Source organism: Eumetopias jubatus, unplaced genomic scaffold (assembly GCF_037043125.1).
Source record: "Eumetopias jubatus isolate StellerSeaLion01/CBP00866 unplaced genomic scaffold, mEumJub1_p1.0 scaffold_13, whole genome shotgun sequence".
NCBI lineage: Eukaryota > Metazoa > Chordata > Mammalia > Carnivora > Otariidae > Eumetopias > Eumetopias jubatus.
Genome location: NW_028274819.1, coordinates 6831826 through 6963166, shown reverse-complemented (window position 1 = coordinate 6963166; position 131341 = coordinate 6831826). Strand labels below are relative to the sequence as shown.

At 59.6% G+C, this 131341-nt stretch overlaps 10 protein-coding genes and 1 long non-coding RNA gene across 23 annotated transcripts in view; 7 read left to right on the top strand and 4 right to left on the bottom strand.

The window, feature by feature from the left end:
* SCYL1 (SCY1 like pseudokinase 1) overlaps positions 1–7239 on the top strand; it is an 11999-nt gene extending 4760 nt beyond the window's left edge. The window contains exons 8-18 of one of the 3 annotated variants that reach the window (XM_028118466.2): positions 823–930; positions 1693–1806; positions 3805–3960; positions 4451–4639; positions 4761–4836; positions 5117–5281; positions 5527–5669; positions 6332–6400; positions 6492–6704; positions 6793–6847; positions 6974–7239. In XM_028118466.2, coding sequence (XP_027974267.2) covers positions 823–930; positions 1693–1806; positions 3805–3960; positions 4451–4639; positions 4761–4836; positions 5117–5281; positions 5527–5669; positions 6332–6400; positions 6492–6704; positions 6793–6847; positions 6974–7098 — 1413 coding nt within the window. In that variant the 3' untranslated portion in view covers positions 7099–7239. Of the gene's footprint in view, positions 1–822; positions 931–1692; positions 1807–3804; positions 3961–4450; positions 4640–4760; positions 4837–5116; positions 5282–5526; positions 5670–6148; positions 6302–6328; positions 6401–6491; positions 6705–6792; positions 6848–6973 lie in introns of those variants that run through there. The other 2 variants (XM_028118465.2, XM_028118467.2) reach the window with 2 other exon arrangements.
* Positions 7109–24577, bottom strand: LTBP3 (latent transforming growth factor beta binding protein 3). Its single transcript, XM_028118475.2, has 28 exons — positions 24262–24577; positions 20917–21246; positions 20576–20778; positions 20293–20398; positions 19983–20075; positions 19685–19807; positions 19019–19177; positions 18747–18932; positions 18179–18195; positions 18032–18104; positions 17784–17882; positions 15795–15920; positions 15561–15692; positions 15314–15442; positions 14961–15083; positions 14578–14700; positions 11716–11838; positions 11398–11517; positions 10433–10561; positions 9986–10153; positions 9513–9596; positions 9090–9218; positions 8848–8985; positions 8611–8751; positions 8288–8449; positions 8122–8202; positions 7884–8015; positions 7109–7755 (listed from the first exon to the last, which is right to left on the bottom strand). Exons 1-28 carry the CDS (start codon positions 24575–24577, stop codon positions 7604–7606), a joined length of 3897 nt encoding a protein of 1298 aa, XP_027974276.1. The 3' UTR covers positions 7109–7603.
* On the top strand, positions 7882–9971 carry LOC148162589 (uncharacterized). Of its 2 annotated transcripts, XR_015766652.1 has the most exons (3): positions 7882–9101; positions 9185–9355; positions 9563–9971. It is a non-coding gene; the product is annotated as an uncharacterized LOC148162589 (long non-coding RNA). The 2 variants fall into 2 exon arrangements; XR_015766651.1 differs by having other exon boundaries at positions 9185–9971.
* A 15302-nt stretch (positions 24578–39879) lies between the features above and the next one.
* Positions 39880–41191, top strand: ZNRD2 (zinc ribbon domain containing 2). The gene is made up of 4 exons (XM_028118472.2): positions 39880–39950; positions 40048–40199; positions 40330–40414; positions 40811–41191. The coding sequence occupies exons 1-4, from the start codon at positions 39932–39934 to the stop codon at positions 41152–41154; spliced, it is 600 nt and encodes a 199-aa protein (XP_027974273.1). The 5' UTR covers positions 39880–39931; the 3' UTR covers positions 41155–41191.
* An 89-nt stretch (positions 41192–41280) lies between these two features.
* On the top strand, positions 41281–43608 carry FAM89B (family with sequence similarity 89 member B). Its single transcript, XM_028118474.2, has 2 exons — positions 41281–42388; positions 42784–43608. Exons 1-2 carry the CDS (start codon positions 42089–42091, stop codon positions 43060–43062), a joined length of 579 nt encoding a protein of 192 aa, XP_027974275.1. The 5' UTR covers positions 41281–42088; the 3' UTR covers positions 43063–43608.
* Positions 43609–45613: 2005 nt separating this feature from the next.
* Positions 45614–61303, top strand: EHBP1L1 (EH domain binding protein 1 like 1). 3 transcript variants are annotated; one of them, XM_028118458.2, is made up of 19 exons: positions 45614–46017; positions 48645–48702; positions 48926–49021; positions 49284–49337; positions 49429–49607; positions 49688–49830; positions 50432–50500; positions 50593–50755; positions 50924–52916; positions 53376–53533; positions 53633–53681; positions 54118–54798; positions 58802–58871; positions 58993–59048; positions 59144–59267; positions 59541–59640; positions 60394–60467; positions 60565–60679; positions 60800–61303. In XM_028118458.2, exons 1-19 carry the CDS (start codon positions 45914–45916, stop codon positions 60897–60899), a joined length of 4386 nt encoding a protein of 1461 aa, XP_027974259.1. In that variant the 5' UTR covers positions 45614–45913; the 3' UTR covers positions 60900–61303. The 3 variants fall into 3 exon arrangements, with proteins under 3 accessions (XP_027974259.1, XP_027974260.1, XP_027974261.1); XM_028118459.2 differs by having other exon boundaries at positions 45615–46017; positions 50924–51170; XM_028118460.2 differs by lacking the exon at positions 50924–52916 and having other exon boundaries at positions 45616–46017; positions 50593–50633.
* Positions 61304–61521: 218 nt separating this feature from the next.
* Positions 61522–65148, bottom strand: KCNK7 (potassium two pore domain channel subfamily K member 7). Its single transcript, XM_028118476.2, has 3 exons — positions 64239–65148; positions 62381–62779; positions 61522–62107 (listed from the first exon to the last, which is right to left on the bottom strand). Exons 1-3 carry the CDS (start codon positions 64555–64557, stop codon positions 61902–61904), a joined length of 924 nt encoding a protein of 307 aa, XP_027974277.2. The 5' UTR covers positions 64558–65148; the 3' UTR covers positions 61522–61901.
* Positions 65149–65975: 827 nt separating this feature from the next.
* On the bottom strand, positions 65976–81478 carry MAP3K11 (mitogen-activated protein kinase kinase kinase 11). 2 transcript variants are annotated; one of them, XM_028118463.2, is made up of 11 exons: positions 81269–81478; positions 79507–80800; positions 74902–75082; positions 74559–74707; positions 74278–74453; positions 73908–74151; positions 73279–73392; positions 72634–72769; positions 72450–72541; positions 67456–67866; positions 65976–66857 (listed from the first exon to the last, which is right to left on the bottom strand). In XM_028118463.2, exons 2-11 carry the CDS (start codon positions 80243–80245, stop codon positions 66520–66522), a joined length of 2580 nt encoding a protein of 859 aa, XP_027974264.1. In that variant the 5' UTR covers positions 80246–80800; positions 81269–81478; the 3' UTR covers positions 65976–66519. The 2 variants fall into 2 exon arrangements, with proteins under 2 accessions (XP_027974264.1, XP_087873967.1); XM_088017841.1 differs by lacking the exon at positions 81269–81478 and having other exon boundaries at positions 79507–80820.
* A 383-nt stretch (positions 81479–81861) lies between these two features.
* On the top strand, positions 81862–102188 carry PCNX3 (pecanex 3). Of its 5 annotated transcripts, none has more exons than XM_028118454.1 (35): positions 81865–82565; positions 82932–83119; positions 83349–83448; positions 83570–83609; positions 83693–83788; positions 84013–85140; positions 85625–85748; positions 85835–86010; positions 86443–86533; positions 86914–87049; positions 88295–88455; positions 89241–89394; positions 89681–89713; positions 89965–90136; positions 90249–90359; positions 90707–90798; positions 90982–91091; positions 91265–91370; positions 91475–91567; positions 91741–91891; positions 92743–92887; positions 93253–93430; positions 94433–94541; positions 94705–94834; positions 95215–95273; positions 95375–95590; positions 96212–96465; positions 98881–99111; positions 99291–99394; positions 99703–99850; positions 99951–100181; positions 100280–100554; positions 100937–101070; positions 101151–101449; positions 101526–102188. In XM_028118454.1, exons 1-35 carry the CDS (start codon positions 82413–82415, stop codon positions 101721–101723), a joined length of 6126 nt encoding a protein of 2041 aa, XP_027974255.1. In that variant the 5' UTR covers positions 81865–82412; the 3' UTR covers positions 101724–102188. The 5 variants fall into 5 exon arrangements, with proteins under 5 accessions (XP_027974258.1, XP_027974255.1, XP_027974256.1 ...); XM_028118455.1 differs by having other exon boundaries at positions 85832–86010; positions 88313–88455; XM_028118452.1 differs by having other exon boundaries at positions 85832–86010.
* A 720-nt stretch (positions 102189–102908) lies between these two features.
* SIPA1 (signal-induced proliferation-associated 1) lies at positions 102909–114743 on the top strand. Of its 2 annotated transcripts, none has more exons than XM_028118461.2 (16): positions 102909–102995; positions 105365–106125; positions 106829–106956; positions 107040–107216; positions 109163–109337; positions 110017–110120; positions 110382–110539; positions 110620–111235; positions 111546–111820; positions 112966–113187; positions 113306–113417; positions 113514–113622; positions 113717–113818; positions 113914–113968; positions 114181–114259; positions 114353–114743. In XM_028118461.2, exons 2-16 carry the CDS (start codon positions 105453–105455, stop codon positions 114497–114499), a joined length of 3132 nt encoding a protein of 1043 aa, XP_027974262.1. In that variant the 5' UTR covers positions 102909–102995; positions 105365–105452; the 3' UTR covers positions 114500–114743. The 2 variants fall into 2 exon arrangements, with proteins under 2 accessions (XP_027974262.1, XP_027974263.1); XM_028118462.2 differs by lacking the exon at positions 102909–102995 and adding an exon at positions 104974–105073.
* Positions 114744–116535: 1792 nt separating this feature from the next.
* RELA (RELA proto-oncogene, NF-kB subunit) lies at positions 116536–124857 on the bottom strand. Of its 2 annotated transcripts, XM_028118153.2 has the most exons (11): positions 124741–124856; positions 124099–124125; positions 123844–123995; positions 123525–123673; positions 122784–122875; positions 122298–122429; positions 121367–121471; positions 120936–121148; positions 118764–118844; positions 118581–118655; positions 116536–117840 (listed from the first exon to the last, which is right to left on the bottom strand). In XM_028118153.2, exons 1-11 carry the CDS (start codon positions 124745–124747, stop codon positions 117254–117256), a joined length of 1620 nt encoding a protein of 539 aa, XP_027973954.1. In that variant the 5' UTR covers positions 124748–124856; the 3' UTR covers positions 116536–117253. The 2 variants fall into 2 exon arrangements, with proteins under 2 accessions (XP_027973954.1, XP_087873558.1); XM_088017432.1 differs by lacking the exon at positions 122784–122875 and having other exon boundaries at positions 124741–124857.
* Between the last annotated feature and the right edge of the window lie 6484 nt (positions 124858–131341).

Here is a 131341-nt window from a genome sequence, read left to right as displayed (position 1 = left end):
AAGAGAGAAGGCTCTGGGGGAGGGACAGCCTGGTCAGGCAGACCCACACGCACGCACACGTGCACGCACGCACGAGCTTGCTGCTGATACCCCGTTGGTTCAGCTCTCCAGGGCCACCTGATCAGCTGTCAGGGAGGCTGTGGGGACTTCCTGTCTTTGGGGAGAGGAAACCCTGTGCCTCTAAAGTTCTTTTTCCAACGACCCCTTACTTCAGAGCCCATAGACCTTCTTCCGTTTCCCCAAGACAGCAACCTTGGTCCGACTTGTGCACCCCGGTTTCCAAGGCCCAGGAGATCACCTGCTCACCACCCCACTTTTCATCCCCCCTCCTGACCACTTGGCACTCTACTCTTTGGACTTCTAGGGCCTGGATCCTCTCCACCTTCCTAGACCCCAGCCCACCCTTACTTGGGCACCTACCATTCCCCACTCTGTCCACCCTGGGAGAACACTTTTCCCTGAAGGGGGAAGACAGCAAGCAAATCCTGTGTGGCTGGGAATCTCCAGAAATTGTAGAATTATAGTTAGAATTCTTTGTGCATGTCTGTCCACGTAATGTATTGGTGCCTGATTATACGGAGGGGTATAGACCTTTCATCAGCATCCTGAGAGGCTGCCTTGACCCAGAAAGGTTAAGGGCAGGGCTGCCTGAGATGGAGTATGGGCAGAGGGGCTGCTGGAGAAGTGCCTGACTCCCTCCACCATCGCCCCATCCCCACCCTGGGAAATCAGCAGGGAGCCCAAGGAAAGTAAATGAGCCCAGTAAAGTCACCCCACTTCTGTGGAGGTAGCTGAGCCCCCTCTTCCTGCTCTTTCCTGAAGGTGGGCAAGTTTCTCAATGCTGAGGAATATCAGCAGAAGATCATCCCTGTTGTGGTCAAGATGTTCTCTTCCACTGACCGGGCCATGCGCATCCGCCTCCTACAGCAGGTAGGGGCTATGGTTAGACCCTGTCCCCCTCTGCCCCACCCAGACCCCACCTTGGCTGGTGGGGAGACCCCTGCCTCACCTCCAGCCCCAGGCAGGTGGCCGGAGCCCCTGCCCTGGCACCCCGGAATTTTTCCCCAAACACACACAGGTGAGGGACTGGTAAGGCTAGGCTCTTAGGAAATCGAGACCATCACAGGGCTCATTGGTAGCTTTGGGAAGGCACAGCCTGCCCAAACTGCAGGCCTTCCCCCTGCAACCCAATCTCTTGGCTTGGTCACTTGAGTTATTTAGAGTGGGGATAGTGTCTCTCCTGCCAACACCAGGGCAGTTGGGAGCATCAGACATGATCTATGGGGTTGAGGGCGGGGGCCTCTTATGAGCCAGGAAGTCCTAGAGGCTCCCAGGTATCATTCCCTCTCCAGCTGCCAAACATGCAGGCCCTCCCCATGCCACTTTCTGGGTGGGGATGATAACCCCTTTTACAGAAGAGGCAGTAGAGGCTCTAAGAAGGGGCATGGTGCAGGACCAGAGGCCAGACCCTCCAGCTCCCAGTCCTCAGTTCTTCCCAGCACCCTCCTGGCCTCTCCTCATCACTCCACAATGTCCTAAGACTAGAGAAAGGCCAGATGCGAGGTGGAGGGCTCAGGAGACTCACCTGGCTGGCCAGTGCCTGTGTAGGGGGAATAACCAAGCCACGAAATGGGCCGGTGGCCGTGGTCAGGCAAGGAGGGGCTGACTGTTCTCACACCTACTGGGCCACAGATGGAACAGTTTATCCAGTACCTGGATGAGCCAACAGTCAACACGCAGATCTTTCCTCACGTTGTACACGGCTTCCTGGACACCAACCCTGCCATCCGAGAGCAGACAGTCAAGGTAGGTGTGCCCTGGTTTTCCAAGGCTTGGTGGGGGGTTCACACGAGGACACAGAGGCCTCGGTTTGGGTCTGTGTGTCTGAGCAGGTTAAGGGAGGTGCAGGCACCATCCTGCATGTAGGTCCAGGCTCCCGGTGCAGCTCAGCAGCTGGTGGGGAGCAGGATGGGCATGGTCTGTATCCTCCGCACAGCAGACACTGGCTGAGGGTCTCTCAGTGCCCAGCCCTGTGGCCCGTGCCGGGATGCAGGGTGTCTCATGGAGCTGCTTTTTGAGGTGACGGGGAGTGGGCTTGCCAGACAGGAAACAGAATTAGAAAAGATATGTTAGGGGGTTGCCTGTGTGGCTCAGTAGGTTGACTGTCTGACTCCTGATCTTGGCTCAGGTCATGATCTCAGAGTCCTGAGATTGAGCCCCGCGTGGGGCTCTGCGCTCAGCGTGGAGTCTGCTTCTCCCTCTCCCTCCGCTCCTCCCTCTGCTCCTTCCCCTGCTCACATGCACGCGCGACCGCTCTCTTTATAAAATAAATAAATAAAATCTTAAAAAAAAAAAGAAAAGATAGGTTAGAAAGTCGCAGAGTCACAGAGTCACAGAGTGGGGGTGCCTGGGTGGCTCAGTCATTAAGCGTCTGCCTTCCCCTCATGTCATGTTCTCAGGGTGCTGGGATTGAGCCCCGCATTGGGCTCCCTGCTCAGCGGGAGGCCTGCTTCTCCCTCTCCCACTCCCCCCTGCTTGTGTTCCCTCTGGCTGTCTCTCTCTTTCTGTCAAATAAATAAAATCTTTTCTTAAAAAAAGAAAGCTCTTCCCTTAAAAAAAAAAAAAGTCACAGAGCGTGAAGAGAAGGGTTTGCAGTTTTAAAAACAGCAATCAGGGAAGACTTTGCTAAGGAGGTGTCATTTAAGGAAGGGAGGCAAGGGATCGGGCTACGGGGAGATGGGGAGGAAATGTGTTCCCTGCAGAAGGAATATTTGCGGAGTTCTTGAGGCCAGCACGTACCTGGAGTGGAGAAGTAGCCGCAAGAAGTTTAACGTGGCTGAAGGGACATGGTGCAGGGACGTGGAGTCTGAGAGGTCATGGGGGCTCAGATCTGAATGGTAGGAGCAGGTAGACAGAAGGGGCCAGGTTCCAAAGGTGGGGCAGAGGGTATGTGCTGATGGGTGGCTGTGGAGCCAAGTATGGCTCTGAGGTTTCTGGCCTGGGCAACTGGAAAGTTAAGTTGCCATTTACCGAGAAGACTGGGAGCAGCAGTTTTGCGGGAAGTGGTCGGTCTGCTCTTGGCCACGTCTGTTAGGCAGGTGCTGGTGTCTATTCGGCCACTGGTTATACGTGTGTGTGGTTTAAGGAAGAAGCCTGGGCCGGAGGTGCTCACCTGGGCATCGTCGGCTAATAAGGGCATTCAAAGCCACAAAGGGGGTGAGGTGTACAAGAGAAGGGGCCCAGGGAGCAGCTCTGAGGGTCGGGACGGTAAGATCTCGGCCACAGGAGACTGAGAAGGAGCAGCCATCGAGGTCAGAGGAGAACCAGGAGAGGGCGGGGTCCTGGAGGGCCAGAGATGGAAGTCTCGAGGAGGAAGGAGAACTTGGGGGTGTCACAGCTGCTGAGGGATCAAATTTGGTTTGGATGGAGAATTGGCCAATGGATTTAGCAACACGGAGGTCCCTGGTGACCTCCACTCGAGCCAGTTGGTAGAGTGTGGTGGGGGGTGTTTCTGTGGAAGTCTGAGTCGGGTGCATGCAAGAGAGAGCAGAAGGAGAAAGGCGGGAGACAGGAGTGGGAACAAACTTCGGAGGTTTTGGGGTCAAGGGGACAGAGAAGTGTCCCCTTCCTCAGCGTTCTGGGTGTGGGCCAGGATCAGGTTGGGAGGTCGGTCTGAGAGAGCCTTGGTGGGTCCCGTCAGAGCCCAGTGTCACTGTTGGCCTCCACACCCTCCCAGGAGGCCACTCCTCCATGTGGCCCTTTGCCGGCTGTGGCCCCCAGTTTCCACCCTCCCCCACCCCGCAGTCCATGCTGCTCCTGGCCCCGAAGCTGAACGAGGCCAACCTCAACGTGGAGCTGATGAAGCACTTCGCGCGGCTGCAGGCCAAGGATGATCAGGGCCCCATTCGCTGCAACACTACGGTCTGCCTGGGCAAGATCGGCTCCTACCTCAGTGCCAGTGTGAGTGCCCGGCCCACTGCTGGGGCCTCTGTCGCTGCCTCCGGACCGCAGCGTCCTCCAGGGCCAACCTCCTTGTGCAGTCATCCTCCGATGGTGGTGGATCTGGGAACCGAACCCAGGCTTGCTTGGCCCTGGGGCCCGAGTGCGTTCCCCTGGCCAGGGTTTGTAAATGCAGATGCCTGCAGTGCCCAGATGGTTAGAAGGGAGGGAGGGAGGGAGGAAGGAGAGGTGTCAGCCGCACGGGTGGGGAGAGAGGCACAGACCCCAGTCTCCGCTGTCCTGAGGCAGCAGGAACCCACTGCTCTGGGAGGAGAAGCCAAGATCGAGTTTTAAGTAAAAAGTCTCCTCATTTGTTAGTGATTAGCTCACATTTTTCCGACTTGGGGGTGGGGGGGTCCGTGGATGGCTGTGCTCTGGGAAGCAGGTCTGGCAGTTCTGGGTCCCAGGACTGACCCTGCACTCAGGAGCCCTCTCCCCCGCCCCTCCCCAGACCAGGCACAGGGTCCTCATCTCCGCCTTCAGCCGGGCCACTAAGGACCCATTTGCACCTTCCCGAGTGGCGGGTGTCCTGGGCTTTGCTGCCACCCACAACCTCTACTCGATGAACGACTGTGCCCACAAGATCCTGCCTGTGCTCTGTGGCCTCACCGTGGATCCTGAGAAATCTGTGCGAGACCAGGTGAAGCACAGCTGGGCCCGGGCTCTGGAGCTGGGGCTCTGGGGGGTAGCTGGGCCCTGGCTGGCCCGGTGGGCTCATGGGAACCTTGGAGGCCCCAGCTCTGCCCCTTACTACCCCACAGGCCTTCAAGGCCATTCGAAGCTTCCTGTCCAAACTGGAGTCTGTGTCAGAGGACCCCACCCAGCTGGCTGAAGTGGGTGAGTGGCTCACACTCATGTTCCCTCTTCCTCCCACCACATCGTTGACTGTCACCTGTCACGGCCCCCCTCCCACCTCCCTGGAGTACCTGAAAGCTAGAAGAACCACAGGGAGCAGACCTGACACCATTGCTCCTCACCTCCCCCATCTCGCCGACCGGGGAGCAGGGGCCTGGAGAAGGGGGGCCGCTACAAGTTGTGTTAGTTCCTGCCTTCCTGTCGCCTTCCCCATGAGAGCCTGGGGTGACCGTCCCTGTCGCTGTCTTCTGTCACTGCCCAGAGAAGGATGTCCATGCAGCCTCCAGCCCTGGGATGGGAGGAGGTGCAGCCAGCTGGGCAGGCTGGGCTGTGACAGGGGTCTCCTCGCTCACCTCCAAGCTGATCCGTGCACACCCGGCAGCCGCGCCAGCTGAGACCAACGTCCCCCAGAGACCCACGGCTGAGGGTGAGTGTCCCAGAGTGGCTGTGTTGGTGACTGAGAGGGCTCGGGGGTGCTGGCACCCAGGAGCTGTCCCTGTCTGGCTTCCCCTGGGGTGGCAGTGGGGACGTGGAGGGGGCGGCAGGGCAGGGTCTAGTCCCCTCCCGGGCTTTTCCTCTCTACACCTTCCCCTCTCCCCCAGCGACCTCTCCCTGTTTGGAGACCTTCCTGGGTCCCAGTGTACGGGGGCTCAGTAAGCCTCTGCTCCTCAGGACTCCCTACCCCGGCCCCCACCCCTGTCCCTGCCACACCCGCAAGCCCAGGCCACTGGGAGACGCAGGAGGAGGGCACAGACACAGCGGAGGACGGCGGTGCTGCCGACAGATGGGACGATGAAGACTGGGGCAGCCTGGAGGTGAGTGGGGCGCAGGGGGTCTCTGTAGGCAACTCCAGCTCAAAGGTCGTAGGCTGCCTTCAAGGAGCTCCGGTAGCCTTGGCTGGGGTCACGTCTGTCCGCATCTGCACAGCACCCCTGGTGAGCAGGTGTCATGGAGTGGCCCTTGCAGGTAAGAGCTGCCTGCTGACACCCGCTAAACTCCGAGGGCTCCTGGGGAGCAGGGCTGGCAATGGAAGTCCAGGTGGGCACTTTTGGGGACAGCCCATTGGTCTTCCTCATTCTCTTCTGCTCCCCATTCTTCCCCCACCAGCTCCAGTGGTCAGCAAGGAGAGGCCCATTTCCAGGCCTACCGGGCGGGGCGGGGGCTGAGGATGGAGTGGGGCTACCCTGAAGGGAATGGGGGCAGACCTCTGGGCCCAATATCTCCACCTGCTGACAGCAGTCTCTGGCCTGGGGCTGTGGGGAGGGGTGTGGACCAGCTAGATCTTATTCCCCAGCCTCAGAGGAGTGATGGCACGTCCACTCCAGAGATGGGAAACAAGGCTTGAGGAGCAAAAGAGATGGAACGCAAAAGAAGAAAGGGTGGAGCCTGTGGCTGGGAAGGGGCGGGCAGGCTTCCTTGCCCTTTGGGTGGGGGCTGGAGTATCTGTGGCCGCCCTCTCCTTCCCACACTGCAGCAGGAGGCCGAATCTGTGTTGGCCCAGCAGGAAGACTGGAGTCCTGGGGGCCAGGCTAGTCGTGCCGGGCAGGTAAGCAGGGTGGGACACGGGTGTTTCTGTGGGGGGTGGGGCCAGCTCCCCACCCTTACTCCATCTGGCACTACCTCCCCACCTTCTGCAGACCAGCAACCTGGCCGCCAAATCCCCTGAGTCAGACTGGAGCAGCTGGGAAGCTGAGGGCTCATGGGAGCAGGGCTGGCAGGAGCCAAGTCCCCCAGAGCCACCCCTTGAGGGCACACGGCTGGCCAGCGAGTATAACTGGGGTGGCCCGGAGCCTGGTGACAAAGGTGATCCCTTTGCTGCCCTGTCTGCACGACAGGAAGCTGGCGCCCAGGTACGTGGCACCCGTCCGGGCGAGGGTACAGCCTGGGGTGGACCTCAGCTGGGAGTCCATCCCGACTCCAGCCATACTTGCCTTTCAGCTGAGACCTGATTCATGGGGTGATGAGAACTGGGAGGGTCTGGAGACGGAGAGCCGTAAGTGCTTCCCCTCGGAGGGCTGACCGGCTAGGGCTGTTGACCTTGGGGCAGGTGCGGGCTGGGCAGCCGAGCCCCCTGTGCTTCTGAAGCCCTCAGCCCACCTCCTCCTCCTCTTGCTCCCAGGACAAGGGAAGGCCGAGCTGGCCCGGAAGAAGCGCGAGGAGCGTCGGCGGGAGATGGAGGCCAAACGCGCCGAGAAGAAGGCGGCCAAGGGCCCCATGAAGCTGGGAACCCGCAAGCTGGACTGAACTGCCGGTGTGGGCGCTCGGAGCCGCGGAGAGCGGGCCCCGCGGATGTATTTATTGTACAAACCATGCCAGCCCGGCCAGTTCCGGCCAGGCACGTCTCAACGTGTACATAATCAGAGCCACAATAAATTCTATTTCACACCCCTGTGCTGGGCTCAGTGCAGCCCCTCCCAGGAGGCTTGGGTCTGGCGCTGCCCTGTGGAGTCCACGCCCGCCACAGACATGAACATCAATTTGCTTCGAAAGCCAAGAGTAAAGAGGCACTATCTGATTTATCAGGGTCCAGGAAATGCCCTCTGGGAGGAAGGCCACCAGTGCCCGAGACCCGATCTCCACCTGTGAACTGGGCAGCGCTGCTACGGCCGCCCTCGAAACTCGAAACTCTCTGAGGGCCCTGGAGAGTCCCCGGGTCCGAGCCCTGAGTCAGGGCAGGTGATGGGGGCTGAACTCGCCCGGAGGGTCAGGCGTAAACCCCTCGCTGATGGCCAAGGTCCGGGCCCCCGCATCAGCGGCGGCGCTGGGGCACGCAGGCCCCGTGCGGGCGGCTGCGCGCGAAGCCAGCTTTGCAGACGCAGCGGAAGGAGCCGCTCGTGTTCACGCAGCGCTCGCTCTTGCACAGCAGTCCGCGCTGGTTCAGCTCTCGGCACTCGTCGATGTCTGGAGGTGGGGGCGACAGGTGCCGGCTTCGCTAGAGCGCCAGAGCACGCAGCCCCCTTAGCGTGTGCACCGCCCCCACCCCGCGGCCCGTGCGGTCCCGCCCCCCCCACCCCCACGCCCCGGCTCACCCACGCAGCGCGCACGAGAGGCGTCGAGCTGGAAGCCGCCCGGGCACTCGCACACGGCGCCGCCCGGCCTGGGCACGCAGCGACCACTCACGCAGCGGCACTCGTCCGAATCCTCCTCTGAGCTGTCCTCCTCTGCGCGGGCGGGGAGAACGCAGACGTCAGCCTCCACCTCCACCACCTGCGGCCAGCCAGCGGATGGCCAGGGACCCGCACCGCTGTGTCCTCCCGCTACGCTCACCTCGAGGGGGCTTCCCCAGCAGCAGGGGGCTCGCGTCCCAGAACGAATTGCTTTCACTCTGCGACGTCGGGCACTGGGATCCTGGGAGGGACAGGGGCGGTGAGCGACGTGGATGCACCTAGGCTCCCGCCCCAACCGCCGTGGGTCCCTGGCGGGCTTGGCTCACCGGCGCTGCGCGGCGGGCAGGGGCGGCACTGGGCTCCCCAACCGCGGCCCTGGCGACAGCAGCAGTCGTCGAAGGTGAGGGTTGGCCCTGTCAGGGGGCCCGCGCACATGCCATCTTCTCCACGCTGGGCCCAGCACACGTCCCGCCGCTCCGGGGCACGCTCTGAGGAGGGAGACCAGGCATCAGCGAGGGGCCCGAAGGTGGGGGAGGACAGTCGGCCCCCCGTTCCCACCCACCCCCGCGGGGGAGAGGGGCCGCGACCGCGGGGCTTCCACACAGCGGACCGGGCCCTGGAATCGGCCCAGGACAACTCTCGCCCTCACCGGCTGGGCTCTCTGGGAGCTGGCAATCGCGGCCGGAGGGCCCGGGCACCCAGGGCGGGCGGCACTCGCAGCGGTAGGAGCCCGGCAGGTTGACGCAGCGACCAGGGCGGCAGGCTGCCGGGTCCTGGCACTCGTCTACGTCTACGGGTAGCGAGGGCATGTGTGGGGGTGGTGGTCACAGCTCGGCCCGGTCCCCGCTCCCCTCCTGTCTCCCCAGCCAGCAGGCCCGGGCCTCACCCATCTCCTCCGGGCTCAGACACTGGCGCTGCGCCGGGCTGTACTCGGCCGGGGGCGTGCAGGCACAGCGGTAGCCGCCGCGCGTGTTCTCACACACTCCGTTCCGGCAGTTGGACTCGTCCAGGCACTCGTCCACGTCTGCGGGGAGGAAAGGCGCGAGTGGAGGGAACCGGCCCGAAGGCGGGTGGTTGTGCGTGTCTCCCGGCCGCTGTCCCACGGCCACTGGGACCGTCTGCGCTCACCCACGCACTCCAGTAGGTTCCCGTCGTAGTAGAAGCCTTGCTTGCAATAGCACTCGTAGCCCGGCTGCGTATTCACGCACTTGCCCTCCTTGCAGATCTCCGCCCCGAACAAGATGCACTCGTCGATGTCTGCGGAGTGACAAGCCGTGGGCGCCCCGTGGCCTTTACCTGCGGGGCGGCTCAGGTCCGCAGCCAGGGAAGTGTGGGCGGGGCTTACCGCGGGAGCGGAGCAAACTCAGTGGGAGAAGGCTTTTCCGGGCGCTGACGTAAGCGTGATAGGGGCGGGGCAGACGCTGAAGGTGTGGGCGGGGCTTACCCCAGTGCTCGCTACCGACCTAACGAGCACGGGCGGGATCGGGGCGGTCCAAACCTCGGTGGGCGGAGCGGGGCGTGCCCGGTGGGCGGAGCCGTGTTGGGGCTTACCACGGTGGGCTGGGATGCCGTAGTTGACAATGTTGTTGTCTTGGGTGTAGCCCTTTCCGTCTGGGCAGAGACTGTGGAACTCAGCTGCGGGGAGAGAGCGGCCGTGGGGAAGAAAGGAGGCAGGACTGAGCGCGTGCGCACTAGCCGTTGGGCTCAGGTCGGGAGCTCTCCGCTTCATCTCCCACCGACCCCGGGAGGGGCCCTTTCCCCAGTACATTTCCAAAATGAAGAAACTGAGGGGCGCCTGCGTGGCTCAGTCCTTAAGCGTCTGCCTTCGGCTCAGGTCATGATCCCGGGGTCCTGGGATCGAGCCCCGCATCGGGCTCCCTGCTCGGCGGGAAGCCTGCTTCTCCCTCTCCCACTCCCCCTGCTTGTGTTCCCTCTCTCGCTATATCTCTCTCTGTCAAATAAATAAACAAAATCTTTTAAAAAATATAATTAAAAAGCAAAATGAAGAAACTAAGACTCCTGACCTGAGCTGTAGACTGGGCAGGGATAGATCTCGCAGTGGTCTCCCCAGCCAGCCCCCAGCGAGCAGCAGCACTCCTGCTGGGTGACATTGGTGGCCAGTACACTGTCGCAGAACACCGTGTCATCGAAGTTAAGGTAGCACTCCTTCTTGTGGTGGGGCTGCTCCACCTCTGAGGGGAGTGGAGGGCAGCTCAGGGTCCTGCAGACAGTCTTGCGAATCCACGCTCCCCACCAACCTGGCTCCCCTCAGCCTGCCGGTCAGAGCCAAGCTCCACCCTCAATGTGGCCTTCAGGGCCCTCCTGCAAGGTCCAGCCCCGCCGGACTCTCAGGCAAAAGGGATCTCTCCCTGTTCCCCAGATTCCAGAGGGTGGGACCAGGGTCCGTCTCTGAACCCCAGCTGCAGCTCAGGGAAGTTGTCCCATCTGAGGAGGAGCTAGAGGGCACTCACCCTCACAGCCGTGCTGGTCCTGGGTGGGCGTGAAGCCCTCATCGCAGACGCAAGCGTAGGAGCCCTGCAGGTTCTCACAGGCCCCATGGGGAAGGCACAGGCCGGGGTCCTGGCTGCATTCGTCTATGTCTGGCCAGCGAGGGAAGCAGGAAGAGTTGCTCCAAGGAAATCAGCCCCTCCTTCCCTGGGGGTGTGCCTCCAGGGACTCACACCAGTTCAGAACCCAAACTTCCATTTTGATCTCAAAGTACACACAACAGAAAGTCCACTCGGGTGTGTCCGTGCACGTGGGTAGAGGTGTGCACATTCACTCTCTGCTTCCTAAGACCTGCCACAGCTGTCACTGGTGACACAGGGAGTCCCAACTCTCAGCCCCGCAACTGAGGACTTTCAGTTTGGCCTCCTGATCTCTTTCAGTTTCATCCTTTACTCTAAACACCGGCACCCCCAACTCTATGTTCAGGGCATTCTCCCCTAAAAACACAACTAAGTCCTCCCAGATCTCTGTGTTTGCACACCCTGTTCTTTGGGCTTCTCTCTGCGCGGGGACCTTATTTATGCATTAGGGGACCATCTTTATGCATGCTCCAAGTTCCAATTCAGTTGTCACCCCTCCATTGCCAATAAGTCACTCATCCAGACCTCTTTTGGCACCCTGAACGGTTAAGAATCAATTCACATGTCAGCCTCCCCTAGTGGGGGCCCTGGGTCATTGCTCCGTACCTGGCACATAGTACAGAAGCTGGTAAATAGTAGGTTCTCAGTAAACTCCCGCTGGCTACCGCACATAAAGGGTGAGCCGGCACATACTTTCATTATTACTGTTGCTATTCTAGGTGAAGGAGTTGAAGGGGGAGTGAACGTGTGGATGGACGGATGGATGCAAAGACAGATCAACAGTGTGTCTAGATTACTGCCATTCCCTGCCAGCCCTCCTCAGGAACTCTCAGCCAATCCCCCCATACCTTGGCACTTCCTGCCGCCTACCAGCCGATGCCCCTGGGGACAGAGACATCGGTAGGAGCCATTGGTGTTGATGCAGTCACCCCCAATGCAGGCTGCGGGGAAGTCGCACTCATCGATGTCTGCAGGGGAGCAAGGAGGTGGGGAATCTCAGGGGCTGACCTGGCTTCCCCCAGAGCCCTGGGTCAGGCCCATTACCCCATGGTAATGGGGTAATCTGGATGGGGATTGGACAGGGGAGTGCCTGGCTTGGAGCCTGGGCAGTGGAAGTCCTGGGGTAGGGAGGAAGAGGCTAACTCCCAGCTCTCTGCCCCGCTTACCCTCGCATCGGCTCCGGTCTCTTGACAGATGGTAGCCAGAGAGGCACTGACACTGGAAGGAGCCTGGTGTGTTGGTGCAGATGCCATTGTCACACACATCCCCAGCCTCACACTCATCCACATCTGAGGGGCACAAGGGGCGTCAGAGGGCCAGCGTGGGATGGTCTCAGGCCTCTGCTACCCTTTTCCCACTCGCGCCTATGGCTTGGAGCACCAGAGCTGAGGCCAGTGGAGCTTAAGGGAAGCACGGGCCCCTCACCCTTCTCTGTGGGGCACACCATGCCCTGGGGAGCAGGCCAGGTGCTGCCAGGGACCCTGGGCCACGTCTGATTCCAAAGAGCTCAAGCCCCCCCCACCTTCATCCCTCCTCACCAAACAAGGGCCCCCTCCCCACCCCCTCTTCAAATACCGCCCTGGTCTCCCTTGCCCCAGCTGCTCTCATCCTTCCCCCACCTTCCGTGGCTCCCTTTCTTCCCACGTAAATAAGCCCCTCTCTGTCTTTGTCCTGCTCGCAGAATAATGTCTTCTGCTTGTGCAGTACAGGAACTTGGCCTTCCCCTGAGAGCGTGCTTCTCTGCAGTTCTTTCTGGCAGAAGCTGGTTCTTGGCCACACGTCAGAGCCCTTCCAGGCCACGCTCTGTCTCTGAGGTGCACCAGCCCACATGCCAGCCTCCACCTTCTCTCCTGCTGTCAGCACTCACCTCCCTAGTCTCCCTTCCTCTGTCTTGCTCCCTGCCCTAGGACTTTTCAGCATCCATATGGTCAGCCAAGCCCAGCCTCTGACCTTACACCCTTGATCCGTTTCTGTGACCTTCACTTCAGTGGCAGCCACTCACTGTCAGGACGAGGGGCTGGGATCTGCCCCACTTTGGGCATCTCAGAGGCTGCTTCCTTCCCAGCTGCCTCTGCTGTTCTCAAGTCCCCTATCCCACCTTCTTTCCCAGGGGCTCCCGAACACCTCTCCCTCCTCCGCACTGGTCTAGGAGGCCAGGCCTGCCTCTGGGCCTCCAGATCCTGGGTGCTGAATTGGGATGCTGGCACCCGCCAGGCTGAGCACCCTGGGCCACAGCCACTCCCTCTGGCCTCGGGCCCCACCCGATCCTCAGTGTGGCTGGCGCCACCCTGCCCCTCCTCCCCAGGCTGGACTTCTGGAAAGCCCCTAGGCAGCTCCCATGCCCTTGGGCAGTCCCAACCCTCTACTGGTCATTGCAAGTCCCCTACTGGACTTAGGCCCTTCACTGCTCATTGAGAAAATTAAGGGTAATCTTTAACCTCCTGAAAATCATTACATCCGTTAGGGCAAGAGATGTCCCTTCTGTCCGTGGCTCCTTCCCCAGCTGCCCTTGTCATTCCCTCACCCACTTTCCTGGCACCTCCTCAGCCTACAACCCTAAACCCCATTCTGGTAGCCCCAAGTCTCACTCTTCCTCACTTGCTGCCTGCATCTCCTGGCCCGTCATGCCACAGAAGCCACCCTACCAAGGTCACCAGGGACTTTCTCATCTCACCACTCAGTTCTTACTTTTCAAGAACCTCTTGGTTACCTTTGGCTCATCCTCTTCTGCCCTGGAAACCTCTCCCCGGTTTCTCAGCTGGGACTCCCTGGGCCTCCTTCCATCCCTCCTCCCCCTCCCCCACTCCTATTCCCCTACGTTCTGCTGAGGTGGCACTGCCCACAAGGCTCTGCTGAGGCTCCCCTCACTGGACCCACCCTCCTTGACTGAGCAGGCGCACCCCAAGGCTCCACAGCCCCCGGCAGTCTACAGTTCCGGGCGGGTGGTGTCTGGCCCAAGGCTTCCAATCTGTACAGCCCACCCTCTGCTGGCATCTTCAGCCCAGAGGCCCAGGCCCATAGGGACACCCACTCCACTTGTCCAGCATGAAACTTGGTGTCTTCCTTCTCCAGTCTGCACCACCCCTGGAGACCCTATCCCAGTGAGCAGCACCACCCACAGAGTCACCCAAGCCAGAAACCTGGAGGGTCCCTCGCTGCCCCCTCTCTCACCTGGACGTCCAGTTAATAAGCCCAGGTAATGCGCTTTAACATTTCTCTAATATCACATCATCCCATGACCGTCCTGAGGCCACTACTCCCATCATGGCCACCATCTGTGCCTTGAGTCCCTAGCAGACCTCCGGCTACTGTCCACACTCAGCAGCCGGAAACTTTCCAAAGCAAATGGTGAATCTTGTCACCTTTCCCCTTAAAATGCTTCAGGTGCCTCAGAACACTGTCAGGATGAAGCTCTACCTCCTGGGCAGGGCTCAGGGGGCCTCTCAGGGGGTGGAGCCCTGCCCCCTCACCAGCCAGCCTCAGCCCCCACCCTCTGCTTACATCTTACAGTTTCCAGCACAGTCTGAGCTGTTTTTCACCTCCGAGTCCGCTGATGCTTTCTTTGCTTGGCTAATTCCTAGTGGTCCTTTAAGTCAATTCAGGCCTCCCCTCCTCCCAGCCCTGCACCCACATTCCAGCCAGGCCCACAGCCCTGCGCTCTCCAGTCTGTGTGTAAAGTTGCTCAGTTTCTCTGAATCCCAGCCCCAGCCCGCCTCTTGGTGCATAAGCAGAACAGTGGGACTACTAGCGCCCCTCCCCATTCTTCTATGTCTTTTTTTCCCCTTTAAATTTAGGTAACGTGCTTTGCAAAAGCAGCTTCAAGCCTTGCCTCCCTAAGACCCTTCCTACATAGAAATCCTGGTGGCCCTTTCAACGGCCAGGTTCGCTGAGAAGATGAGTGAATGGGTCAGAGACCTGGAGGGTGAAGTAGCTATCTCCTGCCCACCGTGGGACAGACGGGGTGACTCGGTCCCCAGCTCCCACGCGTGAGTGGGTGCGGCAGCGTTGCGGGGAGGGCTGGGGCTCACCCTGGCAGCTGCGGCCATCCGGCGCAGGCGCGTAGCCCTGGGCGCACGTGCAGCGGAAGGAGCCTGGGAGGTTCTCGCACCAGCCAGGCGAGCAGGGGCTGCCCTCGGCACACTCGTTCACGTCTGCGGCGGCGAAGACTCGCCTCGGTAGCCGCCCCACTGGACCGGGCACTGTGCCGAGGTGGGGGTCTTCTCCGCCCAGGATGGGGGAGGCCCCACCTGCCAGGCGCCTCTCACCGCCATCAGCCCCGCCCCGGCCCTAACCGGACCCCGACACTGCCGGGTCGCGGGGAGAACTCCCGCACGGGCCCGCACGGGCCCCGCCCATTTGCCGTCGAACCTGGCCCCCCCCCCCCAATCCGGGACTCAGGGCCCGCTCTCACCGCGGCAGGCCCCGCCCCCATGGCTGCGGTAGCCGGGCTGACAGGCAATGCACTTGAAGCTCCCGGGTTTGTTCTCGCATTTGCCATCCGGGCAGGAGCTAGGGTCTCGGCACTCGTCGATGTCTGCGCAGGTGGGGGGAGAGGGAGGGAGATCCATTTGGGGACAAGGTGGCGGGCCAGGCGCTCAGTGTCCTCAGCAGGGCCTCCTTCCCTTACAGATCAACAAGGCGACCCCGGCCCTCTGGGCTCCCGCAGCCCAACCTCGGAGAGGCCCAGAGTCCGGGACCCCTGCCCTCAGCCCAGGTCGAGAACGGCTGAGGACCCCCTGTCGGCCTGGATGGGGTCTCCCCCACCTTCGCACACGGGCGGTCGTGAGGCTTTGAGCCGGTAGCCGGGGTAGCAGTTGCACTTGTAGTGGCCCGGGAAGTTGAGGCAAAAGCCGCCGTCGCCGCACAGGTGGGGCTTGGCGCACTCGTTCAGGTCTGAGCGGGAGGAAGGGAGCGCGAGGGGGGCGCCGGGGGTGGCGGAGGCGGTTACGCGGCGATCTGGAGGGGAGACCCTCATCCGCCCAGCCCCCCGCGCCTCGCCGGCCGCGCTCACCCACGCACGAGCGCCCCCCGGCGCCGACGTGCAGGCGGTAGCCGCGGTGGCAGTGGCAGTTGTACGAGCCGCCCGTGTTCATGCAGACGCCCCTCCCGGCGCCGCATGGCTCCGCCTCGCACTCGTTCACGTCTGAGAAGGGCGCGCGGGTGGGGAGACGTCAAGGGGCATTGGGACCCAAGACCCCCCCCACCCCCGGGCCACCCACCCCCCCCCCCGGCCGCCCGCGCTCACCCACGCAGTAGCGGTGCTGCGGGTGCGACCGGTAGCCCGGATTGCAATGGCAGGAGTAGTCCGAGGGGCCCGGGACGCACTCTCCGTGGCCACAGATGTTCTGGTTCAGACGACACTCGTCTGTCTCTGGGGGGTGGGGAGGTGGTCGAGCAGGGGCCTCAGCAGGGAGCACTCACTTTCTGCCACGTTCCCCGGGCGGACCTCGATGCCCCATTCTTAATGACCCAGATACCTGAGCCTGGTCACACCATGCAGTCCCTGTACACTCCTACCCCAATCCTAGGATGTCCTACACCTCTATCGCAGATAACCCCAACGTCGCGACCCCAGATAGCGACCCCAGGTCCCATCCCTATGCTCAACTCAATCCCTGATAATTCTATTCCTACTCACTATGCTCTGTCTCCAGTCACCCCAAACTCCATCACCTCCCCTCAGGGCCCCCCGGTCATCCCAATACCCCGTACCCAATGGGCTCTGAGACAACCCCCTCCAATCCCCTCAGTATTTAAAACCCTGCAGCCTTAGTCACTCCCCTCCCCTATCCTCTAGCCCGGTGACCCCAACACCCTCACCTCAGGGACCCGGGTCCCCCATTCCAGAATGGCCGATTTCCTCCCCCTCCCAAGGCAGGCAGGAGCTCATTTATTTCCTGGGCATCTGCTTGCCCCCTGGTCATGTATAAGTGGTCGGATCCAGAAACCCCCTTTACTCTGTCACCAGTCCTGAACTCCCACCTCCCACGGCTCCCTCCTTCAGGCCCCCCCCTTCCCCCTCCTGCAGCCCAGGACTTGATCCTGAGCTCTGCCCCACCCTAAACACACAGGGCAGGCTGCTCTTTTCGCCTAGAGTATCTCTCCCTAGACCTCCTTAACAACCCCTCCTCTGAGAAGCCTCCCCAGGTGCCTCTTCCCCCACATTCCCACAGCCCCCAGGGCTGACAGCCTTGTTCTCGCCTGGACAGGCCTCCAGGATAGCCACCTTCCCCCTGGGCCCTCACCCCCAGAGCACATCGAGCCTCCTAGATTTCAATCAGGCTGGTGGCTCCCTTGTAGCTTTGGAGTCCACACAGACACGGACTAGAATCTGGCTCCGATGTGTGACGGCGGTGGGGGGGCAAGCTACTGAACGATGAAGCTAAGTGTACCCACTTTCACAGTATGAAAAGGTTAAGTGATATTTAGTACGTAAAACCCTTCAGTCAGTGCCTGGCACAAGGCAATTACTCAGCCATAGCTAGCAATTATCATGATGCCCCAAACCCTACAGACACTTCCCACAGCCTTTGGGATCAAACCCAAGCCTCTTAACAAGGCTCTGTGCGTCCGGCCCTCCCTGGGTTCAAAAACACTGGTCTCTGTGTGGTTCTCCCTCCTCCACCAGTGTTTCATGTGCCCTTTGCCTGAGCTTCACTTGGAATGTCCGTTTTCCCAACCTGCACTCCCCTGCTTCCTGCACTTCTTGTTCATTTCTAACACGCTCTAAAGCCCGGCCCAGAAAGCCTTCTCTCATTGCCCCCCTATGTATTATCACAACCCCCCAGACTTCTTTCCTTCCCTGATTTATTTTTGCATGGCATTTATGAGACACACTAGGTTTTTAGTCACTGATCTGTCTGTTGTCTGTGTACTCTGCAAGAACAGAGAAGTTCTGGCTTTTGTTTACCACTTATCCCCAGCACCTAAACAGTGCCTGGCACATAGTAGGTGCTTAATAAATATTTGTTGAATGAATGAATGAATGAATGAATGAATGATTAAGTGCCTTCAGACTGGGTGGGGCACCACAATACCCGGATCACTTGAGGGCAGAATGGGGTCTCTGCTGCACATGATGGCTTCCCCAGAGCCCAGCCCAGGACCTGGCACCCACTAAGCCCCGGGTAAGTGCTAGGGCTCAGGAATGATTGGAGGGGGTGGATAAGGGAGGAGTAAAATTAAGCCAGGGACGTGGCTTCTCTGGGTCGTGGCCTAGGCAGGCAGGTCTTACCTGTGACCTGAGTAGGAGCGATCTCCACGGCACTGCGGGATGGGGGCAGGTCCGGCAGGAACCAGCGCACAGTGGGTGGTGAGGGCCGGGAGATCAACTCTGTAGGCAGATAGCCGTCAGGGGGTGTGGGGGATGGGAGAGCCACCCCTCTCCAGGCAGGCCCAACTTCACTATCCCCTGATGGCGCGGGCTGTCCACCACCCGCAGTGACAGCCCTTGAGGACTGCTCCCTGCAGTGCCCAGCTCACCCGGGTAGGGCCTGGCGGGAGACGTGGTGGCGATCGGGTGGCTCTGCTGAGCTGACTGCTCCTCGATCACTGGCTGTGAGTGACAGCAGCATGAGCCCACTGTCGCCTTTGCTTCCCTGCTCCTCCCACCTGGGCTCTCATACTCACTGAGTCCGTGCTCACCCCTAAAAGGGAGGAAGATGGGGCATTAGTGCAGGGCTGGGAGAAGGGAGTTAAGACTGGCATGGGCAGTTGGTATTTGTGGTCAGGGTCTCTGAGAGTTCAAAAATCATGTCTCTGGGTCAAGGGTCAAGAGTTAGATCCAGGGGTCAGGGGAACGGGTATAGGGCACAATGGTTGGTCAAGGTCCTTGGGTTATAGAGCAAGGCTTAGGAGGTTATAGCTAGGGTCAAAATCCTTGGATCAGGAGTCAGAAGGTCAGATCTAAGGACAGCATTTGGGCTGGATCAATGCCCTGGTCTGGAAATCAAAGGGGTTCCAGGGTCAGAGGAATAGATCTGGAGGGCAATGGACGGTCAGATCCTGTTGATCAGGGGACAAATCCTGGGGTTACAACCTTGGTTAGGGATGAGAGGGCCAGCTCTGGGGGTCCGTGGTTAGGTCAAGGATTAGGAGTTAGGGTTTAGACTCTGAGGTCCTATCTGTGGATCAGGAGTCAAGGGGCCAGGTCTAGGCGTTCCGCATTTGTCAGGGAATGGAAAGGGTCAGGCCAGACCTCGCTCTTCCTCGGTGTCCTCAGGTGGCGGCACCCGGCTGGGGCTCTCCGGGGGCTGTTGGGGCTTGGGTGGGCCATCCGGGTGCAGGAAAAGGGAAAAGTCACTTTCGCCCTGAATGGTGAGCGTCTGGTGGGAAGTGAGGATGTGGTACCCCTTCCCGGCTGGACAGATCTCCTTGAAGGCAGCTGCGGCCAGAGCAAGGGGCAGAGAAGTGAGTGTTTCCGGGACGGGCACATAAACGGCCCCTTAGCCCCACACACCCCAGGCTCACCGGTGCCATCAGCGGGACAGCGCTGGCACCTGGCACCCCAGGCCTTGCCCACGCTGCAGCAGCAGAGCTGGCGGCTGAGGCGCGTGGTCAGTGGGTGCTGGCACTGGTGCTCAGGGCTCACCAGGCGGAAACACAGGCTCTTCTCCTCTGGCTTGTCTGCTGCGGGGGGCCAGGGGCGGGCATGGACATCTGGGCTTGAACACTGCCCATGTCCTCCCTCTTCCCAGCTGCTCCAGGCCTCGCCTCTCTGGCTCAGACAACTCTTGATCCTCATGTGGCCTCTGACCTCACACGACCCTGAGTTCATGTGATCCCTGAACCTGCGTTTCTCTGGCCTCATGTGACCCCTGAAATCTCTTGTGACCACTGGCCCCGCTGACCCCTGATTCTGGATGTTCTAGAATTCATTCCTCCTACCCATCAAGCCCATGATCTCATAGGACCCTCACTCTATATAGTCCCTGACCCCGCGCGACCTCCAACCAGATCCCATGTGACATCTGACCCCCCTGGTCCCTGATCCTATCAGCTCTGGGCCTTACTCCTCCTGCAGTCAACCCTTGACCCCACTCTGACTTCTGTGACCTCTGATCCTTGCTGCTTGGAGCCTTACCTCTCCTGTCCCTGCCTTGTGACCTCCCAGGGACCTGAGCCCCCCATTCTCACCAATGCACTGCGTTCGGGAGGGGCCCAAGCTATGGCCAGGTGGGCAGACACAGCGATAGGAGCCTGGGTTGTTGAGGCAGTCCCCATGGCGACACATGCCCGGCATCGCGCACTCGTTGATGTCTGCAGTAAGCGGGAGTGTGATCCCTCTGGTGTGCGGCCACAGGGTGACAGCCAGCTGCTCCAAGAACCTCAGGGTCCTGCCCCAGCCCTGCCTCCTCCCTCACCCACCTTGGGGCCTCCCCCAGTGACAACGGGCTTGTCCCTCCAGCCCACAGAATCTCCTGGCTGGCCATACCCTGGCAGTGGGTGCTGTTGAGTCTCTTGTAGCCCTGGGGGCAGTCAGCGCCCACCTCCCCACGTACAGGTCCTGGTTTCTGCACCCCTGTGTCTGCAGAGAGAGGAGAGCGTGGCAGGGGAGGACACTGGGGGGTCCTGCAGAGAGGGAAAGGAGGGCGCTGCCGAGGAGCAGAGCGGGAGGCTGAGGGGAATTTGGCGGGCAGTGAGAGGCTCAGGCTGCACCGGTTGCGACCTCCCCCTGCAGGGGAGGAAGAGGTGGGTGTGGGTCCACCCTGCGGTGGCAGGCATCCCTGAGCCCCGGCACTCACACTGCAGCTGGGGGCACTTATGGCACTTGCTCTGGCCCCAGGCGGTGCCGATGCTCCCGCAGCAGTCCTCCTGCTTGGTGAGGCCCGGGAGGGGATTGCTGCCGCACTAGGGGAAGTTGGGACAGGGGTCACAGGGCGCCCAGCCCCACCCGGCCTTCCTCCTCGGGGCCTTTACCTCCCCCTGTCCGCCCAGGGACACCCGTTTTGGGCAATCCCCGTTGAGTGGGAACAGGGCAACCCTAAGACCTAAGGGCCGGTCCAGCTGGACTGTGGATTCACTCACGGGCTGCTTGGGCAGTGTGTCCTGGAAGCAGCGGCCCAGGGGCTTCTGGGTGGGTGGCCGGGGGTGCTGGGGCTTGGGGTGCGGCAGCAGGTGCTGCGAGGGGGCGGGGCCCTCAGCATTCGGCCCCTCGATGCGGTGCACTTGGACCGAGGCCTCGGGCGGATGGTGGACGCGCACGTTCACCACGGGGGGCGGGGCCTGCACTGGGGGGCGGGGCACGGTGGCTTCAGGGCTGCCCCGGACCGTAGGTTGTCATGCGGGGTGGGCGGGGCTCCTCGAGGTCCCGCCACCCTAGTGTCCGCCCACTTCGGCCTCCCTGAGTTCGCCCGGTGGTCCGGTACCTTCTGCTGAGATCTGTCCCGGCCCGAGGGGCACCAGGAAGGCTGCATGCTGGGCAGGGGGCCCCTCCCCAGGCCCGGGCGGGTCCGCGATCACCTGGACCGCGTAGATGGCGTGCTTGCTGGCCACAGACTCGCTCTCTGGAGCCAGGGGCGGCAGCGCGCCTGTGGACAGGGCCCCGGCCCGGCCCAGCCCAGGGCCTGAGCCGCCGGTGCCCCCACCAGCTCCTCCAGCGGGCACCTGGCAGAAGCGACCGGTGAAGTCCGGGGGACACAGGCACTGGTTTCGGGAGGAGCACTGGCCACCGTTCATGCAGGGCAGAGGGCACACCACTGAGGAGGGGAGGTGGATCAGGGACCAGGCCCAGTCCCTCACCCACATCCTGTCTCTTTCCCTTCCTCCTTACTTCCTTGCTATGCACGGGCTCTGTCCTCCTCGGGAAGCTGGGTTTTGGAACCCGTGGCTCTCTAGGTCCCCCAACATCCTTCTACCCACGTTGGCTTCTGGAGTCTTAAGTCCTGGTTAAATCCTAGCCAGGAGGCCATGTGCCAGCTGTGTGGCCCTGAGCACCTTCTCCCCCTCTCTGTGCCTCAGTGTTCTCATCTGTAGGGATGTTTGTTGTGCCTAGTAAATGAGGTAATGCCTGTTCAGATAGTTAGCACAGTGCCTGGCCCAGGAGGGTGTTTAATAAGTAGTATCAGATGATGATGATGATGATGATGATGATGATGACCGAACAGCCGTTTTCTCCTCTGGCTTTCCCCTCCAAACTTTCCTGGGAACATGATCTCTATCTGGCACTTCCTCTCTTCTAAATTCTCCCCTATTCAAACCTCAGCCCTCTCTGAGCTCTCCCCACCCCCCCTTTGTCTTGCCATCCCAGGGCCCACACCTCACCACTATCAGCGATGCCCACATCTCTAGCTTCTACCTCTCTGGGACCTCTCTTGGGCACATTGACCCTGGGGAGACCCGCATCCTGCTTCCCCCCCTCCCCCTCCCCCCTTGGACTACCCCTGGGAAATCCCTGACTGCCTAGGTCATTCTACTGAGTCTCAGAGACTCCCTCTCTCCTGTTCCCACTCTACCAGTTCGGGCCTCTGTACAGTCTCGTGAGTCCATCTCCCCTCCTCACGCCCTCTGCCCCTCCTGTGCCTTGAGCCTTGCCACCCATGCTCCTTGCTGGCTTCCTGCCTCTCTCCTGCCTGTCCACAGCCCAGCCCCCCCGGAGAAACCCGCCTCAGGCAGAGCCCTGGCGTGTCACACCCCCACTCACTGCTTGCTTCCTTGCCCAAACATTTAAGGCTCTCCATGGCCCAGAATGAACCTTCTATAAGCCGATCCCCCTCTGCTTTCTACATGCATGCCACACCCTAGGACTCCTGTCCCTCCTCCTATAAATGTATCACATCTCCTGCCTCCATGGTTTTATTCATGCCATTTCCTTCCCTTCAGGGCCCTGTCCCCCCACCTCTACATATTCAAATATTATCCTTCCAGCCTCAGCTTCTCCAGGAAGGGAGCCTTCACACACACACACACACCCCGTTCTGTTCCCTCTCCTAAGTTATCACCCTCTTCCCAGCTCTGCCTGGCACTTGACTTGGTTATATTTATGTCTGTCTCCCACACTGTAAAAGGGGGCTATGGAGGGGCTGGGTCTGCTTCAGCTCTGGGTCCCAGAGGAGGTTCGGGGGGGATAAATGAAGGAGCGACTGAGTGAGAGGTTGGGACCTGTCTTTCTGTGACACGGAGTCACATCCCACATTCAGCCTTGGGGCCCTGAGCTCACACACCAGACCCAGCCCCTCTCCTGCCTGCCCCATGGCTGCCCTCACTTCCCAGAATGGAAAGGTGGGGGTGATGTTCTTCTGGACACCTGCAGGGCCTCAGAGGGACAACCCACATCCATGGCCATCAGGGCCTGGCTAAGAGCATCCCAGCCCAGTTCATCCTGCCAGGACTCTCAGGGCAGGAGGGGTGTGTCCTGGGCTGGGGGAGGCAGGATCCTCTCCTTCCTGCCTCCCAGTGAGTCACCCATAGTGGTGAGGGTGACCTCTCAATGACACCCGCCCACTGCGGCCTGGGCACCAAGCCTGGGGGATGTGGGCAACACGGATGGAGACAGCAGCCTGGGCAGGATGGCCAGGGGGTCTGGGAGGCTGGGCCCACATACACTCACACGCGTGGTCATCTTGTCTCTCTCTCTTTCTCTCTCACACACACACGCACACACACAAACACACATTCATTCTGGCACCAACACAAGCTCACAGAAACACTCCCATAGTGACTGGAGACATGCACCCAAGACAACACAAAGAAACATGTAATTAATCACAGAGTGTCACTCTAAAGCCTATGCATGCACACACACACACACACACACACACACACACATCTCACGAGAACTATGAACCGTATCAGTGGGTTTCCTTGGGTCTGTGAGTCGGTATGTGAGTATAGGAATGTGTAAGAGGGGCCGTTTTGCTGGTGCCCTCCTGGGCCCAGCCTAATTACCCTGTCCAGGAGGATAATTACTGCTGGGACACCTCCCCCAGCCTGGCCCACAGGGCCCTGGTGGGAGGTGAGCAGAGCCCCAGGCCTGGCCCTTTGAAGAGAGCCGCTGGGGAAGGGGTAGACTCCAAGTGGAGCTGGGGAGTCAGGAGGGCTTGTTGGGGAGGGGAGACTCTGAGGTAGAGGTCTTGAGAGCTCATGGGGAAGGCAGAGATGGGACACCAGGAAAAAGGGGGACTGAGGACCCAAACCAGCCCCCAACTCCAGGCCTGCACTCCACTCTTTAGGCCTCAGCACCTCTTCCCTCCGGGACCTTGCCAATATCTAACCTCTGGACCCCAGCCCTGGCCTTGGTTCCTCCCAGAGCATGCAGGTGTCTACCCCTGGTAGGCCCTGCTGTAGACATTTTGAAAGGACTTTTCCTGTTTCTTCCAGCAAATCCGTTTCTTAGGGGAATATTTACCCCTTCTCTGCGACCTCCTGGCCCTAGCTCACGGCCCTCAAAAGCCCCTGTGCGCTGACCCTGACTCCCTCTCAGGACCCAGCGCCTTCCCAGAGGCCTGTGTCATCCGGGAGCCCAGCATGACCCCACACCTCAGGCCTCAACGCTAACCCCAAGCGTTGAAGTCCTGGTCCAGGCCGCCCCTCGGACTCTGGCCCCAGGACTCCAGCCTCCCAAGCCCCTCATTGTCCCTGGGGCCCCAGGCCGCCAGAGCCCCGCTTTCTGCAGCCCCGGCCCCCCGGTGTCATATACCCTGCTCCGCCCTGGCTCCCGCATTTGTCGGGGCGCCGGCCTTCCCGCTCCCCCGGCCCGTGCCCCCGGCCCTCACCCACGCGGAAGCCGGAGCCCGTGAGCGTGTCGGTGCTGTGGCCATTCTCTCCGATGAGCGTCATGTTGGAGCCCTGCTGACAACTGTCCCGACACTGGCCCTTGAGACAGGTCCGCTTGCAGATCACCGGCGCAAAGACCACCTTGAAGCGCTCGCGGGCCAGCGCCCCGCCCCCGCCGGCGCCCCGCTCGCCCGCCGGCCCCCCCTCGGCCCCGCCGCCCGGGCCCAGCAGCAGCAGCAGCGCCAGCAGCCCCGCCGTCCCCGCCCCGCGCATCTCAGGGGCCAGGCCGCCAGCAGCCCCGCGGGGCCCGGGCATCCGGGGCCGCAGGACCCGGGGGGGCGCGCCCGGGCCGGGGCTATGGTCGCGGCGCCCGGGGGGGTGGGGTAGCAAGCCGGGAGCCCCGGGAGAGGGGAGAGAGGGCAGCGAGGGAGAGGAACAGAGGAAGCGCGCAGGGAGGGGACGGCAGGCGCGGGCGGGGCGGGGGGGGGGGCCCGGTGCGAGGCAAAGAGATGGAGGCTGGACTGCGGGGAGCCCGGAAACTTCCACAGCCCCGGGAAGGAGCCCCGCCACGAGCCGGGGCCGGAGGGGGGGGGGCTGCGAAGGCCCCAAACTGAGGCGGCCGCGCGGAGGCCGAGCGAGTTGAGGCGGAGAGGAGGAGCGAGGGGAGAGGAAGGCCGGGCGGCCGGCCCGCTCCGCGCCTCCCCCGGCCGGGCTGGGCTCCCGCGGCCGCCGGGAAGCAGGGAGCGCGCGGGGCGGACGCAGGGAGAAGTGAGCAGTTGTTTTCCCTGGCTGCGGCGCGGCGGCGGCGGCGAGGGGGGCTGGGACGCTGGCCCCGGGCCAGGGAGACAGTTTTTTTTTTTTTTTTTTTTTTTCTGTTTCAAGCGTCGCCGCGGCCGCCCGGAGGAGCGAGGGCGTGCGGGCGGGCGGAGGCCGGGGGGCGGTCCCCGCCCCAGATGCCCGCCCCGCCGGATCCCGCCGCCGCCGCCGCGCTGGGCGCTTTCCAGAGGGCCCTCACCTGGGACGCCGGCCGGCCCGCCGGATTCCTCCGGGCGGGGCGGCGAGGCGGCGTCGGAGCGGGAAACCGAGGCTGGGGGAGGAACCCGGGCTCTGCCCGGGTCACGCGGCCGCGGGGCGGCCAGGTGGGGCTGGAACCCTGGCCTCTCAGCCCTTTCCCAGCCTCCCTTGCGCAGGCGGGGGGCTCACCACCCCAGAGTCACTTCTCGTTAGTGCCGGTCCACTCCCCTCTGAGGAGAGGCTCAAGGGAGAGGGCACCCTTTGGCCAGGGACTCCGTGAGGGGTCCAGAAGAGAGCAGAAAGAACAAAGCTGGAGACCCAGCTTCCCTGCCAACCGCCACCCCCCCACCCCCCCCACCCCCCCCACCCCTGACTCTAAATGGCTTCCTGGTGCCCACCCTGCCCCCACCCCCTTCGCCTTGTCTGGCCGGGCTGGCGGGGCTGGCTCTGGGCCTCAGACACTCTGGAATCGCCAAGGTCTGAGCTCAGGGCCTGGCCCCCTTCCCAGGCTAACAGCCGGGAGGAGGGGGGTGCTGCTTGAGGGCCCAGGGGCCTGGGGAGGGGCACAGCAGGGCCCCAGGGCAGGGGTTGGCAGGGGCTGGGGAGGGGCCTTGAGCTTGATAAGGCTGCAGAGGGGCCAGGCCTGACCACTGGTCTGGAAGGGAGGCCCTGGAGGGCTGCAGTGTCCTGGGGCCCCAGCCCTAGCGACCGGGCATGGCCAGGAGACCCCAGGACTCAGTGTCTGACTCAGAGAACTCAGCAGGGGGTGGGTGTGACCAGGGTATCCAGAGCAGGACACTGCCAAGTCAGGGTGGCACCAGACCCTCTCCTGCTGGGCACTAGGGGTGGCAGTCTGACCGAGGGGAGGGGGTTCGGGGCCTTGCCTTTAGGAACACCTGTCCAGGGAACTCATGGTTTTTACTTGGAGGATGGATTTATTCGGGTAGCTTTGGAGGGGCTGAGGGAGACCCGTAAGTGGAGCCCCTGCCTGAATTGCTCCGTGGGCTCTGACCTGTTCATACAGTCTGGTGTTGGCAGGGATGGGGTGAGGCCACATCCTCAGGGGATCCCTACCGCTGGAATCCCAAAGTGGGTGTGAGGGGCAGCCCCGCCTTCCCTCAGGGTGCAGGGCACCCACTGAGGTAGGGAATAATACTGAGTGCTTACCACCCACCAGGTGCAGGGCTGAGCGTTTTAGAGTCATTTTTTCCTCACACTCATTTGAACCTGACCCTCCTCTGACCCCAGAGCAGGCTGTGGCTCACCTGGGAACAGCACAAACGGACCAGGGATAGAGTCTTAATCTCCAAGCCTCAGTTTTCCCACCTGGGAAATGGGGATCTAGTCACTCAACAGCCTGAGCACCTACCACCTACCAAGCTCTTGCTAAGAGACAGGACCAGTCCCTGCCTTGCTGGAGCCTCTGTACGGGCAGAGCCCGGACATGTGACACAAATCAATTCACACATGACGGTGGCTACAATAGAGGCCGGTGCTGTGACAGAGAAGAACAAGAACTGGGAGCAAGAGCCTGCAGGCACCTGGAGGTCCAGGAAAGCCCTCTGGCAAAGGGACTTGCAAGCGGGAGGCTGGGAGAGGAACAGGAGTTCACAGCCCTGCCGAGCGGGAGGGAAGCCTGCAGGGGGCCTGAGGGACTGGGGCCCAGGGGTCAAGAGACAGTTTACAGAGGGCATGCAGGGCTGAGGGAGGGGAGGGGAGAGAGATTCAGTTCTTCTGGGAACTAAAAGAAGGCAAGCAAAGCAACAGAGTGCGAAGGGGGAGAGAGAATATGGAGGTGGGAGGCCACCGTGAGGAATTGGGGTTTTCTTTTCATTGCAATGGGACTGTATCAGGGCAAGAGGGGGTGCTGTTGCCAGCGTCCCGGGAGAGATGATGTATTTGGGAGGTGGAATCTAGACACTGGGTGAGTGGCAGTGACCGGAGAGGCAGGTGGCACGAATGGCTCCGGGGGTCTGGCTTGAGCCTGTGGGTGGGTGAGGAAGGTGTGGCAGAGGAGAGGGAGACACGGGGAAGAGTCTGGAGTTCTGTTTGGGGCTTGCTGAGTTTGAGATGCTTGTATCCTCCAAATAGAGACATCTCAACCCGGAGGGCTAGAGCTCAGACAGCATGTCTAGCCTGCAGACATAGACTCGGGGTCCCCAGCATACAGGGGCATCCGTGGCCGTGGGAAAGGATGGGCTTAGCCTGGGAGAGAAGGGGGAGGTCCCCACTCCCAGATCAGGGAGAGAAGGCAGAGTCAGAAGCGATTCAGAAGGAGCAGCTGGAGAGAGCACAGAGGAAAACCAGGGCCATGATGGGCAAGAGTGAGAGGAGTGTTTTGGGAGGAGAGCGGGGCCAACAGTGTCTCCCTCGGCTGGAAGCGGGATGGGGGGTGACTTGCGGCAGTGAATGCAAGCACCCAGCCCGGGGCCGGCAAATACTAAGTGCTCAGGAAATGTTATCTGTTGTCATTACCAAACTCCTCCAGCCCAGCGGGGAGCCAGCAGGGAACAGAGGGCACCCTCACGTGGGTGATCGAGGGGGCTAGATGGGAGGGGCTATTTACAGAGGGCTCGGAGACCACCAGGGCCAACAGACCTGGCCACTGGAGGGACTGGGAGGGGGGGATCCATTGACCCACTAAGCTCAGCCCGGGCCACAGGAGCTGGAGTGGTGGCCTGCAGCAGAGACCCTCGGCACCAGTCCACCTGCTGCCTGGGTTAGGGGCTGGGGAAATAAATCTTACCCTAGTCTCCTCTTGTCCAGCCAGGCCTCCCAGGGGCTGAACCCCAAAGGAAGCCTGCGGACAGGGGCCCCCGGGGGGCTTTAGCCCACGAGGTTAGCCACGGAGCAGGGAGGACAAGGAGGCAGAGTGGACTAGCAGGGCAGACCGTGACAGTCCAACTCCCGAGGTATCCTTGGCCTGCCCACTGTCTGTCCTCATCTCCTGGGTCACCACACCCAGCCATCCCACCCCCTAGAATCCACAGGCATGCTTCCATGCCTCCTAGATGGAGTTCTTCTGCAAGTCCAAGGAGACCGTGCCCTTTTCCATCATTCTAGATCATTTCCACCGCCTAAGAGGTCTCCTTACAGCCACTGTGCCTGCCCTGGTCCCTCCTCTACTTGGTGCTAGAGTCACCTTTTAAAACCTGATTCCAGGGGCGCCTGGGTGGCTTAGTCGTTGGGCGTCTGCCTTCGGCAGGGGTCATGATCCCAGGGTCCTGGGATCGAGCCCTGCATCGGGCTCCCTGCTCGGCGGGAAGCCTGCTTCTCCCTCTCCTGCTCCCCCTGCTTGTGTTCCTGCTCTCGCTAACTCTCTCTCTCTCTGTCAGATAAATAAATAAAATCTTAAAAAAAAAACAAAACTGATTCCAGGGCGCCTGGGTGGCTCAGATGGTGAAGCGGCTGCCTTTGGCTCAGGTCATGATCCCGGGGTCCTGGGATTGAGTCCCGCATCGGGCTCCCTACTTAACGGGGAGCCTGCTTCTCCTTCTGCCTTTCATGAAGAAATAAATAAATAAAATCTTAAAAAAAAACCACACAAAAAACTTCTGATTCCAACCATGCTACTCCCCTGCTTAAAAAACCTCCAGTGGGGGACACCTGGGTGGCTCAGTTGGTTAAATATCTGTCTTCAGCTCAGGTCATGATCTCAAAGTCCTGGGATGGAGTCGTTCCCCGCTCCCCCCCCACCCCGCCACCAGCAGGGAGTCTGCTTCTCCCTCTGCCCCTCACCCTGCTTGTGCTTCAACTCTCTCTCAAATAAATAAATAAAAATCTTTAAAAAACCACAACCCCTCCAGTGGCTTCTCTTTGCTCCCCTCTTGCCTCTGAGGGGTTGGGAGGTGGGGTGGGGGTGTGTGAGCCTTCTTGTCTAGGGTTCCCGCCTCTATGTCTTTCTCTAAAGCCACCCCTGGCCCTCTGGGTCCCATCACCTGTTTGTTTGCTACTGGTATTCATCACAGCCTGAAACATGCCTCTTAATAGGTATGTTTACTTACTTATTGTCTGTCTCCCCACCCTCCCAGGAAGGCACACCTTTGTCTCCAGATCCCAACACAGGGCCTGGCACACAGAGGGTGCTGAAGTTTGTTGATTGCCTAATGGAGTGAGACCACGAGAGTGCCCGCCATTTACCGTGCACCGTGCACTTGGCACTGTTATGGTATATCATCCTTCCGGGGACCCTGCAAAGCCGGGGGACTGAGGCTTTGAAAGACGAAACGATTAGACTTAGGTCATCAGGTGACCCGATCCAGAACCAACACAGTGCTCCTGGAAGGGAGGAGAGGGAAGGGTCCTACAAATGTCCTAAAGATAGGTGGGGTGGAGCCCTGCGGGCAACGAGGGGCTCCGCTGGAATAGGACAGAGAGGAAGCAGGGGAGCCAGACCCAAGAAACGTTCGGACTGCTTAAATGTTAGGGAAGGCTAATTTGTGCGGAGGGGGTTCTTGAGGCCCAGAGAAGGCAAGGGACTTGGCCGAGGTTACACCACGGTCAACGGCAGAGCCCGGACTCGAACCCAGGGCTCCTGATGCCTCCTTAGGGGAACTGGCTGGACAAGGCAGCAGCAGACTGCATAAGGAAGTTCTAGTTCAGGAGGTGGCATAGCACAGCGATCTTAGATTTTCCTGGCTGCATCCTGTAACTACTATGGGAATTGGGAAAATTCTTCAACTTCTCTGTGTCTCGATTTCCTCGTTGTTGAAGAGGGAATCAAATGAGCTGCCTTTTAGGAACCCCTTAGTGGACGCTGGCCACAGAATAAGGACACAGTACGTGTTAGCTCCTATCCTGCGATCTGGGTCTGGGAACCATGATGGGCTGGCTGGTGGGAGCTAGGCTGCCTGTGCGGAGGTGGGCCACAACCACTGAAAGAGGGGCTCTGTACCACCTTCACGGTTCTGAATGTTTTTGCGACGCTTCTGGGCTCTGAAGAAAGACCTGGCTCTGGGGGGTAGGGGGGTGGGGCTACGCATCAGTTCTGAAGATGAGGGTGGGAGGTTTCAGAGGCCTGGAGGGGACAGTTCTGCCCTGAAGCACCTCTCTCCCAAGACACTCTACTGCGAGTGGCTCTTCCTGAGTCCCTCCGACGTGCCACTGAGAGATGAAGGGCACTGAGAGATGGGATTGGAAAATGAAACGAGCCTTTCTTCATGCTTGATCAATCAGACAGCATCTTTGGCCCTGCTACCCTTCTCCACCTTTCAGACTCTGAGAATCAGGCTCTAGAGGTGCGCTGCCTGGATGGAGTCCCAGCCCTGCCACATCCCAGCTGAGTGATCGTGGAGAAATCTTATCCTGCCCAAGCCTCAGCTTCCTCATCTGTAAATTGGCGATGATGAGAAGACCTAATTCCCAGCGTTGTCCTGAGCATTAAGTGAGATAATTCAGGCAAAGCCCTTAGCCCAGGGCCCACGCCAAAGAAAACAGATGTGAAAAGTTGAATAGCATTATTTTTGTCACCGTATCATCTAGCTCGTTCTTGTTTCATAGAAATGTCAAGCCAATTCACATTGCAGTGAAAACCAAGAAGAAAAGCTGACCCCTTTCGGGTGTGAAAATACAATAACATAAGTTGTGTTTTTCAGGGTCACAGCTGTTCAGCATAGGCCACTTGGTACCATGTGAACCTGACCTCCAAACCAGGCAGTCAAGCGGTGGCTATAATTGAGTTGTGTGAGTATGTATGCCACCAGGATGTTTGCTACCCCTGAGGAATGGGCCCAACTGCCACCCCATCACCAGTGCGACAGGTAAGGACAGATGGTGGGCTGGCTCACATAAAGGTATGATAGATTCTTTGGTGAGGGAATAATCTGAAAGAGCCCAAGCCCACTGCTTCCCAGACAACTGGTCTGCCCACCATGACTGCTGTGAATTGGCTTTACCACCAGTTTTTCTAGGATTTTCTATGTACCCCTGTCAAGGACTGGGAAGGGGCTGAGATTGTCCCCTACTTGCAAACCAACAAGTGAGCCCACCATTGTTTTGTGCATGCTGGCAGAGGACACGAGATTCTTGGATCAGAGACAAAGGACTTCATTACCCATGGCATAGTAAACAGTGTGCTCATCAGCCTATTGACACCAGTCCCCTTGTCTCTAATTCCCATAGAAGTGGCGCCAATGGGCCAGACAGATGTCTGCACACAGTGCATCGCAGTGTGGAGAGGACTCTAAATTTAGAGAACCCAAATCTTTTCTAGTGGCCGGTGAGCATGTCTGCCCTTTGCTCTGGAGGAGACATTGTCTCCATCTCCCATGGCTGCTCACTATCCCAACATCCCTGAGAAGAGTCCAGGCCAAGGGAGGCGGTGCCTCTTTTGCAAAATGTGCAGAAACTTAAGAGCCTCCTGGAGAATTGTTTTGCAAGAATAACGAACCCTCATTTCGGAACTGTCTTTGATTTTGGCCTATTTTCCCATGACTGCGCCACTCTATTGGCAAACCTGATCAACAGAGTCTGGGACCAAATCTGTTCAATTTGTCACACACAGCATTACTTAAGGCTGCTCTTAACAGGACCTCAAGCCCAGGATGAGGCCAATTTATAGTGCTTACTTCAAGTAGGCCCCTCAGGAGGTCCTACTGACCAAATTCATGAAGCATCAGATCTCCCTGAAAAAAGCAAGGTTGCTTGCTCCTTAGCTCTCTGTATCAACCCAGTTGATATGGGCAGTTGGGCCCATTCCTTCACTTGGCCAAAGTGTTAATCCTGGTAGAGCAGCATATGTTAACAATTGCGCAGACTCTGCCCTGGCCTGCAAGGAAGAAGTCCAGGGAAATTCTATCATCTGTAGCAACATTAGTCAGTGAACAAAAGCTCTCCTAAAAGCCTTCCAGGCCAAAGTGGTGCCATTGATTACTTCAGCTAAAGTCGGGGATACATTTCAAGTCATCCTGTTTTCAAGAAAGAGGCAAGTTACTGTTTGACTTCCACACAAGTTGGATAGTCTCAAGGGTGCACATGGTGCTTCTGGGAAGAAACCTGGCGCACCCCCAAGTGGAACAGACCTCTATCAGTTGGGGAGCACAGGTTGATAATGCCTCCGGTGTGGCCTCTCCACACGCTAGGAGACTTCAAGTTCCCAGTCCAAGCCAAATAATTGAGTCTAGTTCTTGTGTTTGGAGGGACTGACCAAGGGCCCACCTTGTCCTGTTTGTTCATGCCACCAGCCAGATGGCATTCATCTGTCCCAGGGAATTGTGAGTGATGACGGTTACAGGACTGGGGACGAGGAAGACGCCTGGGGCTGCTGGTGTTGGCGGGTGTTTTGCGTGGGAAATGTTGGAGCTGAAGCCGCCCCCTGCCGCTTCCAGGCTTTCAGTAAAGTTAAGCAGAATGGCAGTCAAATCAGGGTCAGAGCTGTCTAGTGGAGGACAGCAGGCCCAGCAGTCAGCTAAATTTAAGGCACTTGCGACAGTTTGGGAGAGTTGGACCAGGATGTTCTCGTCAGTAAGGGAGGTTCCAGGTGGCTTGGAAAGGCAAAGATTACGAATGTCTCTCCTTCTTCCATGCCTCCTGTGTCTGAGGTCCTCCTTTCCCAACTGCCAGGTGGTTGTTTTTCTTCCATTGTTACAAAATCAATCTGTTCTCTTCCAGTAACTAGAACATCACCTTTTCCCAGTCATTCCCTTCTTATACCTTTCATCTGGAAGGGTCTGGTGCGAGAAGGACAAGGGCATTTTTATAAAACTTACAGAGACTCATTATGCCCCCCAGTCTGCATGTGGGTCACTGATGGGGACTCAGAGAGGTGTACACACTGAGCCTTCCAGTTATTCTCAGGATCCTGGACCATGTAAGTCCCAACAAGGGCACCTAGGTGGTTGAACCACAATTGTAGGCCCCCCTTTTTTAAAATTTATTTATTTGAAAGAGAGAGAGAGAGAGCATGAGAGGGGGAAGGGTCAGAGGGAGAAGCAGGCTTCCCGCCGAGCAGGGAGCCCGATGTGGGACTCGATCCCGGGACCCCGGGATCATGACCTGAGCCGAAGGCAGCCACTCAACCGACTGAGCCACCCAGGAGCCCTGTAGGCCCCCTTTTGACTGAGCTGCCACCCAGGAGATGCACCAAGCAGGCTGGGGCTAGTGTTAGGGAAAAGAAAGAATCATATGTCCAGGAATGGTGAGTGTAGAAGCCTGAATTTTTATTTATTTTTAAGTAATCTCTACACCTAGTGGCTTGAACTCACAACCCTGAGATCAGGAGTCACATGCTCTACTGACTGAGCCAACCGGGCACCCCAGGGAATTTTTTAAAATTGGTCTATCTAAACTCCACCCCTCTCATCCTAATCATGACAAAGGACCTGGCCAAGGGGAGATGGCTCCATCCTGGGGACAGCCACATTCAGTGATTGAACTGCTGAACTGAGGTGTGTGGACCAGGATGGAGGGTCAGAAATCTTTTTGAGGTTTTTTTTGTGTTTTTTTTTTTTTTTAAGTAAACTCTACCCTCAATGTTGGACTTGAACTCACAACCTGGAGATCAAGACTTGCGTGCTTTTTGAGTTTATATTTGAGGAGGCTACTTCAATACTCAACAGTACCACATGCCTGTGGATGATAGAGAGCTTGAAAGGGCCACCAAAAACCTAGACTATCAGCCCATTGTTGAGTAGCTTTTGGGATAAAAGTTGCACTGTTGCTAGATCATCCGGAAAGTACAAAACACAGATTAATCTCAAGAACCACAATAATGTGGCCCAAGTTGGCTGATTGGACTGGAGCAGCACCACTGTAACCTAAAAAATTGTGAGGCACCACCGATAGCCTCAAGAAGGAGTAAGAGGTTCTATGTATTCAACCCCTCAGGAGTGAACAGGGGCAACACTGCATACACTGTGGCCTCTCTAGTCCCAGGACAAACGGATGAACGTCGGCAGGAATCACATGTCTGGCCTCTGCACCCGAAGCACAGAATCTGGGGGCGCCTGGGTGGCTCAGTCGTTAAGCGTCTGCCTTCGGCTCAGGTCATGATTCAAGGGTCCTGGGATTGAGCCCCACGTCGGGCTCCCTGCTAAGTGGGGAGCCTGCTTCTCCCTGTCGCGCTCCCCCTGCTTGTGTTCCCTCTCTCCCTGTGTCTCTGTCTAATAAATAAAATCTTAAAAAAAAAAAAAAAGCACAGAGTCCTTTACTTTGTCCCCCCTCTATGCTGGTGGACATGTTGCCATGTCTGGTATGATGAAGGATCCAGGCAGAAATGGAGACAATCTGGGCAATGCAGGCTTAATCAACAGCTTGATTCCTGTCAGTTTCATTAGAGAATAAAGCCCATTAGCATGGGCATCTATATAAGTGACCTCGACTAGTCAGCTGTGATTCGTTTCCAGTTAGCTGAAAACGTTACCATCCAAAACCCTCTATTGGGTAGGGTTACTATCACTGACGTTATCTACCTCACATTTGGGGACTCCTTGACGTGGCAACCCCAGCCACATTGCTTTCCAGTTGGAGCTGCAAGGTTCATACCCTTTGGCTAAGCTGGGCTTGAGTTGGTCAGTCTAGATAAAGATTTGTCAATTTTGTTGATCTTTTCAATGAACTAATTTGTAAGTGAGTTGATTTTCTCTAATCTTTATTATAGCTTTCCTTTTGCTTGCTTTGAGTTTAGTTTGTTCTTTTTCTATTTTCTATTGATTTTAGGTCTTTTTTTTCTTATTAAATATAAGATTTTACAACTATAAATTTCCCTCTAAGCACTGCTTTCGTTGCATCTCATAAGTTTTGGTATGTTGTGTTTTTGTTTTCATATATCTTAAAGAAGCTTCTAATTTCCCATGTGATTTCTTCCATGGCCCATTAGTTATTTAAGAGTGTGTTGTTTGATTTCCACATATTTGTGAATTTCCCAAATTTCCTTCTGTTATTGCTAATTTCATTGCATTGGGGTCTGAGAACATACTCTGTATGATTTCAACCCTTTTACGTTTACTGAGACTTGTTTTATGGTTTAACATATGGTCTATTCTGGAGAATGTTCCATGTATACTTGAGAAGAATATGCATTTTGTTATTGTTGGGTGGAGTGTTCTTTTTTTTTAAAGATTTTATTTATTTATTTATTTGACAGAGAGAGACGCAGCAAGAGAGGGAACACAAGCAGGGGGAGTGGGAGAGGGAGAAGCAGGCTTCCCACTGGGCAGGGAGCCCGATATGGGGCTCGATCCCAGGACCCTGGGATCATGACCTGAGCCGAAGGCAGACGCTTAACGACTGAGCCACCCAGGCGCCCCATGGGTGGAGTGTTCTTCTATAGATGTCTGTCAGGACTTGGGCTGGAGTTGTGCAGCTGTGACTTTTCTTTTAAAGGAGACTACCTTGACGGGCGCCTGGGTGGCTCAGTCAGTTAAGCGTACAACTCTAGATCTCAGCTCAGGTCTGGATCTCAGGGTCATGAGTTCAAGCCCTACGTTGGGTTCCATGCTAGGCATGGAGTCTACTTTAAAAAAAAAAAAAAAAAAGAGGGCGCCTGGGTGGCTCAGTTGGTTAAGCGGCTGCCTTCGGCTCAGGTCATGATCCCGGAGTCCCGGGATCGAGTCCTGCATCGGGCTCCCTGCTCGGCGGGGAGTTTGCTTCTCCCTCTGACCCTCTTCCCTCTTGTGCTCTCTATCTTTCATTCTCTCTCTCTCAAATAAATAAATTAAAAAAATTTAAAAAAAGAAGCACAATAAAGGAGTCTACCTTGGTAGAGGCTATTTCTATCTCGCTGTGATAATGACATCTTGTTTTTGCCTGGTTTTAATGTAAGGGCTAGGAGCGTTTTCTATGACAGTGGAGCTGATCACAAGAAGTTAACTAGATCTCTTTGTGTCACCTTAGGCAGCGTCGTAAACCCAAACTAAGACAATAAGAACCCTAAGAGTTATCGATGACTCATCGTGGTTTTCTATGGGAGTTGGTCTGTCTCAAGAGAGTCTCCCTGGGTGGGATAAAGCTCCCTTATAGCAGCCAGGACTCACTGGAAGGAAAACAAAAAAACAAAACTGAGACCTTTTACTGTCATCTTGGAGTGGGTATAAGATTGGCGTGACAGACGGTAGGAAGGACTGAGCTGTAAGATGGCTCAGCTGTTGTTATTCTTCCTTAACAAGCAGCACATGTCTTTCCCCTCACCTCCCAAGTGAGCCAGCAAAATTCTAATGATTCATCTGGTTTTCGTCCGTAGTGGTAGTAAATTTCCCTCCATTCAGGTTTAGTGTGTGTGTGTGTGTGTGTGTGTGTGTGTGTGTGTGTGTGTGTGTGCTGTCCGAAAGGGGATAGAAACTTCTGTATGCCCCAGATGAGTCTTAGTACTGATTGTTACAATGGGGCAGACCTGAAGCTGACCCCTCCACTCCCCTGTCCCACCCAGAGGAGAGTTAGCAACCACCTGGATGACGTTTGGCAGCTGACTTTGAATCTACGTCCAGGTTCTCCACCGGCAACTACCTCCCCAATTTGTTCTCACGAACAGGAAATAAATTTGAAGCCCATTTATTGCTTGGTTGATTATATAATCTGGTCCACGTGTGTACTGCTGATTCCCTTGGCCTTCCCTCCAAACTTGTTAGTAAACGCATGAGGTCCTCATACTTCCTCATACCAAAAACCGTGTTTCTGTCAGTATCTCATCCTCAGTGCCCAAACAATCAAGAACTGTGAAAGAGTTTAGCCCTGTTTTCAAATAAACACCCTATTTCAAATCACTCATTTCACCCTATTTTCAAATAAACAAGTTATGGTGACACAATTTCATGGATACTGGCAGAAGACGTGAGACTTCTAAGGCAGAGATTAAAGACGTTATTATTCATAGCACCCATGTGTTTTTTTAAAAAGATTTTATTTATTTATTTGAGAGAGAGAGAATGGAAGAGAGAGAGCATGAGAGGGGGGAGGGTCAGAGGGAGAAGCAGACTCCCTGCTGAGCAGGAAGCCTGATGCGGGACTCGATCCTGGGACTCCAGGATCATGACCTGAGCCGAAGGCAGTTGCTTAAGCAACTGAGCCACCCAGGCGTCCTCACAGCACCCAAGTGTTATGAACATGAGCATATTTGTCACTTCCCCTTACCCTCAAGTCTCGCCAAACAAGGCAGGTGGACTCATATGGATGCCTACACACAGGCTGAGTTGTGTCATAGTAGAGGAACTCTGACCTTGGGGCATCCGGGTATTTTATAATGGGCAGTAAGTATGCCTGCCCTTTGCTCTAGAGGGAGCCAGTTATCTCTACTGTCCAAGGCTGTTCACTATACAAACATCCTGGAAAAAGACAGTCCAGAACCAAGGTAGTGTCTCTGCTTGCTGCAACTGCATTCATGCGAGAGACTAGGAGTCAATGGCCTCCTACCACCTCTTTCCTCACATCTCACTAAATCCTCACGGCAACCGCGCCAAGTAGGTATAACTGACCTGGTTTCACAGATGAGGAATTGAAGTCCAGAGAAGTGAAGTGAATTACTCCTGGTAACATAGCCAGTAAGCAGCGGATCCGGGATCAAACCCAGGCCAACCTGATTCCAGGCCTGTGCCTTGTCCAAGGGAGGGGCTTGGAGGGGAGAAAGGTGATGGGAATTCTGTTGAGTAGTGGGAGGGGATTGTAGGGAGGGGGGGGAAGGGTTGAGGGGGGCCAGGAGCCAGATTTGTAGGACCTTGGAGACCATAGAATGGACTTTGGATTTTTGGCTAAGTGTGATGGGGAGATCCCAGAGACTTTTGAGCAAAAGAGTGATATGACCTGATTTATGTTTTAAGGATTTATTTATTATTTATTTGACAGAGAGAGAGAGAGAGAGAGAGCACAGCAGGGAGGGGCAGAGGGAGAGGGAGCTGAGCGCAGAGTCCCATGTGAGGCTCAATCCCACCACTCCAAGATCACGACCTGAGCCAAAACCAAGAGTCCGATGCTCAACCAACTGCGCCACCCAGGCACCCTCTGATTGACTGATTGATTTAAAAAAAGAGTTTATTTATTTTGTCAGAGAGAGAGAGCACAAGCAGGGGGAGCGGCAGGCAGAGGGAGAACCAGGCTCCCCACCAAGCAAGGAGCCTGATGTGGGACTCGATCCCAGGACCCTGGGATCATGACATGAGCCGAAGGCAGACACTTAACCAACAGCCACCTAGGTGTCTCCTGATTTATGTTTTAAAAGAATTATTGTTTCCTGTTCTGTAAAATGGGGATAACAGTAGTACCTTCCCGATAAGGCTGTCATGAGGAGTAAATGACAGGGATTAAACAGGAGGATGAGTGCCAGGGTCTTAGTTGGTGCCAGGAAGAAGAAGCTGTTGGCCGAGTGGACACTGGCCATGATGATGACACAGAAGGGTGCACTGAGGAATTTAGGATGGGGCTGGGAGCTGAAGACAGTATGGACCTGGAGGGTCTGTACAAGCTGGCTAGAGTCCAAGAGTTCCTCTAGTCAGCTTGGTGGAATTGACCTGGGGTCAGGCCTTGAGTCAGGAACACTGCTGCCCAAGAGCCTGCCGGTAGATGGAGAGAGTGAAGAGGGGCACAGGACTCTCCAAGTAAGCAGGCGGCAATAAGGGTCAGAAAACGGCTGCTCCAGGGAGTCTATGTAGAAGGAAGATGGGGCCAGGAGGAGGGCATTCAATCTTCAGGTAAGAATGCAGAAGCACATGCTGTCTAGTTAAAGAAGGAGGTTGCCAATGAGATTAAGAGGGTCTAAATCCTAGCTCCTTCTCCCCTGCCCTTAGGTGTACCGCCTTAAGGCACTTCAGGCTGCACATCTGGGCACCATTGTCTGCCCCATCTGGCTTCTCCAAATCTAATAAGGGAAAGAAAAAGAACACGGAAGGGGGGGATAAATCAAGGCCAGTGTTTAGGGAGCACTAGTAATTTTAAGAGACCCACCTAAAAAAAGCATAACGGTCATAAGCATAACTATAGGTCCTTCAATCTCACCATCCAGCGGGAATCCCTCCGCAACTGCTGGACCCGGACCTGCGCATGCCCAGTACAGCGTTTTCGGGGCTTAAACTTCAAAAAAAAAAAAAAAAAAAGTGAGGGGCGCACTTCGCGTCAGTCCCAGGCCCTGGGGTTAAGGGGATCGGCAGACTGGGCCTCCAAACATGCAGAAGGGGGTGAGGGTGTTTTGAAATAGGCTGAAAGGTATAGAAAGGGAGAACGACCCCCGCCTGGCCTGCCTTGCCGGTGGAAGTGAGAAGCACTGAGGACTGAATAGGCTGTACGAGCGCTCAAGGGACCACTTGTTATCATCAAGGGTGTTGTTGATTACGCCACTGCCCCGCCTGCCCCGGGTCTGACCTGTGCGGAAAGGGAAATCCAAGGGGAGATGGAGGCCAGAGGGGATTTCTCATGCCAAGTGGTCTTCTCCATCTGCGGCGGGCGAGAAGGGCGAGCCCGCGTAGCCACTTTCAGGTCCTGCGACCCGGGCGGCGTTACCCCGGAGACTCCCCTCCTGCGGCCCGCCAGCCCAAAGATCGTCTACCGGGTTCTGGCTGAGGGGCTCGCCCACAGGCCAGGGTCTCCTGCAGCAGACACGCCCCACTATGGGCAACTTGACGTCTGAGAGGCGCCATTTCCGCCCTCATCCTAGGCCTAAATGGAGGGGGCGGAGCCGAGCGGAAAGCGCTCTGCTTGTACGTCACGTCCGGTGAGCCCACTGGCGACAACGGCAACATGGCTCTGAACGGTGCTGGTGAGGCTTTGGGCTGTTGGGGGCCTGTGGTTGCGGGGTGCAGGAGGTATCCCACTCGGGCAAGACCCGTCTGTCTCTTGTGCCTCTCTTCCCCCAGAAGCCGACGATTTCTCCTGGGAGCCCCCAACCGAAGCGGAAACGAAGGTTCTGCAAGCGCGAAGGGAGAGACAGGATCGCATCTCCCGGCTCATGGGCGACTACCTGCTGCGTGGTTACCGCATGCTGGGCGAGACGTGCGCGGACTGCGGGGTGAGGAGAGGCTCGGGACGTGGGATCCGGAATGGGGCCGCGGACCAGGCCGCACGGCCCTTTCCCAACTCTCCCCTCTGGACCCCATCGCCCTGCGTCTCATCCGTGTCCCCGTGCACTCTGCTTCTAGACGATCCTCCTCCAAGACAAACAGCGGAAAATCTACTGCGTGGCTTGTCAGGAGCTCGACTCAGACGTGGATAAAGATAATCCGGGTGAGAGGCCGAGTATGCTTGGAGAAGCTGCGTGGTGAGAGAGGCCCGGGAACAGTAGGTTTGGGAGGGGACAGTGGAGTGTCTGGGTGAGGCGGAGGTAAGATACTTTCCCTTTACGGCTCTAGAGAGGACCATTCACTCAGTAGGAGCACTAAATACCCGTGTGCCAGACACTATAAAGAGTCTGAGCTCAATCGGGCATAGTCCTGATGGGAGAGATGAAGCAAGGGCATAAATAACTCTGGCACAAAGAAGAAAATGGATGAGTTACTTTATAGAGGGGCAGGAAAAACATCTCAAGCATAGAAAGAGCAGAGCAGTAAGGAATAAGGAGGTGGCCCAGGGCTGATGGGGGACAGGCTTCCTGACCATTCCACCCACTTTCTCCTCTTTTAGCTCTGAATGCCCAGGCTGCCCTCTCCCAAGCTCGGGAACACCAGCTTGCCTCTGCCTCGGAGCTCCCCTTGGGCTCTCGGCCAGCCCCTCAGCCCCCAGTACCCCGTCCAGAGCACTGTGAGGGAGCTGCAGCAGGGCTCAAGGCAGCCCAGGGGCCACCCCCTCCTGCTGTGCCTCCAAATGCAGATGTCCTGGCCTGCACACAGGAGGCCCTCCTGCAGAAGCTGACCTGGGCCTCAGCTGAGCTGGGCTCTAGCGCTTCCTTGGAGACTAGCATCCAGCTGTGTAGCCTAATCCGGGCTTGTGCTGAGGCTCTGCGCAGCCTTCGGCAGCTGCAACACTAAGAGGCCCCTCCTGAGAAAAACCCTGTCCAGAAAAACAGCTGTCCTCTTGTGTGGTTTGTTCTTTTCTTGGTTCTGAGTGTGCATGCCAGCTCCAGCTCCACTCGCCTTTTTCCTACCTTTGCCTCTTACCCTACCAGTCTGCGCTCCTTGATGCCCTGAGAGATTAGTTGGGCTTGTTTGTGCTTGGTTTCCCCCACTCCGAATGAGGGAGGAGGGAGAGGATTATGTGACACTTTTTTTCTGAGGTGGAGGTCATAGCCTCCCTCAAAAGCAGGAACAAGAGGGGTGGACCTCTGCGGCATCCCTGCAGCCTCCTCGGCCATCCAGTGCTCAGTTCCCACCCTTGAGTGTGATTTTGGGTTCCAGTCCCCTTTGGTTACCTTCTCCTTCCCCTGAGCATTCTGATACCATCATCCTGACCCACCTCATGCCCAGCCCAGGTACTCAGACACTGAGACACTGACAGGGCGTCAGGTTGACCGTTAGGGACCAAGTATGGACTTACCCAAGTCTCTTGATCCTTCACCCCCGGGAGTTAGATCCTTTCTCTTGGGAGTTAAAATTGAGCAGATTAATTAAACACATTGTTGCGGGGGGGGGGGGAGCGAAAAAGAACCTTAAAGGAACCGCGTTCGCCGCTTTTGGTATTTTCGCCCGCCCCTTTTCCTGGCTCCCTTCCTGTGGTTGCCCCATTCCTTTTCTCTGCTTTTCACGGTGTGGCTCCACCACCGTAGCCCTTTTAAGAGAGGCCCCGCCCATGCAAAGGGGGTGGGGCAGGGGCGGAGTCGGAGGAGTCGGGGAAGGAACAAAGCGCGGCCTGCGGGCGGCGGCTTGGCTCAGCCGGCGGGGCCGCGCGGTGCGGGGCCTGCGGGCTGCGGCCCGGGCGGAGCGTTGAAGGGAAGGAGGCAGCATCGCCGTCCGCGCCGGCTGGGCCATGAATGGGCTGCCCTCGGCCGAGGCGCCGGGCGGCGCTGCCTGCGCCCTAGCCGGGCTCCCTCCGTTACCGCGCGGCCTCAGCGGTCTCCTCAACGCAAGCGGGGGTTCGTGGCGGGAGCTGGAGCGCGTTTACAGCCAGCGCAGCCGCATCCACGACGAACTGAGCCGCGCGGCCCGCATCCCAGATGGGCCCCGCTACGCTGCGGGCGCCACCAACGCGGGACCCGCCGCTGGTCCCCTCGGCCCGCGTCGCCCTGTCAATCTCGACTCAGCACTAGCAGCCCTGCGCAAGGAGATGGTGAGTGGCTGGGCCCCGGGCCAGCGGGGCGGAGGGCTGCCGCTGAGCGTGAGGGTCCCCGGGCGGAGCTCAGCCAGAGGCACAGAACCGGGAACTCATGGCTTGAGTCTCAGAAGAACTGCAGAAGCCGGTTGGGTCAGAGGGGATATAGTGACAATGATTATAATTACCGTTTATGGCAATAGTTACCATGTATTTTCAATGCTCTTTTCGTGTTATTTCATTCCATCTTCCTAGGTAAATGTTATCCCCATTTTACAGTGATTGCCTAGAGTCACAGCTTGCAGGTGGCGTCTGCTGTCCACAAAACTTTGTGCTTAGAAAGGTGCAGGAAGATTGGCTAGGGCTGAGGGTGGCCTGGACCCCAACCCCAGCCCACCCTCAGTCTTTTGCAGGTGGGGCTGCGGCAGCTGGACATGTCCCTGCTGTGCCAGCTGTGGGGCCTGTACGAGTCAATCCAAGACTATAAGCACCTGTGCCAAGACTTGAGCCTGTGCCAGGACCTGTCATCCTCCCTGCACTCAGACAGCTCTTATCCACCTGATGCTGGCCTGTCTGATGACGATGAGCCTCCTGATGCCAGCCTGCCCCCGGACCCGCCACCCCTCACTGTGCCCCAGACACACAATGCCCGGGACCAGTGGCTGCAGGACGCCTTTCACATCAGCCTCTGAAGAGCTGGGGGTGGGGGGAAAGTGCACCCCTGCAAAAGGCTCAGAAACTCACCCCTTACTAGGTACTCAGACTTATAGTGCCTGCTTCCCCCTGTACCACCTCACTTCACAAGAAGGCAAGCCTTGGGACCCTCAGAGGCAAAGTTGCCAACCCCCCTCTCCTGACTCTGGTTAGCTAGTACTGGGGCAGGCAGCTGGGCTACAGCCTTTGCCCCTGGCACTGGACCTCCTCTACTCTCACATGTGTGCACCCCAGCTTGGCCAACCGTCAGTCTGGTGGTGGGGCCCAAAGCATCTGGCACTCCCCTCGACGTCTCTGGGATTGGGATGAGTGCCTGGTTCCCATCTCCTTTTCACCTTTTGCTGCTATTGGCAGCTGCTGGCTCAGGGGCATCCCACCTCTGCTCTCTGGGTTCCACTGCTCTAGACCAGGGCATCCCCATTCTTGCACCCACCCACGGCCGGGAGGGCCAAGGTTCCGTGCTGGATATTTAAGTTTAGGGGCCAGACTCTTGGGCACATAGGTAAATAAATACTCTCTCTGCATTCTTGTGTTTTGAATGCCTGGCTCTGGGGCGGGGAAATAGTTTCTGGAAAGTGCGGTCCCGCGCTCCGCCGGCAGGTGGCGCCCAAGACCCCGGAGTGGAAGAAAGGCTGGCCGCGACGGAGTGCGAATCCTCCTTCCACCGACCGGGCTGGGGAACAAGCGGAGCCGGCCGAGCTAGTCCCGCGGTCTGCGACGGCGGGCGAGTAACTTCCCCTCTGGCCGGAGATCTGGGAGCCCAACCCTCCCCCCGCCCATCCCCAACTCGCTTTGGTCCTCCGGGAAGGAAGGAGAAGGAGCCGCCTATCTTGAGAAAAACTTTCCACCCCAAGTGGGGGCGGGGTTGGGGCGGCACAGGAAATGGGTGGGCCTGAGCCAGCGGGCCTAGGGGCCCCTCGGCGGGAGAGGGGAAGGCGCCTCCGGGAAGGGCCCGGGAGCTAGTGAGTGCCCTTTGGGTGGGAGGAAACAGCTGCAGAGGCAGAAGGGGGTGAAGTTGCGTTGGCCCACACCTCCCTAGAGGCCACATAAGCCCTGGGCGAGGGGGCGGGGGGAAGGGGGCAGGGCCCTGCGCTCCAGGGCATGAGATCCACCTTCGGTGAGGTGTGATTGGGTGCCAGAGGCTCCCATTCTGCCCTTAACTCTCATACAGGCCGCCTGGCTACCCCACAGCACTTGGAGCCTTTAGGCCTGTATGTAAGGGGCTCTCTCTTACAGAGGAAACCGAGGACCACACCGCTGGGCCTGAGAGCCAAACCCACGTGTCAGGCTCGCCGGAAGCAGCCTGCACATTTGGGGATGGTGGGTGTTCAGAACTCCAGGCACACACATAAAACCCCCACAACTCCCGGAGACGAAGAGGAGAGGACCTCGAAGTTACACACTTAGGCGTGCAGGCTGCTCACCCCCACGCCCTGTGCACAGGCACTTGCCTCTGGAGACAACATTGGGCACTCTCGGCAGATCAGATACCCTGTTCAAACCGAGAATCTATTAAGCACCAGGTTGCAGTCCTTTCACAAATCTTGCTGAGTGCTGGCAGGGAGGGAAAGAAGCTGATGCGCTGCCCCAGGGTAGTTCTCTAACTCTGGGCCTGATACCTGCAGGTGCTCATTACCATGCTGGGCCAGCGGGTAGGCGATAAGGGCTCTAATCTAGGTGTGAACAAGGCGGCTAACGCCTGCGGCAGGCTTCTTAGGGGAGGGAGAGTAAACACGTGTGTGCAGGCGCGCGCGCGCGCGCGCGCGCACACACACACACACACACACACACACACACACTTTCCAGCCTGCGATAAGGGATTCCGTTCAATGATACCTCAGGAAATCAGCCAGTCTCCGTACTGAATGCTTCCCAAGATTTCATACTCTTAGCGACTGTGTAAGAGTCAGAACTATAATTATCCCTATTTAACAGATGTTGAAACTGAGGCTCAGAGTGTTACTACTTTGCCCAAGGTCACACACTTGGAAATCAGCTGCTTGTGGGATGTTGGGACTATCTTCCCACTTGGCAGCTAAGGAGTCAGTTTCCCTGCTGCCCACAGGTAGGGCCACCCAGGTTGACCCCCGACTCTGCTCCTTCCCACTTAGGTTGAGACCTGGGTGACAGCAGGAGTCTGCCACCCCAGTGTTGACAGTTGGCTCTGGCCCAGATTCGCAGTGTGGCCCTGAGCAAGTCTGTTCTTTCTGGGGCTCTGTTTCCCCCATCTGTGAAATGGGGCCATCAGTACGTACTTCCCACGGCTGAGGGCAGGAAGGGTGGCGGCCAGGGCAGTGCTCGCCAGGGCCGCACCAAATTGCTGGTAGTTCTCGCCCCGGCCCGCGCGTCCACACCGCCTCCGCGCCCTACGAACGGGCGCTGCGGTCGAGGCGTTCCCCTTGGTACGCCCCCCCACCCCCTTCCGCAACCGCGGTGGCGGCGCGAGGCCCCGGAAGCCGGGCCGCCCCGCCCCCCGCTCCCGCCCCGGCCCCGGCCTCCGCCCCCCGCCGGAGCCCCGCCCGCCTTCCGACGGGGGTGCGGCTCCAGGAAACGGCGCGCTCGCGGCTTAGCGCTCCCGGGACCCGACGCGCCCCGGACGACCCGGCCGACTCAGCGGGACCACCCGGCGGGCCCCAGCGCGGGCAGCGGGGTGATCGGCCCCGGGTCAGAGCCTCGGACATCTCCGACGGACGGGGCGGGCAGCGCGGAGAGCAGCCCGGGGGGCCATGGGGACCCAGGCCCGGCCCGCGGTAGCGGGCCAGCGGGAGCCCCGAGTCTGAGGAGGCGGCGGCGGCGGCGGCGGCGGCGGCGGCGGCGGCGGCGGGGGCCATGACCTCGGTGTGGAAGCGCCTGCAGCGCGTGGGCAAGCGGGCCGCCAAGTTCCAGTTTGTGGCCTGTTACCACGAGCTGGTGGTGGAGTGCACCAAGAAATGGTGAGTGGCAGGGAGGCCCCGGGGCCTCCGCAGACTCGCCGGGACCCCATGAGGCCGCTGGAGCCCGAAAGAGCCCTGCCCCTAGCCCGGTGGCCCCTTGCCCCTACCCTGAGCCCTGGTGTCCCAGACACAGAGACTCAAAAATGCCTTTGCAGCTTGTGGGACCCCTGGAGTTGGGGGTGTGGGTCGCTTTTCGGGAATGGAGGTCAGAACTTGCAGGCCTGAGCATCTGTCCGTGCCCACACCTTCCTCATCCAAGCTCAGCCCTGGGGGAAGGGAGGCCTCATGTTTTTGTGACCAGAGGGATGGTTCAGGGTAACATCAGAAAAGGGAGCAAATTCGGAGGTCTACGGGTGGCCTGGTTGTGGCAGAAACCCCCATGGACTGCTCAGAACAAGGATGTTGCCCGCTCCTCCCCTGCCCACTTGCTGGGCCAGAGGAACCCACACACACACTTCAGCCACAGTGGGTGCTGGGAGGCTGGATGTCTCCACAATGTCCTTAAAAGGGGAAACTGAGCACCGGGAGGGATGAGGAGGGAGGCAGGGATTGGGCTTAAAGGGGCCTGAGGGCCTAGAAGGCTGTGAGTCTGGGAGGAGAGGGCTTGGGGAGGGAGAGGTGGCCCGGTCGGGGAAGATATGTGAGAGAGAGTGCAGGACCTGGCCCGGACTGCCTCAGGGCCCCGGGGGCATCTTGTTCACATGCTCCCACCCGCAGCTGCCCGGACCCCTGCGTCACACCCTAAATATACGTGTTCTCTGGTGTCAGCTTCCCTTGGCTGGATTAGGGCACAGCTGTGGGGGCCTCACCCGCCAGGCGGGGCTAAATTTAGGCTCCCAAGAGGAAGAGCTGCAGGGGCAGGAAGGGATCATGGGGTCCAAAGGGAGGGGAGTGAGCAGGAGGCTAGGGTCCCCTGGGCAGCCACCATATCCCCGGTTTTGACTGCGCCAGCCAGAGGGCCGTTCACTGCATCTGGCGAGGCCCAGGGAAGACCAGGGGCTGGCTAAGGTAACACAGCACAAGGCTAGGACTTGAACTCTGGCCTCTGGCTTCTGCCTTCTGCCCCAGCATCCTGGGTGAGGCCAGGGGGACGCTGGGCATGGTCCTAGAGAGCAGGCCTGGGGTGCGGGCAGTGTCAGTGCTTCTGAGTCACAGGGGTGGGCAGGGCCTCCTGGGCTTCTTAGCAGGGAGCCCAGGCTAGGAAGCTGCCCCTACCCAGGTCTTGGCTCCCCAGGAGGGAGTGCCCAGCCTGAGTCAGGCTGCCTAGCCAGGCCCCGCCCTCTCTGGGCACCCCCTGTCTGCTTCCCCTTTCTGGGAAGGCCCCATGGCTACCCTGGCTCAGCCATCGCCAGCAGTCTGGGGTTGGGAAGGGGAGCTTGGCTGCACGCCGGAGGGCTCTGGGCTCCGCTTTGTGACCTTGCCTGGCTCCCAACCTCTCTGGGCCTCAGCATCCTCAGGGGTTGCCTGGAGAGCCATTTATCCTGGCTCAGCCTGCAGAGGGGCGGGGAGGTGGGTGGACCTAAGTGTCCTGGCATGGGGCTAGACACAGGCAAGAAAGCCTCTTGTACTGTTCTCGGCCTCATGATCCCCTCAACCATCCCCACCCTCCTGGGCAGCAGTTGGACCCTCTAACCCAAGAGGGCCTTCTCCCTCCCAGGCCCAGCCACGTGTCAGTTCTGTGGGGCTGGGCCCTGCCCAGGCAATTCTTCGCTCTTGTGTTATCTGTCTCTTCACAACTCTGCCTCTCTTCTGAGTCCGCCCTGGCATATGCAGTTCAGCCTGCAGGTCACCCTCCGGAGGTTTTTCCTTGATGCCCCTTGTGGGAGTCAGGGGCCCTGCAAAGCTAGAGTCCAGGGCTCGGGGTTTGAGAGGTGGGGAGCATGGCTGATTCTCAGGGCCCCTGGGCCCTGGGTGGGTGTCTGATGACAAGCTGACCCTCTGTCTCTGTGACCCCCTCCCCCCTCCACCCCTTGCTCTGACCCCGAGCCTCCCCCCAACCTCTTTGCACTTGCCATTCCTTCTTCCTTGAGCCCTCCTTCTCCAGACCCTGGCACAGCCTCTGCTCAGACACCCCAACCTCAAGGAGACCCCAGTGGCTCTCTCCCATCTCCCTGAAGTCAGCTTGTTAATTTATTTTCCTTCTTGGCTGGCACTCTTCCTCAACCTCTGTTGTCCTCAGCCCCTGAAGGGTCTCGCTTCTCCTTTGCTCTGCTCTGCCTTCTAAACTGGGCTGGGTTTACAGTATGCACTCCCCAAATATTTGGAGTGAACGGCTTTGTTTTACTTCGAGTCTGTCTCTCTCAGTGTCTCTAAGTCTGTGTGTCTCTTGCAGGGTTCTTGCTGGGTTTATGTGTATCTTTCTGTCTCTGTGTGTGCCTGTCTCTCTGTACGCCTCTGTCTCTCTGTCTGTCTTCATAATCCCTGCCCCACATGGGGCCTTTGCCCTTCTGCCCAGGGCCCCACCCTGCCTGAGCAGCCTCACCCTGCTCCTGGTGGCTCCAGATAAGGAGCTGTCCAAGCCCTCTCCTGGGGGAGGGGGATGTGGGCAGAAGGACGACCCTGGAGGAGATGGAGAGGCTGGGTGGGTGGGCCTGACTGAGTAGACCCCCCCCTTTCCCCACCCCCAGGCAACCGGATAAGCTGGTGGTGGTGTGGACCCGGCGGAACCGACGCATCTGCTCCAAGGTTGGGGAGGTTATCAATTGGGGGCGGGGGTCCAGGTTGGGGGTGAGGCCAACAGAGGGTGCAGGGAAAGTGGGTGAGTGAGGACTGATGGGGGAGTGGAGTCAGGTTCAGGTTTGGATCGGAATCCATAGAAGGGAGAGAAAGATGAGGTCGAGTCTAGAGCCAAGGGCAGGGGGCCAGGGGAGAGTGTGAGTCAGGGGAGGCCTCAGACCGCTCATTGCAGGCCCACAGCTGGCAGCCAGGCATCCAGAACCCATACCGGGGCACCGTGGTGTGGATGGTGCCGGAGAACGTGGACATCTCTGTGACCCTCTACAGGGTGAGTCCCTAGCCCTTCTGCATAGGCGGGAATGGGGGGGGGGCGATGACAGCCCAGGCAGCCATGGGGGATCCCCAGTGGGTTATCCATCCAAACAGGAGAGAACAGAGGGGTGAGACCAAGAACCAAGACGGGGGTGGGGGTGGCCCAGGAGTTCTCCTTGGAGGGGGCAGCATGCACGCATACTTGCCACGTGCAGTAGGAGAGACAGCATGGCCCTTGCCCCAGAGCCCCAGTACTCACCAGTGCCTCCTTTTCCCAGGACCCTCACGTGGATCAGTACGAGGCCAAAGAATGGACATTTGTTATTGAGAATGTGAGTGGCCCGGCAGGCTGGGGCCTGGGCTCCTGGGGACTCTGGGGCAGCACTGATGTCCCTGCCCCCGGCCCCTCTCCCTGGCCCATAGGAGTCCAAGGGGCAGCGGAAGGTGCTGGCCACCGCCGAGGTGGACCTGGCCCACCACGCGGGGCCCGTGCCGGCCCCAGTTCCCCTGCGGCTGCGGCTGAAGCCCAAGTCAGTGAAGGTGGTGCAAGCCGAGCTGAGCCTCACGCTCTCCGGGGTTCTGCTGCGGGAGGGCCGCGCCACGTGAGTGCCCACCCCCCTTCCTTGGCCTTGGTCTGGAACCTCTGACCCCAGCCCTCACCCCTGACCTCTGACCTCCCCAGGGACGATGACATGCAGAGTCTCGCGAGCCTCATGAGCGTGAAGCCAAGCGATGTGGGCAACCTGGACGACTTTGCTGAGAGTGACGAGGAGGAGGCTAATGGCCCGGGGACCCCCGAGGCACGGGCTCGTGTGCCCCAGCCAGGTGGGCTCACAGCCTGCCATGGATGAGATCACCAAGACCTAGGGAGGGTAGGGGATAAGCTGGGCGGGAGCCGCTTGCTGTGCAGAGGGCGGGGGGGGGGGGGGGGGGGGACAGGGCCCGCGTGCGCATGCCCAGTTTGGGGGCTCGCTCCTGCCCAGGCAGTTCCAACCTGCCTGGCAGCTCTGACTGTCCAAACTTGGCTCCTGGTCCCATGGCGGCCTGGGTCCTTAGCTGAGTCCCTCAGGCCCTCTCCTCAGCCTCAAGTGGGTGCCTGCCCAGGTCGGTACCTGCCCTGAGCTGGCTGGGCCAAGCGCACAGCGGGGAGATGCAGTCCGGTCTCGCCAGTCCTCACCACCCACCCTGGTGCTCAGCCACTAGCTTCCTCATCCCTCCCTTTGGCTTGTTAAGGCTTTGTTTCTGTCTGTCCTTGTGGTTTTCTCTCTCTCTTTCTCTGCATCGGAGGGCCTGTCTCTTCTCGCAGGCCGGGGCGGCGCCCTGAGGCTGGGGCGTTTCCCAGGTAGGCCCAAGACTCTGGTTGGGGGGAAGGGGTCGGACCTGCAGGGCCCTCCCTGGGCTGACCTGCCCCCCATCCCCACCCCAGACCAATCTCGGGAGCTGAAGACACTTCGTGAGGAGGAGGAGGAGGGCCGCGTACAGCCCCGGCAGGCAGGTGAGGCCCAGGCTGGGTTTGGGGCTGGGGAGGGAACGGACCTCCAGTTTCAGGGCCCAGGCCTCAGCGCCTCACCCTTCCTTCCTCCCCAGCTGCCAGCCCTTCTAGTGCGGAGGATACCGGCCCAGCCCCCGTGAGTGCCCCTGCGCCCCCAGCCAGGGCCTCCCGGAGCCAGGGGTCAGAACCAGCTACTGTAGCAGGGGGCCAGGTGGGGCTCAAGTCCCCCAGACCCCCAGGAACCCCGCCGGAGAAGAGGTGAGCTTTGGAATGAGCCCCACCTCCATCCCCTGCCCCACTGTTAGAAAACTGCATTCCCCCTGCCAACCTGCCTTTCCAGTGCCCTAGCAATCTGAAGGGTGGGGATGGGGCTGACAGTGGGGAGCCACATGGGTTCCCCAATGCTTTCTCTTGGTCTCTCCTCAGGCCCTCAAGGCAGCCAGGCCAGGATGTGGCGCCCACCCCAGCACCTCGGCTCCGGAAAGGCTCTGATGCCCCTTGGCCCCCAGGCGCCCAAGGGGAAGACGAGGCTCCCAAAGCCTCAGGGCCTCCCCTAGCAGGAGTGGGTTCTTCTGGGGAGACCGAGGCCCAGGAAAGCCCTCAGGAAGGGACAGAGGCTCAGGGAGCCAGGCTGGGCCGAGGCATTGAGGATGGAGACTCCAGAGACCCTTTGGTAGGGCAGAAACCCAAGGTGGAGCAGGGGAGCCCTGGGGACAGGCGAGGGGCTAGAGGGGTGGGCACTGAGCAGGAGTCAGGAGTCAGAGAGGTGAACGCTAAGAGGTCAGACATCAGAGCGGGGAAGGCTGAAGAGAGTTTAGAAGTGAGTCAAGTGGATGCTGAGCAGAGGCCAAAGGTGAGACATGTGGACACTGAGGGACCAGAGGCTATAGGGGTGATGTCTGAGGCAAGATTCAAGGAGACTCCCGAGGCTCCTCCAAGGGGCTCTCAGGGGAGGACAGGGGTCAGGACCAGGGATGAGGCTCCCGCAATTCCGAGCACACCCCCAGCAGAGCCTGCAGGGCACACCAGGCATCTTGGTGACCTTAAGGGGGCCAGGGCTGCCACAGGCCAGGAGAGAGGGGGTGCAGAGGTGAGAGGCAGAGCTCCTGGTGTTGGGGGGACGGGCCCGGAGCTGGGCCCCTCTGTTGGAACAGCAAGCGTCAGGCCCCAGGTGAGCAGGCCCCAGGGCGCCCCACCAGCAGCTGACCAGGGAGTAATGTCTAGGGGTCTGGGGTTCTGGGAGGCAGAGGCTGGGGATTTGAGGGTCCTGGGAACAGAGTCAGAGGTACTGGGGAATCAGGAGACAGAAGTGGGGGGATCAGGGTTCCCAGAGAGAAAGACTGGGACAACAGAAGCTAAGCTGTCGGGGGCCCAGGAGACGGAGACCATGGGATCAGGGGTCCTGGACTCAGAGGCTGCTGGAATGGCAGAGTCTGAGGAACTGGGGACCCAGAAAACGGAGGCTGGGGATTCAGGATTTCTGGGGACAAAGACTAGGAGGACGGAGACTGAGATATTGAGGGCCCAGGAGATAGCTGGTGGTTCAGGGGTGCGGGGGATAGAGCGTGGGAAAGCAGAATCTGAAATATGGGGGGCCCAGGAGACAGAGGTGGGAGGTTCCAGGATGCCAGAGATAGAGGCTGGGAGGGCAGAGGCTGAGATATTGGGGACCCAAGAGCCAAAAATGGGGGGTTCAGGAATAAAATCTGAGATAGCAGGGACCCAGGAAACAGAGGTAGGCAGTTCAGGGGTCCCAGGATTCAAGACTGAAACAGCAGCAGCTGAGACACTGGGGACCCAGGAGCTAGCAGCTGGGGGCTCAGGGGTCCCAAGGTTAGGGAATGACACAGCAGGAGCCCAGGAGACAGAGGTGGCGGATTCAAGGGTTTTAGGGCCAGAGGTTGGGACGGCAGAGGCTGAGGGCCTGGGGACTGAACAGACAGAAACTACAGTGTTAGAGGCTGAGAAGGTGAAGGCTAAGACTTTGGGGATCCAGGAGGCAGAGACTGGGCTCGGGGGGACCCTCAAATATGAGGCTTTACAGGACTCCATCACTAAGCATGGAGTTTTAGGGCCCCAGGGAGTAGAAGCAGAGGCAGAGACTACAGTTTTGAGGGTCCAGGAGGAGGAAGCTGGGGTTTTGGGGGTTTCAGAGGCCAAGTCTGGGGCTTGGGGGATCCCGGAAGCAGAGATGGAGGGTTTAGGGCCTCCAGAGAACAAATCCAGGGTTTTGGAGGCCCAGGAAGCAGAAGCTGGGGTCTCAGGGACTGAGAAGGGAAAAGAAGCTGAGGGAAACCTCCCAGAGGCAAGCCTGACTGAGGAGCAGGTAGCCAGTGGGGCAGGGGCCGGGGTGCCCAAGCCCTCGGGGGCCTCTTCCCCAGAGGAGCCTGAAGAGGACGGGAGGCTGCCGGGCAGCCAGGTAGGGATGGGGGCCGCCGAGGGCCCAGTCTGCTGCTTCCCACTAACCTGGGGCTGAGCTAACGGCGGCTCTGCATGGACCCACCTGGTCGACTGGGGTGTGGTGGGACAGGGGCTCAGCTTCAAGGAGCCCCCCTCACCCTCTCCTCTCTCAGGATGCCCTGGCTCCCCCATCTTGTCTTCCCTGGGCTGCATGGAGCCGGACACCCCTAAGCTGATTTTCTGGGCTGACCTTGAGGTGTGGCTGCTGGTGACCTCTGATCTTGCCTGGGGGCCACTGACCTTTTAGGTGACCTTGGTAGATAACCACAGGGCAGGAAACCCTTTTGCCTGGTCCCAGGGCTCTGGCCAGTGGTCTCTGGTGACTCCTGCAAACCCAGAGCTGGGGCTGTTTTCTGCCCGAGGGGCAGAGGGTACTGTCCTATGTTCACATTCCCTGAGCCGATCCTTGTGTCCTTAGGCACCGCCTGCCCCAGTCAGCTCCAGTCAATCCCTGCTGGAGTGGTGCCAGGAAGTCACCGCTGGCTACCGAGGCGTCCGAGTCACTAACTTCACTACATCGTGGCGCAACGGCTTGGCCTTCTGTGCCATCCTGCACCGATTCTACCCAGAGAAGATGTGAGCTGCCAGGGGGGTGGGGGTGGGAATGAAGGAGGGAGCCCCCCGGGAGGGCAGTGTGAGGCCAGCCTCTGACCAGCCCTCTCTCGCGCTCGGCAGTGACTATGCCTCCCTGGATCCACTCAACATCAAACAGAACAACAAGCAGGTGAGATGGGGAGGGAGCCGTGCCTGGAGGGAAAGGTTCTAGAGCCAGGCGGTAGGACCAAGATTTAGGGCCGGTCAGTCTTTAGGAGAGGAATCTGTGGGCTGCAGGGCCCCAGCCGTGGACTTTGGAAGTTCTGCCACTTTATACTCTCTTGGGCTTTAAATTGTTCGTTTTCCGTAGTTTAGTTTAGTTTTGTTTTAAAGCATATTTCCACCAGATGGTTTTTCCGAAACCACCCTTTGGTGTGCAGTTGCTGGGTGACGTGGGGGCGGGCCCTACTGCTAGATCTCCCCCAATAGAAGGGAGAAGGCGTTGCTAGGCCAACCCCGGCGTGCGGCTCGCGGGGACTCCTCGGGCGGTCCGGGGCGGGGCCGCAGCGTCGCTGGGTAACGCCCGCCGCCGCCGCCGCCGCTGATCCCCAGGCCACCGTTCCTAGGCCTTCGATGGCTTCGCGGCCCTGGGCGTGTCGCGGCTGCTGGAGCCGGCGGACATGGTGCTGCTGTCAGTGCCCGACAAGCTCATCGTCATGACTTACCTGTGCCAGATCCGCGCCTTCTGCACCGGGCAGGAGTTGCAGCTGGTGCAGCTGGAGGGCGGCGGCGGCGCTGGCACGTACTGTGTGGCCAGCGCCCGGCCGAGCCCGCCCGACGGCCTGGACGCCGGGGGCCTGGCGCAGCGGCTGCGCGAGCAGCGGGCCGAGGCGCCGGAGGAGCCCAAGGGGCCCAAGGGGCCCAAGGAGCCCGAGAACCGCGCGGACGGAGCGGCTCCCGAGGCGGCCTCCAAGGACCACGGTGCCGAGGCCGCCCAGGAGGCGCGCGCGGCGGAGGCCCCCGCCGGCGGCCCCGGAGCCCGGGCGTCCGTGGCCCCGGCCGAAGGGCTGGTGAACGGGGCTGGGGCGCCGGGCGCCGGGGGCGGCGTGAGGCTGCGGCGGCCGTCGGTCAACGGGGAGGCCGGGCCGGTGCCCCCGCCCCGCGCGCACGGCTCCTTCTCCCACGTGCGCGACGCCGACCTGCTAAAGAAGAGGCGCTCGCGGCTGCGGAACAGCAACTCCTTCTCGGTGGACGACGCGGACTCGGGAGCGGCCGGAGCGGCCAGAGCTTCCGGAGCCGCGGCTGCAGTGAGTGCCCTCCTCTGGCGCGGGGATCCGGGGGAGCGGGGCAGAGAAGCACGGGCCCGGAGGGGCCCCAAGGGCAGAGCTGGCCCAGGGTGGCCGCTTCAGGGCAGCGGGACTCAGCTGGACCCGGCGAGGCGCTTTCTGAGCGGAGGGCCCGTGGAGCCACGGAAGAGTCCGCTGGCGAGGTAGTGAGCTCCTGCTCCGGGGACACATGGAAGCCGAGGCCCCCCAGGCTCGGAGCAGCGGCCCAGGGCAGAGTTTCCACCTCTGTTGCCAGCCTTGGGATATATGCTAATGGTTTTTAATGCTTGACACCCAAGTAGTAGAATCATGGGCTGGAGTAGGAAGATCCTAGAAGGCTCCATGTTTTCAGCACTCAGCGCACTGCTCTTTATGGACTGTAAAATGGGTTGGGGCGTTTCTTTCCCTGCAGGGGTGGACCCAGGAGCCACCATTGCCCTGTAAGCGGGGACAGAGCTTCTGTGGGACCATCCAGGGTCTCCGAACCCCAAGTATCTCTGACTTGGATCTTTAACTCCAGGTCCTGGAGACCCATTCTTCTCTGATAACGGGAGGATGGAGACCGTAGACCCTGCCGGGTGCCGAGGTCCCCCACCCCAGCCCCTGCAGGTCTCAGGTTAGGGGCTCTCAGGGTGTCACATGGTCACTGCACTGAAGGGGAGATGGTCCCGGAGAAGGCAGGGACCTGCTCAGGGACTCAGAGCCGCTGAAGTGGCTTTCCTAGCTGGGGTTCCTTCTGCCCACTGCACCCGTCCTGCCTGCGACAGCAGGGACAGCTCTGTCAGGCCACCCAAGCCTTCAGCTGCCCGGGGATGACCCCTAAGTTCTAAAGAAAGGAGCGCACAAACTGGGACAGTCTTTCTGGAAGAAGCAGCCATGTGAGCAGGGCTGCTAAGGTGGGCAAGCTTTCCCAGATGAAAACTGAGAGGGGCTGGTTCTCAAGTGGGGGGAACCTGCTGCAGTAAAAGTGTGTTAGCAGGAAAGCTCAGGTTTCATTTAGGGATCTGCCTGCCACTCGTCTCCCGGAAGGCCCGCAGGTGGTAATGAGGCTGGCTTGCAGAGCAGGAGCCTTGAATACAGAGTCAGAGGCACGGCATTGTGAATGAGAGACAGGGAGGGCACTGGAGGCACCCATAGGAGATGTTTGGCAGGGGTCAGACACAGCCACCCATGGCCGGTCTGTTGGCTTCTGGCCACAGCCTCCTTGATGTGTGTCAGTGGCTCTTTAAATCTTAAAGGGGAGGCTCCATCCTACACCTTTCTCTGCCCAAGTCCCAGCATCTGGTCCTTCCAAGCCAGGCCCCTCTCCAGCCCTTGTCCCACAGGAGATATTTGACCCATAGGCCTGGAAGGGAGTCCTCCTTTTTTTCCCCCCTAAAGATTTATTTATTTATTAGAGAGAGAGTGAGAGAAGCGGGGGGAGGGGGGGCAGAGGGAGAGAGAGAATCTCACGCAGACTCTGTGCTGAGCGCCAAGCCCGATGCAGGGCTCGATCCCACGACCCTGAGATCATGACCCGAGCGCAAACCAAGAGTCGGACGCTCAACCGACTGAGCCACCCAGGCGCCCCGGGACTCCGCCTTATTGGCCATTCCCACCCCCCATGCCCCGTGCATGAGGTGGGAGGACGTCAGGCCCGTCCCTGCCCTTGGGAGCTCCCAAATTCCTGGATGGGATGAAGTCAGGCACCTTGAAGCTGGGGTGGGGCTGAAGCAGCAGAATGAGGAGAGCAGGGTGCCTCTGCCCAGTAAGGCTTCCTGGAGGAGGGGCCACACATGAGGGTGTAGAAAGGGGAATTGGGGTCAGACATGAGGAAGTATTGGAATTCCCATCAGGGCTGGTGTGAGTAAGCTCAGTTGTTGCTGAGGTTGGGGTTTCTTCTTCACTTTCCTACCTCTGCCTGCTCCTAACTGACTCCGCACAATGCCCCTTCCAGGGAGGAACGATTACCCCGTTTTGCAGGTGGGAACATTGAGGCTCACGGAGATGAAGAAAGAGGCAGAGGAAGCTGAGGTTCACCTGTGAATCCAGAATTCTTAAATGGCACTTTCTACTAGGCCCTGCAGTATTGACTGGCTGTGTGACCCCAAGGAAGCCATTGAACCTCTCTGTGCTTTTTCCCTGAGGATGAGAAACAAACGCATGAAAGTTTCTCGCAGGGTGGTCTTGAGACACCACTTCAGGGTGCTGTCAAAAAAGGGGAACTGTGTTCTCCCCCAGATGCCTTTCTGGAGCTCTGCAACCCCCAGGTTACACAGGGCTGGACTTTCTCCCACATACAAAGATACAACCAGAGGCCCAGTGGGTATGACTGGCCCAGAGGCAAAGAGCAAATTGGTGGCCAAGCTTGGGAACAAATCTTTGGATTGGAGAGCCCTGGGTCCTAAGCCAGGCTCTGTATGAGCCTCATCTCTGACTTCCAGTTTCCTCATCTGTGAAGTGGGGTGGTAATCACCCTTGACTCACAGGTCAAGGTTGTTGGGGGAACTAAAGGAGTCAATACACGCGCAGCACCCAACGCATAAATATTTAGTCAATGACCTTTCGTAGGTGGGCCCCGAGTGCCTCCTCTGGGCCCCACTCTGTCTGCAGGGGCTACCTCTAGGCAGGGGAGACATGGGTAACCAGCAGCCATGAGGGGGTGGGGGCTGTGGTGGGGAAGGCCTGGGAAGCCATGGCGGGAGCACTGTCCAGCCTGGGGATCAGTGAGGCTTCAGGAGGTGTGAAGGTCAGGAAGGGGGACAGAAAGTCGTGTGGGAGCCCGAAGGGGCCTCGAGGAGGTGGAGCTGAGCTGGGTCATGAAGGTTGCTGATGTGAGGCAGCCCCAGATAGAGGCCAGCCCAGGCTGAGGAAGCTATTTGGGGAAGCGAAAAGTCCGTGCCTATGGCTAGGGGGTGGTGTCCGGGGGCGGTTTGGGGTAGCAGGAGTTGAGGCTGGAGCTGCCACCAGGCCTTGACAACAAGGCTGGGGGCTGAGAGGGGCCGGGGGAGAGTGACACCAGCAGGTGAAGGTTTTAGGAAGACCCCTCAGTTGTGACTTGAGGGCAGAGTCAGCAGGCAGGGCGTGGGGAGTGGCCGGTGAGGAGGCTGCCATCGACCTGGGCCACAGAGGATGGCACCTGAGTGGGATATGTCCGGCGGTGCCTCTCAGGGAAGTGCAGGGTGGCGTGGACAGTGGGGTGGGTCAACGCCTTCCTCCTGAGACCCAGAAGGGTTGGCCAGAGCAGGAGCCCCATCCAAAGGGGCTGGGCTGTCGGCGGACCTGAGCCCCCAGAGCTGCCTCTCCCAGCAGGTGGCCAGGGGTGGGGCACATTAAGGACCAGCCCTGCCTTTCCAGGCTAAAATGGGTAGGTCCCGCCAACTTGACCTTTGCTGAGTGTTCTGTGGAGAGCACAGCAGGCTCTAGGCATGGACATTGATAAGGTGGGAGGGTGCCCCCTTTTGGCCAGGATATGGAGGTGCCGGCTCAGGATGGCCTAGGTTCGGAGACGAGGTGCATCAGGTCAGCTCGGTGTCACGGTGTCACTGTGTGGCCCCTGGCCATGATGGAGACGCAAGCACTAGGTGATGGGAGTCGGAGGTGGCCTGAGGGAGCTCCATGGAGGAGGGGGCGAGAGGGGGAAGGAGAGGCCCCAGCCAGGCCCTTCTCAGCCTTTCAGCCCTGACTCTCACAAAAGCCCCTGAAGCCAGGGTCATCAGCCCAGCCCCGGGAATGAGGACTGTGAGGCTCCAAGCGTGGGAGTGGACTGGCCCAGGACCACAGGACCAGGGAGGGTGAAGGCCGTGACCTTTGCTTGAGGAGGCACTTTCCTTAGAGGAGGTGGGGGTGGAGTTCTGTGTAGCAGCAGGACTGGAGAAGCAGCTGAGTGGGCAGGGCCTGAGGTTGCAGGCCCCTCCTGCCCTATGTGTGCAAGAGGCTCTGGCTGGCCCCAGGGCGGGGCTGTTGGGAAACCCCTCCAAGACCTCACTGGCCTCTTTCTCCACAGGAAGGCCTGAGCCCTGACCCCGGCCCTGCCCCTGGCCCACCCACAGCCACAGCCCCACAGCAGTCCCCTGGTGAGTAGTTTTGCAGGACTAGCGGCCCAGCTCAGCTCAGGCTGTTCACAGATCCTGAGCTGGGGAACCCCTCGGGGGCCGGTGTCAGTTGGAGGTGCTTTAGCTTGGTCTCTGTCTGCAGGTGGGAGTCCCCCATCAGAGGAGCCACCCCCAAGTCCAGGGGAAGAGGCTGGGCTGGTAAGGAGATCTGTGGTGGGTGGAGCTGGTGGGTGGCACTTCCTAGGCGGAGCCTGGGCTGAGCCCACTCTGTCCTTTGCCCCCCTTTTTTGCAGCAAAGATTCCAGGACACAAGTCAGTATGTGTGTGCAGAGCTGCAGGCCCTGGAACAGGAGCAGAGACAGATAGATGGGCGGGCAGCCGAGGTGGAGACACAGCTGAGGAGACTTATGGAGTCAGGTGGGGCAGGCATCTGGAGTCCACTCCCCAACACATGCTACCAGATCTGCCTAGCCCTGCAGCCCTTCCTGATCTGGGGAGGAGGTGGGAGGAGGCAAGGCGGGGGTCACTGTCCCCATTTGCAGCTGGGCAAGGGAAGCAGCTTGCTGGAGGCACACGGCTCTGGCTTCTGGGATGCCACAAGGAAGCAAGCCCCTTCCCCACTCCCCAGCCACCCTACTCCTGCCACCTGGTTTGGGGGCAGGCCTGGTGACTGTCCTGGCCTGTTTCAAGGTGCCGACAAGCTGCAGGAGGAGGTGCTGATCCAGGAATGGTTCACATTGGTCAACAAGAAGAATGCTCTCATCCGAAGGCAGGACCAGCTGCAGCTCCTGTGAGTGCAGGCTGGCCCCGCCCAGTGTAGGTGCCAACCCCAGCCAATCCTGGGCCCACAGAACAGAGGGACTCTTGGCTGCTTCGATTACAGTTATTCACTGCTTCTTTCTTTCTGCAAAGATCTTTTTGAAAAATTGTTCAGTCATCTTATTTTTTCCCCTCAAAAGTCCTGTATAAGTTGTACACCTTTTAAATTGGTACTGTTTTTATGAATCAGAAAACCAAGGCCCAGAGAAAAACGTGGTACAGGCACCAGGTCAGGGCTGAGTGCCCCAGTTTGACCCTGTTTATTTACAGTAAGGATAACCGAGGCTCAGGGAGATCTGAGCTGGTTTCCCAAGTGGGGTCAAACGCGACTCTGGGCCATGACTGTTTTTCTAGTCCTGCAGGATGAAGGCAGTTTTGCTTCCCTTTTGCATTTTGGATCATTTTTCAGAATAATTCTAGTCTAGTACTTGCTGTTTATGATTAATGTTCATCCAAATAATCCTGCAAGGTTGTTTCTTAATTGGAAAACAAAAAAGAGCAGTGGGGATGGGAGGAGACAATATAAACATCCAGCATTTGGAGGACAGTTGGAAGGAAGTTGATTTGGCGCAGGGACAGGGGTATAGCGCCGCTCTCAGCCCAGCCCTCCCGGCCAACGGGTAATGAGGTAGGATGGGGGCACGGAGAGCGGTCAGAGCCCTGGGACCCCTCCCCCTCCCGTTCCGCTGTCCCTGACCCACCTCCACCCCCTCCCCCACCCCAGCATCGAGGAGCAGGACCTGGAGCGGAGGTTCGAGCTGCTGAGCCGGGAGCTACGGGCCATGCTCGCTATCGAAGGTGGGAGATGGGACCTGGGAGATGGGGCGGGAGGGGCTGAGAGCCAGGACGGAGCAGGGGCCGGCGCCTCCTGACCCTCAGCCTCCTCCGCCCTCAGACTGGCTGAAAACGGCCGCGCAGCAGCACCGAGAGCAGCTTCTGCTGGAGGAGCTGGTGTCGCTGGTGAACCAGCGCGACGAGCTGGTCCGGGATCTGGACCACAAGGAGCGGATGTGAGTGGAGTAGGGTCCGCGCTGGGAGGTGGGGTGGGGGGGTGGGGGGGTGGGGGGGTGGGGTGGGGAGGCAAACCAGGCCAGGGGCCCCGACTCTGACTTGAAGCCGTTCCCTCGCAGCGCCCTGGAGGAGGACGAGCGCCTGGAACGCGGCCTGGAGCAGCGGCGCCGCAAGCTGAGCCGGCAGCTGAGCCGGCGCGAGCGCTGTTCGCTGAGCTGAGGCCCCGCCCGCTCGCAGCGCAGGCTTGGTCGCCGCCGCGCGGGGTCGCCGCCCGGGGCTGGCGCTCCGGGGGACCCGGGCCGCACGGCCCGCAGCGCGCCGCTTGTGGGGGCCGCCGCCGTCCCCGCACCGGGCGGAGGAGGGCGGCCCCTGGGGCCCGACCGACGGGAGCGGCTGGACGGCCGTGCCGTCCGGGCCGTATTTATTTGTCCTTGTGAGTGCGTGTGTTCGCGGGGCCGGGCGGGGGGGAGGGTCCCAGGAGCGCCCCGCAGAACAACCCCTCCCCGACGGCAGGGCCCGGGCCGGCCGCCTGGGCGAGCAGGGAAGGCGGCTGAACCGCTGCGCCCCCGCCCTCCCCCCTTTCCTGATCGTCGCGAGCAATAAAGTTGGACGAGGCTACAGCAGCGCCGGCCTTTCTCAGGACTGGGGTTTTCAATAGACGGAAGGGGGTGGGGCTGGGGCCGATAAGGTTGTCTGCGAGCCCAAGTGGGGCCCGTGCGGGCTTGGAGGTTCCCAGAGGCATCGGGGGCCCTGCTCGGCCCTCACCTTCAAAGGATGGTGGGTTTGTTTGTTTGTTTTAATATATATATATATTAAGATTTTATTTATTAACAGAGAGAGACAGCGAGAGAGGGACCACAAGCAGGGGGAGTGCGAGAGGGAGAAGCAGGCTTCCCGCTGAGCAGGGAGCCTAATGTGGGACTCGATCCCAGGACCCCGGGATCACGACCCGAGCTGAAGGCAGACACTTAATGACTGAGCCACCCAGGCGCCCAAGGATGGTGGGGTTTAAGGATGATGGGATTTGGGTCGTTGGTCGCTTTAGAGGTCCCATGTTGAAAAGAGACGAAATCAGTCGGGGTTATTGCCCCCCCTTTTAAAACACACTATAGCCTGAGGTCCTTACAGTTACTCCCTCCCCTCCCCTCTCTGGAGGCTTCCTCATCGTCGTCGTCAGTCTTGTCCATCTGAAAGGAGCTCAACTCCCTCACCTGGCCCCTGTCAGCAAGTTGGGGCCTGTTCTGGGGCTGCAGCCGAGGGGGGCAGGGTGCCCAGAGCCAGTTCATCCTGGCCCAGGATGTCGCCTTGGTCTTCAGTGGTCAACGGGCCACTGGACCCAAAGAATGTCACCAGGGCACGGACCTGTGGCAGCTCTGAGAAGGTCTCCACAGCCAGCAGCATGGCCAGGAGCCCGAAGAGCAAGTAACCTGGCGAGGAGAGATTGCTAGGGCAGCTCTTGGGGGGCCAGGGATGCTCCCTGCCCCCCTCCCAGGCAGGTGACCCGCCACCCCCGGCACCGGGTGCCACTCAATCCACTTAACCCAGCCATCAGGGTTCTTCCAACCACAACTCGCACACCACACGCTAGGGCCGTGGCCCTGCACCTGTGCGCTCAGCCTCCCCAGCCGTGATGGGAGTCCTGGTCCCGGCTCCCCTTCCCCAGTCTCCTCTCCCTCCCACTCCGTGGCAGCTGGACTCACCGAGAAGCGCCAGCTGGCCAAGGTGGTAGAGCACGGGGTGCAGGCCACGGCCGCGGTGCGGCAGCAGGTGCCCCAGGCGCAGGGTGCTGAGCGAGTTGAAGCAGAAGTAGACGGCCTCCAGCAGGCTGCAGTCACCCCGCAGACCCCACAGCACCACTGCCGGCAGCAGCACGAGGGTCGCAGCCGCTAGCAGGCCCCATCCAGCCGCCTGCAGCAGTGCGGCCCTGGCCGGGGCCAGCCGCCACTGGCCGGCCACCCAGGCACCTGGGCAGCTGAGCAGGGGCAGCAGGCGGCGGCGCAGTGTGGCCAGGAGCGCGAGGGAGGCCGGCAGCCCCAGGGCTGCGTAGAGCACGCAGAAAGCCTTTCCACCTGCCGATAGTGGGGCCATGTAGCCATAACCTGGAAAGGAGAGAGGCGCTAGGCAATGAACACTTGAGTGCGATGCCAGGTGGAGCCCCCTTTCCCCCAACAAGGCCTCTGGCAGAAGGCTGCCCCCTGGTGGCCGAGATGGTGGGAACTGTTCAGGCCCAGGCTCGGGCCGGCTGGCTTTGCTCCTCATTCGCTGGGCGTCTTGGGCAAGTCGCTTAACCTCTCTGGCCACTCTTCTCAGTTGGTTACGTGTCCCGACTCTTGATTTCAGCTCAGGTCATGATCTCAGGGTCATGAGATCAAGCCCCATGTGGGGCTCTGTGCTGAGCCTGGAACCTGCTTAAAATTCTCTCTCCCTCTGCCTCTGGGCACTGTCCCCCCCCCCAACTTCCCCCACTCCCAAACAAACAAACAAACAAACAAACCTCTCTGGCCACTCTTTTCTGGAAAATGTAAGGATTAGAGGAGGCAGTCACCTTAGGCCTCTTGTAGCTGGGATAGTTCTGAGAACTACTGTCCTGCCCAGGGGAAGGTTGGTTTTCTGATTCCTCAGCTCTGCCCTTGACCAATACAATACTTCCAAATCCTCTAGGAAGAAAGATACCCGCTCTTTCACTTCCCGAAGGTGTACTGAGACCTCCCCTGCTAGGCCCTGCACTGGCACCTGGGTCTGCCCAGCCCCTGCCATGTGGTGGCAGAGACAGGCAGGAAAATTTAGGGAGAGGTGGGAGAGCAGGGTGTGCTCGGAGAACAGGACCGGCTAGTCCGGAGGTTGTAAACTCAAATGCCTAGATGAGCCAAGATGGGAGACAAGAGGGAGTGGTGGGGACTGGGCTGGCCCGGAGAGGATGTGCTCTGCCCCGAAGAACGGGCCTATTCCAGACAATACAGAATCCCTCGCCGGATTCTAGCCCAAAGCAAATAGGTTGCCTGATTGTTCAACAGAAGTGGGCAATATAGACTTTCATTAAAAAAACACTTAGACACTTTGCAGGATGAAAAACCTCCAGAGCTGTGGGTCCCATTCCTTTATTTCTCTGGGTCTTTGCACATGCTCCTGCCCCTGCCAGGAATTCCTTCATCCCTCATTTCTGTGCCCTCTTGCCGTGGTTACTATCTCATTAGGACTTCCTCCCCCTGGACGCTCTCTCCTGAGTTGGTGGTCTTAATCTGTACTCCTGGGTTCACTCCATTTTCCTCCATCCAAGAATTCACCCCACAACACCTGTCCCCTGACCTTGCCTCAGGCCCTGGGGTCTGGGCATCTCTCCTGGGTCTTAGGGGGTGGCAGGGGGTGTGGCTGAGGAGGACACACCCCACCTGGCAGCTGAAGTTGAGGCACCAGTTGGGGTGTTGGTGTGGGAAGCCCCGGGTGTGACGTCAGGCCTCATCAAGCCCGGGCTCTGTCTGGCATGTGGGGGCTGGGAGAAGGGCTACACCCCCAGGGCCCCCAGGAGCCCCCTCCTGCCCGGCCGCCTGGCGGCCTTGCCCGTGGTGGTGAGGATGCTGGCAGTGAAGAGCAGGGCCGAGGGCAGATCCCACTTCCCGGCCTCTGAGCCATTGCCCAGGCTGGAGACCCCGTGTACCTGGGCTGCCAGGGCGGTGCCCAGCAGCTCCTCCAGGGCCCCGGGGGTCAGGCAAGCCCCATACTCTGCCTGGAAATTGGCCAGCTCGGCCCTGAGCTTGGCCTGGAGCCGGAGTGCTGGAGGCCCCTCCAGGGCCTGAAGCGCAGCAGCCCCAATCCCCAGGGCCAGCAGGTGGGCCACAACCAGTAGTGGGAACCGGGCCCAGGGCCTCAGAGCCCCCATGGCGAGCCGTCTGGGGTTGGAGGTGCTGTGGGGGCCGAGTGCCGACTGCTCCAACCGCAGGCACCGGGGAAGGGCTGGGCAGGGCGCGGCTGGGAGGAGGTGCTGCGTGGGCGGCTGGGACGCAGCGAGGCAGAGTGTCAATGAGCTTGGAGGGGACCGGGGTCCCTCCTCCCGGCTTCTGGGGCCAGTTCCCTGCAGCTGGGGGGATGCGGGTGGGGTGCCGCGGGGTGAGGCCCGAGGAGATAGTGACTGGCTCAAAATCACGCTGCGGTGGCTTATTCGAGGAGGCGCTCGGTCACGCACACTCCATTCACCCGCTCAGCGAGTGCTTCGATCCTGAGGACACTAGAGAAGAGGACACAGGTCCCTTCCCTCCTGGTGTCGCCATAAGATACCCGTTAGCGAGGAAACATGCCAAGTTCACATGGTCACATGTGTCCTGAAGTTTTGCGGGGGGGGGGGTTCCTCCGGGAGGCTCCCGGAGGAGTGAAGGGTGACACTGCAGCTGGGGAACAGGAGAGGCCAGGCAAGGGGTGAGAGAGCTCGGGGTGTGAGAGGAACGGGGGGCTGGCTGTGGGGGGACAAAGGGGGTAAAGACGCAGGGCCCTGAGGACAAGAGTAGTCCAAGGAGACCTGCGGGGGGCTACTTCGGGCGTCCTGGGAGGAGGAGGGGAGAGGAGTGACAGGATTTGGGATGGGTCAGGTAGGGGCAGGGAGGGTGGTGTGTGGAGAGGAGCCAAGGATGCCCAGCGGCCCCTGGACAGGTGATGTTCTCACACCTCCGTTCTGAGTCCTCCCTGAGAACCCTCTGTGCTGGGCGCCCCCTAACACTGGGGACCAGGTGGGTCTGGCTGCTGCGGAGTGTGCAGGGGTGGGGAGCCTAGGCTACTGCTCCCCGCAACCGCGGAGGGGCCCTGCCCTGGGGCATGGTGTGGGGGTGGCTGCCCACAGAGCCCCGTGGCAGTTAAGAGGTGGGCAGGGCCCTGTGCCAGGGCAGGTCGCTCCTCCCGGCGCCAGACCACGAACTAGAGACAAACCCAGGACAAACCCCAAGATGCTGCCCAGAGGGCTCTAGCCTCCCGAGCTCAGCGAGCTGCCTGTGGTGGGGGCCGCATGGCCAAGGAAGGTGTCCCAGAGGAGGTGATGTTGCAGCTGGGCCCTGAGGATAAGTCGGGACTGCCCAGCAGCAGGAAGAATCAGGACCAAACGTCCCTTGAAATGGCAGGAAAGGCCTGGCAAGGGTGGGGAAAGGGTGGGTGCCGAGGACGTCGAGGGCCTGGACCGCCTGACCGATGCCAGTGGACTGGACCCCAGCCGAGGCCCAGGCCGACTGCCCATTGTGCTGGGGGCTTGAAGTCACCAGGTTTGCGTGACAGGTTGGATCCCCCGGTTACCTCCAAAAAGGTGACAGGCTATGCTTGGGGAGACAGCTTGGGGAGTTTATTTGGCTTCATTGGATCCTGAGGCCGAGGCCCCAACCCTGGCCGGGGCAGCAGGAAGGCACCAGAGAGTCCTGGCCCCAGATGACCCCCAGGGTGGGGGTGGGGGGGGTCCAGGCACTAAGCCCTGGGGCAGGGGCCACAGTAGCAGGGCTTGGTCCAAAGTGCTGGTGACAGCTGAGGCTGGCCCCTCTCCCCTGCACTTCCTGCACTTCCCCTCCTTCCTACACCACCCCTGGGGGCAATTCCCTGAGACAGGCTCTGGTCCTCCCAACCAGCTGGGTACAGTGTTGGGCCCCAGTGGGGCAGGTAAGTCGGGGGACCCACAGGTTGCAGGTGTGTGGGGGGGTGTAGGCCCCCCATCCAGTGTGAAGGCTTCCTGTGCAGTGTAGTGTTCCTGACCCCCAAAGGGGGTGGGGTCCCTGGGGGAAACCAGGCAGCTCCAGGCTTGCCGGGCTCCTGTTCCAGTGTATACCGTGGGTTCTCTAGGGCAGCTGGAGCACGGGGGAGCGGCCCGGCCCACTCAGGGCCCTGCCTCTGGCGCCCACGGGGCCTGGGCACCTATGTCTTTGGTCTGTGCCCTGCAGTCCTGAGGGCCCCCCCGGAAGGGGTTGGCGGGTGGAGAGTCCCAGAAGGGGTCTGAGTCTGGGAACAAGGTCCAGGGTGCCCGGCGGGGCGCAGGCTGTGGCGAGGACAAAGGCGAAGGCCGTGGCCCAGCTGACACGAAGCTCCACGGGTCGATGCGGCTGCGAAGGGGTGAGGGCCGGGGTCGGCTGATGAGGCCCAGGGGCGGTGAGCGTGGGGTGCCTGGGGTGCCAGGAGCGGAGCGTGATATCCCCGGTGGGGGTGAGACAGTGCTTCCTAGGAAGTGGGGGGAGGGGGCACCGGGGTCAGGCAGCCACCAAATCCTGGGTGTCCACAGGAGGCACTGCCCGGCTCTGTGCCTTAGTTTTCCCACCTGCACAGGGAGCTGCTCGACTCAGAACGTCCACGGCCCTTTCTGCTCTGTGGTGCATCTGTTTACGCAGTGCTAAGAGCAAGCCTGGGCCTGGATCCCAGCTCTGCCATTTACTGGTGGAAGCCTTGAGCCCCTTGATCTCTCTGTGCCTTAAGCTTCCTCATCTAGAACCTGGGTGTAACAGGAGTATCTTGCTCACAGGGTCGCCAGGGTGGTTAAGTGAGACAAATCTCTCTCTATGGCAATAGGAACAGTACCTGGCGCAAGTTAGCAACCAGTAGGCGTTAGCTAGCTATCGTCACCTCACCTCACGATGATTATTCCTATTATTTCACAACCCGCCTGGCCGGGCGCCACCCCATCCCCCCACCACTGGGTGGCTGAACTTAGAACTCAGGTCCTTACAGGCGTTCCCCCGCCTTACTGCCCTGCAGGCCCCCAGCAGCCCCTCCTCCCCTCTGTCCCCCTGCAGCAGGCCGGCTTCGGCTTCGGGCCACTCACCGCGTCTCTCCTCCTCGCGTCGGGGGCTCTTGGCGGACAGCTGGCCCACGGGGACCCCCAGCTCCAGCAGCAGGGGCGCAGGGGTGGGCGGGCCGGGGGCGTCCAGGCTCAGCGGGGAGGCGGGGGCGTCGGGCGTCTTGGGGGAGAAGCGGATGAGCTGGGAGGGGGGCGGCTCGGCGGGGGACGTGGTGGACAGCGCGCGGGTCGTCGGCGGCGGGGTCTCCCCGCGCTCGCGGCCCGGGCCCCCCGGCGGCGGCTGCAGGTCGCGGCCCAGGCCCAGGGAGGCGAGCAGGGCGGTGCCGCGCAGCAGCGCGCGCTGGATCAGCTTGGGCGTCCCGGAGCCGCTGCCGCGCTCCGCCGGGCCTGGGCGCCGAGGCTCCTCGGGCTCCGGGCTCGGCCGCGGGGGGTTACCTGGCAGCGGGGGCGGGCACACGTTAGGCCGTCTTCGGGCGGGGGCCACGGGGACCCCTCAGTGGCCCTGGAACAAGGACCGAGGTCTGCTCCCCACCAGCGTCTTCCCTGACTCCATTACTCCCCCACCCAGTCTCTCCCTGGGCACGGGGCCTCCCCCCATCTCTCTCTCTCTCTCTCTCACACACACACACACACACTCTCTCTCTCTCTCTCCCTCTCTCTCTCTGGCCTTTCAGAAGGCGCGGGTATGGGAGGCTGTGTAGTCAGCAGGAGCAAAGCCTGGGAGCCCGGGAGATGGGCCAGGGGTGAGTCCACCAGGAGGCAAGCTGAGGTCAGATCCCATCTGACTTCAGTGGCCTTAATGGCCAGCCAGGGGCATCTGCAGGGCTCCAAGGACAGGCCTGGGACCTGTGCCCTCTGCCCACCTCCTCCCTGGCTGGTCAGCCCCGGTCCTTCTGCCCACCTGCCCCAACTCCATGAGTAGCTTGTACAGGGCACACAGGTCAATTCCAATGTATACAACAGCCCCAAGAGGCACGCGTCCTGGTCCCTATTCTAGAAATGAGGAAACTGAGACTCAGAGCGGTCGGTTGTTTGTGCCAGGCCGGAGCTCAGTGATTTAGGGGCATTATGTTACCCGATCCTCATTCCCCAGGGGTTCCAGGCTCAGAGAGGTTAAGGTTGTGTCTAAGGCTGCACAGCCAGTGAGGGCCGGAGATGGCCTCATTCCAGGTGGAGGCAGTAAAGCCTTTGCTCTCCGCCACTTCCCAACCAGACCCTGCTCTGGATTTCAGGACATCAGTGTCCTGCCTATGGGCCTAAGCTTGGCCCGACTCCATTCTAGACCACCAGTGGTCTAGACACTGAGAAGGTGGTGGTGGTAGGGTCCTATGGGCCTGTGATGGCCTCCTCAAAGCCCAATTTTGTCAAGTCCTCTTTGCCTCTGGAACTTGCCATGGCTCTCCATTACCACTAACATAAAGTCCAAGCTCCCTGGCTGGGCTTTCAAAGCCTTCCCTCACTCCACCTTGGGCCAGGTCTGGAGTTGGACATGGGGCTGGGTGTCCTGAGGAAGAAATTCGATGCTGGGGAAATTGAGCTTTTACAACCAGGACTCAGTTCAGGGTCCCTTTTCTCAGCTACAACTCTTACCCAGTTTCTCTGACCTATCCCCACCCCCCCCAGGCCCCGGCCTTCTAAAATGCAAATAGGCTAAATTCCCCCTCATTTCCCGGCCCTTCCTGAACTGCCTCCTGCCTGCTTTTCCAGTTTTACCCACTCCATTCACTCAACCGACATCTGCTGGAACTGGGCTGGGCCCCACAGACCCAGGAGACGAAGGCCTGGCCCCCCACGTGCTACCTGGGGCCTGCAACTCCCTGGCTCTCAACTCCCCTCCGAGTTCCAGCCAGGCTTCCTCTCCCTTGGGTGTGGGAAGCCCAGTGCCTGCACACACACTATTCCCTCTGCCCAGCACACCTTTCCCACCTTGGCTTCCTATGATCCCTTATTCACCATTTAAGACCTATGTGAAGGGGCACGGCTTCTGTGAAGCTGTGATACTGTTAATTACAATAAAAAATATCCATCAGGTCTTCATCTCATTCTTGACACAGAACTTTTCAAACTCTCAGATCTTCCTAAGTGACTGATTGACATAAGTAAAAGGGGCATCTTTTGCTCTTCCTAACCAGCCTTTTAATCACTTTTAAGTTCAGATTAATGAGGTCACTTTTGGAAAGCCCATAAGGATCGGGTCTGGTTGCTGGGGGCACGCACCACATGACTAGAGAGCTGGAGATTGAGGTCTATCACCAATAGCCAATGGTTTAATCAACTGATGCCATCCACATAATGAAGGTTCCATCAAAACCCTAGCCAAAGGGTTCAGAGAGCATCCAGGTGGGTCAGCATGTGGAGGTGCTAGGAGAGTGGTGCCCCCAGAGAGGATACTGAAGCCCCACGCCCCCTCCCACATGCCTTGCCCTCTGCATCTCTTCCCTCTGGCTGTTCTCGATCCGTATCCTTTATAATCAACTGGTAATCTAGTAAGTAAGCTGTTTTCCTGAGTTCTGAGCTGTTCTAGCAAATGATCAAACCTGAGGAGGTCACGGGATCCTCCGATTTAGAGCTGGGTGGTCAGAACAAGGGGCAACTGGGCCTTGTGGGGACCGAGCCCTTAACCTGAGGGGTCTGACGCTAACCCCAGCCAGCCTGTGTCAGAACCGAACGTGAACCACACATTTGGTGTCCGCAGTGGAGTCAGTGGCACTTTCCTCTTTTAGAAGGTTCTGGAAGCCTCCTCATCGGAGCAGTCATGGCTCACGTCAGGCCTGATTCGGCCACTCCCTGCTGTCCGCTGCACTTGTTCCTTCATAAGCTGATTGATTCTGGTGCACGAGGGTCCACCAGACTAGGCCCGCCCCCAGGGCAGGGCAGGGCTGATTTCGAACAGGTCCATGCCTGGCTCATAAAATGCATCGATACACGCTGGATGGAAGAATCCATTCTTATAATCCTTGCAACAGCCACACAAGGTGAGCGTTACTATACCACTTTGCGGGTGAAGAAATGGACCATTTATAATGATATTAAGCAAAACAGGGCACAAACATGTTTCAAACTGGCAGGAGAAATGAGATAGAGTTCAGGGGAGATGGAAGTCAGTACACAAAATGAAAGTGTAAAGACATTCCTGTGGTCAATGGCCTGAGAAACAGAGGTTTCCAAGAGATAAGGGCCTTGCTCAAGGTAATTCAGTAAGGAGTTCCCTGAACTTGCCTCTAAGCTTCCTAGCACGAGGAGCTGGCATCCCTGTGGTTTAGGATAAAGCAGTACAGCCATCCTGGACCCAGAGATGAAGGTGAAATTGCTTCCGTGGGGCCTCACAGCAAGGACGTGCCATGTGGTCGTTAGCAGCTCCAGGGCAACATGCTTCATGTTGAACCTGAACCAGAACCTCTGGGGCATGAGGATCAGAAGGGCTATTGCTTCAGTGTAGGCTGACTGCATCCACCAGCAGGCAACTCACCGCAACACATTCCCCAGTAGTATGGCGTATGCCTGGGGCAATTTCATAGGGTCTTCTTTGATTCTCAGCCAGCCTTTTGGCTCTGTGGGTGGCTGAGAGATCAAGGTTATATACTCTCCTGGGCCCAAGATGGCCACTGGAGTGTGGGCTTGTGCTCAGGGAACCAGGTGCTCGGCCAGCAACTGGGCTGGGGTAGGTGAGATCCTTCCAGATAGGGGTCAAGCTTGAGAAGGATTGGGTTCAGGCCCCTGTGTCCCACTCCTGCTTGCTGGGGAAGGTCAGGGCCAGAGGGCTCTGCAGAACATAGTAGGGGCTGCCTCAACCTACACACCTGGGTTGACAGGACTTTTAAGTTCTCTACTGGCCCTTCTAGCTTGGTACCTTCTAAAGCAGGTGAATCCAAGATTCCCCCTTGGCCTTCCAATTCTCAATTCAGTCCCTGCAGCCCAGCCAGCTTGGGGCAGTGTGATTTCTGGAGTGGAGAATGGTGTGGCAGATGAGGGTCAAGGGTCCCGCCTCTGGAGTGAGACCTGGGTTCAAATCTCTTGTTCTGCTGTGTGCACTACATCAAACCACACAACCCCTCTGCGCCTCTGTAAGATGGTGCTAATAATAATACCCACTTCACAGCATTGCCTGGCACATAGGAGGGACCTAGTAAATGTTACCCGTTGTTACTACTATGAAAATGTAACTCAATAATGATGGGGGTGATATGCTGGGCGGGGTGACAGGGGCGCTGATGGGACCCAGAGGCAAGGAAGGATGCAGCTTTCTACCCCTTGCCAATCCTGAGCTGAGCTCTTATCCCTCTGACACAGGAGCCCTGCTCTCTGCCCAGCCCCTTAGCTTCCCAAGCAGTGTGTATGTGCCCAATCCTTGCTTCAGGTGAAAGCTTCTAAGCCTCTCTGAGTTCAAATCCTCAGGTGAGGGCTCTAGGTAGGTTACTTTTCCCTCTCAGAGCCTCAATTTTCTCATCTCTGAAATGACAATAGTAATAGCATGTCTCTCAATGGGTTGTTGCTCAGATGGCATGCCTGGAGCCCAGTAGTTAACTACAGCTATCCTACTGGAGGACAGAAAAGCTCAGAACTACCCTGGATGCAGTGAAAGCAGGCCCTGGATTCCACGCCCTGCTCAGCTTTCTTATCCTCTTCTCCACCTAGAGGACCCCCAGAAGGGACTCTGAGAAGCACAGTGTGGCAGCTACCTGCCTGGCTCCACTATGCATGGGCAGTTTCCCTCCCCTCTCTGGACCCAGCTTCCCTTGGGTCCCAGAGGGGGAGAACCATTCCCCGTCTTCCTTCCCTCCCTACAGCCTGCCGAGGCACAACAGCTGCCACAGGGCCATGACAGAGCCCTCTTGCATGCCAGGCCTGACAAGAGGACCCCACTCTGGGCCCCCTGAAGCCTGGGCTCAGCTGTGGACCTATAGGTTAGATGTGGCTTCTAGGAACGGCCTACCCTACAGTTAACTTCTTGTAGTTCTCCCCACAGTACCCACAGGAGTGCAGCAAGAGTCTGCAGGAGGGTAGACAAGGCCACTCACCATTGAGCATTGGGGGTGTGGAAGGAGATCCCAAGGAGGATGAGTCATCTGAATCCAGGTACCACGTGGCTTCATCCAAGCGGGACCTTCTCCTGGGGAGGGGAGGGGAGGGGAGTTCGGCTTCATGAATCTCGAGACCACTGGGAGGCAGATGATGGCGGGGTGGGGGCACTCAGGCACTCACCTCCCATTCTGGGCTTCCCCAGGCTTGGGGGAACTGGGACCCCAGGCCCAGCATGCTCGCCGCTCTCCATTGCTTGAGTCCTCCAGACGTCGGGGTGACTGGCGGCCCCATGCCTGGCCTGGTTCTGCAGGCTCCACTGTAGGAGGAAAACCGGGGACTCTGAGCTGAGGTCAAGAGCCCCATCATGGGAGTCAGGCACCAGGGACTTCTTAGGGGATGGGGGATCAAGCTGGAACCCATTCTGTTCCAAGGGTGGGCTTTGGGGCACAGAGAATCTTAACAGAACGGAGATGGGGAAGGTGGGTTTGGGTCGTGGGGCTAGCAGTGGGGCGGGGCATCTCACCTAGTCCTTCAGCTGCCATTGTGCTTAGTAGCACCCTGTGGCAAGCTTGCCTGTGTCTGAATTCTGGCCCTGCCCCTTGTCAGTTGTGTGACATTTGGCAAGTTACTTTTTTCATCTACAAAACTCTGATAAAGACGAATGCTGCCAAGAGAACTCAGAGGTACCACAGACATGGGAGGGAGCCAGGGTGCTGGGAGTTAGAGGAGGAGACAATGGGTGGCATCCACCTCCTAAGGTAAAGTTTGACAGAAGTTAGATAACGGGTGTGTGTGGGGGGGTTTGCATGAAGAGAGGTTTCTTACACTGGATAGCCCGGAACCGGGGGAAGGTGGGCGAATCTCCAGCTCCGACCTCGAAGACGTTTCTCCTCCGGTCCAGGCCAGGTGAGGCCTGCACAGTGATGCGGTGTTTGAAGTCTGGGGTGGGGGGAAAGCAGGGTGTAGGTTTGTGGTAAAGAAGAGCCACGTTCAACCCTCAGGGCCGTCAGCTGGGTCCCAGGCCACGAAGGCAGTGCAGGGACCCGGCCTGGCACGGTGGCTTTGTGACTGGGGCCGGCATCACTACCTTCCTGGGCCCAATCAGGCTCCCGGTAGGGAAGGAGAACGGCCTGGACGCCACCATCCGAAGAAGCTATACGGAGACGGAGATTCCCCCGGGAGGACACCCGCCGGGTCCCCAAGGCCTTAACAGATCTTTCATGAGTCCCGCCCTTCCACGGGCACAACCCCTCCCCCGGCGCCATGCAAATATTTCTGCCAGAACCCGCCCACACACGAAAACAGCGCTCGCGGTCCCACCCCTTCCAGCCTTCAGCTCACAGGCCCGCCCACCAACATCCCCGACCAATCCCAGTGCGGCCGGCACGAGCCTGACCCCACCCCCCCGCCCACGCAGCCAACGGCTGGGCGGTGCGCTGGGCCCCGCCCCTTACCGAGGGGCATGCTGATGCGCTCGCCGCCGTCCCGCGCGCGGAGCTTGCTGCGCTTGAAGGTGCCGCGGCGGCGGCGGACGTGCGGCCGCTCGCGGTCCACCTGCTGCAGCAGCAGCGTCAGCTCGCGCTCGAACACCTCCAGCTCCCACTGAGCCAGCAGGTGCTCGCGCCGCCGCAGCTGCTCCGCCTGTGACCGCTGCTCACGCGCCGCGCGGGTCAGCTCCTCCTCGCGGCTCAGAAGTTCCTGTGCCCGGGACAGTGAAGGCAGTGGGATCAGTCCGGTACGGACCCTAGCGTCGGCCCCCGCTCTCTGCCCCAAGGAGATGGGGCGGCACTTCCCGGTGGCTCTTTCCAATCCCGTGACCCCCACCTTTTCCTTGGCCCGCAGCTCGTCGAAGAGGCCTTGGATCTCGCGCTTCCAGCCTTCCTGCATGGAATGGAAGGAGTCCCGCGGCATTTCCCGCAGGACTTGCGCCTCTAGCGCCTCCAACTGCTGCAGGATGGAGGCAAAGTCGGGCCTGCGGTGGGGGTCCTGCGCCCAGCAGTCTGGGGACACGGGGTGGAGGGGGAACAGAATGAGAAGGGGTCTGTGGGTGGATGTGTCTTGTGCCAAGGAGCCCTGTCCCTCACCCTCCAGCCCCTTTCCCTTACCTGCCATGAGCTGTGCGAAGGGCTCAGGGCAGGTGGATGGGATGGGCAGCGTGAGCTTGTTGACAGCTACTCCATAGGCTACAGCAAGGCAGTCGATACCACGGTAGGGCACCTCCCCAGTCAGCAACTCCCACAGCAGCACCCCAAAACTGTAGGCAAGACAAAGGGTCTGTGTCCCCTCCTCTATTTACTCATTGCCATTTCACCCCAGAGCAACTAGGAACCAAATGATTTGGGTCCCTCCCCCTGGGCTCTGCCTCTCTGCCCAGCCCTAGATTTGGGTAGCCACCGCTGCCCTCTTCAGCCCACAGATGGCCTTGTCCAGTCTCCACCCAGGCCTCACCTCCAGACATCGCTGCCCTTAGAGAAAGTGGAGGCCTTGATAACCTCAGGAGCCATCCAGGCGTACGTGCCTGCAGCACTCATTTGTGTGGTTTTGTGCCACTCGCGGGCCAGGCCGAAGTCAGTGATCTTCAAGGTCTTGTGGTCCATGTCATCGCCTTCAATGGGCTGCAGCAGGAGAACTGGGGAGGAGGGAGGCAGGATTGTGGGTGCTCCACACTCAGGTCGTGGGGACAAGGGAGGCCCTAGGAGCAAACCATCATCTGACAGACATGCTGGCTAGGTCCTGGGAGCACAGAGGTGGCCTTGCTCTGGAGAGTTGGGGTAGAATCAGACAAAATGCTGGGAAATGTTTATGGAGGGGCTCCTTGAGGCCGGGCATTTACGCTCAGCTCTGGCACTCCCAAAACAATCTCTGAGGTACACATCATCATCCCAATTTTCCAGAAAAGGAAACTGGGCAGAGAAACGACTTGCCGAGATCATATGCAAATAAAGAACAGTTTCAACCTGGTCTGTGTGGTTCTAAAGCCAGTGTTCTAACTTTTCCCTAATGCTGCACTGAATAGAAACCCCATGTCTTGTCCTGTTGCCGAGGCACGAGTGTGAGAATTAGGACCTCCCTTGGGATGGGGAGCAGGAGGGAACCCCTTGGTGAGAAAGGAAACCCAGCAGTCCCTGGTGCCCATACCCCCTCTTGGCTATAGAGCCACTCCCCGGGGAGAGAGAGACTCCGACCAAAGATGTCTACTGCTGCAGCTGGATGTGAAGAACAAGGGGGTCCAAGAAGTGAAGGTTCTTGGCAGAAAGGAGGAGCTTGGGAAAATGTGGGAGTGGATGGTCAGATCTGGCAGGGGTTCGTGGTGTCGACCCTGGTGGGGCCACCATACTCTGTACAGAGAGAAGCAGCGACTTAACAAATCTCATCAGGACAAACATGGTTCAAATGAAAGAAGGTCTTGAGGAACAGAAAGATGATAAAGTCATAGAATCATCAAGGGTTTGAAAGGGCCTCTCCCTTTCCTAGTTCTGAAGCAACATCCAAGCCAACTACCTTTCTGAACATATGTCATTTCAGGGCACACACACCTGTTAGCTCTCCTGTCCAGGGTGACAGCACCATTCTGGGGGCAGCTTAGGGTCCTGGGCGTGGGGCAGAGGGGATGGGCACCTAACCCCGCCTGGCGAAAGGGAGTTCTCAGAGGAGGTGGCAGAACCAGGGTATTCACTTTTCCAGGCATAAAGCCATAACCCCGCGATCCCACTGCTGGCCGAGCTCTGTGGGCCTTGTGGGGGCATTTGGCACTGCTGTCCACCCCCTCCCTTCTTTCTTTGATTCTGGGGCCTCTGCCTGTGTGTGCTGTTTCCTTAGGGCCTCCCCATGCTCAGCCTTTTCAGTGTCAGTGGTCCATCAGAGCCTGGCCTCTCCTCAACCTCTGCCCACTGCCCCCAGGCTATCTTGGTCTCTCCTAAGTGCCCGCTGCCCCCTCCCCATTGGCCTCTCCCACATTTGGAGCTCTAGGCCAGAAGCCAGTTCAGCTGCCCATGAGTGCCCTATCTGACGTCCAAATGCCCTCAAAAACCACCTTCATCATCCCACCGTGCCCAGCAAGTCTGCCTGCCACTTCTCCTAATTCAGAGAATGGTCCTGCCATCCACCCTCTCGTCTTCTGGAGCCAGATTGGGGCTGAGTCCTGAACAGTTAATAAAGCTAAGGATGACAACAAAACCCACCTCAGATGATCATCATTAAGTATTTAACAAGATCACACTTTTTTTTTTTAAACTTTTTTTTCTTTTTAAGTAGGCTCCATGCGCAGCATGGAGCCCAACATGGGCCTTGAACTCACAACCCTGAGATCAAGACCTGAGCTGAGATCAAGAGTCAGACGCTCAACTGACTGAGCCACCCAGACGCCCCCAACAAGATCACACTTTTTAAATCCTTCACACAGGGTGGGACAACTTTAGGACACTGTGTCGGCTATCCTAAAGATTAGTCCTCTACCATCTTGTGTTGACTCTCCAAGCTGTCCTGTCACAAGATTTTCCCTGCTTTGCAACAGCCTCTGGCCGGGCTGCTGGAGGCTCAGAACTGGACCATTCAGTAAACGCTACACAGGCTCGTTCCAAAGCAGAACCGCAACAGGGTGCAGGCAGGTGGCTGGAGTGGGACCAGGCAAAGGGGTCTGTGTGTTGAGGCTGGAGAGGGACTCCAGTCTCCTCTGGTGACAGGAGCCACCCATTCTCTTAAAGACCGACTGGCCACTTGTACCTCACAGACCAATGAAGCACTTTCTGCACCAGCATCTCTGGCTGGGAGGCCAGCCTCCCCTTTTCCAGCAGGTAATCTGAGGCCCAGAGACAGGCAGCCTCTCATCCAAAGTCTTGGGACTTCTTTGTCCTGGTGGCCTGTCACCTCCCACCCCCAACTTGGCTTGACACCTTTGAAGCCTCACCCTCACCTCCACCTCCCCTGCTTTTTTCCAAGTGCCTTACATTTGTCCCAACCCAAGTTGCTCCTCTGGCAGCTGATATAGACCTTGGGGAAGGGGTGGTCAGGAGCCGCCTGGAGGAGAGGGGGCTGGAGATCCCATGCTCTCAGTCCCCACTGCGCGCTTCCTGGCCTCTGAAAGGGCTCTGGCCCCCAGCCCCCTCCCCAGGCCGGCCTCTGTGGGGCTAGGGAGTGGCCTAGGCAGCTCACACCTCTTCCGCTTCCCTCCCATGGTCCCTACTTCTCCTTTCTGGGAGGCCTGGGCCAGGTCTCCAACTGGGGGGGGGGGGCAGTCCTTTGGGGGAGAATTGGGGGAGGTCAGACCCAGGCTGGGCTGGCTGGTCAGTCCTGTGACTCGTGGGCCCAGAGAATTCCCCCTCCGCTCCCCGCCAGGCTTCCTCACAAGGCCCCCATTGTCCAGGAAAATCACGCCATTGTTTCCTGCCTGTGCCCCCCCCAACCCAGGGACTCCCCCCACCATCCCGCAGACAGCACCCCAGGCCTAGGACTGGGGTCTTCGAGGTGGGAGGCCAGGCTCAGAGAGGCTGAGGGCACCTTGCCTGCCCTTCACCACCACCCAGACTCTGGGAGAGAAACAGGGGAAGCGGGGGGGATGCAATCCCTGGCTCCTTCCTCTCCCACAGCCCCCCCCTTCTTTCCTCCCCTGCAGGCAGCTGGGCTGGGGAGGGAGCTGAGGCTGGAGCAAGGGCAGGAAGCCGGCTCAGGGGCAGCAGGAAACGCAGGAAGCAGTGGGGAGGGTGGGGAGCAGGGGCCTGGGCTATTGTTCCATTTTCTCTGGAAAGAAAACTGGAGGAAAAACAGAAGAAGGGAGTCCCCTCCCCCAAGGCCTTCGGGGAATCTCCCTTGGGTTGGAGCAGGGAGTGGGGGTCCCTGGAGGGCTAGGGCCAGGGAGGAAGGCTGAGCAGTGGGAAGTGCCCCACTGGATGAGAGGAGTAGGTGGAGTGGCGGCAGGCCTCCCCTGACCCCTCCAGGCCTGGCAAGGACTCGGATATTACTGGGTCCTGGCGTTCTGCTCCCCACAAGCCACTTGTATATGGTCAGCCCAGGCCAGGAGACCCAAAATATCCACGCTCACTCCCCACCAAGAGCTGCCCATGTCTCTCCAATAACCCATCAGCCCCGGCCCTGTGTCCCCCCTACTGAGGGGCAGGGTATGTGGTGCTGGGTCCTGCATCTTTGCCTTTGCTCTGGCCAGGCCCTGACTGAACATTCAACTGGGTGCCTCTCTGAACCCGTCTGCTTTTGGCCTGGTGTGAAGCTTGTCTGCTCTAGGAAGCCCTCTGAACCTATCACTTGCTTGTCTTGGGTCCATGCTGGGCAGTGTGTTGGGCCTAAAATGGCTGGAGATGGATTACCTTACTGCTTAAGTCTCCCTTAGCCCCACCACGCCCACCCCAAGCGCTAATTCCAGGCAAGGCCCCATTGGTGATCCAGCCCTCAAACGTTCACCCACATAGCTGCAGACCCACTATGCCAGGCAGCAGACACCAGGCTTGCCCAGTCCCTTACGCCATTTCACGTTCCTGGTCACTCCCTTTTTACAGAGTCCAGAATTGAGGCTCTGAGTTGAAATAACCAGCTAAAGGTCCCGCAGTCAGGGATATGGGCGGGGCCAGAATTCCAGCCCTGTCCCCAGCCTGGACCACCAGGGGTAAGGGAGTGGGTGGGGGGGCTTTTCTCTCCAGGATCTCTGTTCTGGAGGAGCTTCCTACCCTGAGAGCAGAGCATCAACAGCACAAGGATGAACTTTAGGGGAGAGGAAGATGAGTGCCAGCATCCAGAACTCTACTTCCTTGAAGTGGTGCCCATGGTTAGGCAGGATGCTTATGGTTCAACCGGGAGATCCCAATTTTCTAATCTGGTGGCTGGGAGCTGGGGTCAAGGACTCCTTCTGAGATTGGGACGTGAAGGACTGTTTGGTGCCCGGGTCTCCTGCTTTGGGGCCAGTATGGGCCCATAGCACCCAAGTCAACTGGGACTCCCCTAGGGCAGGAGCTCCTGCCTCTAGTAGATCCCCAGGTGGCTCAGCTGAGAGTTGGCAGTTGTGTGCTTGGGCCATGCCGCCCTCCAACCATGCTCCCCAAAACTCACTGTTGTTGGACTTGAGGTCTCGGTGGATGACGGGCACCAGGGCCTCACAGTGCAGGTAATGCATCCCACGGGCAATTTGCACAGCCCAGTTGACCAGCACGTGGGGGGGCACACGCCGCCCAGCCAGGGCACGGCTGAGGGGCCCACCGGCCGCGTACTCCATCACCAAGCACAGGTTGGGCTCCTCCAGGCACACGGCTTTGAGGGCAATGATGTTGGGGTGTGCCAGCATGGCGAAAAGCCGGGCCTCCTGGCGCACGCTCTCAGCTGTCACACTGATGTCCTCATCGGGGTCCTGGCGAGCTGCCTTCACAGCCACCAGCTCACCTCGCCAGCTGCCGCGATAGACCTTGCCGAAGCCACCGATGCCGATCACCTCCTCCAGCCGCAGCTCTTGGAAGCTGGCCACCTCGCAGGGGGGCGGGCCACCGCCCCGAGACACATAGTTGGATGGAAAGATGCCCACCTGGCCGCCCACCTGGCCCGCCCACCAGCCCTCATCGCCTGAGATAGCTGCATCCCGGGACAGCACCTCCACACGGTCGCCCTTCCTCAGGGCCAGTTCGTCCTGCCCATTAGGCTCGTAGTCAAACAGGGCTGTCCACACTGGGTTGGCATAAGCCGCTGTCTTCGGGGACCCCTCTGGCCAGCCTCCGCCGCCGCCCCCACCGCCCCCACCGCCACTGCCATTCCATGACCCCAGCGGGCTCTTGAGAAAGAGGTTCTTCAAGGGCTCCATGGCTGGGAGCTGATATTGCGGCAAGCGGAGTACCTTCCCTGGGTGCCCCCGGTCCCCACCCCTGCTGGCTGCCGAGGCCCTAGTCCCGGAACCTGGGCATCCGGGCCCTGGCCCTCAGCCCCAGACCCAAACCTCTCTGGGGAGCCAGGAGTACTGACTCCCGGCCCCCCGCATCTCGGGCTTCTAGAGGGCCACCCAGGGCAGTGTGGTCAGGCTCTGGGGGTGGGACCCCGGGGCCTCCGGCGTCTCACCATGGCCAGCTTGGAGGGGCCCGAACGTCCCTCAGTCCCGGAGCAGTCCTGGGAGGTTGGCTCCGGCACTCGCCAAGTGCAAGGTGGGGCCAAAATGGGCAGCGCCTGGACTCCGTTGGGTCTTTTTGCGCAGGAGGTGGCTGGAGTGTCCCTAGTTGGCCTGAGCTGCCGCTTCCCAGCCCGGCTCCCTCTGCCCGACGGCTCCAACCCCGTTCCCTTCTTCCTCCTCCCTTTGTACTTTGGCCCCGGGGGCGGGAGGCAGAGGTGGAGGGTGGAGTTTCACTTTTTTCCGCTCTTCTCCCTCCTGCAGGAAACAGCATCAGATGACGCGGTCGGGTAGCACTGCTCCCCTCCCAGAGGCTGCCGGCGCTGGTCCCGGGAGTTCCCGGGTAGGCGGGCAATGAAGGGCAGGAGGGGATGGGTAGCCCCGAACGCCCATCACAGAAGGTTCAGGGTCAAGGTTGGTCTTTGCTAAAGACAGGCCATCCCCTCCGCATCCGCATCAGCAAAACAGGGTAAAGAACCCGACTTGGGAGTGGGGCAAACCTGAGTCTAGTCTTGGCTCCGAAGTTGCAAGACTGTGTGACTCATCCTCTCTTCGCCTCCTTCCCTTCATACCTGACATAGGGCCCAGAAGCTCGGCTTTGCAGTTTGGGTTGGGAGTGGGGAAGATTCGAAGACAGAACTGGCTGCATCTCAAGCTCTTGGAACGGGTTGTCTAAGCCTGTCCTCTTCCCCTCACCTGGGAAACAACCCACTTCATGCCACTTACCAAGTGGGCGGAAACCCGAGACTGTCGTCCTGAACTTCGCCCAGTGGTTGGATTCAGAATAGCTCAATCGCCCTCACAACCGCTGGATTGACCCCCCAATTGCCTTGAACCTGGCACTTTAAGAAAAACGACGTTATCCTATTTCTATTACTCATGTCTGTTCTGGAGGGTTGCTCTCTACACGCTAAGTCTGAGCTGTGACCCGGAAGTAGAGGCCGCTTGGGGCGAGAGTGCGGGCTTGAGGTCCGGCGCTAAAAAGGGGCGGACCGAAAGGGGCGTGCTTTGGTGGCGAGCGGTCGCTGTAGCCCTGGGAAGTCCACGCCTCCTGTAACTCACTGGGAGAGTTTTGTGCCAATTAATTCCGCCATTACCCAGTGGCCACTCAACAATCCCTTCGGTTCCGCCCAGTGGTGTCAACTGGGTTGACAACGCCTAAGTGTGCGCATGCGCCCCAGCGCTACCGCTTTTGGACCTCTCTTCTTTTAAGACCGGGACTCTGCGCACGCCCAAAGGGATCCCCCGCGTCTTAGCGCTCTACCACTTTTCTGCGCGTGCGTCGAGTTTCATGCCTTCAAGTTTTCCTTTTCCGGGTCCCAACTAGGCCCGTCGGGCGCATGCGCCACTGCTAGCTGGCGGCTCGCTTCTCCTTCCGGCCTCCCCCTTGGGCCGGGTCCCGCAGTAGCCGGGCGAGCGCGGAGACCGAAGCGAGTGACCTGTAACCCCGGAAGTGGACCTCAGGGTCCCGGGGCTCTCCCCGGGCCGGAGCCGAGGGAGCCGTCGCCTGCACCCCCGGAACACCCACCCCACGCCCATCTCTGGATGCCGCCGACGGGTGTCCGGCCCGTGCCCCGCGCCTGCCTACCGGCTCGGCCCCTCGGAGCAGTTCTGGGCCGGGGGTGGGGGCCTGGACCCCGCCCCTGATGAGGCTCCACCCCCGCGTCCAGGCCTCGCACCGCTGACTGCCCGGGTCGGCCCCGCCCCCTGCCCGCCCCCTCGCCCGGCCGACCCCTCTCCCCGGCTGGGGGAGGCCATGGCGTGAGCGCGAGGCCGGGCCCCGGGGCCCTCGGGCGCCAGGCGGGGCATGGACCAGCGGCCGCCCCCATGAGGGTCCCGGGAGGGGGGCGCGCGCAGCAGCGGCGGGGCCATGGGGTCGCAGGTATTGCAGATCCTGCGCCAAGGGGTGTGGGCCTCGCTCACTGGCGGTTGGTTCTTCGACCCGCACCAGAGCACGTTCTCCAACTGCTTCCACCTTTACGTCTGGATCTTCCTGCTCACCTTTCCTTTCTTGCTGTACATGGTGAGATGCTGCCGCCACCTGTAACTCCCGCCGGGGAAAGGGAGGGCCGATGTCACGGAGGGGTGCCAGCCTGGCAGGGATTCGGCGCTATGGGGGTGGAGAGGGGACTCACTGCAGAGTTTGGGGTATATGGAGGAGTGGCCAAATTATTCCTTAATTGGGCTGGGTGACCTTGAGCCTCTCATTTGATTTCTCTCCAGTGAGAGGATAGAACCCCCTGACAGGGTCCTTGTACCAGTTCTAAGGGATGGGTGAGGAGGTCTTGTGACTTTGTGAAAGCTGGCTCTGACTGTGGTGGTAGGTCTACCCCACGGGGAGAGGGGACAGGGCTGTGTGAGGAGGAACCTGACTTGCTGCCGCCTCCAGGTCCTGCCCCCCAGCTTGATGGTGGCCGGTGTGTACTGCCTTGTGGTGGCTGTCATCTTCACTACCATCAAGACTGTGAACTACCGGCTACACGCTATGTTCGATCAGGGCGAGATTGTGGAGAAGCGCAACTCGACCATGGGGGAGCCAGAGGAGGAGCCTGCGCAGGGGGACAGCAGTCTGCCCAGGTGAGTAGGGGAGGGGCTGTGTTGGGAATTAAGGGGCCTTAGTGCCTGAGCTTAAGCCTCGGAGCCTTAGGGACATTGGCTCCAGGAGCAGGTGAGCACCTGTTCTCTGGTCAGCCCCAGACTTGTGAGAGGACCCTTGAGAAGAGAGGAGTGCTGGGGATAGCGGAGGAAGTATAATCTAAAGGGAGGGGGAGGTTAGCTGAAAGCTGAGGCTTTTCTCCACTGCTAGGGACCCTGGTGTGGAGATGACAGTGTTTCGGAAAGTGAGTTCCACACCTCCGGTACGCTGTAGCTCCCAGCATTCTGTGTTTGGCTTCAACCAGGTCTCGGTGAGTGGTCCCTACCCTCGGCCTGTCCCACTCCTCTCCTGGGAGCCTGTCTGCACTGGGGTATGTCCCGAGCCTACTTCTTACCCTGCTTGTTCCTTCATTTCTCTCTTTGTCTGCTCAGGAGCTGCTGCCCCGGATGGAGGACTCTGGGCCCCTCAGAGGTAGGTGGCTGCTGGCTGTGTGGAATGAGAGGGCACCCCGATGTCTTGAAATCGTGCTGATGCCTGTGGGGCCATGGTTGCAGACATCAAGGAGCTGGTGCGTGAGCAGGGCAGCAACAATGTGATCGTGACCTCAGCGGATCGAGAGATGCTGAAGCTAAGCTCACAGGAGAAACTGAGTGAGTGGGCATGATCTGGCAGGGGCTTGGGGGGAGGATTGGCTATTTTGTCTTCGAGTCACCCCAACTTTTGCTTCCCCAGAACTCTCTTTGTCCTTCAGGATGGGGCCTTCTCGTCCTGCCCCAGCTGGGCTCTGGGGAAGTGGTGGCCACAGGACCCCTTTAGTGGCTGGTTCCTTTTGCAGCATGCCCTTTCCTCATTTTGTCTTCCTTTTCTCTGATAGTTGGAGACCTTCCCCAGACACCCCCGGGGGCTGCCCCAGATCCCTCTCTCCCCAGCACAGACTCTTCAGAACGTTCTCCCTTGGCTGGGGATGGAGCCCCCTGGAGTGGGAGCAGTGTGGCCGACACTCCCATGAGCCCCCTTCTGAAGGGGAGCCTCAGCCAGGAGCTGAGCAAGAGCTTCCTGACCCTGACCCGGCCTGAGCGGGCCCTTGTGAGGACCAGCAGTCGACGGGAACAACGCCGGGGAGCAGGCGGCTACCAGCCCCTGGACCGGCGGGGCTCCGGTGAGCCCACACCCCAGAAAGCGGGCTCCTCGGATTCCTGCTTCAGTGGCACTGACAGGGAGACGTTGAGCAGCTTCAAGAGCGAGAAGACCAACTCAACCCATCTGGACAGCCCTCCCGGTGGGCAAGCCCCCGAGGGCAGCGACACAGACCCACCCTCTGAGGCTGAGCTGCCCGCATCACCAGATGCCGGAGTCCCCTCCGATGACACGCTGCGGTCCTTTGACACGGTCATAGGAGCAGGGACGCCACCGGGCCCAGCTGAGCCACTCCTGGTTGTGCGGCCCAAGGACTTGGCCTTGCTCCGGCCTACCAAACGGCGGCCCCCCATGCGAAGACACTCCCCACCTGGCCGTGCCCCTCGGCGGCCCCTGCTTGAAGGTGGGGGCTTCTTTGAGGACGAAGACACCAGCGAGGGCAGCGAACTGAGCCCAGCCTCCAGCCTCCGCTCTCAGCGCCGCTACAGTACTGACAGCTCTTCTTCCACTTCGTGCTATTCCCCCGAGAGCCCCCGTGGTGCAGCAGGGGGACCCCGGAAGCGACGGGCCCCCCATGGGGCTGAGGAGGGGACTGCTGTGCCCCCCAAGCGGCCCTATGGGACCCAGCGGACGCCTAGTACCGCCAGCGCCAAAACGCATGCCCGCGTGCTGAGCATGGATGGGGCTGGGGGTGATGTCCTAAGGGCCCCCCTGGCTGGCTCCAAGGCTGAGCTGGAGGCCCAGGCGGGGGTGGAGCTGGCTTCTGGTGAGCCTGCTGTGCTGCCTGCTGAGGCCCACAGGGGACCTGCCGCCAACCAGCCCGGCTGGCGGGGGGAGCTGCAAGAGGAAGGTGCTGTGGGGGGAGGTGAGTGCCCGCTCTGGTGGGGGGTGGGGGCGGTGAGCTAGGTATGGGCTTGGGTTTGGACAAAGGCCAGGCTGGAGTGGAGCTGGTCAGAGTCAGCTCGGCTTCTGTCTCAGGCAGCAGGTGGATGTGGACTGAGTGGTTGAGTGATGTCTACTGAACCCCTCAGATGAGCAGGGCTGGGAGATCTCAGACACCCGGCTCCAGGTCCTGCAGTTAGCACAGAGCCCCTGTGCATCGGGGACTCTTGAGCGTCCACGTTCATTCTCCTGGGCTACCAGCGGGGCAGGGCAAGATTGTGTCCTTATTTCTAAATGTGGAAACTGAGGCACAAGCGGTTAGGTGACCTGGCTAGGCCCCGGAGGCAGGACACGGTTGGATTAGGCCTGACCTAAGCTGCCAGCGCCGCCCCCCCATCCCCCCACCCCCGTGTCCGAGGCTGTGTCCGAGCCTCTGTGGCTTATGCACGGGGCCTCTCCCTGGGCAGCAGCTGACGAGACTGGCAAGCGGGACCGCACGAGCAGTGTGCGGCGGACTCAGGCGATCCGCAGGCGCCACAACGCGGGCAGCAACCCCACCCCTCCGGCTTCTGTCATGGGCTCGCCGCCCAGGTGAGCACCTGCCGGTCGGTCGGAAGGGCAGCGGGGGCCAGTGGCTCTGAGTGGCGCTGACCCGCGGGCTGACCCCTCCTCAGCAGCCTGCAGGAGGCTCAGCGCAGCCGGGCTGCCTCTCACTCCCGGGCGCTAACGCTGCCCTCCGCCCTGCACTTCGCTTCCTCCCTGCTGCTCACGCGGGCCGGCGCCACCGTGCACGAGGCCTGCACCTTTGACGACACGTCCGAGGGTGCTGTGCACTACTTCTACGACGAGAGTGGTGAGCCCCTCCCCGAGTCCAGGGGCCCGGCCCCTGAGCCTGGCACCCCCTTCCCTCCTGCCGAGGGTCTTCGTCATCCCAGTGGCAGTGCTCGCTCTGTTGGCCACGGACCACCCGCTCAGCCCGTGGTGACGGCTTTCCCTGTGCTGCCCGCCATCAAACCTGCAGCCTCTCTGAGACGTGGGTGGCCTCGTTATTCCTGCTCTGCCTGGGAGGAAGCTGAGGCACGGCCTGAAGTCACAGCAGAGCAAGTGGCAGAATAGGGACCCGAACCCAGGGCAGGCTGATCTGCAGGCCCTCTCCTCCCCAGCTCGGGGTTCCTAGGGGCTGGGCTGCCATCCATGGGAACTCCTCACCAGGTGGCCCGTGTGGGTGAGGCCTTGGTGTCCCTGTCCCTGACGTGCTGCCTTGTGTCCCATACCCCTGGCCCAGGTGTGCGGCGTTCCTACACCTTCGGCCTAGCTGGAGGCGGCTACGAGAACCCGGTGGGGCAGCAGGGGGAGCAGGCGGCCAATGGAGCTTGGTGAGTCTCCAAGCTGGGGCTCTCCTGGCGAGCAGCCTGGCGGGTTGCCGTTTCTGGGGATTTTCTCTTTTCTTTGCTGTGCTGGGGCAGGGACAGCTCAGAACCTTCAGGAGAAGAGAGTGGGAAGCAGCAGAGGGCAGGCCTACGGGGATCCTTTGACGCTGTAGGAACGTGATATTTCTGGGCAGGAGGCTTCCAAGAAGCCCAGGGCCTGGGAGGCAGGCACTTCTGCCACTGGCTTCCTCTGGATCCTCTGTGATCCTCTTGGGTATCTGAGCAGCCCCCTGAGGTCCCCAGTTATGGCCTGACTTTGGCCTTAGTCCCACCGCTGTCCTGGGGCTCTCCAGTGGCCCCGATCTTCATGGCTGCTGTTCCTACAGGGACCGCCACTCGCATTCCTCCAGCTTCCACTCGGCCGATGTCCCTGAGGCAGCGGGTGGCCTGAACCTGCTGCAGCCGAGGCCCGTGGTTCTGCAGGGCATGCAGGTGCGCCGCGTGCCCCTGGAGATCCCGGAGGTGAGGAGCCAGTGGTCAGGGAAGGACCTGTAGGAGGGGCCGCGGCGGCAGGGGGTGCAGGGCAGGTTGCGGAGCCCAGGTACCGAGAGGGACAGGCCGCTCAAGTGAGGGCTCTGGGGGCCCGCATTTGTGTCCTGACCTTTGATGGCTGGCCCTGGGTGTGCAGGCTCTGGATGTCTATGGCCCAAGGAGTTGTTCATTCGTTTATTCACCAAGCGTGTATGGAGTATCTTCTTTATTCCAGAGGGGCCCAGAGGGAGCGGGGATGGTGGGTCTCTGCGGTGAAACCCACAGAAGACATCAGCTTACCTGGCCGTGGCCTGCTGCTCCTTGTGCTAGGCCTGGGTGCATGGCATGGCTCCGGGCACTCTGTCCCTGTTCGTTACCATAAGCTCCTGTTTCACTCCTAAAAGTGTCCCGGTTTGGATAATAATTTGCGTGGTCAGTCTAGGAACAACAGAAGTTTTAAGGACGTGCAAGACGCAGACTCAGAACTTAAAGAACTGTGGTAAAAGGGGCACCCACACACCTAACGCTCAGGGTCACAGACCATGTGCAGTGCCCAGAAGCCCCATGTATCCCTTTCTGATGCATTTATTTTCCTTAGTTGTCACACAGGAGGGGCACCATGGTCCTGATACAGCTGATGGCCACATCCAGAGGCAGGGGCCGTGCATCTTTGGCTCTGCATGGTATCCCCAAGGCCTGGCACAGGGCCAGGCCCATAGCTCGCCCCCTGAGTATTTGCTGAATGAAGGGCACAAGAAATTCCAAGAGACGAAGTAGCTTGCCTAGGGCCTCACAACACAGCCGTTGGCACCCAGGCCTGTCGTCAGGGCTGGTGTGCTCTGTGTTCAGCGTGGGGTGGTCAGAGTGATCCGTGATGGCTCTGTCCAGGAAGACGGTACCATTTGTACTGGGTCCCAGAGGACAGGGTGGACTTCACTGAGCCCAGGAAGAGGCAGGAGAGGCTGCCTGAGTGGGGAGGACAGACGTGGGCGCGGGTGACTCTGGCCCTCGGCAGCCCCAGCAGTCCCCAGCAGCCACTGAGCCATGTCCCGGGCACCTGGAGAGAGGAGCGCGCCTCTGTGACAGAGCAGGACAGGCCACAGGGCCACTAGGTGGCGGGGACTCTCTGTGCTGGAGGAGATGGCTGACCAGCCAGTGTGCATCGGGAAGGGGAGTGGTGGCAAGGGACTGTGTTGGGGGGCGAGGGGCTGATGGCTGCGGCTGTGGGGACCGCAGTTTGACCTGCTGGACCAGGACTCCCTGCACGAATCCCAGGAGCAGACACTGATGGAGGAGGCGCCGCCGCGGTCCCAGCACAGCTACAAGTACTGGCTCCTTCCTGGCCGCTGGACCTCCGTGCGCTATGAGCGGCTGGCCCTCCTGGCCCTGCTGGACCGGTGAGTGCCTGGCCCCGGGCCTTGCGGACCCTCTAAACGTGTGGCGCCCATCACGGCATCAGAGAACCTAACGGCGGGGGCCACTGAAGGTGCCTCAGGGGCTGAGGTCTGGTGGTGGGGTTTGACTAGGTCCTTCTGGGGTATAAAGAGGTGGCCGAGTGGGTGGTGCTCTAGTTACTCCCTGTCCGAAAGCTCTGCTCCCGACTATTCCCATCCAGTCTGTTGCTTCTATTTGCTTTAGTGTTAGAGTTGACGAAATTGAGTTCTGTCGTCTAAAAAAGCTCATAAACCCTTTATCCGAGTCTTTTCATTTCTCAGGGGTAATTGAGGCCCAGGAAGCCAGAGAGGGAAGTCAGATGGCTTTTGTTGTCTGCGTGGATGGCTTGGGCCTAGAACCTGTGGCCCGGCTTCCCACATTCTGGATTTCCTCGTGGCACTGCCGTGGGCGTGTGTCGGGCACCGCCTGTGTGCATACGCGGCATGTTTGATTGGGCATGCGTGAGCCGCACACGCGCAAGCCCCTCAGTGGTGGTCCTTGGAGCCTCAGGGCCCGGAAGGGGCCGAGATCGGGATGTAGGGCAGCAGTGGGGCAGCTTCCAGGAGCAGGGGCCACCTGGCTCCGTCTTTGAAAGGGATAGGTTCGAATGTTTAGAGGAGGAGGGGTGGTCTGGGCACAGGCTCAGACGTGGGCCTTTGTGACTGGGTCTTGTCCTCCCCACTCCACCTGTCTTCGCTCCACTAGCCGGGAAGGAGATGGGTGTGCCCTGACCCTGCTGTCTCTCCAGGACTCGGGGGCTGGTGGAGAACATACTCGGCGTCGGCCTGAGCAGCCTCGTCGCCTTCCTGGGGTACCTGTTGCTGCTCAAGGGCTTCTTCACGGATATCTGGGTCTTCCAGTTCTGCTTGGTCATCGCCTCCTGCCAGTATTCCCTGCTGAAGGTCAGGCGTTGCTCCTTGCGTTTCCTTCCCCCACCCACCTCTTTCCAGATATCTCCATGCCTGCGACCTGTTTTGGGGGGTGTGAGCTTGGAAGCGGAGAAGGTGCTTAAGATCCCCTGTAGTCAGCCTCCCATTTTACCCATGAGAGAACCGAGGCCCAGAACGGTGTAGGGTCCTGCCCTGGCCACCCCTGACAGTCCGGTGATGGAACTGAGCAGGTCCTGGGGTCTCTGACCCTCCCTTGGGCTCTGGCTCTCGTTGCCAACGTAGCTCCTGTCTCTTCCAGAGCGTCCAGCCTGATGCGGCATCTCCCATGCACGTGAGTACCAGTGCCTTTCCCCACGAGGCTCGGGTGTGGGCCCTGGGTAGGGCCTGAGACAGGTGTGGAGGGGTCTGGGAGAGGCAGGGTTCCCTTACCACCCCCATGGCCTCGGATCCTCAGTCCTGCTGCCCTCACCCTGCCAGGCTTTCTATCTTGGAGCAGGCATGAGCCTGTGCGTGTGTGTGCGTGCACGTGTGTGCGGGGTGGTCGGCTGGGGAGACCTGGCCCCTCACTGTCCTGCTCCCTAGGGCCACAACTGGGTGATCGCATATAGCCGGCCTGTCTACTTCTGTATCTGCTGTCTGCTCATCTGGCTGCTGGACGCCCTGGGCTCAGCTCAGCCCTTCCCCCCCGTCTCCCTCTACGGCCTCACGCTCTTCTCCGCCTCCTTCTTCTTCTGTGCCCGTGACGTGGCCACCGGTGAGATCGGGCAGCGTTGAGGTGGCCCTGGGGGAGTGAGGCCCCAAGGGTGACGGGCCAAGGGGTGGCCTGCAGGCTGACCGACCGGACCTTTGCTTTCCCTCCCTGCCAGTGTTTACCTTGTGCTTCCCGTTCGTCTTCCTCCTGGGTCTCCTGCCCCAGGTCAACACTTGCCTCATGTACCTGCTGGAGCAGATAGATATGCACGGCTTCGGGGGTACAGGTATGGGGCCCATAGGTGGCTTGGGGGTCGGGAGGCAGCGTGGGGCCCTGAAGGGGCTGTGGCTTAGATACGTGGCTCCAGCCTTTTGCTGATCTTTCTCCTGTGTTTAAACTGTGGATCTCAAGAGCCCGTCTCTTCCCCCCTCCTCCCCCCAAGCAAGTGGTTTAAACCCAAGGATGCCAGAAGCTCTGGGGACCTCTCAGGGCTCAGGGAGCAGACAGCAGTGGGCTGGGGATGGGTCCCAGGGAGGTTAGCCTGTGGGAATTGCGGGGCAGCAGGGTGGAGTTGGGGTGGGATGCCAGCAGGTAGGAGCTGGTCTTTACCTGCTCTTTCCTCCCCCCTGACAGCTGCCACCAGCCCGCTCACGGCTGTCTTCAGCCTCTCCCGCAGCCTGCTCGCTGCTGCCTTGCTCTATGGTTTCTGCCTCGGGGCCATCAAGGTAGGGATGACCGGTGGGGTGGGGGGCATGCTGAGGCCCAGGGGGTCATTGGGGCAGGACCGTGAATTGGGCTCAGCGGTGGCTTCTCCCAAGGGCCCCCCCCAGCCCCCCCCAGCCCCCCCCCAGCACCGCCCCCCAACGCTTACCCTTGCCTCCCTTGACCAGCATGGGTTCTCTCCCCAGACTCCTTGGCCGGAGCAGCACGTCCCTGTCCTCTTCTCGGTCTTCTGTGGCCTCCTGGTGGCACTGTCCTACCACCTGAGCCGTCAGAGCAGTGACCCCACTGTGCTCTGGTGGGTGCCCGCATGTGCCTGTCCGTGCGCACGTGTGTGTTTGTGCGAGTGTGCATGGCAGGAGTTGGCGGTGGGGACCTGTGCGCATGCCTGTCACCAGCTGACCGTGGAGCCCGCGGCCGGAGGGGCGGCCTCCGCAGACCCGGGCCCCTGCCTTTTCTCACCCACCCCAGGTCCCTGATCAGGAGCAAGCTCTTCCCCGAGCTGGAGGAGCGGAGCCTGGAGACAGCTCGGGCTGAGCCCCCAGACCCACTGCCAGACAAGATGCGCCAGTCGGTGGTGAGAGGCTGGAGCGTGGGGTTCTAGTCTCAGGGCGGAGGGCTGCCGGGGTGCGGTCGGCCCCGGGCTGGCGGGCACCCACGCTCGTGTCTCCGGCCTTGCAGCGTGAGGTCCTGCACTCCGACCTGGTGATGTGTGTGGTGATCGCCGTGCTCACCTTCGCCATCAGCGCCAGCACCGTCTTCATCGCCCTGAAGGTTCGTGTGGCCCGGGCCACCCCTCCCCCCTCGCTCTTCGCAGGAGCCTGCTGCGCTTGAGGGCCCCGGGCCACCGTGGCCTCATGTCCTTCTCCGCCCAGGCCTGTGTCCCGGCCCCGTGGGCCCCATGGCCCGCGTGCCTGGGCTGAGCCCCCGGCCTCTCCCTCTTGCAGTCAGTGCTGGGCTTCGTGCTGTACGCGCTGGCCGGGGCCGTGGGCTTCTTCACGCACTACCTGCTGCCGCAGCTCCGCAAACAGCTGCCCTGGTTCTGCCTGTCGCAGCCCGTGCTGAAGCCGTCGGAGTACAGTCAGTATGAAGTGCGGGGTGAGTGCCTGCCCGCCGGGGGGGCTGGGGTCCCTCCACCGCACCTGCCCCCCTGCCTTGACGGGGGGCGGGGGGGGGGGGGCAGGGGAGGTCCCTGCAGCCCGGTGAGAGCTCAGAGTGCCAGCAGGGGGCAGCCTCTGTCCACGCCCCGGTCCCCACGCGGCCCTGGGGCAGCCCTGCCTGCCCTCTTGTCCTGCTTGCTGCGCCCCGGCCAGGCCCCCGCTTGCCTCCCACCCTGCCCGCCCTGCTCTTTCTCTGCTTGTCTTGCTTTCTCTGGGGAGATGGAGGATGGAGGATTCCAAGGCCCTAAGGGGCTCTGTCGTCCGGAAGGATTGACTGGTTGCCCATAGACTAGGTCTTGCCAGGCCCATTTTCATTTGGGCTGTGTGATGAAAGCGCCTCTAAGCCTCGGATTCATCACCTGGATCTGTTAACACGAAGTTCCACTTGCCCTGTTCTGCGTAAGCGATGAGAGATTTTGCCCACTGGGCCAGCGTTCCCACGTGGCTATAGTCAGCCCAAGCCAGGGGGCAGTGACCCGTGATGACGGGGCTGTAGCTCGAGGTCACCGTGTGTGTGGGCCTCACCCAGCCTGCCTTGGCTTCAGCGGGCATCGGGGATGTCCTCATTAGCTTTGTTTTTCCACACAGCAGAATGGGCAAAGCGTGTGCCCTGAGACCCTGAATGTCCTGCCGGGGCCTCCTCGCCCTCATTTGAGCTGCCACAAAGTCTCTGGGGACCTGCAGAGCCGTGCTTTGCCTTCCCTCCAGGCCCCCTCCGGGTGTGCACCTGACCTGGCCCAGCAGTGGGAGGGGAACGCGGGGGGTCAACAGTCCTGCCTCCTGTTGCAGGCGCTGCGCAGGTGATGTGGTTTGAGAAGCTGTATGCCAGCCTTCAGTGCATCGAGAAGTACCTCATCTACCCCGCCGTGGTGCTCAATGCCCTCACGGTGGACGCCCATGCCGTCGTCAGCCATCCGGACAAGTTCTGCCTCTAGTGAGGACTGGCCGCCCCCCCCCCCCCGCCCCGCCCCATCCCACCATCTACGTTCCCATGGGGCACGTGGGACACTGAAGCCCACAGACGGAATGATGCCTGCCTCAGTTGCCCCAGCAAGCGAAAGCAGTTTTCGAGCTCCTGACAGTCTGTTGAGACAGTTGCCTCTTTGAAAACGGATGTGTCTCCCAGATGTGTCTTTAAAGGGGGACCTTTTTAGGGAGCAGAGACTGAGCATCCCTTGCCCACAAGAGCAGGGCCCAGCTCGGTGGAGCCCAGGCCAGGGCCGGGGAGGGATGGGCCCTGACCCCCTCCGCCCCGCCGCGAGTCCCACCTGCCACCTAATGCCTGTTCCTCATCCACAGCTGCCGGGCGCTGCTGATGACCGTGGCTGGTCTGAAGCTGTTGCGCTCAGCCTTCTGCTGCCCACCCCAGCAGTACCTGACCTTGGCCTTCACTGTCCTGCTCTTCCACTTCGACTACCCACGCCTCTCCCAGGGATTTTTGCTCGACTACTTCCTCATGTCCCTGTTCTGCAGCAAGGTGAGTTGGCGGCCATGTTGCAGGCTCTAGGCTGTGCAGCGGGAGCAGAACCTGCCTGTGTTGGCAGTGGGGAAAACTTCCCCAGGGGCCTGCAGCCCTGTAGTTGCTGCCCCATGTCGGCCCCGCCGTGGGCCTTCGCAGCGCGTGCCCCAGGGGCACAGAGGAAGCACCAAAGTGACGTGCCTCGGGTCCCCCAGAGAATTGGTGACCAGCCAGGACTGGAATCCAGGTCTATCTGACTTCGCCGCCTGTTCTTGGAGTCATGGCCCTTCACCACCTTCCTCGTGAGCAGTTACTAGGTAGTTAAGACTTGGCCTTGTCCTCTGGAAACCAGCCTCTGAGCTCTGCCCCTTGGCCAGCCACAGCCCTGGGGAGCAGTTAAGAGCTGAGTTTTAAAAGCCCCTAGGGCCTGGATAGATCTAGACTGCTCTGCCAGACTGTGGGACCCCCTGATGTGGGGTTCAGTGGGGGAAATCACTGAACAAAGAGCCATTCCCTGACACTGTCCCGGAGGCCTGTGGTGGTCTCTGCCGCGGGACCCCAGCATGGCCCTGAGCCATTTTCACTTTTACGTGGGCATTCTAGTCTGGTTTCTGGTCTGGTCCAGGATGGTAGAGATCCAAACCGTGCTCCCCTCTGAGGGCAGGGCCCGTCTCGACTTTCAATATCATGGTCGAGGCCCAGGCTCATCGCTGACGGCTTGAGCAAGTCGTCGTCCTACCCTGCTTTTTCTGAACTTTCCCATCTGCAAAAGGGGGCAAGAATAGGAAGCTCCCAGGGTGGTCCCGCCAATAGTCGGCTAACACTCCCTTAGAGGGTCTGCTAACGGTAACAGGTGCTTTGAGCCAGGTCCAGAGAGAGAGGGCTGGGAGTGATGTTGAGCTTGACTCCCACACGGGCAGCCACTGGGGTAGCCCTGAGGCTCTGCATGGGGTGCTTGGTTGACCCCACCTCTGTGAGTGACCTGTGTATCTTTTCCTCTTCCCTCTCCGACCCCGCCAGCTGTGGGACCTGCTGTACAAGCTGCGTTTTGTGCTGACCTACATCGCGCCCTGGCAGATCACCTGGGGCTCCGCTTTCCATGCTTTCGCCCAGCCCTTTGCCGTGCCTCGTACCCAGCCTGCTGCCTGCGGCCTGGGGGTGGGGGGGGGCGGCGCGCGGGGAGGACGGCGGCCTGGATGGGGGCGTGCGGGGCAGGTTGATGAGAGTTAAGGGGTGGTGAGGAAGGCTCGGGAGGCTCCTGTGTGCCCGCCACCTCCTTGACTCGTGCGCAGACTCGGCCATGCTGTTCGTTCAAGCTCTGCTCTCAGCGCTTTTCTCCACGCCACTCAACCCCCTGCTGGGCAGCGCCGTCTTCATCATGTCCTACGCGCGGCCCCTCAAGTTCTGGGAGCGCGACTACAAGTGAGTCTTGAGGGAGCAGGCGGGTCACCCAGGGGGTCCTCGGAAGGAAGGGGAGCTTGGGGCCCCGGCGGGGCGCAGAGAGGGGCCGCAGCAGGGGTGCACGTGCTTGGGCACGGCGGGCTTCGGGTGGCTAATCTGATGAGCACAAAACCTGAGTCTGTCCGAGCCTCGGGCTCACCCCCTGCGCTTCCTGGCCGTGTGGTCCTGGGGGAGGCCCCTCACGTCCCAGAGCCTCGGCCTCCTGTGAAATGGGACTCTCATGGCATCTGTGCAGAGAACAGGGCTGTGGGCTCCGAGGCCACAGTGGTGGGCGGGCGGGCGGGAGGGACTCCCTTTTCTGAACCTGTCGGCCGACTGTGTTTGTCCTTCTGTCTGAACAGCACTAAACGTGTGGATCATTCCAACACCCGCCTGGTCACCCAGCTGGATCGGAACCCCGGTGTGTACTCGGCCATCCGGGGCCTTTTAGGGTGGTGCCTCCCTGGGGAGGGGGACTCGCTTGTCATTTTTTTCCATTTGTCTGTCTGTCCTGGGTCTCAGGCGCTGACGACAACAACCTCAACTCCATCTTCTATGAGCACTTGACACGCTCGCTGCAGCACACGCTGTGTGGGGACCTGGTGCTGGGCCGCTGGGGCAACTATGGCCCTGGCGACTGCTTCGTCCTGGCCTCCGACTACCTCAACGCCCTGGTGCACCTCATCGAGGTTGGCAATGGCCTCGTCACCTTCCAGCTGCGTGGCCTTGAGTTCCGGGGTGAGCCGCGGGGCCTGGGCCTGATGTTTCATAGGGTGTGAGGGCTGGGTTCTAGTCCAGCCCTGCCCTGGTTTGCGCGGTGACCTTGAGCAAGGAGCTCTTCCTCCCTAGGCCTGGATTTCCCAGTATGAGTGGTGAGATGGCAGGGTGTCCTTCGGCCAAGCTGCGTCCCTGTCCTGACTCGGGGTCCACAGGGACTGAGCAGGCTGCCCTGGCGGAAGTGTGGGCCTGGAGTTCTGGGTTCTCCCATCAGCTGCCCTGGCCTGCTCTCTGGTCTTGGGCTTGGCTCAGGTTGAGTGGCCCGTAAAGCCCCTGGTGGGTGAGCTGGCTCTTTGCCCTCAGGAAGACGCACATGCCGGACGCGAGCTTCAGAAGAGGCCTCTCAGGGTACAGAGGGGCTCGAGGCACGGCTCATGAGCACTGTGAACCTGAGCGGGTCACTTCTAGGAGTTTCAGTCTCTGCCGTGGCCTCCGGGAGTCTAGAGGAGGAAGGGTCGTGCATCTAGCAACGGTTGCTCCCGGCATCCACAGGCAGGGCACGGTGAAGACCCGGGCCCTTGCTGGGGAGAAGGCGGGCGGGGAGGCCCCGGGGCCCACTGACAGTGCGCCGCGCCCCCGCAGGTACATACTGCCAGCAGCGCGAGGTCGAGGCCATCACGGAGGGCGTGGAGGAAGATGAGGGCTGCTGCTGCTGCGAGCCCGGCCACCTGCCGCGGGTCCTGTCCTTCAATGCCGCCTTCGGGCAGCGCTGGCTGGCCTGGGAGGTGACGGCCAGCAAGTACGTGCTGGAGGGCTACAGCATCAGCGACAATAATGCGGCCTCCATGCTGCAGGTCTTTGATCTCCGCAAGATCCTCATCACTTACTACGTCAAGGTACGGCCGGCGGGTGGCCGGGCGGCAGGGGTCCCTGCTAACGATCGCTCACTGACCGGGAGCGTCCTGGGTGGCATCTTCTGGTTGGTGGGGAACCGTTTTGCCCAAGGGAAGCAGAGGCCTTTGAGAGTTTAAGCATCCTCCGAGATGCCACCTACCACGGGACGGCAGGCCTCAGGGGCCCCGGCAGCTTGTGTGTGGCTGCAACAGTGGAGTGGGCGGGGGGGGGGGGGGGGGGCTCGCTGTCACCCTCCTCTGGAAGATGCAACTTGGACAGTGAGTATGGAGGCAGGTGGGCAGCGTGGGCATGGAGCCCCTCATTGGGCTGCTGGTCCTGGGAAGGGCAGCTGGTGAGGCCAGCCTTCTAGACCCCAGCACCCCGCCCACCTCCCATCAGCACAGAGGGACAGTGATGCTAACGGTGGTAAGTGATAACCATAGGCGTGGCTGCCCCCAGCAGTGGTGACTACCAGGGGGCAGGCTCTGTGCCAGGCACCACTCCTGAGCTGGGTGAAGCCCACCACACCCTTCAAGAGAGATCCCGATGTCTCAACTGTGGAAGCTGGCTGGCAAAACGAAGTGATTAGCCCGAGGCCCCAGGATCAGGAGAAAGTGGCAGAGCTGAGCTCAGACCCAGGCCCGGGCCTGGGGGCGGTGTTGAGGGCTGTGAGGCACAGTGTGGGATCCAGTGGGAGCCCTGGACTGGGTTCTGGGAAGCCTCCTTTGGGATGTCACCTCCTTTGCTGTGCCTCAGTTTATCCCCTTGAGGAGGAGGGGTCCCTGTAGTTCTGTGAGCAGACAGGAATGATGGCCCCCAGAGGAAGGGCACCACGGCAGTGAGGTGAGGGTGGTTCCTGCCCACGTTCCCTCTGCCCTCAGCAGCTGCCCTGGGGCTCCCTGTGCGGGGCCGGGGCGGGGCGGAGGCATGCTGGGGCCCAGGGAAGCCTGCTCACCTGAGGTTCTCTCTCGGGCAGTCCTCTGCACCTCCTGGCTGTCCTCTTGTCTCCGTGGACGTCCCATCTGTGGCACGCACCAAGAGAAGCTGTAATTTCTCTGTCGTTTTTCCCGTCCACCCAGCCACCCCTAGGGAAGGGTGTGCGAGCCTCACGCCCCTCACCTTCACCAAGAAAGACACTGTGGTCCAGACAGGGCCATTGCCAGTCTCAGGTCATCCGGGGTCACAGTTCTGTCCACCGTCTTCCCCCACTGTCAGAAGTGCCCCTACGCAGGTCACCCTGCTGCTTCCCGCGAGCCCAGCTCAAGGCCAGCGCGGCCTTCTCGTGGCCATGCACCAGGCACCCAGCCAGGCCCGGGCTGGCAGGCTGCGATGAGCCCCACCCCTGCCCAGCTTACCGCCCCATGGGGGAGCTCACCGGCCACGGCTACAGCTGCCTCACAGGCTGGGCACGGTCAGAGCAGGGTAGTGGTGTCCGGAGGACCTGGGGAATGCTCTGCCAAAGACAGAGTGTGGACTGAAATTTGGAAGGGTGAGTTGGGGCTGCCAGGGGCAGTGCCTGGTGGGGGGGGGTGGCAGCTGTTGAGGGCAGCTTCCGGGGCCTGCATATCCCACCAGAGCTACCCTGCTGGACGTTCCTACTCCTACTGCCTGGGGGCCCTCTGTTCGTGGCCAGCCGCAGCACCCTCCCCAGCCCTGGACTTCCCACCCTGTCCCCGGGCACGGGGCCAGCCCCATCGGCTCCATCCCAGGGTGGCCCATGGAATCCCAATAACCTTCCCGGTTGCCAACTGCCAGCCTCACACTGCCCATTCGTCCTACCTGTCTGCCTTCCAGAAGCTCTTCTCCGTTGGCTCAAACCCCTGTTCAGCAACGAGCATCCCCTGAAAGGGTATAGGAGCCTCTGACTTTGGACACAGGTTGCTGTGCCTTTGCCTTTTTTTTGAGAGGAATGCCCTGTGGCTGTCAGACCTCAGCTGCCTAAAGGGACCCATGACCCACAGGCACTTAGGCCCCACTGGCCTGTAGGCAGCCCCACTACCTCAGCCTGACCTTCCAAGGCCTCTGAGACCTGGATCCCACAGCGGAATGGTGTGGAAGGTCCTGGGGGCTCCAATCCTAGCTCAGTCTGCCCTGCTGTGTAACCTCAGGCAAGTCTGCTGTCTTTCTGAACCTCAGTCTCGTACAAATGGGGGATCTGCTGAAGCAAGCAGGCGAGCACTTGCCACAGCGCAGAACCTTCCAGGGGATGTTTAGTAAGCGGGGGCTGCTTCCTGGCAGCTTTCTCACTCCTCCTCCCTGGCCTCGGAGAGGGGAGCAGACTAGCCCGTGTAGCTTCAGGGAACTCAGAGGAGACACGAGGTGGGTGTCCTAGGCCACATCCTGGTGCTTTCTCTTCCGTGGCTAGGGCATGACCCCAGTCACTGGCCCCAGCTCTGATGCCTGCCCTCTCCTCCCAGAGCATCATCTACTACGTGAGCCGCTCACCGAAGTTGGAGGCGTGGCTCAGCCATGAGGGCATTGCAGCAGCCCTGCGGCCCGTGAGGGCGCCGGGCTACGCTGACTCAGACCCCACGTTCTCACTGAGTGTGGATGAGGACTATGACCTTCGCCTCTCCGGCCTCTCACTGCCTGCCTTCTGTGCGGTGCACCTTGAGTGGATCCAGTACTGTGCCTCCCGGCGCAGCCAGGTCCGGCCCCCATTACCCTGGGGCTGCCCCCTGCCCCCACCCCCCCACCCCCCAGTTCTCCCTTCCCTGTACGTGTCCCTCTTGCTCTCAGCCTCCCTTGGTCTGGGCCCTAGCCCCCACTGCAAGTTCCCTGTCCTGGATCTGAGTGGGGCTCTGGGGACGGGGTCCTTGTGCTGCAGCCTGTGGACCAAGATTGGAACTCGCCGCTGGTCACGCTGTGTTTTGGCCTGTGTGTGCTGGGCCGACGGGCCCTGGGGACAGCCTCGCATAGCATGTCTGCCAGGTGAGTGCCACAGGTCCAGCCGGGCCTCCTGTGTTTTCCTCTACCCCCTCCGCGAAGAGCTCTGGGCCAGCAGCCCCCAGGAACCGCATCAGCCCTTCCTTCAGGGCGGCTCCTCCCCGTGGGCAAGGCGCCTCCCAGTTCTAGACCATGCCCGTTCCTCACCACCCCGTGAGGGCCCTAGACAGAGACCAACCTTGTCAGGATGGGGAAGCGGAGGCCCACCATGAAGAATGGTCTCACCTCAGACCCCTGTGTGGAGCGCCAGAGCTCCGAAACCTTCACGCTCCCCTGTTCCTTCTCTCCCCCAGCCTGGAGCCCTTCCTCTACGGCCTGCACGCCCTGTTCAAGGGGGACTTCCGCATCACCTCCCCACGTGACGAGTGGGTCTTTGCTGACATGGACCTGCTTCATCGTGTGGTGGCGCCCGGGGTTCGCATGGCCCTCAAGCTTCACCAGGTGGGGAGAGGTGTGCCCAGGTAGGGTGGGCATTTGGGGGATGAAGCCACTCCCCAGGGCAGGGGCCACTGACCCAGCCTCCACCCCGTTGGCCCCGCAGGACCACTTCACATCCCCAGATGAGTATGAGGAGCCGGCCGCTCTGTACGATGCCATCGCTGCCAACGAGGAGCGCCTGGTCATCTCGCATGAGGGTGACCCGGCCTGGCGCAGCGCCATCCTCAGCAACACACCCTCACTGCTGGCTCTGCGTCACGTCCTGGATGACGCCTCTGACGAGTACAAGATCATCATGCTCAACCGGCGCCACCTCAGCTTCCGAGTCATCAAGGTGGGGAGGGAGGGCCCTTCCCCCTCAGCCCCCGGCCCCCCGGCCCGGCCCCCCTGCCTGGCCCCGGCCCCCTGACTCTCTTGCGGGGCCGCCCGCAGGTGAACCGCGAGTGCGTCCGTGGCCTGTGGGCCGGGCAGCAGCAGGAGCTGGTGTTTCTGCGCAACCGCAACCCTGAACGTGGCAGTATCCAGAACGCCAAGCAGGCGCTCCGCAACATGATCAATTCTTCCTGTGACCAGCCGCTGGGCTACCCCATCTATGTGTCGCCCCTTACCACCTCACTGGCCGGCAGCCACCCCCAGCTGCGGGCACTGTGGGGCGGCCCCGTCAGCCTGAGTGCCATTGCCCGCTGGCTTCTGCACAGCTGGGAGAGGTGAGCCCTGCACGCCGCCCTGAGCCCGCGGGGCTGAGGTCCTGGAGTGGGAAGCAGAGGCTCAGCGAGGTGAAGCAACTTCCTCCTAGGGCTCAGAGTGAGGAAGTGCTGGAGCCAGGACTGGGCCCTCAGAGCCGACACCATCCCAGAGCTGACCCGCCTTCATGCTGCGCTCCCACAGTTGAAGGTGGCCTTTCGCCTTCAGAGCCGTCGATAATGCCTCTCTTAGAAGACCCTGCAAAGTAGATGGCAAAATCTCTTAGAGATGGGATCCTGGGGCTCAGCGATGTTAGCTGGCTTGTCCTAGAGCTGGGTACTTGCGCCTCTGCGGTCTCGGGCCCTCCCCCTGCCAACCTGTCCCTCCCCGCCGCCCCCATCCCAGGCTTCATAAGGGCTGCGGTGCCGGCTGCAACAGTGGTGGGAACGTGGACGACTCGGACTGTGGCGGAGGTGGCGGCTTGACCTCCCTCAGCAATAACCCCCCCCCGGCACACCCCACACCTGAGAACACAGCAGGTGAGCTGGCGAGGCCGGCCTGAGCCAGTGGGCGAGAACAGCCTAGCTGAGATCTTGACCCTCTTACCTGTCTCCCACAGGCAGTGGTGACCAAGCCCTCCCTCCCGGCCCAGGCTGGGGCCCTCGGCCTTCCCTGAGCGGCTCTGGTGATGGGCGCCCCCCTCCTCTGCTGCAGTGGCCGCCCCCTCGGCTCCCTGGACCAACCCCTGCTTCTCCCGCCCCCACTGAGGGTCCCCGGCCCTCAAGGCCTCCTGGCCCCGGTCACCTCAGTTCTGAGGGTCCCAGTGGGAAGTGGAGCCTGGGGGGTCGGAAGGGGCTGGGGGGCTCTGAGGCGGAGCCAGCCTCAGGGAGCCCCAAAGGAGGCACTCCCAAATCTCAGGTAAGGGTCCTGTGGAAGGGTTGGGTCCTGAGCTACTCAGGTCTGCTTTTCCATCAATCTGTCTTCCCTCTCCTAGGCGCCCCTAGACCTCAGCCTCAGCCCAGATATCAGCACCAACGCCTCCTCGCCCCCCCGAGCAGCCCAGGACATTCCGTGCTTGGACAGCAGTGCTCCTGAGAGTGGCACACCCACTGGGACCCTGGGTGACTGGCCTGCCCCTGCTGAGGAGCGCGAGAGCCCGGCTGCCCAGCCCCTGCTGGAGCATCAGTACTGAGCAGCCTGGTACCCTCTGGATCCCAGCTCCAGGATTCAGTAACTTGGATCCCTGGTCTCTGGCCCCTTTGCTGGACCACAGAACTGAGTGGCTTTGGCTTCCACATCTGAATCCTCACCTCTGGCTGCCTTAGCCAGAGTATCAGAACTAAGTGGCCCAGATCTCTGACCTTGATCCCTGATCTCTTATCCCTAGTCCAGGGCCTGGGCTCCCCAAACTGAGGCAGGCAGCTTCCCAGCCAGGCCCTAAAAGCCAAACCCATGGGCTGGTCCCGCTTCGAGCCCGAGGCCAGGACTGACTTGACTTGGCCCCTGGGCCTGCACTGCCTGCAGGGGCAGCCCCCTGGCCTGGACCTGGGGCTGAAATGTGGGAAGGGTGGTTTCTTTTTCTCTTTTCTTTCTTTCTTTTTTTTTTTTTTTTCGTGCTTCGGAGACACCAGAATTAATAACACTATTTTTGATTTTGGTTGGTGTTTTCTTTTTCTGACTGGGAATGTTTGGGTGGAGGGTAGAGGAGGGTGGCCAGGTCAGGGTAGATGAGCGGAGAGAGTGGGATAAAGAATGTGGGGCTGGGTTATGATGGAGATAGCGGTAAGACCCAGGTGGGGTTCAGGTAGGCCTAGGCCCCCTTCCTCACAAGCCTATTCCGTTTTAAGCCTTGATCTGAAGTGCATTTTGTCCAGTTTCTCACCCCTATATTTTCAAAGACTTCCAGCTCATGAGGCTAGTGCCTGACATTATCGGCCTTGACCTTGGCGAAAGCCTTTCTCTGAGCCTCAAGTTCTCCAGCTTATAAAGAAGAGAGGACACCTAAGGTGTTTTAAGAATGAGAGCGTGTGGAGAGCACGGTCCAGTGCTCAGTAAGCGCTCATAAATAGTCACTGTTTCTGGGCACCTGCTGTGTTCTGGTGCGAGCCCAGGGGAGGGGGCTGCTAAACAGTAGGAATCCTGCTGCAGCCCTCCCAGTTGGTCTGGAAGGCAGGTACACTTTTCCGCGTTTCTCAGCTGAGGCTGGAGGCGCAACTGCGCGCCGGACTGGGCCTGGCTCTGTTTGGGTGCTCGGACTGCGCGCCGGCCTTAACCAACGCCTGGCCTCCAGTCCCCGCCCTCGGGGCTTCCCGCCGCGGACTGCTCCCAGGCCGGCCCCGCCCCCTCCGCGGCGGCCCCGCCCCCGGTCCGGCCCCGCCCCTAGGCGGAGCCAGCGCCGGAGCAGTAGCGGGAGAGGCAGCGGGACCCCTGCGCGGGAGGCGGCCACCAGGCGGGAGCCCCAGAGGTACCGGCGGGAGCGGGGGAGTGGAAGCACCGCGGTCGGGCCGGACAGGGGAAAAGGTGGCTTGGCGTGGGCCCGGGTGGTGTGTATGGGGAAGGAGGGTCCTTGCCGCGTTTGCCGCCTGCACCCTCCTAACGTCCGTCCGGGCTCCAGTCCCGAGTCAGCACGTCCAGTCCCCTGCATCCGGCCGGCGGCCCCCACTGCGTGACGGCCCGGCCCTGCCCGGCCAGTGTGAGGGCGATTGGATGCGGCAGCCCCCGACTCCTCTGGGCGGCGCTGGCGACTGCCCCTGCTGCCGGTTGTGTGCGGGGCTCCCCCTGTCCTGGGGCTCCCCTGATCTCAGGGCGGCCTCCTCCCCAGCCTTTGCACACCGCCACCCCCCACCGCCCCCCCCAGTCTCGGGTCTGGCCTGGGAGGAAACATCTGTCGCGCCCCCTGGCAGCAGAAATGGGGTCATGACCTCCAGATGTGCTGGGAAGCGTCCAGCGGCTCCTCCTGGGGCAGCCAGGCCTTCCGGATCTGTGGGGGCGGGGCCGGCCCTCTCCCCCCAGTGACACAGGCTGCGAGGAATGTCCCGGCCTCAATGGACCCTGTGTGAAGCTGCCGGGTGGGGGGCAGAGCCCGAGAACACCCCCCAAGGCAGGGCCAGAGCCCAGCACTGGGCCAGAACAAGAGGCAGCCCTTGGGCTGTGCACACACACGTACACAGAGCTCAGCCCACACGGAGCAGGGGCCTCCACAGCTCCCCTCTCTCATGTCCCCTCCCACCCCAACACACACATCACAGCCCAGGCCCGAGAGCTTGGCACACAGAGCAAGGGACTGCCTGCCTCACCACCACATACTTAACACGTGGCCAGCTTCACACTCTTGAACCTCCTTTCAGTCTCCCAGTGGTGTTGGCAAAGGGTAGAAGGTTTAATCCCATTTTAGAGATGAGAGAACAGAGGCTAGACGTTGTCCTAGGAGAAACTAGGCGAGGAAGCACCCCGAGCTTGGAGGCCTACTCTTGCGTGGTCCTGGAGCTTTAGATGAGGGCTGCACGGAGCCCCTGCCCCCACCCTGTCCTAGCCCAGCCACACACAGTGTCACTGGAGGATGCACGAAGCCCGGCCTGCAGTTGTCTCTGTTCCCAGTGGAGGGTCCCACATCCCTGCCCTGCCTGCCCACACCAACCTGGGTTCACCTGGGGTGGCTTCCCCTCCCCACTTTCTCACACCACCCTTTGCATCTGCCCTTGGTCTTGACACATTTCCGCATTTAGCAGGTCCCTGGCGCCTTGGGTGTCTCAGTCTTACATCCTGTAAGACTTTGAGCCTCAGCCCAACCCCCACTCACCTCACACCTACACTACACACACAGGGACAGGAGTGGGCAGGTACTGCACTGTTTAGGCCTGGGAGATTGACAGACCCAGGTTCAAATCCTAGCTGTAATGTGGAACTACTTCAGGCAAGAGCTTCCCCTTATCTGGACCTCAATTTAACCATTTGTCACATGGGGCTCAGACTTCCCCGTCAGCATCGGTGAGTCCAGGTAGGCGGAGGTCCCATGGTCCCAGTTCCTATAAAGGAGCTCCATCCGTGTGACTCCTTCCCCTGCCCCCAGGCATGGCCACAGTCACCTGCAGAGAGTGGGCCTGGCTGGGCCTGTCCTTCAGGCCAAGGTGACGGGTCCCGTGCCTGCACTGGAGTGACCCCAGAACCTTCCTCAGGATATGGGGCTGAGCAGGGGGCTGGGCTCAGAGTTGGGGCCACTTCCTGTACCGAAGGAAGTCCTCTTGTCGTTTCTGTTGCCCTGCCAGTGCCCCCTGGGAACCCCTGTGTCCTTGAGGTATTGAGGCCATGAGGGCCAGGGCATTGAGACCCGACTTCTGGGTGCTCAGCTCCTCAGGGACACTGGAGGAAGTGGGAGGGGCAGGGAGGAAGGTCTCTGGGGACAGGACGTCCTCCCTTTGTCAAGTGGGCCGGACCCAGACACCAGTGGCCCCATGGGTTTCCCGTCCGTGCTGGGACAAATCATCCATCTGACTGGCCCAGGACTTGATGGGGACCCTCATCTGGGCCCAGGCCAAAGCCAAGGTGTGTGAGTGGGAACTGAGGGACCCTGGCAGCCCCAGTGCTGCCCAGGTTCCAAGACCCCCCGGGGCCAAGGCCGGGACAGCCCAGCCCCTGGCCCTGCCCAGCGCTTAGCTGGAGGAGGGGGCTGGAAACCTCAGCCTAAGGCAGACAAGGAAGTGGCCAGGAAAGCGGAAGCGGCTTTGATGGTTGCGGAGGGGGCCGGAAGCCAACCGGCGTGGTGGAGGACCAGGCTGGGGGCCTAGGTTCCTGTTTTCTCCCCAGGCCCCTCTGAGCAGACCCCTCCTCCCTCAGGGCAGGAACTGGCCTGCCGCCTGGGCACCAACCACCCGTGCCCGCCAATGCGACCCGGCCCCCGGAGAGCCAGGCCCACAGCACGCCCATGTGGGCCGGCGGCGTGGGGAGCCCGCGGCGGGGCGCGGCCCCTGCGCCCACCGATGACCTCTTCGCCCGCAAGCTGCGCCAGCCTGCACGGCCGCCGCTGACACCGCACACCTTCGAGCCGAGGCCAGCCCGGGGCCCGCTCCTGCGCAGTGGCAGCGATGCCGGCGAGGCCCGGCCCCCCACACCAGCCAGCCCTCGTGCCCGTGCCCACAGCCACGAGGAGGCCAGCCGCCCTGCCGCGGGCCCCACCCGGCTCTTCACTGACCCGCTGGCCCTGCTGGGGCTGCCGGCCGAGGAGCCGGAGCCCGCCTTCCCGCCAGTGCCTGAGCCCCACTGGTTTGCCCACTATGACGTGCAGAGTCTGCTCTTTGACTGGGCTCCAAAGCCTCGGGGGACAGGGGGCCACGCAGAGGCCGGCTCTGGGACTCCGGCCTCTGCCGAGGACCCATCTGCCAGCTCGGACCTGCTGCTCGAGGCGCCTGGCTTTGTGAGTGAGCTCGGGGGTGAGGGCGAGCTGGGCCTGGGTGGGCCCGTGTCCCCACCCGTGCCCCCTGCACTGCCCAACGCCGCCGTGTCCGTCCTGGAGGAGCCGCAGAACCGAACTTCAGCCTACAGCCTGGAGCATGCAGACCTGGGCGCTGGTTATTACCGCAAATACTTCTATGGCAAAGGTAAGGCGGGGGGGGGGGGGGGGCTGCCTGGCTGGGCGGCAGCCCCTGTCACCTGAGGAGCACACAGGAGGGCTCATGAGTTGTCCTTTCCCTGTTAAGTTCCTGGCCATATGAAGGATCATGCTCTGCGTCTGGGGCCAAGATTGCCCTTGCTGAGCCTAGCTTTAGCCACCTTCCCAAGGCCTTCGGCCTCCGTCAGATTCATCCTCCTACCCCTCCGGGCTGGGGAGAGATTTCCTACTAACATTTCTGTGAGGTGAAAACTGAGGTCTGAAAGCCTCTTCACCCTTGTGGGAACCTTGTTCTCGTCAGTGGCCAGGAGGGAGGGCCGCATACATCCTGCCGCGGAACATGGGCGTGGCGTGTGGGGGCCTCGCAGGATCTAGACCTGGAAGCAGGCGGGCCTCGGCCCCCGGCGTCGTCGGGGGCACGATGTGCTGTGTGCGGAGCCGCCGAGGGGGCGGGGCACAGGGCCAAGCATCAGGGAGCCCGCACGGAAAGGGATTTGGCCCGGTAGGATGTGGGCGGGGCAGCGGAGGGAGTGGGCCTTAGTCCAGGCTATGCACTAGGTGATCAGATGGGGCGTGGGCGGGGCTTAGCGATGGGCATGGTCGAGCCCGGGTGGCACTCCCGGGGGGGGGGGGGGGGGGCGGGGACCCGGTCATTTACGGCCCGGGGGGCGGGGGGGGGCCCTCCCCTCTAGAACATCAGAACTTCTTTGGACTGGACGAGGTGCTGGGTCCGGTGGCAGTGAGCCTGCGGCGGGAAGAGAAGGAAGGCAGCGGAGGGGGCACTCTGCACAGCTACCGCATCATCGTGCGGACCACACAGGTGGGCCGGGGTCATGGGATCAGATCGCGGATGGCCTCCTCGAAACCTGTATGGATTCTGAGCGTCCCTACACCCCTCCTCAGCTCCGGACCCTCCGCGGCACTATCTCGGAGGATGCGCTGCCGCCGGGGCCCCCGCGGGGCCTGTCCCCTAGGAAGCTTCTGGAACACGTGGCTCCGCGGCTGAGCCCGACCTGCCTGCGCCTGGGCTCGGCTTCACCGAAGGTGCCACGCACGCTGCTCACGCTGGACGAGCAAGTGGTGAGTGGCCCGCGGAGCACCCCGCCCCAGCCCAGTGGCTACACCTGATCGGAACCCAGTCTGTCCAGCTCCCAGCTGCGTAGCCCTGACCCTGATCTGGGGCTGGACGGTGACCCAGGAGAGCTGGCTTTTCAGAGAGGGCAGCAGAGGTCATCCAGAACCTTGCCTCTCCAAGGATAATTTGTAGACCAGCAGCAGCCACATTGTCTGGGAACTTGTTAGAAATGCAGATTTTTGGGCCCTGACCCCCATCTATTGAATCAGAGGCTGTACTTTAAGAAGATCTCTAGTTAATTCCTATGTACATTTCAGCTGAGAAGCACTGTTCTGACCACCGGCTCCCCTTCGGGCACGCCCCTCTCATCCCCTGTCCACTTGCCCTGCAAGGTGCTGCTTAGTCTCCTCTCGGTGTGGGGTGCTTACGCCTTGGGGCTGCCTATCTCACTGTGGGACAGTGGAAGTCCTTCCCTAGCCTGTGCTGAAAGCTGCCCACTGGCTCTGATTCTCCTTCTCTGTGTCATTCAGTCTGTCAGCCATTCAACAAACTTTTCCTCACACCTTGGTGCCAGGCCCCAGACTGGATGCTGGGGACCTGTCCAGACCGGGTGCTGTCCTTGAGGAGCTCAGAGCCCGCGGGGGGTGGGGGGAGCCCCACAGAGAATCGTGGTTGATCGTGGAGCAGTGAAAGGGGAATGTTAAAGGCTCCATGGGGCACCAAGGTTAGTCCTGCCTTGGCTAGGGGCTTAGCATCATGGTAGAAATGTAAGAATTTGAGTCAGGAAGAGCAGGCATTTTCTGGGCAGAAGGAATGACTTATGTGAAAGCTTAGAGACTGAGAGCAGGCCACATTGGGGTCCTGTAGGCAGTTCTGTGTGGCTGGAGTCGTGCTTGGGGGGAAGGGGTGGGGTGGAGGCACTGGGGAGCCATGGAAGATATGAGAGGTAGAGCAGCCCTCTGGTTGCAGTATGGGGGCAGGGAGGCCAGGCCAACGGCTGTTGCAGTCATCCAGGCCAGACTGGCAGTGATGGCAGAGGTGAAGGGGAGGGGACAGTCCAGGGGTAGAGGGTGGGATGGAAGCATCCAGGGAGGAGATGAGGTGAGGGATGGGACATCTGGGCAGCTGGAGAAGTGTGTCTGGAGCTCAGAAGAAAGGTCTGGGCTGGAGGCAGAGACTGGAGCGTGTTTCCATGGAGACGGCTGTTGCAGTCACTGAGGGCGAAGACCATGGTGGAGAAGAGGCCCAGGCCAGAGACAGTGGGGTCGCTAGGGTCTCAGGCAAAGTGCAGTTCCAGTTGTTCCGAGTGCCCGCTACGGTGAGAGTGTGCCAGGAGGAAGCCATGCCCGTGGGCTGTCAGGGGGAGCTGGGGTGGAGGGGGGCTGCAGGGGTTCGGAAGGATGAACTCAAAGTGGGGCCTGTGGGTGTAGACAAGTCTCCTATGAAGGAAGGAGGCCAGAGCTGGAAGGGCCAGAGCACCTTGAGCTCTTCACGATTAACCCCCGATGGAAAGGAGCCGAAGGAGCCAGGAGCAGGGTGAGCGAAGGTGGTGCAGGGCTCAAGGCCTCCAGAGGCTAGGCTGGGCTGGCGGTGCCTAGGATTCGAGGGAGGGGAGGACAGGCTAGCCTTGAGCTAAGGAGGATGAGTGTGAACGCTTGCTGGGGTCAAGCACACCCTGCCTGGAGTCCTTTCCACGAATTACCTCCTCTCTGGTCACATGAGAACCCCCCCCCCGGTCCCTTCCCACCTGTGACTTCTCTGCCCTCCCCAGCACTGGCAGCAGGACCTACCAAACCCTCTTATACGTGGAAACGGAGAGGAGGCTTAGGGAGGGTGGTGCTAAGGGCCGCATGTAGAGACAGCCCGGCCCCCAAGTCATTCCCCAAGACCCGGTGGGCGCAAGGCCCGAGAGACTGAGGCCTGGGCCTTCCGTCTGTGCGTCCCCCTGCAGCTGAGCTTCCAGCGGAAGGTGGGCATCCTGTACTGCCGCGCGGGCCAGGGCTCGGAGGAGGAGATGTACAACAACCAGGAGGCGGGACCAGCCTTCATGCAGTTCCTCGATCTGCTGGGCGACGTGGTGCGGCTCAAAGGCTTTGAGAGCTACAGGGCCCAGCTGGACACCAAAAGTGAGGCCCGGGGGCTGGGATATGGGGGCAGACAGCCTTGGTGAGAACCAACTGCCTTGTCACTTCTCTGTCCCGTGTTGGCCTGGGCCTGGGCTCGGGGTTGCAGAGTTCTCTGGGTAGGCTGAGGACGCGGGTCAGGGGCTGCAGAAGCCAAGCAAGCTGTAGGCTGGAAGGGGGGACCAGGATTGTCCCCCAAGGCCCTGATGCCCTACTGCCTGAGCTGGACACCTACGGTGTTTCTGGGCACCCCACTCCCCACACCACACACATAGTCCACCAGCCCAGCTTCGTGGGGAGCACCCCTGCCTCCCTGGTTGGAAGCACCCCAGGGCCCCTTGCCTCCCACACTCGGCTGCTCCCCGCATGCTGGTGCTGGGGCCAACATCTGTCCTTTCCCGGGACCTCCACCCCCGCCTCCCTCATAGCAGGCCATTCCTCATTTTGGTTTTCATTCCACCTCAGCACCCCCACTCCGACCTGAGGCTGGAGGCTGGAGCCTGTGGTGGGGAGGGGAGGGGAGCAGCCAAGGCTGAGGCCCTTAGACTTCATGGCCCAGTGGCAGGAAGGGGTTGTCCACCTGTTGGCTGGGAGCACGGGAGCTCTAGGCTGCAGGTACGGATGGCAAGTTCCAGCAGATTCCCCTTCCTCTCCTTCTGTGTCCCCAACTCCCTGGCCACAGCGGATTCCACAGGCACGCACTCCCTCTACACCACGTACCAGGACCACGAGATCATGTTCCACGTGTCCACGATGCTGCCTTACACCCCCAATAACCAGCAGCAGGTGTGCGGGAGCTAGGATGGGGCTGGGGGATGGCCAAGGGCTTCTGGGGAACCCTGCAGGGGTGTTGTGTGGGCGGTGGCATTTGAGCCTTGGCATGAGTTCTCTTGAGCCTTAACAACTCTCCCCAAAGACAAACACCCCGACCTTCACCAGGGGCAGGTGGGGGAGCCACTGACGCCCAGGCTCTGCCCTGACTGAATGAGGAGGGGCTTGGGGGACAGACAGATCCAGCTCACACCCCCCCCACCATCTAACTCCCAGCTCCTGCGGAAACGCCACATCGGCAACGACATCGTGACCATAGTGTTCCAGGAACCCGGCAGCAAGCCCTTCTGCCCCACCACGATCCGCTCGCACTTCCAGCACGTGTTCCTAGTGGTGCGGGCTCACGCGCCCTGCACGCCGCACACCTCGTACAGGTGGGTGCCTGGGCGGTTCCAGTTCTGCCGTTGTCAGGGGCCCTCCCGGTTGCCCCTAACTCCCGCCTCCCTCCCCTCAGGGTGGCCGTGAGCCGCACCCAGGACACCCCGGCCTTTGGGCCAGCTCTGCCCCAGGGCGGAGGCCCGTTCGCGGCCAACGCCGACTTCCGCGCCTTCCTGCTGGCCAAGGCACTCAACGGCGAGCAGGCAGCGGGCCACGCACGCCAGTTCCACGCCATGGCCACGCGCACGCGTCAGCAGTACCTGCAGGACCTGGCCACCAACGAGGTGACCACTACGTCGCTGGACTCGGCTTCGCGCTTCGGCCTGCCCTCCCTGAGCGGGAGGCGGCGGGCGCCCCCTCGGGGCCCGGGCGCCGAGCTGCAGGCGGCGGGGGCGCTGGTGTGGGGCGTGCGCGCGGCGCCGGGGGCGCGGGGCGCGGCAGGGGCCGGGGCCGAGGCCGGCGGTCCCGACGACGCCGAGGTGCCCTGCCTGCTGGGCATCTCGGCTGAGGCGCTGGTGCTGGTGGCGCCGCGCGACGGCCGCGTAGTCTTCAACTGCGCCTGTCGCGACGTGCTGGCCTGGACCTTCTCCGAGCAGCGGCTCGACCTCTACCACGGCCGCGGGGAGGCGATCACGCTGCGGTTCGACGGGCCCCCCGGCCAAGCCGTAGGCGAGGTCGTGGCGCGCCTGCAGGTGAGGCCCGGGAGTCAGGGCGGGCACTTGCCGCCGGGTCCCTCCGCGCCTCGGGGGCGGAGCGGGCGGTGGAAGGCCTCGCTCCCGCCGCCTCTCCCAAGAAAGGGGACACCGGGGCGCTTGGCAAAGCTGGAACTGGGGGCGGGGCGGGGGGAGGGAGGGAGGAGGTCCTCGGGCAGGTGACTCCCGGTCTCTGAGCCCCAGGCCCTCGTCTGCCGGGTGGGTGTGGGCAGGTCCGTGCGGCCTGGGACCCGGGCCAGGGGTGGGGGTGGCGCGGCGCGGCCCCCGCTCACGCCCCGCCCCGCCCCAGCTGGTGAGCCGCGGCTGCGAGACCCGTGAGCTGGCGCTGCCCCGCGACGGCCAAGGCCGCCTGGGCTTCGAGGTGGACGCCGAGGGCTTCGTCACGCACGTGGAGCGCTTCACGTTCGCCGAGACGACGGGGCTGCGGCCCGGGGCGCGCCTGCTGCGGGTGTGCGGCCAGACGCTGCCCACGCTGGGCTCCGAGGCCGCCGCCCAGCTGCTGCGCTCGGCGCCCAAGGTCTGCGTCACCGTCCTGCCCCCCGACGAGAGCGGCCGGCCGCGCAGGTCAGGGCCGGGACGCGGGGAGGTGGGAGGACCTGGCCGCTGGCCACCGCGGAGCCTGTGCCTCTCGGGTCACCATTAGCGTTCTCCCCAGAATACCAACCGTGAGGAAGGCTCTCCTCGAGAGAGAATGCCGTGTCTCGTAATCTCTCTGAGTCACGTACGCAGAGTGAGGCCAATTAAGCAGGCTGTCTTCACTGCTCAGGATCTAATAGCCAGCCCCATCTTTTTTTTTTAGTTTTTAAAAATTATTTATTTATTTTGAGAGAGTGCGAGAGCACGAGCCGGGGGAGGGGCAGGGGCAGAGGAGAGAGAGAATCTGAAGCTGACTCCCCGCTGAGCGCAGAGCCCACGCCAGCTGGATCTCACAACCCTCAGATCCAGGTCTGAGCCGAACCCAAGATTCAGATGCTCAACAGACTCAGCCATCCAGGCGCCCCTACAGCCCCATCTTTTTTTTTTTTCTTTAAAGATCATCCACAGGTTACTTGCTGCGTTAAGCCCGGATATGCAAACTTTTTCTGTAAAGGGCCAGGTAGTAAATATTTAGGTGTTCTGGGCCCTCTGGTCTCTGCTGCAGGTACACAGCTCTGCTGTAGCACAAAAGCATCCGTAGACGATCTGTAAATGCATGAGTTTTCTTTATGCCACGAAAACTTTATTTGTGGACACTGAAATTTGAATTTTCCTGATTTTCACGTGTCATGAAATATTCTTTTGATTTCTTTCAACTATTGAACAATGTAAAAACCACTCCTGGTTCAGAGAAGTACAGGAAACAGTCACACCTGCTAAAACAGAAAGAGGCACGGGCTGGATTTGGTTCTTGGGCAGTAGGTTTTAGATCTTGATGCTAAGGGATTTACTTGTGTTAGTATTTAAAGCCTCCCAGCAACCTATGAATCAGTACTGTTATCCCCATTTCACAGCTGGAGAAATCGGTGTCCGAGTGAGTTGCCCAGGACACACAGGGGCAGCCCTGGGGCTGGAAAAATGGCCAGTAGTCAGGCAAACATTTTTCACCGTTAGGGAGTTCGGAGAGCTCTCCTGCTGGAAGTGAGCCTGGGGCACGGCTGGGAGTGGGGCTGGAGACGCAGGACACGGGGCCGGGGCCTCCTGCCTGACGCTGCCCCCACTCCTCCCCGCAGGAGCTTTTCGGAGCTGTACACGCTCTCTCTGCAGGAGCCCAGCCGGCGGGGGGCCCCAGAGCCGGCGCAGGATGAGGCCCCAGGGGCCATGACCCTGCTGCCCGTGCCGAAGCAGCTGCTGCAAGTGTGCCTGCATGATGGTGGCAGTCCCACAGGCCCTGGGGATCTGGCTGAGGAGAGGACTGAGTTCCTGCACAGCCAGAACTCACCATCACCCCGCAGGTGCCCCCCTCTCGGCCTTCCCTCTTCTGTAGCCCAGGGAGGCTGGACAGGCAAGGCCCGTGAAAGCAGGGGCCAGGGCGTGCAGCCTCTCTTGCTGAGCTGTCCCTGATCTCCCCAGCTCCCTGTCAGACGAGGCTCCAGTCCTGCCCAACACCACCCCAGACCTCCTCCTGGCTGCCACGGCCAAGCCGGCAGCACCCAGTACTGGCAGAGAGACACCCCCCACCCAGGTGAGCAGAAACAAGACTCTGGAGCCCAAAGAATAGGGGTGGGCACAGTGGTGATGGCGGACGTCACTGTATCCGTACCCATTAATAACCCCCCAGGACGGGCCAGTCAGCCCTAGTGGTTGTGAGGACAGGGACGACCCGGCCCCAGAGCTGAGGGCCTCCTTCCTGCCACGAACCTTGTCTCTGCGGAACTCCATCAGCAAAAGTGAGTCTAGAACAAGGTTTGGGGTGGGGGGGTGGGGGGCTCAGAGGGGCTGGCTTGGGCTTCCCTGGCTGAGCCCACGTCCTTGTGCCCATAGTCATGTCTGAGGCAGGCAGTGAGACCCTGGAAGACGAGTGGCAGTCTATCTCGGAGATCGCCTCCACTTGCAACACCATCCTGGAGTCACTGTCCCGGGAGGGTGAGGCCACCAGGGCGCTGGGTGTCGGACCCGGGATAGGGTGGGGCTCTTTCTCCTTTTACCTCCCTGCCCAAATGATCTTTGTGTCCCCACAGGACAGCCCATCCCGGAGAATGGAGAGGCCAAGGGAACTCCAAAGGCTGATGCTGAGTAAGCCTCCCTGTGCGGATCACGTGCGCGCGTGTGATCGCCGTCGGTGCCCATACACGAGAGCTAAGCATTGTCCCAGGCAGGGCTCTGCTCTCCCCGACATATAAGTCTGTGAACACAGGGGCTGGGCCCGTCTCATTTAAGTGGGTCTGGGAGCCAGCCAGGGGTGCTGCGGCCTACCTGGTGCCGTGACCTGACCCCTCTGTCCTCAGACCAGAACCGGGGAGCCTGTCCGAGAAGGTCTCTCACCTGGAGTCCATGCTCAGGAAGCTGCAGGAGGACCTGCAGAAGGTGACGGGGTGGGCTGGGGCTCGGCGGGGAGTTACAGGGCTGCCCTGGGAAAGGAGCCAGCCCCGTGACACCTGCCGCCCCCCCCCCCCCCAGGAGAAGGCCGACAGGGCAGCCCTGGAGGAGGAGGTGCGGAGCCTGCGGCACAACAACCGGAGGCTGCAGGCCGAATCGGAGAGCGCAGCCACCCGCTTGCTCCTGGCCTCCAAGCAGCTGGGCTCACCCACCACCGACCTGGCCTGAGCCGGCTGGTCCAGCCTCAGCCTGGCTGTGGACCTGCTCGCAACTGCTCAGGCCCTTCAGGGTGTCTGGGTCACAGCAGGGCCCTGGGCCCACCTCAGGAACGCTCCCTGCGCTTGGAGGCGCGTCTTAGCACTGCCCCACTCCCCCGCCCATTATTTGGTGGTCAAGTCGCCCTTACCCCGTCCCTGTTTGTAAATATTCTGTGGAGAAAAGGGGACTTCAGGGAGTAAAGAAGCCACCACTATTTGTGTCTGTGCGGCTGTTCATGATATGACCGGGGAAGGAGTTTTGCCCCCAGAGGCTCCAGCCAAGTTCCCAGGACCGCTTAGAAGGACAGGCCTTTGGAACATTCGCTCAGGGTTAGGTTGGCACTCACTGAGGGGTTCTCTGAAGCTGGGTCACCCCTTGGCTTCTCCCTCCCATTTATTTGGTCTGTTGGGAAGCAGGTGGTCACACACACCCGCACCTACTCTGCTTTGTTATGGGAGCCAGGCCCAGCCTGGGCCTTGCCCTGGAACCAAACCTGAGGGACGGAGATCAGGGGCAGAGGGACAGAGGTGGACCTGCAGGGCAGGGGAGGGATGGAGTTTAGGGATCAACGAGAGCCTGACTATGCCGGATACAAAGGCCCTCTCACTTTCCAGGCGCTGCCCCCCAGTACAGGCCGCATCTCTTCTCTGTAGGCCGGCGCTCCCTTGACCCCAAGAGGTGACTGTATGACACTGGGGAAGCCAAGGGAGAGGCGTGGCCTGGGCGGGAGAACTAGGGCTCACTCGTACCCCTTGGGGCCTCAGGCTGGGCACACTGCGCTTAGCTAAGCCGAGCGCTTCCTCCGGTCAGGAGCCTTCTCCCCCCTTCTCACCCCTCCGGGTCCCTCCTGGGGCGCCCCCTAGCCACGCCCCCGGTGCGGGGGTTCCATCAAGCCCCGCTTCTCCGGGTGCCATCCCGCCTGTTCGCAGGGGTCCTGACCTGGCCACTACGATCGGGGTTGGGGGGGGGGGGCGCCAGTCTCTTGCCGGAAGCGCAGCTTGGCCTGGTCCCTGAGTGGCCCACCTGCGTCGGGCCCCACCCCTGACTCCGCCCCCCGGGCAAGAGGCTGGAGCGCAAGCTCGGCTCTCCAGACGTGTTTTGGTACCCCGACGTTCCGCGGCCCGCCGGCGTCCTCCTTGCAGGCACAGTCCATCGGAGTCTGCAGCCGGGGCCTGCTGTTCCCAGGGGACACGCTCCAAGCAAGCCCCACTGACAACCCCACAGGCCTCTGCCTTCACCCTCCCGCAGCCGTGCGAAGCCCAGAGCTTAGACGCCGTCGGACTCAGGACAGGGGTTTCCCCGCGGCGCATTACCTGCCCCGCCCCTCGCAGAGTGCTATCTCTGCGCGTGCGCACTCGGGAAGGCAGGGTCTTGCGGGCCAAGGCCTTTCACGAAGACTGCTTTACTGCGCCTGCGTCGGGCCAAGCCGGAAGTACGTCCAACTCCCCCTCTTCGGGCTGTGGCCCAGCTTTTGTTTAGGCCTCGCTGGGCTGCAAGTTTTTTCTTCGGCCCTCGCAGAACAGGATGTCACAGCATAGGCCTTCACCTGGAATCTCCCCTTCCCCAACAGATGCAGACTTTCCCTTGCCCATCCGAGAGATGAAATTCAAACCTCTTTAGTCCAGTGTCCTTGATCTTTTATAGCCTGGCCCCATCAAACCTTTCCAACATTGCCTCTTTTACCCTCCTCACTTTCGAACGCTGCTAGCCGCTCTGTAAAGACTCACCCTGCTCTGTTGATCTAAGACCTAAAGCTGATAGGGCCTCTGTGACGCCCTTCCGGAAACTACTCCATCCCCACAGCCGATAGGCCCTACTGGCCTCACACTACACCATCCACATCAGCTGCCTGCTTTCATGCCCCCGCATTTCATTCCCAGGGCATCCTCAGACTGCAGGCTTCTAGATGGCAATGCAAATATTCATCCAGCTCTGTATCACTTAATGTCCAGCCTGACGTGACCAGCAAAGAGTGTGCTGTTTGCTGAAAGAAGGGAAATCTCCAGCCAGCTTGGCAATGAATTTATTAGTTCAGAGTAGAAAGAGCAAGAGTCCAACTGCTTCGATTCTTCAGTAAAAACTGAGCCTCTTGATTGGAGAGCTGCCAGCCTGCCCTCCCCCCTACTCTCCAAACAACTAGCCCTACTATCAAGGCACTTGAGAAAAGGGGAAACAGAGGAGTCTCAGACCGAACCTCCCTGGATCCTAGGAGGGGCCAGGCCAGGCCCTCAAATGCTGGTGTTAGTTCAAGGACAATGCCAGCACCACAGAGGGGCTGGTAAGGGTCATTATTTTGGCACAAGGTGGGAATAATCCAGGATTTGAGGAAGACACTTGGTGATAAGGCTTTGTGGCCTCAAAGGCCATAGCTCCAGCCTGTCCCTCTCTCTAGGAGAGTATTAGAAGCTGGAGGGTAGGGATGGGAGCCCCCAGAATTCCCTATAAAGAGAAAGGGGCTGAACATCAGGATAGGGGAAGAGTTTGAGTCCTCCCTGCTCCCCACTTTCCAGAGAAGTTAATGCTTCTGCTTAAGCACCTCCAAAGAGAGAGAGAGATAGACACTGCCAATAAAAGAATAAAATGCACCCCCCCAGAAGACATTACCCAAAGAAGTTGGGGGCAGTTGGAGCACACCCCATCCCCCCCAGAATCCATAAGTGCTCGCTTTGGGAGGGTTTCAATCTCCTGCAACCCAGTGCTCCAGGCGGGGTAAGTGTCACCCACTTAGGAGCTGATCTGACTCAGAAGGGCTGAGAAGTCCATATCTGCGATGGAGGAGAAGTCTTCATCCCCTGAGAGGAGGCCGTTGGGGAGCCCAGAGGCCCCTAGGGGAGCAGGAGTTGGATCAGGGGGCCTCTGGGACCCTGTCACCAGGCGCGTTATTGCCTCAGGGTACTCCATGAGCATGGGCTCGGCTGTGTGTGGGGCCACAGATACACCCTGGTTCAGGAGCTGCTGAAACTCAGAGTTGTCAACGGATGCCAGGTCTGTGAACACGGCGGGGTCAGCGCTGTTGCCCAGCAGGGCCCCCAGGTCTTCGTCGGCATCAAACTGCAGCTGCAGCAGGGCCTCTGACAGCGTCCCTTCCCCGGCCTGGGTGGTCTTGGGGGCTGGGGGGACCACAGCCTGAGCAAGGCCTGGGGCTAAGATTGGGGCAGGGGCTGGGGCAGGGGCTGGGGCCAGGATTGGGGCAGGGGCCGGGGCCAAGGCAGAGGTCTGGTTTGGGATCTGCCCCGAAGAAAAGACCATGGGGGAGAACTCCTCGAAGTTGATGGTGCTGAGGGACGGCGTAAAGGGATAGGACTGGGGAGCTGGGGAGAGAGAGACAGAGTCAGGGGTCAGAGAGAGCTTCAGAGACCCACCCCGTCTGTGCACCAGCCCCTCCCCAGGAGCTCTCTGCCAGCACCCCGCTCCGTCCTTTGCCTGGTCGACGCGGTTCTGTCCTCACCCCCTCCAGCCCCCACAGCTCTCCCAGCTTCTTAGAGGAAGGGATGCTGTCGGCGATCAGCTGGTACAACTGCACTTTACAGCTGAAAACGAAACCTCGGGAGACCACGAGACCAAGGAGCATCCAGTGTCGTGGCCTGAAGCAGGGCACTTCGTTACTCTTTTTTGAGCTACAGAACAGCACGTACGTTCTGCTACCTTAGAGGAAATTTTGATTCCCTAATTCAACTGGAAGCTGAAGGCAAAGAGTGCATTTTTAAACTGTTTCCCAAGGAATCCAATATGGGATTTAGCTGACACAGTGGTTCTCAGCCCGCAGTGCTCATTGGTAAGGGCATCAGCGGGCTGGGCCACACTTCTGAAGCCTCTGATTGCACAGGTCAGTGATGGGACCGGGACCCAGGAATGCACATCTTCACCACTCCCTAACGGCTCGGATGTAGGTAACTAGGCCTCAAGCCCTGGGAAACATGAGCCCAACAGAGAGCAGGCTTCAGACACCTGCTGGGGAAGCTGACTGCTTGTCCCCCCAGCCCAGGTGTCTAAACCACAGGCCAGACAGATTGGAGCCTGTAGCTCCAGTGGGGCAACAGGAAATCCTTACCTGGCTTGGGAACGGAAGTTGTGCTTCGGGAAGGCACAGCAATGCGCCGGGGTGGAGGCCGGGGGTCGGTGGGTCCTGTGGGGCGAGACTGGGTCAGTCCCTAGCTCCCAGTTCCTAGCTCCCTCGTAGTCTCCCTCCCCCGTCCACCACCTTCTCTCTAATGCTCTCCACTACCCCTCTCACCATTGAAAGGACTCTTTTTCATGATGCTCTTGAAGGTCTCATATGTCCTTTTGCGTTTCTCCTCAATCCGGTGACGATCATCTAGAAAAGAAATGGGGAGAAGTGGGCCTTGCTCTTTTCAGCTGGACCCCCAGAGCTTGCTTGGATCCTCAGAGCTTTCAAAGGACGCTCAGGAGGAAGATGATGATGAGAAAAGCTTTCCTTAAGACCCTTTCTCCAAACCCTCCCCGCCAATGAGAAGAGCCGCACAACACTGTGAGACACAGCAATTCTGAGAATCCCACAGCTTTCCGAGAAGGCCTCTGTTGGCTGAATGCAACCCCCAAAGTCCACATGGACGCCTCCAAGTAAAGGGGCCAAGCTCTGGGGGGGGGCAGGAGCCCTTGGGGGACCCTGTCTCCAGCTTATTGGCATCGCCTACATCCTAGCTCACTCCCAGCCTGGATCCAGGCCTGGCCAAGAGCTTTGTGCTCTGGGGCAGCTGCGGCACGACAGGCTTGCGGAAGACCAACGAGAGACCCGCGCTCTTACCTCGGACGGTTGGCTAGTTCAGCCCGGGGCCTCCAAGACTGCCGACGTACCGTGGCACGTGGATAACTCCACAGCCCTCAGTCCAAAGCCAACCTCATCATCTCACCTCCAAAATCTGCTTCCTCCTCCTCCAGGGTCCCCTCACCACCCATCTGCCCTGTCACCAAAACTAGAAACCTTGAGATCGTCCTCAACATCTTCCTTTCTCTCACTTCCCACCACCCACTAACTTGACAACACATTTACCAAGCACCCACCACATGCAGGCTCTGTTTTGGCCACTGGGGATATGGCTGTGAGTAAGCAGACGAGACTCCTGCTCCCCCAAAAGTTGACACCCTAGTGACGGGGGGCAGAGACACAACCATACACAAGTGATAGGAGCTCTGAGGAAGAGACACAGGGCGATGTAACAGAACCGGAAGTGAGGTTGGAGAGTTGAGGTGGCCACGGAAGCACTGGTGTGAGCCCATCGTGTGAGGATCTGGGGCGAAGCATTTCAAGCCGAGACAACAGCTGGAGAGCAGGTCCTGGGGAGGACCCAGGGAGGCCAGCGGTGGAGGGGAACTTGGCCATTCGCTCCACAAGGTTCACAGCACATCTCCTGGACCACTGCAGCATCTTCCCTGCAATGGCCTCCCTGCCTTCAGTCTCTCCTCTCCAATCCTCTACATACCCCTGCCAGAGTGAGGTTCCAGATCCACTGGTGCCCCTTCCTTGCTTAAACCTTCGGTGGCTCCCCACTACCTTTAGGACAAAATCTTGGATGAATGCCTGAGTCTGACACTCAAGGCTCGCTGCTCACTGGCAGCTCCCGCGAGGTTGCCCCAAACACAGTGGGCGCCCTCCAACACCCCTGCACCTCCAGGTGCCTGTCCGCCTGCCTACAGAATGCACTTCTGGGTCTTTCTCCACCTTAAATGCTCCTGCTCCAGGTGGCCATCTCCAGCTCTTTGCACACGCCTCCCTCCATCTCACACGTCATTCTGTCACTTAAGAATCTGTTCTGCGTGTTTATCTTTCTCATGTGACTGAGCTTCTGGAGCGCAGGGAACACATCTCCGTCACCTCTGTATTCATACTCCCTAGCACGGGCCCTGACACCAACTGGGCTCTCGGTAGTTATTTGTGGAAAGAACCGATGGCTGTTTCACGGGTTGCTTTCCAAACTCTATTAGACTGTCCCGAGGGCAGAAAACACCCTCAGGCTAGATGATGGGCTTTGGATTGAAGATCATTCTGGCTGTTCCTAATGTGGTCAGGTGCCCAAAAGCCTGTATCAAATCATGACGATGTCGTCGTGACAAGAGACACACAGCATGCCCACAGGACCCTAGAGCCAGAGAGCCTGGGTTTAAATACTAACTCTGCGACTATCAATGTGACCTCGGGCAAGTTAGACACCATGTTCTAAAATCAGGTAATTCACTGATATGCTTGGAATAGGACCAAACACGTAATAAGGGCTCAGTGTCTTGGGTGCCCTTACTATGAACTGAGGCAAGCAAGAGAATCTGGCTATTGCATAAATCCCTGCCCAACTCCAGTGTGTGACCCTCACCCACAGCCACGTCTAGCCCTGGCCTCACTTTCACTGGCGGGAGTCCGACAGCCCTGCTGCTTCCCTCCCCAGCTGTGTACCTGTGTCTGGCAAGTACTGGAATTCCATGGGCTCGCTGAGCTCCCGATCTGAAGGCCGCCGCAGCTGCATGGAGACACGCACGGGGGCCTGCAGGCTGGGGTCAGCGTAGGGAGGTGTCCGGAACACAATGGCCACTTGTCGGTGGACGTCAGCTTGAGAAAAGGAGCCTCGGGCCTCCCAGCCTGGTCCGGTGAAATATACTTCAATGTCCTCTGCAGGAGATGGGGCAGCAATGTGGGTCACTGTGTTCAACTCACACAGCTCATCAGCCCCCCACAATTGCTGAGACTTGTTTCCTGAGATACATCACTCTGCTGCCCCCGAGGTGTTGGCGGGAGTGTTTAAAGCCAGTCTCCTGACACTCACCATCTCTGCTTAGCCTTGCCCCTCACCTCCTGTTCCAGAGTCCAGCCCTCTTCCTGGTGTATACCTTTCTGCACCTTGTCACACAGCAGGAAGATCTCATCCCCCCCGAGGCAGCTCCCAGAGTTTCGGTTCACTCGGCAGATCTTGAGCTCGGCGGTATTGGGGGCACCTGAGGGTGTGGGAATAAGGAAGGAAGCCCAGAACCATCAGAGGTCTCCAGTGCTGGCCCGCAGGAGATGCAACATCCCTGTCCATCCCAGAGTCAAGGCTGTCCAGAGCTTCCTGACCACACCTCTGCAGCCAAGGTTCGACCGATCCCATGGCTCCTCGCTCCCAACTTCTTTAGCAACTGTTTACGTACTAGCACCTACTATGTACCCAGCACCGTTCTAGGCACAGAGAACACAACAAAACCCAAACATCTCTGACCTCATGGAGCTTATAGTCCAGGGGAACCAATCTGGTCACACCTCCTCTCTTTCCACCACACCCAAGCAACCTTCAAGGCCCAGTATGCTTGGCAACAAACCCCTCCTGACTTCAACTTCATCCTGGTTTCCTATCCCTTTTATTTTCATTCATCTTGGCTGGTTACATAATTTAAAAGACTGCAATTGATCAACATTGGCCCAATTCATCTGTGAACTTCCCGTGAGCTTTCATCATTGAATTACTACTCTGAATCATCTTGTTCCTGGGAGCTCATTTCCTGGAGTTTTTAGTACAGTTCTGGGCACACCATCCTCTCATCACCTATTCAGAGTGCCTGTCTTCCACTGGACTCCCTGCCAACCTGGAAACTATGCCTCAAGGGCAGCTCAGGGTCTTCTCTGCCTTGTCCCCTCAGCCAGCACAGAGCTGGACATGGAAGAGATGACAAATACACAAGATGCCTGAATGAAGCCAGAGCTCCTCTCGCAGGCCATTCCCAGCCAACCCCCTTCCTCCTCCCAGGCTCGTCCCTCTCCCCTTCCCACGGCTCCTTGGCCACTTACGGTTGTCAAAGATGGGATGAGAGAGGACAGGTGACAAGCGGAGGGGCCTGCCTGCCGGGTCCCGCACTGTCACCTGGAAGCAGAGTCGCACCGCATTCAGGTCGTAGTCCCCACGCTGTTCTTCTATGGGAACTGTCACAAAAATAGATGGTCAGGGGATCGGGAGGTATGGTGGGGAGTTCTGGGCCAGGGGGATTGCTTGAGTGAGTGTCAAACAGTAGGAGTCCTAAAGGAGGAGGGAGAGAAGGTTCTAGACCCATCACTGACCTGGGTGACCCACCTGGGACCCTGGATGTCATGTCCCCTCACTGGCTCCCAGTTTCCCCAGTGGTAAAATGGGAGTGTGTACTGAATGGGCAGCAAAATTCCATCTGTACTATGAGTCTTGGCCAATGAGGGAGAGATGCAAGGAAGGTGGCTCCGAAAGGATGACAGAGGGTGGGGGTCCTTCAGGCAGGTCCCAGCCTTTGTTCCCTCACCCCTCACCTTGGAAGGGATTGTTGTTGGTCTGGATGCGTTGACTGATGGCCTGCTCCAGGTCCCGCTTCTTTACACACTGGATCCCCAGGTTCTGGAAGCTGAGTCCCCCCGCCAGGAATAAGTCCCCTTGTCTCTGCCCAGTCTGCCCCTCCTTCCCATACCCATTCACCAGATCACCACTGTGCTTCACCCCCTCGAATGGCTTCCTACGGTGCTGCAAAGAAACCCACTCCTTACCTTAGCTGACAAGCACCTGTGCCCTGCGGCCTGGCCCTAGCCACAGTCCCTGCTGGCCCCCCCCACCCTCAGCCGCAGTAGCTTCTTTTCTGTTCTCCAAACACACTAAACTCACCCCCCACTTCGAGACCTTTGCATTTGTTCACTCTGCTTGGAATGTTTTTTCCATGCTTCTCTGCTCTTTCTCACTATTCAAGCCTTAACTGGGAGGCCTTTCCTGACAATCCCCGGCCTCCCCTCCACCAGTCGGCTATTCTTCCAACCTAAAACTGTTTTTATTTTCATCAGTGAGGTTACTTTGGGGGTTCAGAGGTGATTACGGGGTCCATCCCTATCCCATGGAGCTCATATCTACTTGACAGTGGAGATGCACAAACAGGTAAGTTCAAGGCAAAGAGAATCTGCTTGCAGAGCTAGGAGTGAGGAATTCTGCCCCGTGTCCAGCTACATAACGGCCCTGCCTCCTGTCCCCCGACGTCACCCCCCATACCCTGCTGGTCAGGAGCTCACCTGTGGATGCAGCGGTCTGGGCAGAGCTCAGCCTCATAGAAGCCATCCCGGCAGTCTTTCCCCACAAGCTCATGGGGGTGAGGCCGGTGAGGGGGGTCCTTGGTGACCAGGGAGATGCGAACTGTCCCTGGCCCAGTGTAGCCATTGATCTGTTCAAAGTACAGAGAACATCTAGAGACTTGGGAATTCCAGTCCCAATTCCCAGATGCTGACTGCACCCAGGGCCTGGAGGTGAGCCTGCTGGGGTTCCGCAGTTCCTTCCCGCAAACCCACTCTGTGCGCCCCCGCCCCCCCCACCACCACTAACAGCCATGCTGACCTTGATGGTGGGGTGGGTCTTGGTGGTATCAGTGCTCCTCTCGCCCGGGATACTGCCGGCGGAGCGCCCCTCGCACTTGTAGCGGAAGCGCATGCCCCGCTGCTTGGGCTGCTCGATGATCTCCACATAGGGGCCAGAGGCCTGGGCAGGCTCTGCAGGCGAGACGCCGACCAGCCCCAATCAGGCGGCTGCCCTCCTTGTCCCGAACCCCCGGGGAGCTCCTCCCGACTCACTGAGAAAGGGTGGTCCACTTACCAGACGGGAAGATGAGGGGAAACAGGTCTGAAAGGAGAGGGAGACAAGCGTCAGCACAAGCCCACTTCCCATCCTTACCACGGTGGGCCTGCTGCCCCGCGGAGAGGCGATGGAGCCAGACTCCCTCCCTCCCAAGGGCACTGAGCCAGGGCCTGCTCCCTGGAAAGCCTGCGGTGAAACTAAGGAGAAGGGGCAAAGTAGGCAGAAACACCTGTTTCCTGATGGAAAACTGGGTACAGCGTCCTCTCCCTACTGAGGGAAACGGAGTCAGGGCCCGTTCTACTTCCATAAGGAAAACTAAGGGAGGGCACTCCCCACACCTCACCCTGAGAGAAAACTGAGTCAGATACATTCTCCCCTAACAAGGAAACTAAGTCAGAACTGCCCCCATGGCCCCGGGCTGAAACGGAGTCAAAGCTCACCGCCCCCCTTCCCCGGAGGATACTTTGTCAAGACCCCGCCACCCAAAGGGGAAACTGAGTCAGACCCTTCCAAGCCCGCCCCGCCCCGCGCCACCATCCGGCCGGCCGCTCCCTGCGTAGCGCCCCGGCGCAGGAAGGGGCGGAAGGCGGCGCGGGGTCCCCCGTCGCCGTCCCCGCGGCCCCGACGCGGCCACCCCGCGGGGTCAGAGGGCGCCCTCACCGTCCATGGCCGGGGTCCCGGGGGCGGGGCCGGGGTCGCAGCTGGGCCCGCAGCGCGCGCTACAGCCAAGCCATTCGCCAGAGGCGGAAATGCGCCGCGCGCGCCCGCCGCCGCGTCACTGCCGGGAATCCGGCCGCGCCTGCGCGCTGCGCCGCCGCCGCCGCCGCTACCGCCGCCGCCGACTCGGCCGTCGTCACCCGCGCGGGGCCAGGTGCGCGCCCCGCCGAGGACTGGAGGCCGCGCGCGCCGCCGCTGCCGGAGGCTGGGAACAAGTGCGCGCCGCTCGGGGGACTAAGAAGCTGCTCGTCCCGACGCCGCTTCTGGGGCTGGCGGGGCTGCTGGGCTCCCTTCCTTGGTCTGGGCCCCGCCTGGAGGGCGGGCCCGACGATTACTCACAATGTTTTTAGGGGATTTCGGGGGCCCCCTCCCGCTGATCGGAGGAGTTTGGTGATGTCACCAGGCCCGGTCTGGAGCCCAGCCAGGGCTGCTGGCTGCGGCCGCCTTCCCTGCGCAGGGAAAGGCCCGGGCCTGCTTCGCCTGCAAAGGCCAGGTGGCTGAACACACGGTTTCCTAATCGCCAAAGGTGCTTCATGGTAGTTGTCGCCGCAGAAGCACTTTTTAATTTGCCATCCACCCCAATCTGAACGCAGCGGGGGCAAAAGGGAACGACCGGACTTTTCCACCTGGCAGTGCTTGGACCGTGGGCTTCGCAGAGCGGGCTGCACGCCAGGGGCGACCGAGGCCGCGCTGAGTCGGCTGCCGCTAGCCAGGGGGCCGGAGGGCTCGTAGGTTTAGGATGCATATGCGTTGGGCGCCCGGGTGGCTCAGATGGTTAAGCGTCTGTCTTCGGCTCAGGTCATGATCCCAGGGTCTTGGGATCGAGTCCCGCATCAGGCTCCCTACTCCTTGGGAGCCTGCTTCTCCCTCTGCCCCCCCCCCCCCGTCTGTCTCTCATGAATAAATAAATAAAAAGTTTTAAAAAAAAGATGCATATGCGTTTACGATTCATCCATACTGCGGGTCCTGGGGGGACGATGGATGGACAGGGGTAAATATCCAGAGCCTCCTCTCTGCCGCCAGATGTCTGTGTCTTAGAAGGTCCCGGACCCCTGGTGCCGCTTAAACCGGCAGGGTCATTTCCCCCTCTCCCCCGCCCATCTCCCCAGGGCCTACTGTTAGGGTCCAACCGTTGACCAGAACATTTCCACTAATTACCCATCAAGTGACCTCTCGGCGGGGGGCGGGGTATCGTCCCCAAGGCCAAGCCCATATGCGTATGCGGGGTGAGGGAGGAGGCTGGAGTACCCCCCACTCCAGGCTTTTTGCTCATCCCCAAAGGAAGATGCCCCGGTGGCAGGCTGCAGATTCTTCCCCAAATGGAGAAAGACTGACTTCGTTCTAAATTAGGGAATCATGTGGGAATTGGAAAAGATTGGAAATTCTGACTTGCTTTCCCAGGCTCGGAAAAAACAGGAAGAGAAAAGTGAAAACAGTTAACCACCCCTCCCACTCATTTCAGTTTCTCCTTTGGCTGGCCCGGATTTGAAGAGTCAGCTCACTTTTTTTTTTGAGGAGGCCGACTTGAGGTCGACAGAATGGATTAATTACAATCTTTGGTTAATGACACAATTAGTGATCCTTGCATGATCCTCTTTTAAAAATTCACATATATTTATAACTTAACACGTGGAATTGCACTGTGCCCATTGCAAAACTTAAGGGGCTAGGTAGAATACCACCAGGACTGTGTCCACCCACCACCTGTTCATCCCTCTACACTGGCGTCCCATGCACCATCACCCAGTAGTCTGTGTTACTGCCTTGACATGTTTTAAAAGAAAAAAAAAGAAGTACTCACATATACAGGCCTACACAATATGTTGTTTGGTTTTGATGAGTTCTGAACTTCTATGAAGAGAGTTATCATACTACTTTTCCTTGGTTATTTGCTTTTATTACTCAACATATTACTAAGATTCATCTGTTCCATTGTTCATTCACCTTTTACTACTGTATACTATTCTGTTGTGTGAATATACCATGGTTTGTTTGTTTATTCATCCTGAGAATGGCCACATGGGTTTCTGTGGTGGTTTTTTTTTTTTTTGCTATTATAAACAGTGTTATTAAGAACATTCCTGTGTATGTGTCCTGTTGTACATGTATCCAGGGTTTTTTTGAGGGGTACATACCCAAAAGTGATTTATTAGGGTATAGAATTTCCCTTTATCAGTTTTCTAAATAAGGTCTTAGTTCTCTCATATTCTCCAAAATTGATAAATAGGCATTTTTAAATTTTTAAATTTTTTTTAAAGATTTTATATATTTATTTGACACAGAGAGAGCACCAGCAGGGGGAGGAACAGAGGGAGAGGGACAAGCCGACTCTGAGCTCAGTGCTGAGCCTGATATAGGGCTCAATGCCATGACCCTGAGATCATGATCTGAGCCAAAATCAAGAGTCAGAGGCTTAACCGACTGGGCCACCCAGGTGCCTAGGCATTTTAAAAAAATCTTAATGAATGCATAGATTTAAACATATTTGATGTGCTTTGATCTGTTAATATTTGATCTATTGTTATTCTTTTTTTTAAGATTCTATTTGACAGAGAGAGACATAGTAAGAGCAGGAACACAAGCAGAGAGAGTGGGAGAGGGAGAAGCAGGCTTCCCGTGGAGCAGGGAACCCGATGCGAGGCTCGATCCCAGGACCCTGGGACCATGACCTGAGTGGAAGGTAGACGCTTAACAACTGAGCCACCCAGGCACCCCTGATCTATTGTTATTCTTATTGAAGTTCAAATTGTTCCATCTCTGACCAGTGGAAATCTTTTCAACTCTGTTCTTCAGGACTTTTGACATAATTCCACAATTCCGAGATCTGGAATTGGAAAGCTTTCTGAAGAGCCTGGTTCTTCTTAGTGGGAAATGGTATTTAGAGACCCCAGTCTTAGTGCTAGTATCAATAAGTATTGATACTGGGTGAGTCATTGTACATCTTTTCAATAAACAGGCTATATATATAAAATAAATGCATCAGGAGTTCGCATTGGTATCTCCTTTTCTTTTTTTAGATTTTTTATTTATTCATTTGAGAGAGAGACAGAGAGAGAGCACAAGCAGGGGAGAGAGGCAGAGGGAGAAGCAAACTCCCTGCTGAGCAGGGAGCCCAATGTGGGGCTCGATCCCAGGACCTAGAGATCACGACCTGAGCTGAAGGCAGATGCTTAACCATCTGAGCCATCCAAGCGCCCCGTGATATCTCCTTTTCAAATTTAGGACCACAGGGTTTTAACTTAACCTCAATTATCTTATGTATTTCTCCTGTGTTTAAAAAAAAAACACACAACTCAATTCTCTTTTTGCAGACATAGAACAATGCATTCTTAAGTTCATATGTAGTCTCAAGGGACCCTGAATAGCCAAAACAATCTGGAAAAAGAAAAACAAAGTTGGAGGACTAATACTTCTTGATTTCAAAACTTACTACAAAAGAATACTAATCAAACTAATGTGGTACAGATATATAGATCAATGAAATAGAATAGATAGCCCAGAAAAATAAACTCTCATATATATGTTTGAATGATTAAAAAAATTTTTTTTTATTAATCAGAGAGAGAGAGAGAGTGCACAAGCAGGGCGAGCAGCAGGCCGAGGGAGAAGCAGGCTCCCCGCTGAGCAAGGAACCCGATGCAGGACCCCATCCCAGGACCCTGGGATCATGACCTGAGCCAAAGGCAGATGCTTAACTGACTGAGCCAACCAGACGTCCCTATATGGTTGAATGATTTTGGAAAAGAGTGCTAAGACCATTCAGTAAGGAAAGAACAGTCTTTTCACAAATGGTGCTGGGAAAACTGGATATCCACTTTCAACAGAATAAAGTTGGACCCTTACCTTACATCATATACACAAATTAACTCAAAATAAATTGAAGACTTAAAGAACTAAAACCATAAACTCTTTTTTTCTTTTTTAGAGGGGGAGAGAGAGAGAGTGAGCGAGTGAATGCACGGTGTGGGGGGAGGGGCAAAGGGAGAGGGAGAGAGAATCCTAAGCAGAGTCCATGCCCAGCGTGGAGCCCAACGCCAGGCTCAGTCTCACAACCCTGAGATCATGACCTGGGTCAAAATCAAGAGTCGGACACTTAATCAATTGAGCCACCCAGGTGTCCCAAACTATAAAACTCTTAGAAGAAAGCAGAGGGGAAAATCTTCATCACATTGGACTTGGCAGTGATTTCTTGGATATGACACAACAACACAGGCAAACAAAGAAAAGAGATTTTAAGAAATAGATAAATTCGACTTTGTCAAAACTGAAAACTTTTTTGCATCAGAAGACACTATCAACGGAGTAAAAAAGCAACACAGAAGGAGAAGAAATGTTTACAAGGCATGATCAGATAAATATTCATATCCAGGATATATAAATAACTCCTAAAACTCAACAACCACCACCAAAAAACTCAATTCAAAAATAGGCAATGAGCAGATATTTCTCTAAAGATATAAAATAGCAAATAAGCACATGAAAAGATGCTCAGCATAACAGCCATCAGAGAAATGACTAATATACAAAGTTTAATACAAAGATGAACACAAATATGAACACAGCGTTTAATAAAACAATGTAAATATTGTCTATAAAACCATATAAATAGTTTTCTTGTTGGAGCTGGTTGTTGGTGGTGTTGTTGGTGTGTGTGTGTGTGTGTTTTAAGTAGGCTTCACACCCGGCATGGAGCCCAACACAGGGCTTGAACTCAGAACCCTGAGGTCAAGACCTGAGCTGAAATCAAGAGTCAGACACTTAAACGAGGAGACCCCCAGGTGCCCCGTTGTTTTTTAAGCAGGCTCCACACCCAACGTGGAGCTTGAACTCATGACCCTGAGATCAGGAGTCGTATGCTCTACCAGCTGAGCCAGCTAGGCACCCAGGGAGCTGGTTGCCCCTATTTATTTGCTTTTTAAAAGATTTTATTTTGGGGGCACCTGAGTGGCTCAGTCATTAAGCGTCTGCCTTCGGCTCAGGTTATGATCCCAGGGTCCCAGGATCGAGCCCCGCATCAGGCTCCCTGCTCAGCGGGGAGCCTGCTTCTCCCTCTCTCTTTGCCTGCCGCTCCCCCTGCTTGTGCTCTCTCTCTCTGTGTCAAATAAATAAATTACATCTTAAAAAATATTTTATTTTTAGGTAATCTCTACACCCAACGTGGGGCTCGAACTCACAACCCCAAAATCAAGTCACATGCTCTACCGACTGAGCCAGCCAGGGGCCCCAAACCTCCCAGTTTAAATAAGGAACTTAGAAACAAGTTATCTGTCAGTTTTTCTGACACATATGGAAATATCTGCACCGGTTATGGATTTAATATCTGTTTCTGTAACTCTCCTAAAAATGACATCTTCCAGGGGTGCCTGGGTGGCTCAGTCAGTTAAGCATCTGCCTTCAGCTCAGGTCATGATCCCAGGGTCCTGGGATCGAGCCCCACATCGGGCTCCCTGCTCAGCAGAAGCCTGCTTCTCCCTCTCCCACTCCCCCTGCTTGTGTTCCTGCTCTTGCTATCTCTGTCAAATAAATAAATAAAGTCTTAAAAAAAAAAATGACATCTTCCCTATCTCTTGGTATTTTCCTCCCAGTGGTAATTTGGGAATGTATGAATTGAAATTGTATCAAACTAGAAAAGTACACCTGGATATGTAAAGAAATCACTGCTTTGCATCTTTCTGGCCACCAGCCAGTTGATTTACTTTACATGTGACTTGTCTTAGTTCACTGGGCCCTGGGAACCAGCTCCCCTGGCCCATTTCCAGCATTATAACAATAGCTAACATTGCGCATTGATTGTGTGTCAGATTTTGAGCTAAATGCCGTACATGGGTGATCATTTGAATCTAATGCTCACAGCCAGTCTTTGAGCTAGGTGTTGTACCATTCACCTCCACATTACATGTGAAGTAGCAGGTTCAAAGACACCGGGTAACATGCTTAAGGTCACATAGCTTCTGGAGAAGCCAAGATTTAAACCCAGTTCTGTCTGACCTGAGAGCTGACATTTTGTCGCAATTACCTATGACAGTGTGACCAGGGAGCCAAGTCCCAGATGCAGTGGCTGGAAGGACCCTTGGGGCCCTTCAGGTCGGCTTTGAAGCAAGTCTCTTCCCTAGTGTCCTTCCATGTCTACCTTTGGCTCCAACTCAGTCACCTCAAGCAAGAGGATGCTCGAAGCAGCTCTGGATTTTCAAGGTCCTTTCTGATGTAAGGTCAGAATCTGCCTCCCTTTGGCTTCCATTAGATGGTTAGCCTTTTGCCCTATGAGGCCTTAAAGAAGACATTAGGCTAGTCCCCACCCTAGGGAATCCCCGCAGATCTTGACTCATTCATTTACCAGATATTTACTGTGTACCCACAGTGTGCCTGGGACAGAGCAGTGAACAAGACAAAGTTGTAACCTTGGTGGAGTTGGCGCGCGCGTGCGCGTGCACACACACATACGCGCGCGCGCGCACACACACACACCCTTCTAGTCTCTCTGGATTATTCCAGCTTTCCAGATTCAAGGTCCTTTGAAAATGTGTACAGATTTGTAAATTTGTAC

Excerpts from the sequence above, each read along its gene's own strand:
- LTBP3 (XM_028118475.2), bottom strand. The coding sequence starts at position 24,577 with ATGCCCGGGCCCCGCGGGGCTGCTGGCGGCCTGGCCCCTGAGATGCGC. Across the intron at positions 8,986-9,089 it reads GAACCTACTGGAGTGCGTGG|ACGTGGACGAGTGCCTGGAC; the intron begins GTGAGCGCAGAC and ends TCCTCCCCGCAG. Across the intron at positions 7,756-7,883 it reads CTCTCGTGCGCGCTGCGTGG|ACATCGACGAGTGCCGAGAG; the intron begins GTGAGCCGGGGC and ends CCCCACCTCCAG.
- ZNRD2 (XM_028118472.2), top strand. Across the intron at positions 40,200-40,329 it reads AGACGTGCGCGGACTGCGGG|ACGATCCTCCTCCAAGACAA; the intron begins GTGAGGAGAGGC and ends CTCTGCTTCTAG. Across the intron at positions 40,415-40,810 it reads CGTGGATAAAGATAATCCGG|CTCTGAATGCCCAGGCTGCC; the intron begins GTGAGAGGCCGA and ends CTCCTCTTTTAG.
- FAM89B (XM_028118474.2), top strand. The coding sequence starts at position 42,089 with ATGAATGGGCTGCCCTCGGCCGAGGCGCCGGGCGGCGCTGCCTGCGCC. Across the intron at positions 42,389-42,783 it reads CAGCCCTGCGCAAGGAGATG|GTGGGGCTGCGGCAGCTGGA; the intron begins GTGAGTGGCTGG and ends AGTCTTTTGCAG.
- EHBP1L1 (XM_028118458.2), top strand. The coding sequence starts at position 45,914 with ATGACCTCGGTGTGGAAGCGCCTGCAGCGCGTGGGCAAGCGGGCCGCC. Across the intron at positions 46,018-48,644 it reads GTGGAGTGCACCAAGAAATG|GCAACCGGATAAGCTGGTGG; the intron begins GTGAGTGGCAGG and ends CCCCACCCCCAG. Across the intron at positions 60,680-60,799 it reads CTGGACCACAAGGAGCGGAT|CGCCCTGGAGGAGGACGAGC; the intron begins GTGAGTGGAGTA and ends GTTCCCTCGCAG.
- KCNK7 (XM_028118476.2), bottom strand. The coding sequence starts at position 64,557 with ATGGGGGCTCTGAGGCCCTGGGCCCGGTTCCCACTACTGGTTGTGGCC. Across the intron at positions 62,780-64,238 it reads CAGCATCCTCACCACCACGG|GTTATGGCTACATGGCCCCA; the intron begins GCAAGGCCGCCA and ends TCTCCTTTCCAG. Across the intron at positions 62,108-62,380 it reads TGGCCAGCTGGCGCTTCTCG|GTTACTTGCTCTTCGGGCTC; the intron begins GTGAGTCCAGCT and ends TCTCCTCGCCAG.
- MAP3K11 (XM_028118463.2), bottom strand. The coding sequence starts at position 80,245 with ATGGAGCCCTTGAAGAACCTCTTTCTCAAGAGCCCGCTGGGGTCATGG. Across the intron at positions 74,152-74,277 it reads AGCTGCGGGCCAAGGAAAAG|GAACTTCTGAGCCGCGAGGA; the intron begins GTGGGGGTCACG and ends TCCCGGGCACAG. Across the intron at positions 66,858-67,455 it reads ACGCGAGGAGGAGAGACGCG|GAAGCACTGTCTCACCCCCA; the intron begins GTGAGTGGCCCG and ends CCCACTTCCTAG.
- PCNX3 (XM_028118452.1), top strand. The coding sequence starts at position 82,413 with ATGGGGTCGCAGGTATTGCAGATCCTGCGCCAAGGGGTGTGGGCCTCG. Across the intron at positions 95,274-95,374 it reads CCAGCTGGATCGGAACCCCG|GCGCTGACGACAACAACCTC; the intron begins GTGTGTACTCGG and ends CCTGGGTCTCAG. Across the intron at positions 100,182-100,279 it reads TCAGCTTCCGAGTCATCAAG|GTGAACCGCGAGTGCGTCCG; the intron begins GTGGGGAGGGAG and ends GGCCGCCCGCAG.
- SIPA1 (XM_028118461.2), top strand. The coding sequence starts at position 105,453 with ATGTGGGCCGGCGGCGTGGGGAGCCCGCGGCGGGGCGCGGCCCCTGCG. Across the intron at positions 106,126-106,828 it reads CAAATACTTCTATGGCAAAG|AACATCAGAACTTCTTTGGA; the intron begins GTAAGGCGGGGG and ends CCTCCCCTCTAG. Across the intron at positions 113,623-113,716 it reads GCGGAACTCCATCAGCAAAA|TCATGTCTGAGGCAGGCAGT; the intron begins GTGAGTCTAGAA and ends TTGTGCCCATAG.
- RELA (XM_028118153.2), bottom strand. Across the intron at positions 122,430-122,783 it reads CAACAACAATCCCTTCCAAG|TTCCCATAGAAGAACAGCGT; the intron begins GTGAGGGGTGAG and ends TTTTTGTGACAG. Across the intron at positions 117,841-118,580 it reads AACTTCCGTTCCCAAGCCAG|CTCCCCAGTCCTATCCCTTT; the intron begins GTAAGGATTTCC and ends CTCTCTCCCCAG.